General features: G+C 36.2%; 1 non-coding gene across 1 annotated transcript; it reads left to right on the top strand.

Moving 5' to 3' along the window:
- The first annotated feature begins 96,192 nt into the window (after positions 1-96,192).
- LOC122688152 lies at positions 96,193-96,299 on the top strand. Its single transcript, XR_006339370.1, has one exon. It is a non-coding gene; the product is annotated as a U6 spliceosomal RNA (small nuclear RNA).
- Positions 96,300-144,179: the final 47,880 nt, after the last annotated feature.

Raw genomic sequence — 144,179 nt, 5'->3', positions numbered from 1 at the left:
AACCTATAAATCACATATTCAAAATTCTTCATCTATTACAGTGACATATCTCTTATAATTTATTTTCCCTTTCAATTCAGTGTTCAATAGGTAATAATAATTAGTTGAAAATTTATTTTTAAGTGCAATTAAATATTTGAAATTAGTTCAGCATGATGGAAAATATAATTTGAACTGAGTTAATTCATGAATTAAAAGTGTATGTGTTTGCTATAATATAAGTTTATCATTGCATGCATATGGTAAAGCTATATGAACCATATGTCTTCACTTTCAGAATAACATATGGAAAGTGTTTAAAATTAGTACACTGTAAAAATATGACAGGTTTGATAAAGGGTACATTTCTAGTAAATAAACAGTCCTCAGTTAGAGTAAAAACATGAATAACAGATAATGTGATTCAACTGGAAATCTTAGCTAGTTCAAATTGATGGTTCAAGTACTTAAAGAGGATTGCTAGACTAAGGTTATCACTGTGTTTGTTAATATAAACTTTTTTGTGTAAGTGTGTGTCTGTGCATGGCATGGTTAAGAAAGTTATGGTGATTCTAATCCATTGCAGTGAAGGGAGGTGAAAGTGTCATATTAGTCACTTAGTCATATTCAGCTCTTTTGTGACCCCATTAACTGTGTAGCCCACCAGTTCATGGACAGGCTCCTCTGTCCATGAAATTCTCTAGGCAAGAATACTGAAGTGGATAGCCATTCCTTCTCCAGGAGAATCTTCCCAGACCCAGGGATCGAATCCGGGTCTCCTGTGGTGTAGACAGATTCTTTACCCTCTGAGTCACCAAGGAAGCCCAAAAGCAACTAACACCTCCAGAGGCACTGCTGGGATTTAAACCCAAGATTTCCTGTTTACTAGGCAGGCACTTTAACCAACTAAGCCAGGGCACCAAATGCATTACAGAATGGCAAAAACCCCTTCTAATAATGATTGAGTAGTGCTTATAATCTCTTCAATAGTTGAAATATTAAAGTATTATCAACATGAAGTGAAGAAGAGAAGTCGCTCAGTCATGTCCAACTCTTTATGACCCCATGGACTATAGCCTACCAGGCTCCTCAGTCCATGGGATTTTCCAGGCATGAATACTGGAGTGGGTTGCCGTTTCCTCCTCCAGGGGATCTTCCTGACCGAGGGATCGAACCCAGGTCTCCTGCATTGCAGGCAGATGCTTTACCGTCCAAGCTACCAGGGAAGAGACTATCAACATGGTGTTCCAAAAATATATTTACATATATAAATTGTAACATCTCAGTAAAGGTGTAAGTATGTTTTGTACTTTTATTTAGAGATGCAGACCGCATAATGGTTGCATTCTTTTTTTAATTTAATTTTACTTCTTCATTTATTTATTGAATAAAAGATTTTTTAAACATATAGTGTTTTACAATTTAAAAATTTCACACAGATTATTTCATGTAATCCTTTAATAACCATTTTCCCCCACCCCTATGACTTCCCTGGTGGTTCAGACGGTAAAGCGTCTGCTTACAATGCTGGAGACCCAGGTTCAATCCCAGGGTCAGGAAGATCCCTAGGAGAAAGAAATGGCAACCCACTCCAGTACTCTTGCCTGAAAAATCCCATGGATGGAGGAGCCTGGTATGCTGCAGTCCATGGAGTCGCAAAGAGTTGGACATGACTGAGCAGCTCCATTTTCTTTCCCATCCCTATTTTGTCCCCTCCCCTTCCCTACCAGTAACCACTAGTTTGTTCTCTGTATCTGTGAATATGCTTTTGTTTGTTTTCTTTCATACTAGTTTGTTGTATTTTTTTAGATTCTATGTATAAGTGATATCATACAGTATTTGTCTCTGACTTATTTCACTTAGCTTAATGCCCTCCAAGTCCATCCACATTGCTGCGTATGGCAAATTTTCATTCTATTTCATGTATGAGTAGAATTTCATTGTGTATGTATGTGCATGCATACCTACATACACAAGTGTCTTTGGACTGGAGAATTTGATCCATTTACATCAGAGTAATTATTGATAGATAAGACTTTAATCCCATCTGCTCAGTTAAGTGGCTCAGTTGTGTCCCACTCTTTGCAACCCCATGGACTGCAGCACACTAGGCCTCCGTGTCCATCACTCACTCCCGGAGTGTACCCAGACTCATGTCCATTGAGTCAGTGATGCCATTCAACCATCTCATCCTCTGTTGTCCCCTTCTCCTCCTGCCCTCAATCTTTCCCAGCATCAGGGTCTTTTCAAATGAATCAGCTCTTCACATCAGGTGGCCAAAGTATTGGATTTCAGCTTCAACATCAGCCCTTCCAATGAGCACTCAGGACTGATTTCCTTTAGGATGGACTGGTTGGATCTCCTTGCAGTCCAAGGGACTCTCAAGAGTCTTCTCCAACACCACAGTTCAAAAGCATCAATTCTTCAGTGCTCATTCTAATCACATAATAGTTTGCTTTAATGCCATTTTCTTATCTTTTTAATATCTACTATAAAATTTTCCTGTGGTTACCATGAATCTTATTTAAAATATCTTATGCAGATAATTTCTATCATGTACAAAAACTACTCTTCCGTTGCACATGTTATGTTTTCAGTGTCACATTTTCCTTATTTTAATATTTTGTAACTTTGACAAGTTGGCTAAATTATAGCTATTTTGAATACTTTAACTTTTATACTAGAGTTAATTGAGTGTTACACCATAATATTACAGTATTGAAAGTGAAAGTGTTAGTCGCTCAGCCGTGTTGTGACTCTCTGCAACCCCATGGACTGTAGTCCACCAGGCTCCTCTGTCCATGGGATTCTCCATGCAAAAATACTGGAATGGGTCGCATTTCCTTTTCCAGGGGAGATTCCTGAGCCGGGACTCAAACCCGGGTCTCCTGCAGTGCAGGCAATTTCTTTACCTTCTGAGCCACCGGGGAAGCCATATTGTAGTATTACAGTATTAGTGTTTTCTGAATTTGACTACAAGCTTACATCTACCAGTGTGTTTTATATTTTCATGTTTTCATATGTTGGTAATTATCATGCTTTGCTTCGAGCTTGAAGAATTCTTTTCATTATTTCGTGTGAGAGAGGTCCAATCTGGTCAATTCTCTTAGCCTTTGTTTGGCAAAATCTTTATGTTTCCCTTGTTTCTTTTTTAGTTTCCCTTGTTTCTTAAGGATAATTTAGCCTTGCTCAGTGTTGTTGGTTGGCTTTTTTTTTTTTTTTCCCAGCACTATGAGTATAACATCCTCCTCTCTCCTGGCTTGCAAAGATTATTTTGGGTTAAAATGTAGGAGAGCTTTTGAACTTAATGAATTTGGATGTCCAAATCTCCCAATATCTGAGGAGTACTCACCATCATTTCTCTGAGTAAGCTTTCTTTCCCTTTCTCCCTTTCTTCTCCTTCTGGGTCTGTTTTACTGTATAGAGGTTTGTTTGTTGTTATTTTTTTTTCCCCTTAATATTTTCTCATAGTTCATGTAGGCATTCCTCACTCTCTCTTATTATTTTTTCTTTGCTTTCCTTGAAGTGGATAATTTGAAATGATTTGTCTTACTGCACAGATTTTTTCTTTTGTTTGATCTAGTCTGCTGTTCATTCTTTCTATCACAGTTTTCTTTTTATTAATATTCATTGTATTCTTTAGCTCCAGAATTTCTGTTTTGCTTTTTTTGATGACTTCCAACTCTCTGTTGAACTTCTTATTTTGCTCAAGTAATGTTTCCTGATTTTTTTTTTTAATTATCTTTCTGTGCTTCCTTGTAGCTCTCCGCACTTCCTTGAAGCAACTGTTTCAGATTCTTTATTGCTGCTGCTGCTGCTAATTGGACACATCACAAATATTCATTTATTTGGAGTTGATTAATGGAAAATTATCATGTTCCTTTGGTGATGTCAGGTTGCCTTGGGTTTTCTTTGCATTGAAGAAACAATCTTTTCCTGTCTTTACTGCCTGGGTTTGGGAGAGTAATACCTTCCATGCTTAGAACTTTTCCAGATGGAGAAAGAATAAAGTGGATCTCTTTGGCAGCATTCCACACTACTGGGAAAGCTGGATGCTTTCTCACGTGCTTTCACTTTCCCCTATGGGAGAAAACACAAGCCAGGAAGCGCTCTCTTGTCATTGAGTTGTGCTTCTTTAGGGGAGGAGTAACGTTAGTCAAATGAAAGTATTCTTACCCTCTCAGTTCATCCAATCTTAGGTTATTTTGCTCTAACACTTTGCTGGAACTTCTCTGATGGCAGCCTAGACTTCCATAAAATCACTTCCATGAGTGATTGTTAAAATTAGATTTGATGGGAAGATAGTAGAAAACCTCTCTTTCAACTGTTTGATGATGCAACTCCTGTATAAACTTTTTAATGTAACCATTTTATTGCATATGTGTTTATGTATATATACAAGGATAAAGACAAATTATATACATCTTGGTAGACATTTTTTTTCAGACAGAAATAGCTGATCGGATGAAGCAACTATTTTTTCAGTAAGTTTGGAGATGAACTTATGATTGTTGCCTTGACTCATAAATATGTATTTTATTAATCACTTGTACTCTATTGAACTATTATTTACATATCATTCTTTGACAGAATTGTAGAATTTTATTCACTAAGGTTTAATTTAAAAACCTACATTCTTTTATAAGTGAGATGTCTGATTATATTTTGGTAGAAATTTATGGAACTATATCATAGATATAGGGAAGGACACAAATTGAAATTGCAAGATGAATTATCACATGATTAATATGCTTACACAGAGACCCCTCAGATTAAGACTTAGAATTTAGTGCAAGGCAAAAAGTACTCCATGAGACCCCTCTCCATCTGTGTCCCTCTCCAATAAAATGACATTTGACAACATAGATTACATTTGCCTGTTGCTAAAATTCATAAAAATGTAATCAAAAGTGATACTATTAAGTATTGCTATTTTAATGATATTTTATAATTAATATTACAACATAATTTTGGAGTTTAGGAATGGTCTTATAGTCTGACACAGTTTTCCATTTGTAACTTCTTTTCAAATTAGAAGATTTTATATTCATTAAACCAAAATAACTTTCTCATATTCTCTACTTAATTTAGTTCTACTTAATGTGGCAAAGGCTGACAAAAGACAGTTAACAATTCTTATTTCTGATGTGTTTTCATTAACTCTTTTATTCCTCTCCCATGCGTGCATTACAAATTAAAGGCTGTCGTATTTGGTTCATAAATATTTGCATTGCTTTCTCATTGTGGATTGTAAATGTCATCTTGTAAAAATTACCTTTGTTACCTCTTCAATGCCATTTGTGTAGTTTGGAAACAATATTGGTATTTAATTTTCCTTGTTCTATTTTATTTTTAAAATGTTCTCTAGTTATTATATTTTACTTTTAAAATTGAAACACAGATTATACAAACCAATAATTAAAGTCAAAATTTTATAATTAATCAGTCATTTTCTCTTATGTTAACCATTTACTGTTTTGGGTCTGGGAATAATTTCACTACATATGTACCCATTTTGTAAATAATTAACTGAAGTAGTTAGATGAACCAGATAACTTGCCAGGTATTTTCTTTCTTCATAGACTTCTGAGAGATAATTCCATATTTGGAAGCTCCTCTGCTTTATCAAAAGTGTATAAGGCACTAATAATTTTCTACTAGAACTACCAGTTATAGTTTGATGATGTCTTTGTAGTAATAAGTAGCAAGTTTTTGGTAGATCCTATATGAAAATATGAAATGTAAAATAATTGTTTTAGCATGTTCAATTTGTCAACTTCAAAACTATATTTCTTCAGCACACATAAAATTGTAAATTCTGAGATCCACAAACAAAATTACTTGTGTAAATGTTTTGTGTACATTCAGACACTTTGAAAAATTAACATCAAAGTCAACTTTCCTAGATAAAAATGACCTATGCAACTTTCGTATTAGCTTAAAATTAGTATAAAATATTTTGGAATAGCTCTGAAATATTGTATGAATATTGCTTTATAAATATGAAATAGGTTTTTAATTTTTGTCACACAAAAATCTATTCTCAACTTGTTCTAGTTTGCTTCCACTTTCATAAAGCTGCATAAAATAAATAAGTAGGAATGCATAACTCTCTTGGGAGAGTTTGATTATCTAAATACTGTTATGTATGTAAATACTGTTTGTTCAAATGATATACTTTAAAATACAAGAAAAATCATCAGAATACTTTATAATTTCTTTATAGGGCATCTGCAAAATTTGTCATTGAAAATATTCTTCTCAATATGCAATAAGGTATCATGAGATAAACATTAAATCAGCATTTTAAAAAGAAAGGTGGGGTCATAATTTTATGTGTGCCATTTATAACTTAAGTAACTCAAGTGTAATTTCCTGTTCTATGAAATAAGATTAATAACATTTGTCTAATACCCTTATGGATTTCTTGGGAAAATAAAATAATGTTGAAAAAATCATTTTAAATTATAAAGTTCCACTCAAATATTAGATGGCATTATGTGGACTCAGTGACAGAACTCCAGTTCAGTTAATTATTACAGACTGTATATTTCATTTATATTTTAAAAAATTATTTCATTTTTTATAAAATTATATATGTTAAAATTGACTATGCATTTCTATTCAGTCATATTTCTATGAGAGAGAAATTGTTTTAAAGCAAAATTTTGTAGCTAATTTTTCTAGATTGTACTCCATTTAAATTGAACTGCTCCTTTCTTACATTAATTTAAAACATTGTTATTATTTTATCTTATTCAATATATCAGAAAGTCTATTGAATATAATCACAATTAATGATCACATTTTATTATTAATATAAATCATGTCAATATTTATAGTAAGTAATATAAAAATAAGACCCCAGGTTATATATTAATATTTAGATGATATTTGTATATGTCCATGTAGTTTTAGAATACTTAATCAAAAGAGTAAAGATGGATAGCATCAGGATTTCAATAAATATTTTCAATAAATAGTTTTCTTTAGTAGCAAACTTAATCCTAATTCCCAAAGCACTTATTGGGTACATATTGATAGAAATTAGCTTGACATTTGGACATTTCCCATTAGCTTTAGTAGAATCTGATGAAATCATTATGTCTGTGTACTGTTGTAGGCAAGTTGGGAATGAATCTTTACTCATCCTGCATGTATATTTTCAATTGTAAAGTCTGTTTACATTTTAGTTAGTGATAGTCACAGGCCCATGGCTGTAGTTGCAATAGGAAATCTGGAAGAATTTTAATAGATTAGAAAAAAGTAGAAGATTGCTGAATTTTCCCCTAGAAATATGTGACATCTACAAACAAAAAAGACTAGTTCCTTTATACCATATGGAAGAAATTGTTCTGTTATGCACATTAGTCAACTGTTGTTTTGTATTCTGAGAAACTGAGATAATGACTTTTGGGGAGCTTTGCAAGAAAGAAGATTCTCATCATGAACACAAAGACAACAAACCATTTAACATTTGTCTATCTAAATACATGTTATAATATGTTAAGGCACATTTCTTTTTTAGTAAACATAACTTATTTTTAATTTTCAAAAAGGTAAGCAAATAGAATACACTAAGCTTTTGAAGCATTTGAGCAAGCATTGATTTTAACTGTACAATGCCAAACCAAAATTGATTGGGAGCTCTTCATCAATAAGTGCTGGGAAAGATTTTTATAAAAGAAGATATGGAAGCAAAACAAAAACAAACAAATAAATAATTTACTGTAGCTTAAGTAGTTAATTTTTTGTTATTAGCTCTTCCAAAGTTTTGTATACTTGAATTTGGATTCATTGGCTCTCATTTAGGTTTTCATTTACTTATATAAGCTATCAACACATTGGAGCCACTTCAGGTTAATGGCCATCTTGTTTACTTTAATAATTCCCCTCTTTTGGTCATCCTCTCCTACGTGACATCGTGAGCAAAATTTGATATTAGTACCATTCTCAGTAACTATCGAGATTCAGCCGTTGTTGTCTACTGGTGAAACTTACAGGTATAATAGAAAGTCTGTGGAAGAATTGGTTTTGCTGGTCGCCTCATTGTTTTGTTTCTGTTGCTCCAAGTTCAGTGAGACCATTTCTTGTACTGCTGATGGCTGCTAACATACATTTAAGACCCTGAAGAGAAGACAGCACACCAGGGAGTCCATAGTGCTGATTTCAGGAGGGTAATGCCAAGAGACCGGAGTATGCTCCTTAGCGAGGATCCCCATGATCTTAACCAGTTGGTATAAAATAAACCAAAGACTGTATCTGAATAGGCATCAAATAGCTTGGTCATTTCTTGTCTCTGAGTTTCTATAACACCAGAAGTGTTGATCCAGGTACAGTAGGAGGCATTTGTTTTGGTAGAGCTATATGCTAATTCGCTTCAGTGGTGTCCTACTCTTTGTGACCTCCATGGATTATATAGCCTGCCAGGCTCCTCTGTCCATGGGAGTCTCCATGCATGAATACTGGAGTGGGTTGCCAAGCCTTCCTCCAGGAAATCTTCCCAACCCAGGGATGGAAGCTGAGTCTCTCAGTCTCCTGCATTGGCAGGTGGATTTTTTACCACTAGTGCCACCTGAGAAGCTTTGGTGAGATTCCTCCCTTTTCAGCCAACAAGTAATCTAAAGCAATTCTATTATCTAAAACCACTTTATCAATTCAAAATGATTCTATTCAAAGGAGACATATTTGGGAGTGGCCATGCTTCATTCCCTGCCTTTGAAACTTCCCTGAGAAATTCCACAGTTTAGAAATTCCATTGGTATATTGAAATTCCGTCTGGTTTAAGCAGTCTCTTAGTCCTTAGAATAGGTCAATTCAGTTTAACAGTTCTCTAATTTCAATAGATAATATTGTAGATGGATTTCCAAAGTTAGGTCTCTATGTTGCAAGCAGTCAGATGTTTAATAAGAGGCATTTCTCTGGAAACAAAGGAAAAACAAAAGTTAATTGTTGAAACAGATTATAAACCAATTTCTGACTTCAGAGGACAGCCAGATGATATTTCCAGGTGGCAGGCTCCCAGATACTGAACTCAAAGCATCTTTTGTAATCTGGATGTCTTTGGTGATGTCATCAGATGCTCTAGTGAACTTTTTTGAGTGATCCACACAGCAACAGATGCAAAGATTGTCCAGACATGAGCTGCTGTCGTGACTTCTGAAATTCATATCAAGTCATCTAGCTTCATTTTAAAAGGCTTCAAGAAAAGGGATGTTTATGTTATAATTTCAAGTCAGAAAGATGGAAGAAAATTGGAAAAGATAGTTTGAAGATTTGTATCCAGATACTGAAGGAAACTAGAAAAAAAAAATCAGGATCCAGTCCAAGAATAGTGATTTTTGTATATTCTAAAATGTTATGATATTCCAGGTACAGCTTTGATGATACCTAATGGCCTTTAAGTTCTGAAACCAGAACATGTAAAGGATAAACTGAGGTACATTAACAGTTTATTTGAGCAAACATTGATTCCAATCAGACAGCTGTTACACTGAAAATGGTTAGGAACACTCCATCGACAAGAGCCGAGGAAAGGCTTTTACAGAAAATGTGGGAAGCTAAGCAAACAAATTAGCTTTGACTGGCTGTTACTTAATGGATCACCTTGTGTGAGGGAGTCTGGTTAACTGTTTGTGATTAGGTGTTCTTCAATTTAATTTTCTCAGATTTGAGGGCATTAATTCTGGCTTAGGTTTCAGTTTGCTTACATAGGCCACTGAGGCATCACAGTTTCCTCAGTATAATGAGGCCCTGTTTAATTATTTTAACAAATGTATCATTTTCAAGTACAGTGAATTTTCAGTCTGTAGTTGTTTTTGTCTTGGCCTTTAAAATGACTCATTCCACCATTCTTTCTTATGAGAAATATGTAATCATCTGAATGGTATTTTCCCTTTTATGTATAAAAAAGTATATAAAACTTTTTCTCCTCTTGCTGTTACTGTTGTTCAGTCGCTAAGTCATGTATGACTCTTTGGACCCCATGGACTGTATGTAGCGCGCCAGGCTTCCCTGTCCTCCACTCTCCACCCGCAGTTTGCTCAAACTCATGTCCATTGATGCTGTGTGATGCTGTCTGACCATTTCATCCTCTGCTGCCCCTTTATCTTTCTACCCTCAGTCTTTCACATATCAGAGTCTTTTCTAATAAGTTTACTGTTTGCATCAGGTGGCCAAAGTTTATTTTTTTTTTTTCTATTTGTATTTATTGTGTCTATACATGGTTTTCTTTGAGTTTAGCCTTTTTAGGGGTTGCTGTGTGTTTTGAATTTGTATATTTCCATCTTTTACCAAATTTAGGAAGTTTTTGGCCATAATTTCTTCTGCCAAACCATTATTCTTTTTTCTCACAAGAATGTTATACCTTTAATATGGGTACTCATAAAAAAAAAAAACAAAACTCTTGTTTCTTGTTCTTCAGATTGTATAATTTCTATTGTTCTATTTTCAATTTATGTCCTCTTTCCTACTCATGACCATCCTGTTATGGAGCCAGTGAATTCTCTAATTTCAAATATTTTATTTTTAAACTCTGTAGTTTTCATTTGGTTTTATTTTGTACTTCATTTTTCTCTGACAATAATTTCTCTTTTTTCTCTTATTTAAATGTTCATTTCCCTCTTGGTACTTGATTGTAACAGTGGTTTCAAGACTCTGTCTAATACATATACCACTTGGGAATCTTATATTGGTATTGATTTGTCTTTTCATTTGATAACTGGTAAGATTTAACGGTTCTCAGTAAATCAAGAAATTTTCCGTTATACCCTAGATATTTTGAATATTATGTTATGAGTATTTTAGGTGCCATTAAAATATCTTCAGGAATCTAGATTTCTTTGTTTTAGCAGGCAGTCAGTCTGATTTGGTCCAGCCCGTCTCAGTTCCTACAGGTGGTTCCAATGCATCATCAGTTTTCTAAGCCTTTCTTGTACTGTGCACACCTGCTTTTGGAATGCATACCATGTGTGATTTCAACTTTGGCTTATAAGTAAGTTCTCAACATTTTTGTTTATAATGTTCCATGTGTGTTCCAGGCATGCACAGCTTGAGCGTAAACCCAAGACTTGGTTAGTTTATATAAAAGTTCCTCTTCTCTGACTTCACACACCCTCTGGCTCTGTGTCTCATTCTCAAATCTGCTCTGTTCAGAGGGATGGGATTGTTACAGATTTTCGCTCCTTGTGCTATTGATCAGGAAAACATGATAGGGACCAACCTCGGAGTTAAGCTTTAAGTGAAAAGAGAGCTAAGTAACAGAGATTAGTCTCACTCTTTCTCAGTTCTCTTGAACATAAAAATATGCCTTTCTCTCAAGCTCTTCTGTGCCTGTGCCACCTTCAGAATTTCTGTCACTTCTGAAGCCATGTAACTTTAGAGCTGACCTGGAGACAGGGCCAAGAGAAAAAAAAGAGAAAATGGGGACTCCCAATACCTCTTACAAAACAATTCACTTTTCTTGACTTTTCTATATATGGAAAAAATTTTTCTCTCAGAGCCTTAAGTGCCTACTACATCCATAGCCTGTCTTCCTGCAACTATGCAGCCAAGACTTCAGAACAGGATTGAGAGAGAAAGATGAAAGTGGAGGGAAAGGAAAATTTCCCTTCATAGGCTCTGTATCATAGTGGAAACAAAACAGATAATTCATTGTTGCCATATTATTCATTCATCTAAGTGTTGACTTACCTACTTAATGAATGTACTAGTGTTTACTTTTCAGTCTTTCAAGTAGGCTGTTGTTGGGTTTCGTTGTCTTTTGTTAACAGTATTTAGTTCTAATCAGTGGAAAAGATGAAATTACGTAGGATTGGAGAGAAGACCCCAAAGCTTCCATTATTTAATTTTGAAACAAATAATGGAAAAGGATAGAGAAGATATATATAAAACAATGATCAGAGCATATTGACCCATACATGAGGTCTGATTTTTAAAATTTTTGGCAAGATATCAGTTCAGTTCAGTTCAGTCATGTTCGACTATTTGAGACCCCATGAATTGCAGCACTCCAGGCCTCCCTGTCCACCACCAACTCCTGGAGTCTACTCAAACTCATGTCCATCGAGTCGGTGATGCCATCCAGCCATCTCATTCTCTGTCGTCCCCTTCTCCTGCCCCCAATCCCTCCCAGCATCAGGGTCTTTTCCAATGAGTCAACTCTTCGCATCAGGTGGCCAAAATATTGGAGTTTCAGCTTCAGCATCAGTCCTTCCAATGAACACCCAGGACTGATCTCCTTTAGGATGGACTGGTTGGATCTCCTTGCAGTCCAAGGAACTCTCAAGGGTCTTCTCCAACACCATAGTTCAAAAGCATCAGTTTTTCAGCACTCAGCTTTCTTTATAGTCCAACTCTCACATCCATACATGACCACTGGAAAAACCATAGCCTTGACCAGACAGACCTTTGTTGGCAAAGTAATGTCTCTGCTTTTTAATATGCTATCTAGGTTGGTCATAACTTTCCTTCCAAGGAGTAAGCATCTTTTAATTTCATAGCTGCAATCACCATTTACAGTGATTTTGGAGCCCCCCAACAAATAAAGTCTGACACTGTTTCCACTGTCTCCCCATCTATTTCCCATGAAGTGATAGGACCAGATGCCATGATCTCAGTTTTCTGAATGTTGAGCTTTAAGCCAACTTCTTCAGTCTCCTCTTTCACTTTCATCAAGTGGCTTTTTAGTTCCTCTTCACTTTCTGCCATAAGGGTGGTGTCATTTGCATATCTGAGGTTATTGATATTACTCGCGGCAATCTTGATTCCAGCTTGTGCTTCTTCCAGCCCAGCGTTTCTCATGATGTACTCTGCATATAAGTTCAATAAGCAGGGTGACAATATACAGCCTTGACGTACTCCTTTTCCTATTTGGAACCAGTGTGTTGTTCCATGTCCAGTTCTAACTGTTGCTTCCTGATCTGCATATAGGTTTCTCAAGAGGCAGGTCAGGTGGTCTGGTATTCCCATCTATTTCAGAATTCTCCACATTTTATTGTGATCCACACAGTCAAAGGCTTTGGCATAGTCAATAAAGCAGAAATAGATGTTTTTCTGGCACTCTCTTGCTTTTCCAGTGATCCAACGGATGTTGGCAAGATATAGGTGGTGATAAATAGGTTTGACCTGACTTTCCCCCTCATTTTCCTTCACATAAGTAAATTATGAATGAAACAGTGACACTGCCTCAAAATTTATTTAGTCGGGAATTATTGAGTCTCTTAAGAATTTTTTTCAGTTATGTATAACTACTAATGGAGGTATTTTATGCTTGAGGAACACACTCAGTGTAACTGAAGTTTAACAGAACTCTAAAACCCCTGATAACAGAATATCCGTCTTTTGGGGTGACTACAGGAATCAGTAAGTATAAGACAGAGATGCTGAAAAAGAAAATAAATATATATATAATATTCAATGAAATTAAGAACTAAATTTGATTTTTAAATGGATCAGAGCATTTTGTGAAAATTAGTCCATTATTATAAAATATTAGTCTTTATCAGTACAACAGTGTTGTTGTTGTTCCATCGCTAAGTCCTGTCTGACTTTTCATGTAACACAGTAGGGTCTAGGCAAATAAGTATCACTCAAGTATAAAGAATATTATAAACATCAAGGTAAACAGAGCTTTTTTTATGTACACACAAAACTAGGCTGGATCAACATGAGATATGTGTGAAACTAAGCAGTCTTTACCTGGAAAAATTGACATTTATATGGGAATGCAGCACAGGAAAATATCAAAAATTCAAAGATGCATATATTTATTCTCTATTAAAAGTTAATTAGAAATTGCATGACTGCTAGAGGTTCCAGTCTAAAATGCCTGACAGCAACAATTGCAATTAAGTCATTAAAAAGAAACTTTAAATAATAATAATGATTGTAATTATGATTATGCAGTGTTGGAGGTCATAATACAACTTATTACTTTTTACTCTTTTAACTGTGCACTCTGTAGGATTATCTTTCCCTGATCCTTAGAAGTTAGGCATGACCCTGTGAATTGGTTTGTTTACTGATTTATGAAAGGAGAGTTAAGATCGTGCATCTCCATCTTCTCTCCCAATTCTTCCAACAAACTGAAGACATTGTGAGAGTGGTGAGTGGTGTGTTAAGATAGTGCAGCTGTCTTCAACTTTGATACCAAGTGACACAATAAGACAAATCGGCCATAACAATATGGTGTGAGGGAGAAATAAATCTTTGCTATTATTAGTAACTGAGATTAACGTTGCCTATTATTTCAGAATAGCTGACTGTATAGTCACTAGTAGATACAATATAATATGGATATCTGAGTCCCTTAGAGCCACTGTAACAAAATATCACAGAAATTTTATATTAGAGGCAGTGGAATTACTTCTTACAGTTTTGAAGGCTAAAAGTCTTAGATCAGGGTTCCAGAATGGTCAAGTGAGGGCCTTCTATCCTCACATGACAGAAGGCACTAGGGAGCTCTTTTCTGAGAGCATCAGTTTCATTTATGAGGGCTTCACCCTCAACACTTACTCACTTCCCAAAGGGCCTTCCTCCTAACACCATCACACTAGTGTTGTTGTTCTGCCACTCAGTCATATCCAACTCTTTGTGACCCTGAGGACTGCAGCACCCCAGGCTGCCCTGTCCTTCCCCCTCTCCTGGAGCTTGCTCAAACTCATGTCCATTGAGTCAGTGATTCCATCCAGCCATCTCATCCTCTGTCTTCTTGTTCTCCCCCTGCCTTCAGCATCAGGGACATATCTAATGAGTCAGCTCTTTGCATCAGGTGGCCAAAGTACTGGAGTTTCAGCTTCAGCATCAATCCTTCCAGTGAATATTCAGGATGGATTTCCTTTAGGATGGACTGGATTGATCTCCTTGCAGTCCAAGGGACTCTCACGACTCTTCTCCAAACCACATAGTTCAAAAGCATAAATTCTTCAGTGTTCAGCTTTTATGATCCAACCCTCACATCTACACATGACTACTGGAAAACACATAGCTTTGAATAGAAGGACATTTGCTAGCAGACTAATGTCTATGCTTTTTAATATGCTGCCTAGGTTTGTCATTACTTTTCTTCCAAAGAGCAAGCATCTTCTAATTTCAGTTACCATCTGCAGTCACCATCTGCAGTGATTTAGGTGCCCAAGAAAATAAAGTATGTCATGGTTTCCATTGTTTCCTCATCTATTTGCCATGAAGTGATGGTACTGGATACCATGATCTTAGTTTTTTGAATGACGAGATTTAAGTCAGGTATTCACTCTCCTCCTTGACTTTCATCAAGAGGCTCTTCAATTCCTGTTAGCTTTCTACTATAAGCATGGTATCATCTGCATATCTGAGGCTATTGATTTCTCCTGGCAATCTTGATTCCAGCTTTGGCTTTACCAGCCCAGCATTTTTCATGATGTACTCTGCATATAAGTTAATAACCAGGGAGACAATATACAGCCTTGACGTACTTCTTTCCCAATTTGGAACCAGTCTGTTGTTCCATGTTCAGTTCTAACAGTTGCTTCTTGATCTGCATACAGATTTCTCAGGAGACATGTAAGGTAGTCTGGTATTCCCATCTCTTGAAGAATTTTCCACTCTTTTGTAATCCACATAGTCAAAGGCTTTGGCATAGTCAATAAAGCAAAAGTAGATGTTTTTCAGGAACTCTCTTGCTTTTTCGATGATAGAAACAGATGTTGACAATTTGATCTCTGGTTCCTCTGCCTTTTCTAAATCCATCTTGAACATCTAGAAGTTCACAGTTCACATACTGCTGAAGCCTGGCTTGGAGAATTTTGAGCATTAATTTGTTAAGTGTATGAGATGAGTACAATTGTGCAGTAGTTTGAACATTCTTTGGCATTGCCTTTCTTTGGGATTGGAATGAAAACTGACCTTTTCCAGTGCTGTGACCACTGCTGAGTTTTCCAAATTTGCTGGCATATTGAGTGCAGCACTTTCACAGCATTCTCTTTTAGGATTTGAAATAGCTCAACTGGAATTGTATTCACCTCCACTAGCTTTGTTCGTAGTGATGCTTCCTAAGGCCCACTTGACTTCACAGTTCAGGATGTCTGGCTCTAGGTGAGTGATCACACCATTGTGGTTATATAGGTCATTAAAATCTTTTTTGTATAGTTCTTCTGTGTATTCTTGCACCTCTTCTTAACATCTTCTGCTTCTGTTAGGTCCCTACCATTTCTATCCACTATTGAGCCCATCTTTGCATGAAATGTTCCCTTGGTATCTTCAATTTTCTTGAAGAGTTCTTTTATCTTTCCCATTCCATTGTTCTCCTCTGTTTGCACTGATCACTTAGGAGGGTTTTCTTATATCTCTTTGCTATTCTTTGGAATTCTGCATTCAGATAGGTATATATTTCCTATTCTATTTGTCTTTTGCGTCTCTTCTTTCCTCAGTTATTTGTAAGACCTCCTCAACAACCATTTTGCCTTTTTGCACTTCTTTTTCTTGGGGATCATTTAAATCACTGCCTCCTGTACAATGTTACAAAGTTCTGTCCATAGTTCTTCAGGTACTCTGTCTATAAGATCTAATCCCTTAAAACTATTTGTCACTTCTACTGTATAATTGTAAGGGATTTGATTTAAGTCATACCTGAATGGCCTAGTGGTTTTTCCAGCTTTCTTCAGTTTAAGTCTGAATTTTTCAATAAGGAGTTCATGATCTGAGCCACAGTCAGCTCCTGATCTTGTTTTTGCTGACTGTACAGAGTTTCTCCATCTTCAGCTGCAAAGAATATAATCATTTGTTTTTGGTTTTGACCATCTGGTGATGTCCATGTGTAGAGTCTTCCCTTGTGTGGTTGGAAGAGGGTGTTTGCTATGACCAGTGTGTTCTCTTGACAAAACTCTGTTAGCCTTTGCCCTGCTTTATTTTGTACTCCAAGGCCAAACTTGCCTGTTACTCCAGGTATCTCTTGAGTTCATCTTTTGCATTCCAGTCCCCTATGATGAAAAAGGCATCTTTTTTGTGTGTGCGTGGTTTTAGTTCTAAAAGGTCTTGTAGATCTTCATAGAACCATTCAACTCCAGCTTCTTCAACTTTAGTGGTTTGGACATAGATCTGGATTACTGTGATATCAAATGGTTTGCCTTGGAAATGAACAAAGATCAATTCTATTTTTGAGATTGCATCCAACTAATGAATTTCAGACTCTTGTTGACTATGATGGCTACTCCATTTCTTCTAGGGGATTCTTACCCACAGTAATATATATATATATATATATATATATATAAAATGATCATCTAAATTAAATTCATCCATTCTGATCTATTTTAGGTCACTGATTCCTAAAATGTTGATGTTCACTCTTGCCATTTCCTGTTTGACAACTTTCAGTTTAACCTGATTCATGAACCTAACATCCCAGGTTCCTATGCAGTATTATTCTTTATAGTATCAGACATTATTTTCATCACTAGACACATCCACACCTGGACATTGTTTCCAGTTTGGCTCAGCCTGTTCATTCTTTCTGGAGTGATTTCTGCACTCAAAGATGGCAGAGTACAAGGACGTGCCATCACATTAGGTATTAGAATTTAGCATATGAATTTGGGGGCAATGCACATATTTAGACCTTAGCAATAGATATTCAAATACTTGAAGTAAAAATATTGGCAGATAAAAATGTTACTGTAACAGGAATAATATATATTTTCCGCATCCCCAAAAAAAAATCAAGGAAAGAAAGACTTGTTAGGTGTTCTGATTGTTCATAGTCAATGGCTAATTCCTCATAGTCAAAAAAAGATGCTGAAATGTGGTAATTGGATGCAATCTTAAAAATAACAGAATGATCGCTGTTTGTTTCCAAGGCAAACCATTTAATATCACAGTAATCCAATCTATGCCCCAACCAATGGTCAATGATGAAGAAGCTGATTTGATTGGTTCTATGAAGACCTACAAGAACTTCTACAACTAAAACCCAAAAAAGATATCCTTTTCATCATAGGGGACTAGTATGCAAAATTAGCAAGTCAAGAGATACCTGGAGTAACAGGCACATTTGGCCTTGGAGTACAAAATAAAGCAGGACAAAGGCTAACAGAGTTTTGCCAAGAGAATGGACAGGTCATAGCAAACACCCTTTTCCAATGACACAAGAGAAGACTCAACACATGGACATCAACAGATGGTCAATACTGAAATCAGATTGATTATATTCTTTGTAGCAAAGATGGAGTTCTAAACAGTAAGCAGAAACAAGACCAGGAGCTGACTGGATCAGATCATGAACTCATTGCCAAACTCAGACTTAAATTGAAGAAAGTAGGGAAAACCACTAGACCATTCAGGTATGACCTAAATCAAATACCTTACAATTACACAGTGGAAGTGACAAATAGATTCAAGGGATTAGATCTCATAGACAGAATGCCTGAAGAATTATGGATGGAGCTTCATAACATTGTACAGGAGGCAATGATCACGGCCAGCCCAAGGGGAAAAAAAGTGCAGAAAGGCAAGGTGGTTGTCTGAGGAGGCTTATCAAAGAGCTGAAGAAAGAAGAGAAGCAAAAGGCAAAGGAGAAAAGGAAAAATATACCCATTTGAATGCAGAGTTCTGAAGAATACCAAGGAGAGATAAGAAAGCCTTCCTCAGTGAGCAATCCAAAGAAATAGAGGAAAGCAATAAAATGGAAAAGACAAGAGATCTTTTTAAGGAAATTAGAGATACCAAGGGAACATTGCATGCAAAGATGGGCACAATAGACAGAAATAGCATAGACCAAATGAAGCAAAATATATTAAGAAGAGGTGGCAAGAATACACAGAAGAACTATACAAAAAATTTCTTCATGACCCAGATAACCATGATGGTGTGATCACTCACCTAGAGCCAGACATCCTGTAATACAACGTCAGGTAGGCCTTAGGAAGCATCACTGCAAACAAAGCTAGTGGAGGTAATAGAATTTCAGTTGACCTATTTCACATCCTAAAAAATGATGCTATGAAAGTGCTCCACTCAATATGCCAGCAAATTTGGAATACTCAGCAGTAGCCAAAGGACTGGAAAAGATCAGTTTTCATTCCAATCCAAGAGAATTTTCAAACTTCTGCACAATTGAGTTCATCTCACATGCTAGCAAAGTAATGCTCAAAATTCTCCAAGCCAGGCTTCCACAGTACGTGAACCATAAAATTCCAGATGTTCAAGCTGGAGTTACAAGAGGTAGAACCAAAGATAAAATTGCCAACATCTATTTATCATCAAAAAAACAAGAGTATTCCAGAAAACCATCTACTTCTGCTTTATTGACTAAGCCAAGCCTTTACCTGTGTTGATCACAACAAACTGTGGAAAATCTTCAAGAGATGGGAGTATTAGACCACCTTACCTCCCTCCTGGTGGTCTAGTATTCCTGTCACTTGAATAATTTTCTTCATTCCATGGAGAATTTAACTTCATGGCAAATAGATGTGAAACAGTGGAAACAGTGACAGACTATTTTCTTGGGCTCCAAAATCACTGCAGGTGGTGACTGCAGCCATGAAATTAAAAGGAAGAAAAGTTATGACCAACCTAGACACCATGTTAAAAAGCAGAGACGTTACTTTGCCAACAAAAGTCTGACTGGTAAAAGCTATGCTTTTTCCAGTAGTCATGTATGGATGTAAGAGTTGGACCATAAAGAAAGTGAAGTCACTCAGTCGTGTCCAACTCTTTGTTACCCTATGGACTGTAGCCTACCAGGCTCCTCCATCCATGGGATTGTCTAGGCAAGAATACTGGAGTGGGTTGCCATTTCTTTTACCAGGGGATCTTCTTGACCCAGGGATCAAACCTGGGGATCCCACATTGTCAGCAGACACTTTACCGTCTGAGCCACCAGGGAAGCCAAGAAGAAAGCTGGACCATAAAAAAAGCTGGGCACCAAAGGATTGATGCTTTTGAACTGTGGTGTTGGAGAAAACTCTTGAGAGTCTCTTGAACTGTAAGGAGATACAACCAGTCCATCCTAAAGGAAATCAGTCCTGAATATTCATTGGAAGGACTGATGTTGAAGCTGAAACTCCAATACTTTGGCCACCTGATGTGAAGAACTGACTCATTGGAAAAGACCCTGATGCTGGGAAAGATTAAAGGCAGGAGGAGAAGGGGATGACAGAGGATGAGATGGTTGGATGGCATCACCAACTCAATGGACATGAGTTTGAGTACACTCGAGGAGTTGGTGAGGGACAGGGAGGGCTTGTGTCCTGCAGTCCATGGGGTTGCTAAAAGTCAGACATGACTGAGGAACTGAACTGAACTGAACCTTCCTCCTGAGAATTATGTATGCAGGTTAAGAAGCAACAGTTAGAACCAGATATAGAACAACAGACTGGTTCCAAATTGCAAAAGGAGTATATCAAGGCTGAATATTGTCACCCTGCTCATATAATATATATGCAGAGTACATCATGGAAAATGTTGGGCTGGAAAATCACACATTGGAATCAAGATTGTCTGGAGAAATGTCAATACCCTCAGATACACTGATGACACCACCCTTATGGCAGAAAGCAAAGAAGAACTAAAGATTCACTTGATGAAAATGAAAAGGAGAGTGAAAAATTTGGCTTAAAACTCAACATTCAAAAAACTAAGGTCATGGTATCTGGTCCCATCACTTCATGGCAAATAGATGGGGAAACAATGGAAACCATAACAGATTTATTTTCTTGGGCTTCAAAATCACTGCAGATGGCGACTGCAGCCGTGAAATTAAAAGACACTTGCTCCTGGGAAGAAAAGCTATGACCAACCTAGACTGCATATTGAAAAGCAGAGACATTGCTTTGCCAAACAAGGTCTGTCTCTTCATAGCTGTGCTTTTTCCGGTAGTCATGTATGGATGTGAGTGTTGGAACATACAGAAAGCTGAGCATCGATGAATTGATCCTTTTGAACTCTGGTGTTGCAGAAGACTCTTGAGATCTCTTGGACTGCAAGGAGATCAATCCAGTCAATCCTAAAGGAAATCAGTCCTGAATATTCATTGGACGGACTGATGCTGAAGCTAAAGCTCCAATACTTTGACTACCTTATTTGCAGAACTGACTCATTGAAAAAGACCCTGATGCTTGGAAAGCCTGAAGGCAGGAGGAGAATGGGATGACAAAGGATGAGATCGTTGAATGACATCACCAACTTGATGGACATGAGTTTGAGCAAGCTTCAGCTGTTGGTAATGGACAGGCCTGCTGCAGTCCATTGGGTCACAAATATTTGGACATGACTAAAGGATTTAGCTGATTGACTTTACTGCAGACATGATTCAGTTTATTCAGTACAGAGTGTTTTATTTTTTGAAATTGATAAATTGCAAAGTAGTTGCTCAAATGAAAAATAAATTTTTATCAGATTTTTAAATTCCAGAACTTTAATTGGGGAAAATAATTAAACCATTGTCCATAGAGAAAAATATGTCCATAGAGAAAAAATCAATAAGTTCCAAACACATTTAATTTGAAATTTAAAGAAATTTGGAAACCAGATCAATGATAGTTATTAGAACAAAAAGTTAGCTTAAAACTCATATTAAAATAACTAAGATCATGTGATCCAAACCCAGCACTTCCTGGCAAAAAGAAGGGGAAAAAGTAGAAGCAGTGACAGATTTTATTTTCCGGGGTTTCAAAATCACTCTAGATGGTGACATTAGTGATAAAATTAAAAGTAAGTTGCTCCTTGGAAGGAAAACTATGACAAACCTAGACAGTGTTTTAAACAACAGAGATATCACTTTGCTGATAAAGGTGCATATAGTCAAAACTAGGTTTTTCAGCAGACATGTATGGATGTGAGATTTGGACTACAGAGAAAGCTGAGTGCAGAAGAATTGGTGCTTCCAAATTATGGTTCCTGGAGAGGTCTCTTGAGAGTCCCTTGGACTGCAAGGAGATCAAATCAGTCAGTCCTAAAGAAAGTCAACCCTGAATATTCATTGGAAGGACTGACTTTGAAGTTGAAGCTCCAATACTTTGACCATCTGATACAAACTGCCAACTCATTGGAAAAGACCCTGATGCTAGGAAGGATTGGAAGCAGAAGGAGAAGTGGGTGGCAGAGGATGAGATGGTTAGATAGTATCACTGACTCTATGGACTTGAATCTGAGCAAACTCGAGGAGATAGTGAAGGACAAGATAAACTGAGGTGCTGCAGTCCATGGGGTCCCAAAGAGTCAGACACGACTTCGCAACTAAACAACAACAACAAAAACATCCACAAAGAGCAATGGTTGTAATCTAGATAAAGTGATCCAGAACCTTTCTTCATAAAGTTACTGCCTTTATACTTGTGCTCCAGGATGGACATGCCTGTTCATGGATCTGCTTGCTTTCCTCACATTAGTAGCAGAATCTCAGGAGATTGATGGAAGAATTCTCAAAAGATTTTCAGGTCAATTTGAGAGTGTCAGTTTGCTTATTAGCTACTTGCATGCGCTAACAAGGCTCAGGCCATGGCCAATGAAATAACTCATCTTCTGGTTAGCTTCATGGGGTTGCAAAGAGTTGGACATGACCGAGCGACTGAACTGAACTGGTTAGTTTGTTTTGTTCATAAAATGTGGGTATGACTTAGTCATCCTCCCTTGCCTGTTGGAATCAGTAGTGTGGAGATTTTCCAAGGAGGTTTGATTTCAATGCTGCTGAGTCTCCCAGGAAGCATGCTTCTGAATTTTGTTTCCATTCACACCTACTCTAGATAGGCCAGATCCATGCATTTTGAGTCTAAATCATCCATGCCCAATGATATTAGTTCCAAAATCTCTAGTGTCTGAATAGTGACAGTGTATTATTGACTCGAGAGTTGTTTGTAAAGTTTACCAGTCCTGCTTCTACTTGCATTTGCACATGTTCTAAAGTGGTGCCTCTCAATGTTGTTAAATGAAGAATCAAATTCATAGAATGTGGGATAAGGCCCACAATTGTGCATTATGAGAAGAGGTTATATAATTCTCATATATTTAATAACTGAATTTTTATTTGCTTTGAGAGTAAAACATCCTCAAAAGACAAATCTTAGGAAATCAATCAGGAGCTTTCATATCTCTGTATGCTGCAGTATATTCATGTATGCATCCAGATAACACAATTGCATGTATCAAAATCAACCAATTTTTTACTATAACTCAACTCAGCCATGTCTCTGTACTGGTCATATCTAGGTATTTGATATCTCCCACTCACAGAACATAATAAATTCCAAATGCATGTATGGAAAGAGAGAGAGAGAGTGTGTGTGTGTGTGTGTGTGTATGTGTATGAGATCAAATGCAAGAGTTTTACTGTCAATAAATTTACTGTTTCTGATAGGTCATTATTTATAGTAACACATAATTCACTTTCCTGGTGTTAGAAAATTCAGTAGACAACAGTTCTAGTCTTGGATCACACTGTTAAAACTGTCTCCTAGAACTGTAGGTCTATTGGTTATTGTATTTCTCTATCTCCAGTGAGATAGTATATATACAAGCACACACTATACATGAATATACATGAGAAATTTATACAAATATATATGTATTTAGAAAAATTTTCATATTCACATATCCTCATTTTACATGTTATGCACTATATTTATTACTCTATTTTACTTTTTAAAACAACTTTATTTAGCAATGCACCATGGCATGTGGGATCTTAATATCCTGACAAGGAATCAAACCCGCTCCTTTCTGCATTGGAAGCACAGAGTCTTTTTTTTTTTAAATTGGAGTATAATTGCTTTATAATGTTGTGTTAATTTCTGCTATACAAAAGCATAGATCAGCTCTATGTCTACTTACATGGCCTCCCTTTTGAGCCTTCCTCCCACCATCCCCCCATCCCTCTCCTCTAGTTCATCACAGAGCATTGAGCTGAGCTCCCTGTGCTGAGAATCACAGAGTCTTAAACGCTGGACCACCAGGGAAGTCCTCTATATTACTTCTTATTCATATGAGTGGATGAATTTACTTCAGTTTACTTATATTTATCAATGAGAAAAACGAACATCCATCAAGCATGATTTTCAGGCCCCAACAAAATGATTCATGACATTTTATTTGTAAAATATTAGGATTAAATTCATTAAACCATACGTTTTTGCAGTCCATTCCTTGTGCAGTGGTTCCCTTTGTTTTTGTACTAAGTGCTACACTAGCATTCTCCTATTAACAAGTTTTTATAATTTTCATATAGTGAATTTGGTAAAGTTTCTGTTACTATAAATGGACTGCTTATGTTACACCACTGGCTGTCATCTGAAACCACATTAGGTTTCTGATTTATTAACCTACTCTTATTATTTCTTTATTCATTGACATTCTCTTTACTTTGTTACATTTCCCTCTGAGCTCTGACTCCATAGTGCTTCATTGCAATCAATTCTTAAAATATCTTAAAAATTTTAACTGCATTTGGGATGGACATGTACACACTGCTATACTTAAAATGGATAACAACAGGGACCTACAGTATAAACACAGGGAGTTCCGCTCAGTGTTATGTGGCAGCCCGGATGGGACCCGGTTTGGGGAGTTTCACCCGTAGTTCTTCATGGGAGAGCACTAATAAGTCAGTACAGGCAAGTCTTACAAGTAGGATTTTCTGAGGAACTTCCAGACAAGTCAGATAATGAGAGTCATCTTGGAATGTGACTCTTTCTTTCCTTTCCTGTGACGAGGATGTTTCTTTTGTAGTTTCTCTTAGAGTTGTGGGGATGGTATTGATATTTATGAGTTGCTGTTCAGTCACTAGGTTATGTTCAACTCTTTGCAACCCCATGGACTGCCCCACCTCAGGCTTCCTGTCCTTTGCTGTCTCCCGGAGTTTGCTCATATTCAAATCCATTGAGTTGATGATGCTTTCTAACCATCTCAGTACAAGTTAAAATATCACAGAGTCACTATTCTTTCCAACAGTTAGCTATTTTCCCAGAATAAACACTCATAAAATAACTGCAATTCACTGATTAATTTCCAGAGTTCTGAAAAAGTGGATTTTTGTCTTTATTTATTTATTTATTTATTTTTGGTCAGTATTCTCATTGTTTTCATGAAGATTTTCAGAGGCCCTTTTACTGCCACTTGGGCTAATAACATCACTCCTTCTTTCCTATTTTTTTTGTCCAAAACTTGTGGAAATTCTCTTAGTTATTTCAGTTTTCTTCCTTCCTAAAAGCCTCATCTATAATATTGTCTGCTTTAAACAAATTTTGTTTCTCAGCCTGAAGAAATTGAATTATAAAAAGGTTCTATTTATATCTTTCTTAATATGTTATAACTCTCTATTATAAATTACCATAGAATTCTATGATTTAAGTTATAATCATTGCATTTGAATAAAAAAAATATGTCATCTTTAATTGCAAGGTTGTCATGTTTGAGAGATTATGATTCACTTCTGTCTTATTCCATGAATTGTTCCTAGGACTCATCTCAATTCTTTAAAAAAAAATATATTGGAGTATAAAAGTGTATTATTAGGTCTTCTCTGGTGACTCAGTCAGTAGAAAGTCTGCCTGCAATGTGGTAGACTCAGGTTCAATTCCTGGCTCAGGAAGATCCCCTGGAGAAGGAAATGGCAACCCACTCCAATATTCTTGCCTGGAGAATCCCATGGACAGAGGAGCCTGGTGGGCTACAGTCTATGGAGTCACAGAGTTTAATAGGACTGAGTGGCTAACACTCACTTTCATCAGAGTATAATTTATTTTCAAAGTTGCATTAGTTTCACATGTACAGCAAAGTGAATCACTTATTCTTATACATATATCCACTCTTTTTTTAGATTTTTCATCATATAGACCATTATAGACTATTCAGAAGATTTTCCTGTGCTATACCATAGGTGCTTATTAGTTATCTGTTTTATATATGGTAGCATGTATATTGGAGAAGGCAGTGGCAACCCACTCCAGTACTCTTGTCTGGAAAATCCCATGGACGGAGGAGCCTGGTAGGCTGCGGTCCATGGGGTCGCTAAGAGTCAGACACAACTGAGCGACTTCACTTTCACTTTTCACTTTCATGCATTGGAGAAGGAAATGGCAACCCACTCCAGTGTTCTTACCTGGAGAACCCCAGGGATGGGGGAGCCTGGTGGGCTGCTGTCTATGGGGTCGCACAGAGTCGGACATGACTGAAGTGACTTAGCAGCAGCAGCAGCAGGCAGATTTTGGGCACTCATTCAAAGATTCACAATCAGTTTCTCATTTGTGCTATATTATACATGCGGATCTTGGGATTTTAACTCCCAATAAATTGAAAGATATATTTGAAGATTACCAATGTTGTTTTCTTTATTCCTGTCTTTATTTTATAAATTGAGCAGATATTTATCATGATGCCTTGAAATCAAGAAGTTGATTTAAATGGTGTAAATCATTATATTCCTACTTATGGGAGATTATTCTTCTGTTCATCATAGGACATGATTGAAAGCATTCATGCAAATTACTAAAATTTAAAAGGGAGGTATTATCTGCCTTTTTTCCACTTCCCAGTTGCCATGAGTGTCATCCAGAATAATTTATCAAGTCCTTTAAAAAATAATTAACAACAAAAAAATAATTAACAAATGTGTACTGTGATTGCATAGCATATAAATTGTAAATGGGTTTAGAGATAGAAAATGTTAAACCAACCCAATGAAAAGTAAGTGAAAGTGTTAGTCGCTAAGTTAAGTCCAACTCTTTGTGACCCGGGCTGTAGCCCAGCAGGCTCCTCTGTCCATGGAATTTTCAAGGCAAGAATACTGGAGTGGGTAGCCATTCTGTTTTCCAGGGCGTTTTCATTGAAGGCAGAGTCTTTACCATCATAGCCATGAGGGAAACCCCAACCCAACCCAATAATTGAGTCCAAAAGCTTTTCTCAAAACAAAAAAAAAAAAAGAAAGAAAATCATAAAAATATGACCCAGAACATGAAACAATGTCTTGGAAGTCTAGAACTAGTAGATAATTTGTCAGAAAGAACCTGAGAATTTAGATAAGACAGTCAAACAAGACAATGACAGACTGACTGTTAGCAGCCATTGTTAAGTAAGAGTATTTGTGATTAAAATATCTCTTAAATCTCTTTGGAGACAATCAGATTAAGAATAAGGCTTTTCTTGCTTATTCTTTACTGTCACATTTAGGGCTTCAGTACCTTCATCTGCATTTCAGTTAATTCACCAGCAGGTTTAGCAATACCTTGAACTTCACGATTTTAGAAGTATAGAGGTGTTTAGGATATCAGAGGACATAAATTCCAGCTAATTTTGCTACAGTTGAAGAGAGGGTAAAAGGATTCATATAAAGTCTGAAACTATTAGTTTCTGGTATCTCTTGTTGCTCAGTCGTGAAGTTCTGTCTGGATCTTTGTGACCCCATGGATTGCAGCATGCCAGGCACCTATCCTTCACTATCTCCTGGAGTTTGCTCAGGTTCATGTCCATTAAGTTGATAATGCTAACCAACCATCTCATCGTCTGTAACCCTCTTCTCCTGCTGTCAATCTTTCCTAGCACTGGAGTCTTTTCCAGTGAATTGGCTCTTTGCATCTGGTAGTCAAAGAATTGGAGCTTCAGCTTCAGCTTCAGTCCTTCCAAAGAATATTCAGAGTTGATTTCCTTTAGGATTGAATGGTTTGATCTGCTTGCAGTCCAAGGGATTCTGAGTCTTCTCCAGCACTTCAGTTTGAAAACATCAGTTCTTTGGTGCTTAGCCTTCTTAATGGTCCAATTCTCACATCTGTACATGATCACTGGAAAAAACATAGCTTTGACTATATGGACCTTTATCAGCAAAATTATGTCTCTGCTTTTTAATATGCTGTCTAGATTTGTCACAGTTTTCCTTCCAAGGAGCAGGAGTCTTTTAATTTTGTGGCTGCAACCACCATCCACTGTGATTTGGGGGCCCAAGAAAATAAAATCTGTCACCGTTTCCATTTTTCCCTCTTCTATTTGCAATGAAGTGATGGGACCAGATGCTATGATCTTCCTTTTTTTGAATGTTGAGATTTAGGCCAGCTTTTTCACTCTCCTCTTTCACCCTCATCAACTAAAGCTCTTTAGTTTCTCCTTGCTTTCTGCTATTAGAGTAATATCATCTGGTATCATCTGATATCTCTTACCTTTAGCATAAAGAACTTCTTTTAGTATTTATCATAAAGCAGGTTTTTCAGCAAAAGATTTCCTCAGCATTCATTTGTCTTTGAAATGTTTTGTTTTACTTTAATTTTTGAGGTAATATTTTTTGGAGGGATAGTTGACTTGGGCCAGGGAATGGTGGCTCTGATGGCAATATTATATTAGTTATAGATATTGCAAAATAATCACTGGATATACTTATAGGGTAAACTGTATTTCAAGTTATTATAAAACATTGACTGTATTTTCTGTGCTGTAATTATGTCCTTCTAGCTCATTTACTTTTTATACATAGTAGTTTTTACCCTTAATCTCTTACTGCTATCTTGCCCCTTCTCCCATCTATCCCCACTGGTAACTATAAGTTTGAGTATGTTTCTATGTTTCTGTTTTGCTATATCCATTTGTTTTCTCTATTTCCCTTGGATTCTACGTGAAAACACATAGTATTTGTCTTTTTCTGTCTGACTTATTGCACTGTGCACCCTCCACATCTATTCATGTTGTTGTAACTGGCAAAATTTCTTTGTTATGACTAAGTATTTTTGAACATTATCAGTTTATATGCTAATAGACATTTAGGTTGCATACATATTTTGGCTATTTTAAATAATACTGCTATAAACTTTAGGGTGCATTTATCTTTTCAAATTAGCATTTTGTTTGCTTCAGATATACACTCAGGAAAGGAATTTCTGGGTCGCATGGTAGTACAATTTTAATTTTTGGATAAATCTCTATATTGTTTTCCATAGTGGCTGCACCAATGTACATTCCTGCTAATGGTGTACTATGGTTCCTTTTCCTCTACCTCTTTGCCAACAGTTTATTATTTGCTGTCTTTTTAACTAAATAATTCTGCCAGGTGTGAGGTGATAGCTTATTGTGATTTTGATTTGCAGTTCCCTGATAATTAGTGATATTGAGCATCTTTTCATGTGCATGTCGGCTATCTGCATTTCCTCTTTGAAAAAATGTTGTTAAAATGACCATCCTACTCAAGGCAGTCTACAGATTCAATGGAATTCCTATCAAAATATCAATCACATTTTTCAGAAAACTAGAACAAATAAATTTAAAAAGTGATTTATTTCTGCATCATTAGAGTATTTTTCCTGGAGTTTTGTCTTGTTCTCTTGTTTGAAGTATATTCCTGTTTTCTCATTTTGCTTTACTCCCTCTCTTTGTCTCTGGGAGGAGCTGAAGCGTTTCTGTTCCAGTCTTGGATGCATGTTCTTTTGTGTGACAATACCATGCAGTCCACCTCTGCCCAGTGGCTTTGATGTGAGAGGTGGGCCTGAGCTGAGCTGTCACAGACCATCTCTTCCCCCTGCTCCACAGCAGTCTGCTTGGTGGGGGGCTGGAGTAAGAGGGGCCAGTCCCAGAGCAAGGTGTCAGGCAGGCCTTCTCCATGGACAGTTCGGTCTCTGTGTTGTTGGGACCCTACGGCATCTTTATCTTTATCTTCTGTGCTTGTGCGCTGATTGGAGGCATAGTTGTGGCTCCAGGAATTGGAACTGCACTTGTGAGCTAGCCGGTTTTTCCAGATGCATGTGTGTGTGTGCTGTGGTGACAACAGTCTGTGCCATGCCTGGAAACAGAACCGGGGCCTGGCTGACTCTTCTCTTTCCCTGGTGTATTTGTGTGTGTTGACGATGGCAGTCTCTATCTTAGCAAGGAGTAGTGCTGGAGCAAGAGGGGTTCAGCAAGAGCCCACTGTGGGCTGGGCTGATCCTGGCTGACCGGCCAGAGCTCCAGGCAGCTTCTAATCTGCTGCCTCTGCTCTGGGACTAGGATCCAGCAGATCTGGATGTGCGCTCTGTAAGACTGGAGTTTCTATTTCTTAGAGCCCTCTGGGAAGGGCCACTTGTTTTTAAACCAGCTAAGAGGGGCTTGTTTTTCTGGAGTTGGACCCCAGGGCTGGCGTGACTGATACAGGACTTGAAACCCTTGCTCCTTAGGGAGGATCCCCGAGCCTATGATGTTTGCTTTCTCTTCTAGTCCACGCTCTAGGAGTGTGGGTCCCATCTATATCCCTTCACCTCCCCTCCTGCCGGTTTCCAAGTGATTCTTGCTTTGCAGCCTTGGTTTCAGAAGAGCTGTTCTGCTGCTTTTCAGGTCATTCTCAGCAAGAGTTGCTTTATATGTAGTTGTAGTTTTGATGTGTTCACAGAGCAAGATGAGCTCAATGTCTTCCTGCTCCATCATCTTGATCTCATCCCCTTAACCTTCTGCTTAAAAAAGCACTATTTATTGTCATTTATTATGCATGTATGCCATAAACTCCAGTATACCTCCTTAGTCAGAACATCAACATACTTTCTTATACGTGTATTCTGCTAGTTTTGAAACTCTTCTGTTAGTTTCCTTAAGTGTGTTTCTACAAAAATATTATTGGTAAGTAGATAGATAGATAATCTTCAGATTAAACTGGTAGATGCTTCTGTGTGTCCTTCACTGAGACTGATACTGTTGTCTGCAGATGATCATTGAATTTGATCTTTTGTCATTATCTTTATCATCTGACACAAAAGAGCTTCTAATTTATAGTTCTTAATTGAAAACATAAAATATTGAATGGAAGTGTTATGTATTAATAGGGCAAGTGCCTGATTTTACTGTAACTATAAATTTATTTTAAACTTAAACTTTAAGTGATAAGAAATTTAAAGAAATCAATGAATATTTATCTTATATGTAATTGTATACCTTTATATATAGTAACTGTTAGTATTGTATATTGCATTTAGAAATGCCTTTCTCCCTTTTCAATTCTTAGGTTTATCTCTTCTTTCCTCTCATCCTCCCTTTTTGTTTCAAGTCTGCTTTTCACATTCAAAACCATTTCTCTATTATTTGCAAGCTGCTTTTTGTAATATTTGTAGTTCAGAGTTAATTTTGATGAGTGTAATATTTGCATTGATGTTCTCCAACTATAACATTCTGTGAGATTTCCCTCTTGCTGTGGATTATTCTCTATTTATTCTAGATGGAGCTTCAACCCTAAAAATGGAGATGTAATTTGCTTTAATCAATGGATTTCTTTCCAGGCACATATGTAAAGCTTCTTTTATTTCAAGTTCAAATGTTTGTTTTCTTCCAGCAATTGCTTATGCATTGCTGGTATTTATTCAGTGGCCCATAGCTTAGTTGTATTATTTATAGTAAGTAGCAGAAGAAAAATTTCTGTGATTTCAATTTAACTTTGTTTTATTCTCAAATATTTATTTATTTTGTGAAATGTGAGCACATGAAGTTTCTTATGTCACACAATTGCAAATTTTTAGCATAAGTAACTTTGAATATCATATTTAATAATTGGTTACATTTCTATTAATCAGAATAGGCATATTAACTTTCTAGTAGTCATTGCAATTATTTCCCTTCACCTTAATGTTAATAGCATCCTTTATCATTTTCTACTTCTGGAAAATCAAAGTTTAATGCAGTTGAATGGCCCTGGTTAGCCACTCCTCTGGAGATCTGCATAACTGCCTGGGAGTTGTAGATTTGTGTGAATTAAGAGAGGCTATACTTTCCAATTTTTGGTCTTCCCAGGTGGCACAGTCATAAAGAATCCACCTGCCAGTGCAGAAGACATAGGAAATACAGGTTCGATCCCTTGGTCTGGAAGATCCCCTGGAGTAGGACATGGCAACCCACTCCAGTAAGCTGCCTGGGAAATCCCATGGACAGAAGAGCCTGGTGGGCTACTGTCCATGGAGTCACAATGAATCAGACATGAGTGAGCAGCTGAGCATACACATATATACTTTGCCATTTAAATATTTTAAAAGTTTTGCTGTTATTCCTCACAATAATATTGTTTGCTTATTTCTACAACTTTTTTTATCAATGCAAAATTTAAAATTCATATTTTATTGTTACTTAACCTTGTTTGCAAAATAAAATCTACTGATATATCTGCCCTTAAAGAGTAAGTAATATAAGTGATTACTGGCAATTCAACAATATACTTCTTGATATTTACTCAAAAGTTTTGAAAACTGATAACCATACAAAAACCTGCACATGAATATTTATAGCATCTTTATTTATAATTGTCAATATGTGGAAAGTCTCCAGTAGGTTCAACTCAAGAGGTTCTTAAGTAGGTAAATGGAATAATAAACTGTGGTACATCTCGACAATGGATATTATTCAGCATTAAAACTAAATGAGGTATTAAGCCATGAAAAAATGGGGGAAACTTAATTGCATATAACAAGGTAAAAGAAGCTAATTTGAGAAGGCTACTTACCATACGATTCCTACTATATGATATTATGGAAAAGGAGAAGCTAGGGAGATAGTAAAAAGATTAATGGTTGCCAGGGGTAAGGAGGGAGGATGGGACAAGGAATTTTTCGAGATAGTGAAACTCTTTTGTGTGATACTACAAGGGCGATCTGTGGCACTGTACCTTTGTAAAACGCATGGAATGTACAGCACCAAAAATGAGTCCTGATGTAAAACCGTAGGCTTGGGATGATAAAATGTGTCAGTGTAGGCTCATCATTTGTAATAAATGTACCCTCTGGTGCAGGATATTGATATTTGAGGAGGTTGTGACTATGTGAGAACAAGATTTATAGGATAAATATCTATACTTTCTGATCAGTTTTGCTTGAACTTAAAACTACCCTAAAATATGAAGTCAAATTTTTAAAAAGGTAATACTCAGTGGAAAAAATTAAAGATATATAAGGAATTTATCCTTAGGAATTCCCAGGCAGTGAAGTGATTAGGACTCTATGCTTTCACCTCTGAGGGCACGGGTTTGATCTCTCGTCAGGGAATGAAGAAGCCTTAAGCTCCTGAGTGCAGTAAAAAAAAAAAAAAAAAAGATAAACAGTTAAAAAATAGAATTTATTCTTTATGTAACTTGTAATTTAATTCAGACTGTACAATTAACCATAGAATATTCACCCTACCCCTTCATTAACCAGTATTAGAAAGAGTTACAAGAAAAAATGCAAAGATGGGCACAATAAAGGACAGAAATGCTATGGACCTAACAGAAGCAGAAGATATTAAGACCTGGCAAGAATACACAGAAGAACAATACATAAAAGATCTTAATGACCCAGACAACCATGATGATGTGTCTCACTCACCTGGAACCAGACATCCTAGACTGTGAAGTCAAGTGGGCCTTAGGAAGCATCACTACGAACAAAATTAGTGGAGAGGAAGGAATTCCAGTTGAGCTGTTTCAAATCCTAAAAGATGATGCTATGGAAGTGCTGCAGTCAGTATGCCAGGATGTTTGGAAAACTCAGCAGTGGCCACAACTGGAAAAGGTTAGTTTCTCATTCCAATCTCAAAAGAAGGCAATGCCAAAGAATGTTTATACTACCACACAATTGCACTCATCTCACACGCTAGCAAAGTAATGCTCAAAATTCTCCAAGCTGGGCTTCAACAGTACATGAACTGAGAACTTCCAGATGTTCAACCTGGATTTAGAAAAGGCTGAGGAACCAAAGATAAAATTGCCAATATACATTGGATCATAGAAAAAGCAAGAGAATTCCAGAAAAACATCTACTTCTGTTTCATTGCAGATGACTGCAGCCATAAAATTAAATCATGCTTGCTCCTTGGAAGAAAAGCTAGGACCAACTTAGACAGCATATTAAAAAGCAGAAACATTGCTGACAAATGTCATCTACTCAAAGCTATGGTTTTTCCAGTAGTCATGTATGGATGTGAGAGTTGGACCAAAAAGAAAGCTGAGTGCCAAAGAATTGATGCTTTTGAATGGTGGTATTGGAGAAGACACTTAAGAGTTCCTTGGACTCTCAAACCAGTCCATCCTAAAGGAAATCAGTCCTGAATATTCATTGGAAGGACTGATGCTGTAGCTGAAGCTCCAATATTTTGACCAACTGATGTGAAGAACTGACTTATTGGAAAAGACCCTGATGCTGGGAAAGACTGAAGGCAGGAGGAGATGGGGATGACAGAGGATGAAATGGTTGGATGGCATCACCAACTCAGTGGACGTGAGTTTGAGTAAGCTCCGGGAGTTGGTAACGGACAGGGAGGCCTGGTGTGCTGCAGTCCATGGGGTTGCAAAGAGTCAAATGTGACTGAGTGACTGAACTGAACTGAACTGAACAAGATAAAAAATGTTGGACCTCAAAGATACTCTGATGAATGAAAAACATTTCCTGCCTCTCTGTTTTCCATCAATATTATTTGGGAAAATCAAGTTGTAAGCTAGTAAAGTAATGCTTAAAATTCTCCAAGCCAGGCTTCAGCAATATGTGAACTGTGAACTTCCAGATGTTCAAGCTGGTTTTAGAAAAGGCAGAGGGACCAAAGATCAAATTGCCAACATCCACGGATCATTGACAAAGCAAGAGAATTCCAGAAAAACATCAATTTCTGCTTTATTGACTATGCCAAAGCCTTTGACTGTGTGGATCACAATAAACTGTGGAAAATTCTGAAAGAAATGGGAATACCAGACCACCTGACCTGCCTCTTGAGAAACCTATATGCAGGTCAGGAAGCAACAGTTAGAACTGGACATGGAACAACACACTGGTTCCAAATTGGGAAAGGAGTACGTCAAGGCTGTATATTGTCACCCTGCTTATTTAACTTATATGCAGAGTACATCATGAGAAACGCTGAGCTGGAAGAAGCACAAGCTGGAATCAAGATTACCAGAGAAATATCAGTAACCTCAGATATGCAGATGACACCATCCTTATGGCAAAAAGTGAAGAAGAACTGAAGAGTGTCTTGATGAAAGTGAAAGAGGAAAGTGAAAAAGTTGGCTTAAAGCTCAACATTCAGGAAACAAAGAGCATGGAATCTGGTCCCATCATTTCTTGGCAAATAGATGAGGAAACAGTGGAAACAGTGGCTGACTTAATTTTTCTGGGCTCCAAAATCACTGCAGATGGTGATTGCAGCCATGAAATTAAAAGATGCTTACTCCTTGGAAGGAAAGTTATGACCAACCTAGACAGCATATATTAAAAAGCAGAGATATTACTTTGCCAACAAAGCTCCATCTAGTCAAGGCTATGGTTTTTCCACTGGTCATGTATGAATGGGAGAGTTGGACTATAAAGAAAGCTGAGCACCAAAGAATTGATGCTTTTGAACTGTGGTGTTAGAGAAGACTCTTGAGAGTCCCTTGGACTGCAAGGAGATCCAACCAGTCCATCCTAAAGGAGATCAGTCCTGGGTGTTCATTGGAAGGACTGATGTTGAAGCTGAAACTCCAATACTCTGGCCACCTCATGCGAAGAGCTGACTCATTTGAAAAGACCCTGATGCTGGGAAAGATTGAGGTCAGGAGGAGAAGGGGGCGACAGAGAATGAGATGGCTGGATGGCATCACCAACTCGATGGACATGGGTTTGGGTAGACTCCGGTAGTTGGTGATGGACAGGGAGGCCTGGTGTGCTGTGGTTCATTGGGTTGCAAGGAGTCAGATATGACTTAGCAACTGAACTGAATTGAACTGAAGCTATTTAAAAGTGAAGCAAAAATGTAAGATATCTGAAAAGGCCTTTGGAACCAAGAAGAAAAAGAACAATCTTTTTTGTTGTACTTTGGGGAATTTGAACCTATAGATATTTTAATTGATTGGAAACAATTGCACAGATAGTTAATCTTTTGTAAGGACATCATGCATGCCTTTATTTTCATAGAAAGATCTCTTTTGTAGACTGGTATATTCAGTTACCAGTGACTCTTGACTATGTATAGCAGGGAAGACAATCAAGGGTGTATTAGGATATTTTCTTAAAAATTGGAGTGGGTTGATGGTAAAGGGAAAGAAAATAGTAACTAATTCTTATTATCCATGTTCAAGAATATTCACTTTCTTTTTTTTTTTTCCCATTTATTTTTATTAGTTGGAGGCTAATTACTTTACAATATTATATGGTGTTTGCCATACATTGACATGAATCAGCCATGGATTTACATGTGTTCCCCATCCCGATCCCCCCTCCCGCCTCCCTCTCCATCCCATCCCTCCGGGTCTTCCCAGTGCACCAGGCCCGAGCACCTGTCTCATGCATCCAGCCTGGGCTGCTGATCTGTTTCACCATAGATAATATACATGTTTCAATGCTGTTCTCTCTGAACATCCCAACCCTCACCTTCTCCCACAGAGTCTAAAAGTCTGTTCTGTACATCTGTGTCTCTTTTTCTGTTTTGCATATAGGGTTATTGTTACCATCTTTTTACATTTTCTTTTTTAAATATCTTTTCACATTTTGCCATTTATAGACATAGCTCCTTTCTAATTAGTTCGTATTTTCAAACTTTCCTAGAGTCAAGAAAAAATACCTGTACTCATCTACAGCAAGAGCTCCTGATGCAATTTAGTCCTGAGTCTGGAGGCTTTAGAACCAATGACACATATATATATATATATTTTTTTTTTTCATATTAAGATTGAGTCCAAAAAAGTATGTGTTTTTAAATGCAGATTCTCATAAAGTCTTTAGTTAAACTGAGTGGCAATAGGTTAACATTGATGATAAAATGCATCTAGTTATTTTCAAGTTTATTATAGCCATACGTTCTAATTAAATATATATATATATAGTGTTCCATGTTAAACACTAATGCTAACCACTTATGTTATATTTTCATAAAAGTTATTGGACAGGTTTTTCCTTCAGTTAATCATGAATATGTATTCACTAAGATGGCAGTGTTCACCTTGCAGAACTATGCTCTACTTGCAGAAACTTTGCCTAGATAGAAATTTTACTGTAGCTTGGCACAGAGAAAGCACAAAATAAGTGTAACCTATTTTGTTTGTTTTTGAAAAATATAATGCATAAAAATAAATACATTAAAAGAAAAGTGCACTAATTATACATACACAGAACTGCATGAATATTCACAGTGGAACACTGTCAGCATTCCAGAAGTTTATTCCGACCTATCACTAAGCACTGCATAAGAGTAACTAGTATCTCAGTGTCTTACAGTGTGAATATTTGCCCATATTTGAATGTTAAAATAAAATCAGACAGTATTTACTATTTTTTCAGGCTTCCTCTGTGCAACACTATGTTTTAGTTATTCTTTAATATTGTTAAGTGTAATTACAATTGTTTACTCTCATTGCTACATTGGACAAAATTATGTGCATATGCCACAGATATTTATCCGTTGGGTTGAAAATCATTTGTGCGGCTTCCACTTTGAGATAACAATAAATAGTTCTGCTATGAATATTTATTTTCCTGTCTTTGAGTGGAAATATATGCAAACTTATCTTGACTATCTGTCTAGGAGAGGAATTTTTGTATTATATGGTAGAAATATGTTTTACGTATTGCATGTGTGCTCAGTCGCTCAGTTGTATCTGACTCTCTGTGACCCCCGTGGACTATATATAGTCCATCAAGCTCCTCTGTCCGTGGGATTTTCCAGGCGAGAGTACCAGACTGGGTTGCCATATTCTCCTCTGGGAACCTCCAGAAATTAAACCCCTGACTCCTTCATTGGCAAGTATATATTCCTTAGCACCGTGTGCCCTTGGAAGCCCATTTTACTATTAGAATCTTCTAAGTTCTTTTGCAAAATGATTTTACTAATGTACACACCCACCAGCAGTTTACAGAATACCCACTGATCCACAGTCTATCCAGAACTCAGTACTACCTGTCATTTTCATACTGGTTGTTATGAAATTGTGTCATGCTGCAGTTTTATTTAGTATTTCCCTGATGGCAAATAAGATTTAGCACGTTTTCTGATGTTTATTGGACTTTCAGATGTTTATTTATGTCAAGGGCCTTTGACAAGACTCTTTTGCAACACTTTTTCTTTTAAAAAAAATATTTTTAATCGAGGATAATTGCTTTACAATATTGTGTTGGTTTCTACCATACATCAACATGAATTGATCATAGGTATGCATTTGTCTGCTCTCTCTTGAACTTCCCTCCGACCTCCCACCCCATCCCACCCCTCTAGGTTGTCACAGAGCACCAGTCTGAGCTCCCTGAGTCATAGAGCAAATTACCACTGGCTATCTTTCTTACATATGGTAGTGTGTTTCCATGCTATTCTTTCTATGTGTCCCACCCTTGCCTTCCCCTGCTGTGCCCACCAGTCTGTTTATGTCTCCATTGCTATCCACAAATAGTTTCACAGTACCATCTTTCTAGATTATATATATATATATATATATGTGTGTTAATATACAATACTTGTTTTTCTTTCTGACTTACTTCACTTTGTATAATAGGCTCTAGGTTCATCCACCTCATTAGAACTGACTCAAATACATTCCTTTGCATAGCCAAGTAATATTCTAATGGGCATGTGTACCACAACTTCCTTATCCGTTTGTCTGTCAATGGACGTGTAAGTTGCTTTCATGTCCTAACTATTGTATATAGGGCTACAGTGAACATTAGGGCACATGTGTCTTTTCCAGCTATGGCTTCCTCAGGGTGTATGCCCAGTAATGCAATTGCTGAGTCATGTGGTAGTTTTATTCCTAGTTTTTTAAGGAATCTTCAAACTGTTCTCCATAGTGTCTGTATCAATTTGCAGTCCCACCAAAAGTGCAAAAGGGTTCCTTTTTTGCTACACCCTTTCCAGCATTTATTCTTTGTAGACTTTTTGAGGATGGCCATTATGACCAGTACATTAGTTTTTAGAATTTTCAATCATCACCTTCTTGCCTAAATTTGCAGGCAGTTGATATTCTCGATTTTAGTTTAAAAAATATTTACAAGTTCAACATATCATAATAGAGAGAGGAGACATTTATACTAACTTACACCGTTCCTTAATCTCTTGGACACTTGTGTCATATATTTTTTCATTCATCGATCTTTTGGGGACTGTAGCGGTTGTTGTTGCTTTTCTTCTTCTTTCTCCTTACCACCCCACCATTTTCTTCCTATAGTACATACTGCGTATGTAATGACAGATTTGTGGTTAGTAAACTCTATAAGTTTTTGTTAGTCTGAAAATGTACTCACCGTAACTCATTCATTTTCAACAGAAAGTTTGGCTGAGAACACACCTCTTGGTTGACATGTATTTTCTTTCAGCATCAGTTCAGTTCAGTCAATCCGTTTTCTCTGACACTTTGTGACCCTGTGGACTGCAGCATGCCAGGCGTCTGTGCCCATCATCAACTCCAAGAGCTTGCTCAAACCCATGTCCATTGAGTCAGTGATGCCATCCAGCCATCTCATCCTCTGTTGTCCCCTTCTCCTCCTACCTTCAGTCTTTCCCAGCATCAGGGTCTTTTCCAGTAAGTCAGTTCTGCACATCAGGTAATCCATTGGTGCTTCAGCTTCAGCATCAGTCCTTCCAATGAATATTCAGGACTTATTCCTTTTAGGATTGACTGGTTTGATCTCCTTGCAGTCCAAGGGACTCTCAAGAGTTATCTCCAGCACCACAGTTCAAAAACATCAATTCTTTGGCACTCAATTTTCTCACATCCATACATGACTACTGGAAAAACCATAGCTTTGACTAGATGGACCTTTGTCGGCAAAGTAATGTCTCTGCTTTTTAATATGCTGTCTAGGTTGGTCATAGCTTTTCTTCCCAGCAGCAAATGTCTTTTAATTTCATGGCTGCAGTCAACATCTGCAGTGATTTTGAAGCCCAAGAAAATAAAATCTGTCACTGTTTCCATTGTTTCCCCATCTGTTTGCCATGAAGTTATGGGACCAGATGCCATGATTTTAGTTTTTTGAATGTTGAGTTTTAAGCCAGCTTTTTCACTCTCCTCTTTCACCTTCATCAGAAGGCTCTTTAGTTCCTCTTTTCTTTCTGCCATAAGCGTTGTGTCATCCGCATAAGTGAGGTTAGTGATATTTCTCCCAGCTATCTTGATTGCAGCTTGTGCTGTTCCAGTCTGGCATTTTGCATGATGTACTCTGCATGTAAGTTAAATAAGCAGGGTGACAATATTCAGCCTTGACATGCTCTTTTCCAAATTTGGAACCAATCTGTTGTTCAATTTCAGATTCTAACTGTTGCTTCTTCACCTGCCTACAGATTTCTCAGGACGCAGGTAAGGTGGTCTGGTATTCCCATTTCTTGAAGAATTTTCTACAGTTTGTTGTGATCCACACAGTCAAAGGCTTTGGTGTAGTCAATGAAGCAGAAGTAGATGTTTTTCTGGAATTTTCTTGTTTTTTTTCTATGATCCGATGTATATTGCCAATTTTATCTTTGGTTTCTCTACCTTTTCTAAATCCAGCTTGAACATCTGGAAGTTCTCAGTTCATGTACTGTTAAAGCCTAGCTTGGAGAATTTTGAACATTACTTTGCTAGCGTGTGAGATGAGTGCAATTGTATGGTAGTATAAATATCCTTTGCCATTGCCTTCTTTTGAGATTGGAATGAGATACTGACCTTTTCCAGTCCTGTGGCCACTGCTGAGTTTTGCAAATATCTTGGCATATTGACTGCAGCACTTTCATAGCATCATCTTTTAGGATTTGAAATAGCTCAACTGGAATTCCATTACCTCCACTAGCTTTGTTCATAGTGATGCTTCCTAAGGTCCACTTGACTTTGCACTCCAGTATGTCTGGCTCTAGGTGAGTGATTACACCATCATGATTTTCTTGGTCATGAAGATCATTTTTGTATAGTTCTTCTGTGTATTCTTGCCACATCTTCTGCTTCTATTAGGTGTTTACCATCTCTGTTCTTTATTGTGCCTCTCTCTGCATGAAATGTTCCCTTGGCATGTCTAATTTTCTTGAAGAGATCTCTAGTCTTTCCCATTCTGTTGTTTTTCTCTATTTCTTCTCATTGGTCACTAAGGAAGGCTTTCTTATCTCTCCTTGCTATTCTTTGAAACTCTGCATTCAGATGGGTATATCTTTCCTTTTCTTCTAAGTCTTTGCTTCTCTTATTTTCTCAGTTATTTAAGCCTCCTCAGACAACCATTTTGTCTTTTTTGCATTTCTTCTTCTTGGGGATGGGTTTGATCACTGCCTCTCATACATATTTACAAACCTCCGTCCATTGCTCTTCAGGCACTCTATCAGATCTAGTCTCTTGATTCTATTTGTCACTTCCACTGTATAATTGTAAGGGATTCTTTCAACATAGGTGTTGAGATTATTGAAATTAAGCATGCTTATTTTCCCCTTTTCCACTGGAGCTGTTAACATGTTAATCATAGTTATTTAAACTTCCCTGCTTGTTGACGTCAGCACTCATGTCACCTATGTATCTTGTTCTCAGTAGCTTCTTCTCTGGATTGAACATGTCTTTGGTATAAGCATGTCTTTGGCATGTCTAAGTAATTTTACTTAACCTCATGTCTCAGGTATTTTCTCTTTTAATATAAAAGTGTCATAGTTTTCAGTCACATATTCAGGTGTATAGTGTATCTTTAGTTAAATTTTGTACATGTTTCTAAGTATGTGTGCTACTGCTGCTGCTAAGTCGCTTCAGTTGTGTCCGACTCTGTGTGACCCCATGGACAGCAGCCCACCAGCCTCCTCTGTCGACGGGACTCTCCAGGCAAGAATACTGGAGTGGGTTGCCATTTCTATGTGTAAATTTCACTCTTTTGCTTATGAATATCCAATTTTTCTAGCATGATTTCTTAACGTTACTGTTCTTTGTCCATTGGGTTGTTTTTCCACCTTTGTCAAAATCAGTTGACTATGGTTATGACTCTTTTTCTGATGTCTCTAACCTGTTTGAGTGATCTATACCTATAATTTAACAAATACATCTTACTTTGCCATGAGCATCGGATGAAAGGTTTTTGTTGCTTCACATCTCATCAGTGTTTGGAGTTAAGACATGCTAGTAGGTGTGTGTTAATTTCATGATACTGTTTTATCTTTAATTTCCAGGTGACACATGATGTTGAGACTCTTTACATATGCTTATTTGCCATTGGTATATCTTCTTTGGTGAGATATTTGGTAAGAACTTTGGTTATTTCTTAATTGAGTTGTTTATTTTCTTGTTGAGCTTATTTTCTTATTATTTGTATTTTTTGATACAAATTATTTTTCAGATCTATCAGAAATATACAACCTCTGTTGAAACTTGAAGGATTGTGTTCATGAGTATTTCTGGGCACTCTATTTTGTTGCATTGTATTTGTTAGTATACCTCTGGGTTCTCTATTCTATTGTCAAATCTTTTGGCAATATTACCTTGTCTTGATTAATGCAACTTTATAGTAAATCTCAAAGTCATGGAATTTCAGACTTCAATTTTATGTTCTTCTTTTCAATATTATTTTGGCTATTCTGGGTTTTTCATTGTTGTATAAACTTCACAGTCAGTTTATTGATATCCACAAACCAACCTGCTGGAATTTTGACTGGCATCACATTGAATCTATACTTCAACTTGGGTAGAATGACATCTTAACAATATGGGATCTTTCTTTCCTATATGGAATATCTCTCCTTTATTTAGATCTTTATAATAAACTATTTTATCAGAGTTTTGTAGTTTGCCTTAGGCTATTTTATATATACTTTGTTGAATTTATACCTAAGTATTTCTCTTTTTGATGCTAATGGAAATGGTAATGTGTTTTCAATTTCTGGTACCAATTTTTATTGCTGGTGTAGGGGAAACAATGCTTTGTTTATATTAAGCTTAAATCCTGCAAACGTGCTAATATACTTATTAGTTCTATGAGTTTTTTGTTGACTCTAGTATTTTCTACATAGGCAAATCATGTCATCTGCAACAAAGAGAGATTTATTTCTTCTTTTCCAATCTGTTGCTGTTTATTTTGTTTTCTTGCTTTATTGTATTAAGAAGGACTTTTAGTACTATTTTAAATAAGATTGGTAAGAGTCAACATCCTGCCTCATTCTGAATCTTAGCTGGAAAATACCTAGTTTCTTAACACCTAACTGTTAACTATACTTCTTTTTAGACAGTATTTTTCAAAATGAAGAAGTATTGCTCTTTATTTGAATTTTTTATTTTGAATTGATATTGGGTTTTCTCAAATGATTTACCCGTATCTGTGGACATAATTATGATAATTTTCCCCTTTGGTCAGTTGATGTGATGGGTTAAATTGATTGATTTTTAAAAGTTGAACCAGACTTGCATGTGTGGAATAAATACCATTTAGTCATGGTATACAATTTACATGTTCTTGAATTTGATTTGCTAAGGACTTTTGCATTTATATTCATAGAAGAATATCAGTGTATACTTCTCATTTCTTCTGATATATTTGGTTTTATGGTAATGCCAGTCTCAGAATGAGTTAGGAAATATCCCTCTGCCTATCTGTTCCGGATGAGACTGTAGAGAGTTGATGGATTTACTTCCTTAAATACTAGGTAGAATTCACCGGTAAAAAATTCTTGGTGTAGTACTTTCTGTTGTGGAAAATTAAGAACTATTGATTCAGTTTCTTTAATAGATACGGGTATATTCAGTTTATAAGTTCTTCCCTATGTGAGTTTTAATAGATTATTTCTCTCAAGGAATTTTTAAATTTCTTCTAAGTTATCCAATATGTAGGCACGAAGTTTTTTGTGACATTTCTATATTACCCATGTAATGTCCATGGAATAAGTAGTGATGAACCTTCTTTCATTTCTTATATTAATAATTGTGTCTTTCTTGGTTAGCTAGGCTACATATTTAGCAATTCTATTCATCCTTGCAAAGAACCAGCTTATGATTTCATTGATTTTCTTTATTGATGTCCTATTTCCAATTGCATTGATTTCTGTGCTAGTTTTTATTATTTTTTCTTCTGTTTATTTACATTTAACTTTCTCTTATTCTAGTTTCCTAAGTTGGAAATTTATAGTATTGATTTCAGATTTTTCTTCTTGTCTAATTAATGCATTCAGTGCTATAAGATTCCTTCTAAGTAATGTTCAATGCATCTTGCAAATTTTCACATGCTGTATTTCATTTTCATTTTAAATAGATTTTTAAAATTTCAGATAGATTGAAAGTCAACCAGATATTTGATATCACATTACTTATCAGAGGATTGAATAAATTCATGCCTCCAAATGTATCAGATATGTTCAATATAGTATCAACAATTCAGCCTGGACAATAAGTTAAAGGAGATTGATATTCTCTGATTCGTAGGGCTAACACTTCTTAAATTTTTATCTTGCAAGCAAATCAAAGCCAGTTTAAATTCATGTGTAATGGACTGCAATACTTGTTTCTGTGCTTTCTCAGGGATATTTGTTTACTTGCTTATATTCACAACATAGTGAGATGGGGCTTAGATTTGATTCATATGATAAAAGAGTTACTTGTATTTATTATAGAAGACTTATATTGCAACCTGAATATTAAGCTAAAACTGAGTTTCAAATACTAGTTAAATATACAACCACAAGGGAGTGGCTGTTGAGCTAAGATTCAGAATCCAAAATAAATGTTAACATTATGAGGAATAAAAAAAAATTATGAGGAATAACATAGGCCAGAGCCAGCAGAGATATCCATCAAGCAATCAAAAATAGGTTATTTTCTCAGCCAGTTCTGAAATCAAAACAAGAAGCATAAGATTTGAATGGTTTGTTTGATTTGTGGAGATGTTACCTGTCACATCTGAAAACCTTAGTATCCCCTGTTCAGAAATTATGATGAAAAAATGACAGACCCTATATGATACCCTAAACAACTGCATACTCTCTTAGCACGTCAAAGAGCTATTGCCCAGGCAGCCCTTTGGGTTCACACTACTCCAATATTCAAATGACATTGGAAGTAATCAGTTTACATACAGGCAGGAATCTCTGGCAAAAGCCCATGAATGCCAACCAGTGGTGACTGAGGACTTTGGATTAGACAATTACCTGAGTGGGCCTCAAGATGTATTCCCTCTGAGAGGCAATTGCTTGCCTCTTACTGAACTTCAATTGAAATTGTTTCTGTTACAGAAGGAATTAAAAATATTTTAAGACTTGAAAAACTGATCACATCTACCTGGTAATATAAGAACAACATTCTAAAATGGAGGGAGATGCACTCTCTAAATAGAAAGGGTATATTCTTATTATAGAAATAGTAAGAATATGTATAAGCATCACTAGGGATACCCTCATAATTGAATAGGAAGCTCTCATGTCTTCAAGCCCTACATTAGACCACCCTGATAACTTAATTGATTCATACCTAAATGAACACTCTTCTGTTTTTACCAGAAGATAGTCAGCAAGTGATGTGGTTTACAGTTGGTAGCTCAAGGGACGAGGGCTAAAATTCAGACTGGAGCACAACTGTATTGCAATGTATTATAAGGCAGCTGTGCATTGATTGAAGAAGGAAAAGAAAATCTTCTCATTGAGTAGGATAAAAATTGGTAATCCTCACAGCATCTTAGAAAATGGGCAGTAGCAATCACGACATTAGGAGATGTCAATGGGACAAAGCCTGCAGAAATCACCCTCCATTGTTTGTAGCCGAAGGTTCGGAAAGGGTCTGGGCAAATTTAAGGAGTGTGCAATTTAGAGTAATCTATGTCTGTGATGTATCTTGATGCAGCTGCATGAACATTTGCAATAATTCTAAGGTTTTAACTCTGTCTTTTGGTTTCCATTTGACTTAATGGATAAATCTTAAAAAGATTTATCTATTATGGAGGGCACATTCTTAGGTAATAATGAGACCCATTGCCTCCTAAATACACGCAGAGGAGTTTATTTAACAACAGAGGTATGGAAATGTGTAACTTTTAAGCTTTTAAGAAAGATATTCAGATATAATAGTGATAAGTATCTCCTGCTTTTGCAACTTATTATAGTAACATGTGACCTAATGTTTATAGGTTATGAATTATGGATGGAGGGCAACCATCAAGGCAAAGCATATGTGGTTAAACTGAAACTAGTGTCATTTGGGGAAGATTTGGAGCCTCTGAGTCCTTTCAGCCATGCAGCACTATGTGATTGCTGCAAATATCATATCTCTAGCAGTTCCCAGGGCTTCCCAAGTGGTGCAGTAGCATTTCCAAGTGCCAATGAAGGAGACGCAGGTTTGATCCCTGGTTGGGAAGATCCCCTGAGGTAGGAAATGGCACCCATTCCAGTATTCTTGCCTGGGAAATTCCATGGGCAGAGGAGCCTGGCAAGCTACAGTCCGTGGTGTCAAAGAAAGACAGACACAACTGAGCAACTGAGCACGCATATACACACACATACACACACACAGCAGTCCACAGCTTCTGACTACATCGTCTATGTCTAAAGTATGTGAACTCATATTAATAAGTATTTTTACAGCTGAAGGCACTCTTTAGGTTTTTTGTTTAGTTTTTTGAATCGAGATGAAATTGATATAACACAAAATTTACCATTTTAAAGTAAACTATTCATCACCATTTTATGCATTTACCATGGTATACAAGCACTGTACCACTGTTTAGTTCCAAAGCGCTTTCATCAGCCCACAGGGAAAATCCATACCATTAGGCAGATTACTCTCTATCACCTCCCCTACCCCCACCCTAGCTCCTGGCAACCACCAGCCTGGTTTCTGCCTCTACTTACTATGCCCGATGTTTCAGGTAAATGTAACATGCAGTATGCTTACCTTTTGTGTCTAGCTTCTTTTACTTACTACAGTGTTTTTGAGGTTCATCTACTGGCTTGATCCAACACTGTATTTAATGCTTGGGAAAAACACTAACAGAGAAGGTAAGAATTCATGTTCTCAAGGGTTTGAAATTTAATAGCGGGAGAAAAGAACAAAGTTAAGAACACAGCTTATAAAAGTTTATATAAAATTTATAATATGATAGAAGGTTATGATTGATATGTATAAAAAAAAGAGAAAATGTAAAACCAGGCAAGAAGTATTTTGAGAGATGGAGCCATTGGTTGCTGCAGGGATGATTGCAGTAATAAGAAACTGGCCAAGTCAGGACTTTAAGAATGTAGAATTATACTCAAAAAGAGAAAGAGGTGAGGCCATTGTTTAAGTGAATGTAGGGGCCCAGGACATTTCCTGCAGAAAAATTAGTTCTAGGAAATGCTCTACTGTGGAAGTGTGACACGTGTGGTCAAGAAATAGCAAATAGGTCAGTGTGGCTGGACCACGGAGAGTAGGTGAGAATGGTAGTGTTAGAAGCCTCACGGTGGGAAAATAGCACAGATCATGTACACTAGCACTGTGTTCTTTATTGTCAGGGCCTTGATTTCTACATTGGGTGAAATGGGAATTCATGGGAGGATTTTGATTTGATCATACTTATGCTTTACTTATGTAATTGCTTTATTAAAAACAAGTAAGAGTGATGTGGTAGATTTGATAATCCAGAGAAGAGATTATGATTTTAAACTGAGGCAGCATGGTGATAGTGAGGAGTGTATGTGTTTTCAAGTACAGCTAACACAGTTGTCTGATAAATTGGAGATAGTAGGATAAAAATGAAAAATCAGTTGGTATTTTTGGCCTGAGCAACTGAAAAATGAAATTTATGAGGAATATTTGCATATCCAATCACTGGCATTAAGATTTAGGATGAATGTTTCAATCTTCTGGAAGACTTGTGGCAGGAAAGCTTAGATTTTGTTCTAAACTATGAAAAATCAAAAGTCTGAAAGCAGAAAACTTAGCCAGGGGATCTGATACTCAGATGTAAGGTCATGATATATCAATACATTAGCCTGGCTTTGCACTGACTATGTCAGAATCCAAGATACTAGCACAGCACACAAAGGAGATATAAAATTGGGTAGATTTGAAATTTAATTCTCTTCTTGGTGAAGATTTGTCTCTCAGAGTCCCAGCAGAGAAGAGACTTTGGAGAGCATGGGAACAGAAAGCCAGGCAGGCATAGGAAGGTCCTTCTACTCCTTGTTGCAGAGCAAGACTTGACAAATTATGGTCAGTGGGCAAAAATCAGTGTTTCTTATGTTTGTAATACAGCTTTATTGTAACATAGTCACACATATTTGTTTATATTTTTCTGTGGCTGCTTTATTGCTAAAAAGGTAGAGTTGAATAGCTGCAAGAGAGGCCATATGGTATACAAAATATTCATTTACTGACCTGTATTATTTATCATCTGGCCTTTTACAGGTCGATGAGCATGGACCTCAACTATGCATGAAGGATTAAAAAAAAATCAGTTCATCCTTCCAACTACATGCTATAGTATAGTGTACCTAGTGTAAGTATTTCCATTTTCATGTTTTTCTACTTTATTTTTAGACTTATGAGCATGTAACTAAACAAAACCAAGATAAAATTGCAGATTATGCCAGAAACTAGTACCAATAATACTTGTAGAAGTAGTGGTTGTAATCAAGGTTATAGATTCTGAGGCTCCATTAATTACTGATCATTGTTATTGAAGGAAGCAATCTATGCCAAGATATTCCAGGCTCATGGCTTAATTTGATAAAACCCCACAAAACAAAATATTTTGTAAATGAATATTTTATTAATGAATGTATCTACAAGCTTCTCAGGTGGCACTAGTAGTAAAGAATCAGCCTGCCAATGCAGGAGACATAAAAGATGCAGGTTCATTCCCTGGGCCAGGAAGATCCCCTGGAGAAGGGCATGGCAACCCACTTCAGTATTCTTACTGGAGAATCCCACGGACAGAGGAGACTGGTGGGCTGCAGTCGAAGGGGCTGCTAAGGGTTGGACACAACTGAAGTGACTTAGCATGCCTATGTATATACTAGTATACATATGAAGTCATACTTTCTGATAATTTATTTCACATCCCTTTATTTTTCCTACATGAAAAGGCAATTTAAATATGAGCTTCTACTTGGATGGCTCATACCTCCAACAGCAATTTTCAAACAAACAAGAGGATGATATTTTAGAGTCAAATACAATAATACCTTTATTACTGTTAGATACTGAGGCAATATCTCATGTTAAAAAATGCGAGCTTCCTAAAAAAGCATTATTCCAGAACTCTAGAAGCATGTAGGTATCCTTAAAAACATATTAAAGTCTCAAATAAATTATAAAAAATGTTAGTCAAGGCAAAGAAGTCTTTTAATTACTATATTCCAGAATTTCAAATGTCTTTACACAGAAGACATTGGCCAGCTGTTCTTCATATCCAAAGAGAGAAGAGCAACAGAAGCAGCAGTCAAGTTAGCAATACGGAGAGTGTACTAAAAGCAAGGGAGAGAGCATTACAGGGCTGTTAAGAAGTCTTCTCTGGGAAATCATAGACATGAGTGGATTCTCATTGTCTGGAACAGTGAGCATGTGGCCCAGGAAAAAGTTAGAGGGGAAATTAAATGTACTTTCCCATCCTGAAAGCTCTGTAGGTAATTTAAAATTTAGGATACATTTCTCAACACTTAGAACATATGGGAGCTAGTTTATGTAAGACATTTCATAAATCACAGGTTTTTATGTAGGGTCAAAGGTTACTTCCTGCTCTTGAATAATTACTGGAAAATTTAAAATATTTTAAAGACACCATTTACAAGATAGCTTTAAAAATTAATCTTACATGTTTTCTATCAAGGAACTAAAAAAAGGCATCAAATAGATATTGCAGCTAGCTTTAATGTTCATAGCCATTTGAGAAAATTGGGTCAAATGTTTTGGGGCGTATTTCCAATTTAAAAAAAAAGACATCTGAAAGAAAATTAAAGTGTGTAAGTAATTTCCTAGGTATCTCATGTATATAGTATATATTTTGTGGAAAATATGCAAATATTTGATTATCTGTCGAATAAGAGCTTATCTAGATAGGCTACTGGCGGGGTATTTAAGTAAGTAAGTGCCGTGTGCATGCTCAAGTTTGTCTGATTCTTTGCGACCCTGTGGACTGAAGCTCACCAGGCTCCTCTCCATGGGATTATCCTAACAAGACTACTGGAGTACATTACCGTTTCCTACTTGAAGGGATCCTTCCTACCTAGGGACTGAACCCGTGTCTCTTGTGTCTTCTGCACTGCAGGCAGATTCTTTATCACTGTGCTACCCGGGGAAGCAATGGGTATTTAAATGGGGCCTCAAACATGAAAAAAATTAAATATGCAAAGTAAAAATACAATATTAAAGGAAACACTTTAAAATAAATTGCAAAATGTTAAAATTAAAAATAAGAAAGTTAAAAAAAATGAGAAAGTTTAAAAAAGCAAATACAATTTTATTCAAATTATTAACCTTATTTTTAAAGTTTTTCTTTAAGGAAGGCATTGAATTTGCAGTGGATAAATTAGTGTGCTCTGAAGTGACATATGGGATTTCAAGTTTTGGTTCTAACACGCAGAATATCTGTGGTTTGGGGAAGATAGTTACTCTTGAGCCTCTTCTGTTTCATGCTGTAATTATAAGAATTAAAATAGTTAATAAACATAAAACAGAAGAGTGTCATATGGAGAGCACTCGCTACATGTAGACTGTTCAGAGTATAAGTGGAAGCAATGGTAACAATAGACATGATAGCAGTACCAATAGTATTAGTGTTAATACAACTATAACATTAATATTGGTCTTATGTGATTCAGTAAGGTGAGTCATTTTTAAGCCTAAATAATATAATGAAATAATACATCAAACATTAAAGACCACACATATGTAACACTGGAATGACATTCAATCATGAATTAAAATATGAATTAGGCATAGATATATTATGGACCGTGTTAATAGCAGGACTTTTAGGATTTGATCTGTTATGACTAGTGCAGTCATTAGAAATGTCTTTTAATGTTCTTTCAAATGATCCACAGAAGTTAAAATAAAATAAAGCAAGATTCACTTAAAGAAATATAAAAAATTAGTTTTCATAACATATATTGAAAGAAAGCAAAAGGAAGAAAATTAATACCAGTTATACAAGAAACTTTCACATAATTGAATCAATCTAGCTAGTGATAGGCACCTAGTTAGTAAACAGTGGAGCCAGAATTTGAAACAAAACTGTATAACTTAATAATATATTTATTAATAGCTAAACTACAATATGTAGTCTCCTATTTACAAGTCCATGAGAGAGGAAATGCATAAGTAATTTCTAAATTATTATGTTACCCTCCCCAGGATAGAACACTATATTTTAAAAAGATGAAACCAATAATTGAATTTATATAAACTATAATTTATTTGTCTTTTAAACACTTTTTACTTAATGTTAGTATTTAATTTAATTATTTTATTTTCATCAAGAAAAGAACATTCTTAGCATAGTAAAGCTTCATTTATTCCTCACACAACTGACACTAAAACAAATTCATGTAGATTACTTATCAGAGGAATATGACTCTGGAACACCCTCTGTCACTATGACAAGGTCATCAGAGTTTTGTTTAAAAAATAATTTCATGTAAATTTGCCATAGGAATCACTAAATTTGAAGTAGTGATAGATACAGAGACTTTTGAAGAGATACTGTTTATGGTTTCTTTTACTCAGTCTTAGATTAAAAAATTGCGTCTCTTAATTCATTTTTTAACCTCTGAGAACTGAGAACTATTCAGTAAAATCACCAAGTTAATGTTATACTTGCAGCAGCAGTATATTGCGTGGTGGGAAAGCAAGTTCAACAAATGCTGTAACTTGATTCCAGATTAATTTATTTAGATTCTTTTCTCCTCTACTTTTCCCCTTGAAGATCTCTCTAAGTTAATGATTCACTTTCTGAATCATTATGATTTAGATTTCCAATTATGATTCCGATTTTATTGCAGAAATCTATGCCATTTTTTCCCTGATCTGAGATTGTTCTTTTTTCCCCCAGATTATATCTCTGCCAAATGATGAACCAAGGAAATTTTTCTAATATATGTGTGTTCTCAATCACTCAGTGGTGTCTGACTTTTTGCGACCCTATGGACTGTAGCCTGCTGAGTTCCTCTGTCCATAGGATATTTCAAGCAAGAATATTGGAGTGGGTTGCCATTTCCTACTCTAGGCTTAAAAACTTAAAAAAAAAAACAAAAAAACTAAGATCATGGCATCCAGTCCCATCACTTCATGGCAAATAGATGGGGAAACAATGGAAGCAGTGACAGACTTTACTTTCTTGGGCTCCAAAATCACTGCAGATGTGACTGCAGCCATGAAATTAGAAGATGCTTGCTCCCTGGAAGAAAAGCCATGGCCAACCTAGATAGCATATTATAAAACAGAGACATTACTTTGCTGAACAAGGTTCATCTAGTCACAGCTATGGTTTTTCCAATAGTCAGGTGTGGATATGAGAGTTAGATCATAAAGAAGGCTGAGCACTAAAGAACTGATGCTTTTGAAGTGTGGTGCTGGAGAAGTCTCTTGAGAGTCTCTTGGATGGTAAGGAGATCAAACCAGTCCATCCTAAAGGAAATCAGGCCTGAATATTCATTGGAAGGACTGATGCTGAAGCTGAAGCTCCAATACTTTGGTCACTTGATGCGAAGACCTGAATCATTAGACAAGATCCTTATGCTGGGTAAGATTAAAGGCAAGGGGAGAACGGGACAACCAAGGACGAGATGGTTGGATCGTATCACCAACTCAGTGGACATGAGTTTGAAGAAACACTGGGAGATGGTGAAGGATAGGGAAGCCTGGCATGCTGCAATCCATGGGGTCTCAAAGAGCTGGACACAACTGAGTGAACAACAACTCCAGGGGATCTTCCCATTCCAGAGATAGAACCTATGTCTCTTGCATTGGCAGGCAGATTCTTTACCATTGTGCCACCTCATTGACAAAAGCATTAAAATACTATTTTGAATGCACAATTTGGTATTTTTTACAGAAATCTTCAGGTAAATAGCAGAAAGATACACTGTCTAGCCTGGCTACTCCAATTGCCCAGTATCATGCAACAGTCCTTTTCAGTCTACTACTGTGACAAGAGTTTTCCTTCTTTCTTTTTTTAAAATAATAACCTGAAAATAATTTTCTCATTTGCATTATCGTATGAAATGGTTAATTTTCTTTTTGAAAAGATTGTAGTGTCTTACTATGTCAGTCTCATCCTGGCCCAGTCTGCAACCCACCTTTTAGAAAGGTGGACAGTCTTGGAGAAGACTTCAGTCCAAAACAGTGCTTGATTTCTGTATATTTTTAAAAAGCACAGAGATATAAGCATCAATATTTAAGCTATTCTTGCATTGGGGAAACACTGAGTTCTGCAATTGCCATTGCTTGAGTCTACTCATTACAATGTAAGAATTGAAATAAATTATTTTGTTCCACATATTACCGTATAGTATTGGGTTTAAAGATATGGCTATATGGGATTTAATGACTCTGCACTGGCATGAAAGTATTTTATCATTCTCTGAATTACTCCTAGACAGTTACAAGCAGCCACATTGGGGTAAGGGCCTTGCACAACATACAGATATTTCTGGAAGGTCCTTAGTCCTCAGAACTGTAAAGGCATAGAGCGATGGATTGAAACTTCAGCTTGCCAAGCCTGCAGCAACTCCTCTGGCCCTTTTAGACCTGGCGCTGATGGGTTTCTGAGGGAGTGACATTCATATGCCCTTGGGCAAAAACACATCATCCAGTCTAAGGAATGTAAAAGCTGAATGCTTTAAAGGTGAAATCTAAGATCTTTTTTAAAAAGTAGCAATTTTAAAGTTTTCTTCTTCCCCAAACTATTAATATGAAAATTCAGACAACTTTCCTTTAATCTGTACTTCATGTATCAACATGAAAGGCATTTTTAATCTTGACTTTATTAATTCTCTAGATATAAGCATCTAATGTAAAAGTGAACTTTCTAAAGGCTTAATGCAGAATACATTACTCAATACTTTTTTTCCCCTCACGCCAACACCCACTTATAGTAGCCATTAAAAAAATTGTCAGTGAAAGTACTATATCGCCTGCTTTCCAAACTCAATATTCTCTCCTCAGACATGGTCTTGGGACCTGTGATGCAATATGAATTTATATAGGAGTTTTCTTTAACCTCTTTGACACTTGTTGAATATATTGGTTTAATCTTGACTACTTCCAGGAACTTTTGCTTATGAAAAATAGCCATTCTCTTTCAGAAAATAGGAAACACAGGCAGTTAAATATAGCTCAGCCTCATGATATGTAATTGATACTACTTAAGATCTTCATTTGTTCAAATCAAGTCAATTCTAATACTGCATTTCCTGCTTTTAAAAAATTACTGAACATTTATATTTTGAATGCATTGCATTTGAAGCAAAGGAATGGCCAAAGTAGTATATGGCATTTTCTAAGATATCTAGAAGTTTAAAATCTAGATAGGGTAACAGCACATTTTAAAAAGGACATTGTACATAAATGTGAAAAATCTGGTTAGCAGTTGGATATAAATGCCTGGTGCTAAGTTGATAGACACAGCTATAAAAAGCATTAGCATTAAGATAAAATATGTATCCATGTGAGTGGAAAAGCATCTTTGAGAGAAAGGAACATACACCAAAGATCAGAAGATAGATCACTGGAGCATAGCAATACTTGATAAATTAAGTAGTTGATAAGAAACCTATTAAGTGGTTGATAACATGTACTAAACACAGGAAAAGAGAAATTAAGTTCCTATGAAAGGCCATGTAAAATGAGTAAGAATAGGTTATTCAGAGATCATTCCTAAGGCTCTTAGCTATTGAATTAGTATGCTATTATTTTGAATAACTTTGGCATAAAAGGCAAAAAACAAGAGTGGACAAGCAAACAGAAGAACTTGAAATTAAAGCAGTAACTTTTACAAATTTTCTAATATACATAGGAAAATTCAAATCATCAGGAAATGGCGTGATTTTAAAATATGGAAGCAAAGGGATCATTAAATCTACTTAGTAAGGATGTGTGTGTGTGTGTATGTGTGTGCACTCAGAGGTGTCTGACTCTGCAGACCCATGGACTGTAGCCCATGAATCTCCTCTGTCCCTAGAATTTTCCAGGCAAGAATACTAAAGTGGGTTTCCATTTCCTACTCCAGCTTACCCAGGGAGTGAACTCGCATCTCTGGTATCTCCTTATTGGCACGCAGGTTCTTTACCACTGCACCACCTAGGAAGCACTCAGTAAGGATCTAAGAAATAGCAAAACATGTTCATATCTGGAGAAGTGCACTTTTAGCTCACTACAGATGACAAATTTATCTAGCAGATACTGTTCTTTCATCCAGCAGCGATTTCTTTTTTTTTTTTTCCAGCAGAGATTTCTTATTGTGAAGATTTTTAACCTAATTTTGTCTTTAAAACCTTGATTTCTGGAACTTAGCTGTTGGTCCAGTGGTTAAGACTCCAGGGTGCATGGGTTTGATCCCTGGTTGGGTAACTAAGATCCTTCTTGCCACATGTCATGGGAAATAAACTATTGATTGCTGCAAATATTTTGGAAGACAGAATATAAAGGATATGCCCACGAAGAGCTGGTGCCACAAAGAGCTGAAATAAATTAAAAGGGTAAATTAAAATTATTGGGAACAAGAAGGTAGATTTCTGTCCTGAACTTGACACAGGATGAAGGAGAATATATTTATCCTGAGAATGTGAAACCATAAGTTAGTCCTCATGAAACTTTTGGTGCAAATTTATATGAACAGTATGGCCAATTAAGCCTCAATAAACAGTTTAATATCATATTTTTCCCAGTTGGGAATATTCCTGTGGAGAAAAGCAATTTTGCTCTTTCCTCAAAGATTAAAATGATGGAAAGAAGGCACCATGACTATGAAAAAGCAAACCCAGAAAATAATATCTGCATCAAATATTTTGTAAATATTAAAAATTATAAAAGTATAAATAAAGCTAACTATATTTGAAAGAAAACCCCTGAAATATATGTTCTAGAAATGACTATTTTTCCATTGACATTAAAAATACAATGACACTTTAAACTGCTAATTAGATAGTATAAAAATAAAATTCGTGTACTAGAAAATGAATCCCACCAAATTACAGGAATACTAGGTTATGTTGCACTTTGCTTTATTGTACTGCAAAGATGTTGCATTTTTCCTAATTGAGGGTTCATGGGAACCCTGTGTCAAGGAAGAATCTTATTGCCATTCTTTCCAACAGCATTTGCTCACATTCTGTCTCGGCATCACACTTTGATAATTCTTGCAATATTTCAAATGTTTTCATTATTATGGCATTATTATGGTGATCTCCTTCCAAGGAGTAAGCGTCTTTTAATTTCATGGCTGCAGTCACCATCTGCAGTGATTTTGGAGCCCAAAAAATAAAGTCTGACACTGTTTCCCCATCTATTTCCCATGAAGTGATGGGACCAGATGCCATGATCTTAGTTTTATGAATGTTGAGCTTTAAGCCAACTTTTTCACGCTTTTCCTTCACTTTCATCAAGATGCTTTTTAGTTCTTCACTTTCTGCCATAAGGGTGGTGTCATCTGCATATCTGAGGTTATTGATATTTCTCCTGGCAATCTTGATTCCAGCTTGTGCTTCTTCCAGCTCAGCGTTTCTCATGATGTAATCTACATATAAGTTAAATAAGCAGGGTGACAATATACAGCCTTGACGTACTCCTTTCCTGATTTGGAACCAATCTGTTTTTCCATGTCCAGTTCTAACTGTTGCTTTCTGACCTGCATATAGGTTCCTCAAGAGGCAGGTCAGGTGGTCTGGTATTCCCATTTCTTTCAGAATTTTCCACAGTTTATTGTGATCCACACAGTCAAAGGCTTTGGCATAGTCAATAAAGCAGAAATAGATGTTTTTCTGGAACTCTCTTGCTTTTTTGATGATCCATTGGATGTTGGCAATTTGATCTCTGGTCCCTCTGCCTTTTCTAAAACCAGCTTGAACATCTATCTGGAAGTTCCCGGTTCACGTATTGCTGAAGCCTGGCTTGGAGAATTTTGAGCATTACTTTGCTAGCGTGTGAAATGAGTGCAATTGTGTGGTAGTTTGAGCATTCTTTGGCATTGCCTTTCTTTGGGATTGGAATGAAAACTGACCTTTTCCAGTCATGTGGCCACTGCTTAGTTTTCCAAAAAGCTGGCATATTGAGTGCAGCACTTTCACAGCATCATCTTTCAGGATTTGAAATAGCTCAACTGGAATTCCATCACCTCCACTAGCTTTGTTCATAGTGATGCTTTCTAAGGCCCACCTGACTTCACATTCCAGGATGTCTGGCTCTAGGTGAGTGATCACACCATTGTGATAATCTGGGTCGTGAAGATCTTTTTTGTACAGTTCTGTGTATTCATGCCATTTCTTCTTAATATCTTCTGCTTCTGTTAGGTCCATACCATTTCTGTCCTTTATCGTGCCCATCTTTGCATGAAATCTTCCCTTGGTATCTCTAATTTTCTTGAGGAGATCTCTAGTTTTTCCCATTCTATTGTTTTCCTCTACTTCTTTGCATTGATCACTGAGGAAGGCTTTCTTATTTCTCCTGCCTATTTTTTGGAACTCTGTATTCGAATGGGAATATCCTTCCTTTTCTCCTTTGCTTTCTGCTTCTCTTCTTTTCACAGCTATTTGCAAGACCTCCTCAGATAGCCATTTTGCTTTTTTGCATTTCTTTTCCATGGGGATGGTCTTAATCCCTGTTTCCAGTACAATGTCACGAACCTCCATCCATAGTTCATCAGGCACTCTGTCTCTCAGATCTAATCCCTTAAATCTATTTCTCACTTCCACTGTATAGTCATAGGGATTTGATTTAGGTTATGCCTGAATGGTCTAGTGATTTTCGCTACTTTCTTCAATTTAAGTCTGAATTTGGCAATAAGGGGTTCATGATCTGAGCCACAGTCAACTCTCAGCCTTGTTTTTGCTGACTGTATAGAGCTTCTCCATCTTTGGCTGCAAAGAATATAATCAGTCTGATTTCGGTGTTGACCATCTGGTGATGTCCATGTGTAGAGTGTTCTCTTGTGTTATTGGAAGAGGGTGTTTGCTATGACCAGTGCATTCTCTTGGCAAAACTCTCTTAGCCTTTGCCCTGCTTCATTCTGTACTCCCAGGCCAAATTTGCTTGTAACTCCAGGTGTTTCTTGACTTCCTACTTTTTCATTCCAGTCCCCTATAATGAAAAGGACATCTTTTTTGGGTGTTAGTTCTAAAAGGTCTTGTAGGCCTTCATAGAACTGTTCAACTTCAGCTTCTTTAGCATTACTAATTGGGGCATAGGCTTGGATTACCATGACACTGAATGGTTTGCCTTGGAAACAGAGATCGTTCTGTCGCTTTTGAGATTGCATCCAAGTACTGCATTTCGGATTCTTTTGTTGACCATGATGGCTACTCCATTTCTTGTAAGAGATTCCTGCCTACAGTAGTAGATATTAAAAAGCAGAGACATTACTTTGCCAGTAAAGCTCCATCTAGTCAAGGCTATGGTTTTTCCAGTGGTCACTTACGAATGTGAGAGTTGGCCTGTGAAGAAGGCTGAGCACCAAAGAATTGATGCTTTTGAAATGTGGTGTTGGAGAAGACTCTTGAGAGTCCCTTGGACTGCAAGGAGATCCAACCAGTCCATCCTAAAGGAGATCAGTCCTGGGTGTTCATTGGAAGGACTGATGCTGAAGCTGAAACTCCAATCCTTTGGCCACCTCATGCGAAGAGTTGACTCATTTGAAAACACCCTGATGCTGGGAGGGATTGGGGGCAGGAGGAGAAGGGGACGACAGAGGATGAGATGGCTGGATGGCATCACCTACTCGATGGACATGAGTTTGAGTAAACTCTGGGAGTTGATCATGGACAGGGAGGCCTGGCATGCTGCAGTTCATGGAGTCGCAAAGTGTCAGACACGGCTGAGCGACTGAACTGAACTGATGGTGATCTCTGATCAGGGAACTTGTTTTTAGGTGACATGAACTATACCTATATACAATGACAAACTTTATCAGTAGATGTGTATGCACAATGGAATATTACTCAGCCATTAAAAAGAATACATTTGAGTCAATTCTAATGAGATGGATGAAACTGGAGCCCATTATACAGAGTGAAGTAAGCCAGAAAGATAAACACCAATACAGTAGACTAACGCATATGTACATGGAATTTAGAAAGAAGGTAACGATAACCCTGTATGCTAGACAGCAAAAGAGACACAGATGTATTGAAAAGCCTTTTGGACTCTGTGGGAGAGGGCGAGGGTGGGATGATATGGGAGAATGGCATTGAAACATGTAAAATATCATATGTGAAATGAATCGCCAGTCCAGGTTTGATGCATGATACAGGGTGCTCGGGGCTGATGCAATGGGATGACCCAGAGGAATGGGATGGGGAGGCAGGTGGGAGGAGCATTCAGGATGGGGAATACATGTACACTCATGGTGGATTCAAGTCAATGCATGACAAAACCAATACAATATTGCAAAGTAAAATAATTAATTAAAAAAAAACAAAAAACAAGATTAGTTCCAAATGTCCAGACTGGTGATGTCACACACACACTGAGAGGACATAAAGAGTGTTGTCACTCATACAGTGAGACATTTTGGGGTGAGTAAGGCAGGTTTTCCAAAAGCTGGTCCAAAAATGACTTAAGGGAGCAGGAAAAGATACTCACTTGGGATCTGAAGTGTTTAGGAGACGGAGTCAGGGTAAGGGTTTGAAGTTTCCATTCACACCAAAGTAAAAACCTCTCAGGGTATTTCCATTCAAAAATAAGTTACCCGATTGGAGAGGGAGATGGGAGGGGGGATCGGGATGGGGAATAAGTGTAAATCTATGGCTGATTCATATCAATGTATGACAAAACCCACTGAAATGTTGTGAAGCAATTAGCCTCCAACTAATAAAAAAATTAAAAAAAAAAAAAAAAAAAAAGTTACCTTCCTATGTGCTTCTACCAGCAGTGTGATTACAGTAGGCCCTCCATATTTGCAGGGTCTGGGTCTGCAAGTTCAACCAAGGGCAGATCAAAAATATTCAAAGCAGTTTTCCAAATAGTTCCAAAAAGCAGATCATGAATATTCTCTTCATATTCACTGGCAGTTGTTTACATAGCACTTGCATTATTACACTTACAACATTTTATATAGCGCTTACATTGTATTAGGTATTAGAAGTACAAATGATTTAAAGTATAGGGGATAATACGTGTAAGTTATATGCACATACTATGCCATTTTATATAGGGAACCTGAGCATCCAGGAATTTTTGTATCCACAGAGGTGCTGGAACCAATCCCTTGCAAGTAGTAGGGGAGGACCATATATCTCTTTCAGCATTTACGTGGTGTCTTACATTATTGAATGTGTATTATTCCCCCTCGAATAAAATCCTTGAGAAAAAGGACCACATTTTACTCATTTTTATAACCTCATTATACCTACTGTGCCTTGTAAATTTTTAATACATTCCAGCATAAATTTTTACTGATGGAACACCACAAACTCCTTATCTAATATATATAATCATAGACGCTAAAAAATGCATTGTTCTGTGTGGCATAGGACATTTGTCATCTTGGCCTTCTAATTTTATGATTTGGATTTTACATAAAAGAAAACAAAATGTGCTACTTCATTCAATGTAGCACAGTATTTACAAAGAAGAACACTGATTTGTTTCTGTCCTTGATCCTCAGTGTTTTTGATGACTGCATGCCAACAGATTAGGCTGTAATTGACTAAACAGAAGACATGGTCTCTTAAATTATCTTGTCTATTTTGAACCTAATAACAAACTGTGTTCATAATATTTCTATTTGCATTATTAAAGGATAAAAACACGTCACACATTTTCATAGTTCAGTCATCCCTCTGCTAATAAAAAGAGACATAAAACGAGAAAGTTTATTGCCTGGTTCAGTTAGTGGAGTTTATAGCAAGAAACTGGAAGACTGAAGGTAGAATAGGTCAGGCCTGTCTTTCCTGTTCCCTCCGTTCTTCATGACCTTGGATTTGGTGGTAGCGTCCCACCAAGTTTAAGTTCCCACAGAACGTTCCCTTTTCTTTGTATGCGCTCAGTTGCTCAGTCATGTCCAGCTCTTGCGGCTTCCTGGACTGTGTAGCCCAGCAAGCTCCTCCATCCACGGAATTTTCCAGGCAAGGATACTGGGGTGGGTTGCCGTTTCCTCCTCCAGGGGATCTTCCTGACCCAGGGATCCAACCTGTGTCTCTTGCATCTCCTGCATTGGCCAGAGGATTTTTTACCACTGTGCCAACTGGGAATATAACCACATTGTTTTCTTATTTATTAGCCCTAGAGTGGTAACAGATTCTTGTTACTGGATTCTGTATGCCATAACCTCCCTTACCTCCTTAATCCTGCTCACACCTATGGATTTTAGTGTCCATATATAATTTTTACACATTTTTAGTATTATCATCTGTATAGGATCAATTAACACACAGGGCCCCATGTCATTTGAGACTCAGTTGATTTCAAATTATGTGTCTGAAGGCCCAGAGATATTATTCTCATGAAACCAGAATTGCAAGTTGCTGTATTAATGCTGCACGGTGTCTTTAAGTTTATGTAAAATCAAAAGGATGACTTTGAGAAACTCTACATCTGGCTATTTATTATCTTGGTGGACATTGATATTAAGAGGTTCCTATTGAAAGATGCTATTTTTAAAATGACAACATTTTGCTTTTCAAGTATATTCTACAGTTATGATAAAATGGGAGTGGGGGATGTGAACATGGAGTTCATTCTTCATGAAAGAACAGAAACCCTCAGAATGAGTATCAGTGCTCTGTTTTCTAACCTCCCAGGACCGTATTATTTTCTCTTTGCTTTCATCTCTGCAGTTTGTTTATATTTTGTTAGCAAAGTTATGGGCTTACAAAGGGATTTGGAGGGGCTACATTTTATCCATCATTTAATAATTTTGATTAGGAAAGTATTTTAATGTATGTTAGCTGCCATGCTTCTGAAAGTAAAAAGTGTGGCTTTTAGAGGGGCTTTTCTGGTCACTCAGACAGTAAAGAATCTGCCTGCAATGCAGGAGACCCAGATTTGATCCTTTGGCTGGGACGATCCCCTGGAGAAGAGAATGGTAACCCATTCCAGTATTCTTGCCTGGAGAAGTCCATGGACAGAGCAGCCTGGTGGGTCCATGGGGTCGCAGAGTCGGACACGACTAAGCAGCTAACACACACACACACACACACACACACATTTGACGATTAGATTTTTACCTTTGTGTTTTCCAGGAAAAGTACATAATGAATGCTCGAAAGATAGGTTATATTGTAATATTAATAGCTGTATAGAATGTGCGTGTAGCTAATCTCATAACCCATAGTAATTCCTAAGTTCTTTGATGAATATCTACCTCTTTGCCTATTTGTAATATTTCAGACACTATAAGATAAAATACTCCTGATATTTCTGAACCTTTGTCCATTCTTTATTGTAAATTCTGTAATCCCAATAGGAACTGGATAACTTAAAAAACTCTAAACAACTTTTGTAGCTATGCTATTAAGATGAGAAAAAATGAAATTTGGGATTTCTCAGGCCAATACTTCTTGTTTGGACCTTCTCATTATGGAAGAAAATAAGTAGGGTTTCTAGACTTAGACATGTGTTGAAGAAATCCGGGGCATAATTACTTCCGCAACAGCTCACCCTAAAGCCCAGTTTCTAGGCCTGGCTTCTCACAGCAAGCTACTAAACTGTGGCTTGCTTGCTTGCTCAGTCACTTCAGTCATGTCCTACTCTTTGCGACTCCATGGATTGTAGCCCACCAGGCTCCTCTGTCCATGGGATTTTCCAGGCATGAATACTGGAATGGGTTGCCATGCCCTCCTCACAGAAGTACAAAAACAATGAGTTAAGTCAAAGGGTGATGTTTTTACCTCACCTTAAGTAAACAAGAGTGCCTGAATAGCTTTGTAAGATTTCTAACACAATGTCACAGCATGTTTTTCTCTACGTTTTGAATAATATTTTTTCCATTAAGTAAATAAGAGTGCCTGAATAGCTTTGTAAGATTTCTAATGCAATGTCACAGCATGTCTTTCTCTATGTTTTGAATATTTTTTCCAAGTTGACTGTCAGTCACATCTCTGATATAAATATTCTGCTTATTATTGAAAAAAATTATTATCCACATTGATTATTTTGTGTTTTAACTTTCAATTTGGTTAATAAAATAAATTTATTCAGAATATTTGGTTAAAGAAGCAGTGATAACTTTGCCACCCATGATAACTTTTAAAAAGTTAAATAAAACTAAGTTTTTGGCCTGAGGCTCAATAATGGCAAATTTCCAGATAAAAGGCAAAATGTTTTCATTCTGAGAACATGGAAATAGAGATATAAAAGAAGATTCTTTTGTAGCTGTAACTACACCTGTCACTGCACATGACAGATATAATGAGTGTGGTTCCCTTGGGTTCCAGGGAAAATGAAATAGGGACCTCAGGAGATCTTATCATTTACAAGAAACTTAAAAAACTGACAGGTATTTTTATTGGATGTGTGTAATTTTTGTATTGCTCCACTATGATTTTTCCATTCAGCATTGTTATCATTGCCATTTATTTTAAATGCTTCAGAGCAGTGTGTCCACTAGAAACATAATATGAACTACACATATGAGCTAATATGGGTCATTTAAAATTTTTCAGTAAATCCCACATTAAAATTATAAGGAAATGGAGAAAATTATTTTACTTAGGTAAAATTTAATTTTACACATTATATTAGTTATTTGTCTGATATCAGCACAAATTGTTTCTTTCCATCTTTTGGGAGAGGAATTGTTAAGAACATAGATTCCTGAATATCAACAACAGGTGAGGAATAGATCTACTTTAAAAAGATAAAAAATAACCCTTATTGAGTTACACTCATAGTTGTTTCAGTGCCTATGGAAATATTAATATATATATTCTATAAATAAATGAGCAAGCACCTAGAATAATATCTTGTGAAGATACTCATTTAATTATCTTCAATACTTTATTTCCATATAAAATGATGTTATCTTCAATAGTCAACTCAGTTGGCCTCAAAGAGATTATGTAACCCATAGAGTCCATGTTCCCAAGAAATAGATTGTGTTTCAAGCATTTTTGAGTACAGCAATTTGACGAAGCCTAGGGATGATATTGATTCCATTTGTGTAACTTTCCCACTTTACTGGACATTATTTTCTCCACTATAATTTCAATTTTACTATAATTAAGAGATTTAAGAACTCTGGGCCTTCCATGTTGATTTTATGAGGAACATAAGATAGTGCTGTATTTGTTTAAATATGGATTCTGGTGTGTAAAACTGAAGTAAACCCTCAATTTACTGCCCTTTGTCTAAATAATCTTGTAAAAAGGGAATGAATCACATCTTAATGAACATAAATAAACTTAACCAAAATTTTTATGCGGTCAACTTTGTGTCCATCTTTTACAAAGTAAGACATGGAAAGAGACTCATCATAAAATCTTAACCATTATCAATCATAAACTTGCCTTGAAATTAAGTCTTTTGAGAGTGTGTCAAAACAAACCATTCAAAGAGTAAAGGAATCGGGTGGAGAGGGAGGTGGGAGGGGGGATCGGGATTGGGAATACATGTAAATCCATGGCTGATTCATATCAATGTATGACAAAACCCACTAGAAAAAAAAAAAAAAAAACCAAAGAGTAAAAGGAACTTTACCAATTTAAACAAAAAGTCTATGCAACCAGTTAACCATTTAAATTTTTAAAAAGAACTGCAAAATTCCAGTGTTTTGATAAACATAGTGGAGACTGATTATTCTTGCCTTCTTTAAAAGTATTCCAAACCAAGACAAGATGTGCCTTCGGAAACTATTCATTATTTGAGCCTTTATTTATTTTCACCTTTGAGAAGCTTCAGGGTGTTCAGTAAAGCAGAGAAAGAAAAATGGAAACTTTCAGGGAGAAACATAAAGGTATGGTTTTGATTGAGTATATATTAAAATACTTAGAAAATACAATGCATTTATAATTTTAGAAGTGATTTTAAAAATTAACATATTTGAACAAATGCATCTTAGAACAATTAATATAGGAAGAATGCTTTTGAAAATGTCAAATAAACTAGTGAAAGTCCAAAAATCTGATGATATGTTTAAAATAAATGTCTCCAATGAAGTTTTTTAGAAGTGTTGTTGAAAAATGTACTTATCAAACTTGGAAGCTATAATTAGGTAAAGTAAAAATGGAGTTCATTTTTAGGCCACAAACAAACATTTTCTTGAATTTAAAATATAATATTCTCCGCACATTCAATTTTCTTTCAAGAACTTATAAAAAATCAGTCTTGAGCTTTCCAATAAGTGTAATTTATATTGACTGAATAAAATAGTGTTTGGAAAAACTATCTGCTTAAATAACATTTGCCTATATGAATTGATTTGATTCAGTATATCAGTCCTTACTTCTACCTTTCATAATTTATAGTGAGAATTATATAATCATCATTGTACACATTTTGAGGGCTTCCCAGATAGCATTGTATAAAGAATATGCCTGCTAATGCAGGAGATGCAGGAGAGTATGTTTGATCCCTGATTGTGAAATTCAACTGGAGTCGGAAATGGCAACCTGCTGTGCTACTCTTTCCTGGAGAATTCCGTGGAAAGAGGGGCCTGGCTGGCTACAATTCATGGGGTCGCAAAGAGTCAGACAAGACTGAGCAACTGAGCACACACCTTGCTTAATTTTTATGAATTATGTTATGAAGTATTAAAAACTTTAAAATGTATTTATTCCTTTTATATATTTCAGATAAAGAATTATTATTTAGTATTTTTAGCTTATATGTTGAGATGGCACATTATAAGATATAGATTGTGTGATTAGACTTATATAAATAAGTTTATGTGATGATAATTACTCTGTTTGAATAACACTGATTATTTTTGCTTGTTTTTAAAAGTTTTGCTGCTCCAAATGTCTCTTATTGTATTCTGGAATGTTACTTTTCTTCCCTCCATATCTTATGTCTGGCTTTACTTTGCTTTCACACAGTTCCTTCTACTAACTGAATCAAGTAATCAAGATTGTTGTAATAATGAAGAATATAGAACTTACTATATTGGTTACCACTCCATTTGATAATAATTTGCTAAAGCCTAGTTATTCCATTTTGGAACATGTAGGAGCACGGAATTAATGTCAGGGATGTGGGGTCCCCTAGTGTTCACAGGGGAGTTCTTTGATAGAAAATACAGCTTCTGCTCTTTTATCTTGTAATATAAATGCAAACTCCATAACTAAGAAAATATCTTTCTCTTCTGTGTCCTGTGATAGGACAGGTCCTGACCGGATAGCTCCTCTTCCCTTCCTACCTTATATTTTAGGTTGTAAAATGGCCTTTCTGCTGGTTTCCAGTTTGTTTCCCATGGGAATTGCTTCACATATAGATATATTTTTGCTGTGTTCATGGTGGGAGGCGAGCTCTGCTTCCTGCTACTCCATCATCCCCATCTCCCTCCCTGCACAGTGAGAATCTGCAAGTTAGGGGAACAGATCTTTAAGGAATTGAGGAAGAGTTACAGAAGTATCTTGGAGAATATCATCCTCCAAAATATTGATTTTTTAAGATAATGCTATGATCTTTTTCATATGGGCTTCCCTGATAGCTCAGCTGGTAAAGAATCTGCCTGCAATGCAGGAGACCCCAGTTGGGCTCCTAGATGGGGAAATTCCCCTGGAGAAAGGAAAGGCTACCCACTCCAGCATTCTTGGGCTTTCCTGGTGTCTCAGACAGTAAAGAATCTGACTGCAATGCGGGAGACCTGGGTTCGATCCCTCTAGTATTCTCGTTTGGAGAATCCCCATGGACTGGGGAGCCTTAGACTTAGGATTATTGAGCCTCAATCCAAAAGCTTAGTCTTACCTAACTTTTAAAAAGTTATCATGGGTGGCAAAGTTATCACTGTTTCTTTTACCAAATATTCTGAATAAATTAGTTTTATTAACCAAATTGAAAATTAATATGCCAAACATTAAATATGGATTTTTGCAATAATAAGCAGAATATTTATATCAGAGATGTGATTGACAATCAACTTGGAAATATCTTATTCAAAATATAGAGAAAAACATGGTGTGACTTTGCATTAGAAATCTTAAAAAGCTAATCAGGCACTCATATTTTTTTTTTAATTTACTTATTTTAATTGGAGGCTAATTACTTTACAATCTTGTAGTGATTTTTTTCCATACATCGACATGAATCAGCCACACGTGTACACGTGTGCCCCACCTGGAACCCCCCTCCCACCTCCCTCCACATCCCATCCCTCAGGATCGTCCCAGTGCACCAGCCCTGAGCACCCTGTCTCATGCATCCAACCTGGACTGGCAATCTGTTTCACTTATGGTAATACATAGATTTCAATGCTGTTCTCTCAAATCATCCCACCCTCACCTTCTCCCACAGAGTCCAAAAGTCTGTTCTTTATCTCTGTGTCTCTTTGCTGTCTCACATATAGGATCATCATGACAATCTTTCTAAATTCCATATATATGCATTAATATACTGTATTGGTGTTTTGCTTTCTGACTTACTTCACTCTGTATAATAGGCTCCATTTTCATCCATCTCATTAGAACTGATTCAAATGCATTCTTTCTAATGGCTGAGTAATATTACATTGTGTTTATTTATCGCAGATTTCTTATCCATTAGTCTACAGTGGACATCTAGGTTTCTTCCATGACCTAGATATTGTAAATGGTGCTATGATGAACACTGGGATCCATGTGTCTCTTTCAATTCTGATTTTCTTGGTGTGTATGCCCAGCAGTGGGATTGCTGGATCAGATGGCAGTTCTATTTCTTAAGGAATCTCCACACTTCTCCATAGTGGCTGTACTAGTTTGCATTCCCATCAATAGTGTAAGAGGGTTCCCATTTCTCTGTACCCTCTCCAGCATTTATTGCTTGTAGACTTTTTGATAGGAGCCATTCTGAAAGGCATGACATAGTACCTCCTTGTGGTTTTGATTTTCATTTCCCTGATAATGAATGATGTTGAGCATCTTTTCATGCGTTTGTTAGCCATCTGTATGTCTTCTTTGGACAAATGTCTGTTTAGTTCTTTGGCCCATTTTTTAATTGGGTCATTTATTTTTAAGGTATTGAGCTGCAGGAGCTGCTTGTATATTTTTGAGATTAATTCTTTGTCAGTTGCTTCATTTGCTATTATTTTTTCCCATTCTAAAGGCTATCTTTTCACCTTGTTTATAGTTTCCTTCATTGTGCAAAAGCTTTTAAAGTTTAATTAGGTCCCATTTGTTTATTTTTGCTTTTATTTCCATTACTCTGGGAGGTGGGTCATAGAGGATCCTGCTGTGATTTATGTCAGAGAGTGTTTTGCTTATGTTTTCCTCTAGGAGTTTTATAGTTTTTGGTCTTACATTTAGATCTTTAATCCATTTTGAGTTTATTTTTGTGTATGGTGTTAGAAAGTGTTCTAACTTCATTCTTTTACAAGTGGTTGACCAGTTTTCCCAGCACCACTGTTAAGGAGATTGTCTTTTCTCCATTGTATATTCTTGCCTCCTTTGTTGAAGATAAGGTGTCCATAGGTATGTGGATTAATTTCTGGGCTTTCTATTTTGTTCCATTGATCTATATTTCTGTCTTTGTGCCAATACCATACTGTCTTGATTAATGTAGCTTTGTTGTATAGTCTGAAGTCAGGCAGGTTGATTCCTCCAGTTCCATTATTCTTTCTCAAGATTTCTTTGGCTATTTGATATTTTTTTGTATTTTCATACAAATTGTGAAATTATTTGTTCTAGTTCTGTGAAAAATACTGTTGGTAGCTTGTAGGGATTGCATTGAATCTATAGATTGCTTTGGATCATATACTCATTTTCACTATATTTATTCTTTTGACCCATGAACATGTTGTATTTCTCCATCTGTTTGTGTCATCTTTGATTTCTTTAATCAGTGTTTTACAGTTTTCTATATATAGGTCTTTTGTTTCTTTAGGTAGATTTATTCCTAAGTATTTTATTCTTTTCATTGCAATGGTGAATGGAATTGTTTCCTTAATTTTATCTGTTTTCTCATTGTTAGTGTATAGGAATGCAAGGGATTTCTGTGTGTGGATTTTATATCCTGCAACTTCACTATATTCATTGATTTGGTCTAGTAATTTTCTGGTGGATTCTTTAGGGTTTTCTGTGTAGAGGATCATGTCACCTGCAAACAGTGAGAGTTTTACTTTTTCTTTTCCAATTCTTTTCCAATCCTTTTATTTCTTTTTCTTCTCTGATTGCTGTTGCTAAAACTTCGAAAACTATGTTGAATAATAGTGGTGAGAGTGGGTACCCTTGTCTTGTTCCTGACTTTAGGGGAAACACTTTCAGTTTTTCACCAGTGAGGATAATGTTTGCTGTGGGTTTATCATATATGACTTTTATTATGTTGAGGTATGGCTCCTTCTATGCCTGCTTTCTGGAGAGTTTTTATCATAAATGGATGTTTGCTTAAGGTGAGATAGAAAGAACACCCTTTTATGTGACTCATTGTTTTTGTACTTCTGTGAGGAGGGCATGGTGACCCACTCCAGTATTCATGACTGGAAAATCCCATGGACAGAGGAGCCTGGCAGGGTTTTTGTGATGATACACACTGACAGCTATTAGAAAGCTACTACAGAAGTCCAGAGAAGAAAAGATAAGTGTACTTAATGCAAACATTGGATTTCAGATGAATTAGCAAGGTAAAATGAAGGGTTTAGGCAATATCCTCATAATATATTTCACAATATTATATAAAATGCATATTTTTTGTTGACTTCTTATTTAATACCATATTAAGCAGGAAGAGGAGATGAGTAATCCATTGGACTGCCATAGGCTCTACTATATTGGAACTCTTTTGAATATGAGAAGAATAGCTAATGTTGAAAACTAAAGCCACAGTTATCCAGGATAATATTTGCATCATTAGATAGTATCTACTTTTGGAGTCTGGTGAACTATCTTTCTCTATAACTTACATGTTCTAAATATCATCTTTAAATTACCATACTTTATTTATTTTTTTTTAATTTTTTTTTATTATTATTATTTTTTTTTTCCAGTGGGTTTTGTCATACATTGATATGAATCAGCCATGGATTTACATGTATTCCCAATCCCGATCCCCCCTCCCACCTCCCTCTCCACCCGATTCCTCTGGGTCTTCCCAGTGCACCAGGCCGGAGCACTTGTCTCATGCATCCCACCTGGGCTGGTGATCTGTTTCACCATAGATAGTATACATGCTGTTCTTTTGAAATATCCCACCCTCACATTCTCCCACAAAGTTCAAAAGTCTGTTCTGTATTTCTGTGTCTCTTTTTCTGTTTTGCATATAGGGTTATCGTTATCACCTTTCTAAATTCCATATATATGTGTTAATGAAAGTAATATATGTGATTTTTCTGTTGTCCTTTTTGTTTGATTATTCTTCTTTTACATTCTTTTGCAAAAAGAATAAGCATTAAGTGTTACTGAGTTGGGGACCTGAATGCTCTTCCTCAAGTTAGGGAGAACAGTGAGATCTTGTTTTTTTCTGAGAAATAGTGCCTGGGGTTTTGGTAGAATCATTATTATATTATTATAATTTATTTATGATATTATATTATTATATTTATTATTATTTTCTTCAGCAAAGTTAAATAATTTGTTTCTCAGAAATATTTCTAAGTTTAAAAATCTGTTTCTTCTATGGATTCGGGTAAACACAGAAACTTAAGGTTATAAAGCAAATATCTGGCATAAAAATACATCAAAATTGCATAGTCTTAGTAGTTATTTTCTTCTGGGGAACAGCTCAAGTTTCCTGGCCAGTAGACACTATAAACTTTAACCAAATTTGCACTTGCACTTTAACCAAATTTGATAGGCAGTTAATCGACTCAGTTACACCTATGGTGTTGTTATCAGTTCAGACTAGTACTTGAAGTGCATGAAGACTCACAAATGAAGTTAAAGATTTTCACCCTTTCTTAAGTAAAAGAAATAAGAGTGGTCAAACTAATACAATTAAAAATAGAAATGAATATACTAACCATATTGTAAGATTATAAAACTTACATACATATATAGTCATACTGCATAGCAGTTAATGTGTTTATGTTTAAGAATGGTGCATAATTATATTCAGTAAAAATATTATTTACCCACTATGAGACCTAGGAAAGGAGTTGAAAACACATAGGAATTAATTCAGTTCAATTCTTACCTAAGCAAGTAAAGAGGAAGGCATATAAATATCTAATTGTAATTCTTTTCCATTATTGATCATTGTATTTGTTTTGTAATCAACCATGTTCACATACATCAAGGTTTTTAAAAAGTATGAAATGGTTTTTATCTTCAGTGGCTTTGTAATCTAATCATAGAAACAGAACATATACATGCGGTTTATGAGGCCATGCTAAAGAATACCTTAATTAATTAGCAAAACGTATTTGTAAGCAGTGAGGACAAAATTGAGGCTGAAATAGGTTAATGCCCAAGCATTTCATGTGGACTGAAGGCATTGTTAGCCTGGTTGCAGTGATGCACATAGATGGTGTGTGAACATGCACAGTCACTCAGTTTTGCCTGACTCTTTGCAACCCTATAGACTGTAGCCCGCCAGGCTCCTCTGTCCCTGGGATTCTCCAGGCAAGAATACTGAAATAAGTTGTCATTTCCTCCTCCTGGGAATCTTCCCAATCCAGGGATCAAACCCAGGTTTCTTGCAGTTTCTCACGTGGCAGGTGGATTCTTTACCATTAAGCCACCTGGGAAACCACACACAGATTGCAGCACTTATAAATATAGAGAATATGCCCTCGTGCAGGGGAGGGCAGCAGGATGAAGAATCCAAAACTATTGGATAATTGAATGAGAATTAAGACAAAAATTCACTTCTTAAAAGGAATTTGCAAACTTAAAACTGGGGAGGGGGGTATTTTCATCAAGACTGCACTGGAAATATATGGATGTCTTAAGGGTATCAGTTAGTGACTAATAAGCAGGGCCAGGTCTATACATCTGGCTGTCCTCTGAATTATTTCAGTGAGATCTGGTCAGTCCACCACAGTTAGTCATCCCATGCAGATTGTCACTCTAGTCAGCAAATCACACTATCAATAGAATATCATACTCCTTCAAACTGATGTTCCTAATTTATTGAAGAGAGATCATTAATGCCTTAAGATTACAATTTATTATAATTTCTTACAGTTTTGCAGTTTGGAATTAGGCAGATGGTTCTCACTGGGGGTCCCTCTTGAGGTGACAGTGAGACAACTGGTGGGGATGGACTCTTCTGAAGGCTCCTTTTTTTCATGTCTCTGACATGTGAGCTGGGGTGGCATCTCTCTTTCAACACGGCTTTTCAACGTGGCTGACCCGGACTTCTCAGTGTGTTGGTCCCAGGGATTTGGACTTCTTTCATGGCAGGCTCTCCAAGAGGCTCAGGTGGATGATGCTGCCTTGGAAATCTCAGAATGGCAATTTACCAGTAATGGGCATCAAAATAGCATTTTGAAGATCTGTTAATTTTATGAGAACCTCAATGAGATTATTGCCATCAATATTGTATATCTCTTATTGTAAACAGAAAAAGTTCCTTATTTCTCAATTCATTATTTTATTTCACAAGGAGAAATATTATAATTTATTCTGCTTTAAGTTAAGGCATAATTTTGGAGTTTCTAATTTCTCTTTCTGTTTTCATTTATTCAGGCAATAACTGGGTCAGTCATTTGCTTTAGTGGGTTTTTTCTCCATGTGCTCTCTTCAGGGTAGGATTAATAAATATAGAGTCAGAAGTGAAAATGGTTTTACAAGTGAGAACTAGAGATGAGACATTTGAGTAAGGTGTGAGTTGAAGGGAAGTCATGAGGAATAATCATTACTATGTGCCCAAAATTTTAACTGTCTTCCAATGAGTGGAATAAGGGATGATGTAAATTTCATACTGCATTTTATATAAATGAAAATACCCCCACAACTTCCCAAACTCTCTTTCTTAAGTGTTTTAAACTGAAGTTATTATGTCCACAGAATTATTTGTATGGTCCAAGGACAGACTTGTATTTAGAAACATTAATTTATACTTTTTTGTAACCTTAATTTTTTGAATCAGGATATGAAAGTGGAAAATTCTCAGAATATAATTTAGTGCCTTGTGTTATGTAAAGGAAGAGTAGTAGACTGGAAAAATGGCTACTCTACGATTACTGGTACTGATTACTGGAACCTGTAAATGTTACCCTATTTGGAAAAAAGTCTGAAATGTGATTTAGTTATGGATCTTGACACCTGGAAATTATTTTGGATTATCCATTTGGCCCCTAAATCCATCACAAGTGTCCTTATTAGAGAAAAGCAAACGAGCTTTGACACATCAACACAGAGAAGTGAAGGTTATATGAAGACAGGGGCAGAGATAGGAATGATACAGGACTGTTGGCAGATACAAGAAACTAGAGGGGGCAAGGAACAGAGTCTTCCTCCAGACGTACACTGATTTCACACTTCTGCCATCTGGAACTGTGAAAGAACATATTGCTTTTGTTTTACCCCATCAAGTTGGTGACTATTTGGTATAGCAGCCACAGAATTATAAGATGAAAATAAGCTAATATGTGGAAATTAAAATAGAAAATAGAGGAAATCTGTAAGATGCCTGGCTTTGGAAAAGTATTATGAGATGCCTCCTATTAATCCTTGCTAAAATTCTAAATCACAGTTTCTTATTTCTTTTGGTCTATCTATTCACCTTCCTACAATGGCCATTTATTTGTACATCAAATATTTAACAAGAGTAGACGCAGGGCTAGATTATAAGGAATGCAAAATGGTCATGGAGTTTATATTCTCCAAGAGCACATAGACATTTAGCTAACAATTTATGACTTAATTGTTGATTCAATGGAATTGTTTTAGGTACTATGAAGAAATGGACTTCCCAGGTGGCTCAGTGGGTTCAAGAATCTGCCTACAATGAAGAAGGTGCAGGCAGATGTGAGTTTGATTCCTGGATCGGGAAGATTCCCTGCAGGAGGGCATGGCAACCCACTCCAATATTCTTGCCTGGAGAATCCCATGGACAGAGGAGCCTGGTGGGCTACAGTCCATAGGGTCACAATGAGTCAGACACAACTTAATCGACTGAACATGCATGTAGTATGAAGAAGTTCAAGGTAGTATCAGTAGAAAAGCTGTGTTTCAGATGGACAATAAAGGGACCCAACCATACATATATAGGTATCCGTTCTCCTCCAAATCCCTATCCTATCCAGTCTGCCACATAGCGTTGAGCAGAGTTCCATGTGCTATCCAGTAGCTTCTTGTGGGTTATCCATTGTAAATATAGCAGTGCGTATGTATTGACCCTAAACTTCCTGTCTCTTGCCTCCAATCCTTCTGCTCTGGCAACTGTTAAGTTTGTTCTGTAAGCTTGTGTGTCTTTTTCTGTTTTGTAAATAAGTTCATTTGTCACTTCTTTTTAGATCCTACATATAAGGCATGTCACACAATATTTATCCTTCTTGGTCTGACTTACTTTACTCAGTGTGAAAATCTCTAGGAACCTGCATGTTGCTGCAAATGGCACTATTTCATTCTTTTTAACAGTAATATTCCATTGTACATATGTTCCACATCATCCTTATCCATTCCTCTGTCAATGAACATTTAGGTTGTTTCCGTGTCTTAGCTATTGTAAACAGTGCTGCAGTGAACACTGGGGTACATGTATCCTTTCAGACCACGTTTTTCTCTGGAAACATGCCCAGGAGTAGGGGTTACAGGGTCACATAGTAGCTCTATTTTTAATTTTTTTAAGGAACTTACATATTCCTCTCCGTAGTGACTGTACCAATTTACATTCCCACCAACAATGTAGGTGGGTTCCCTTCTCTCCACACCCTGTTCAGCATTGTGGTTTGTGGAATTTTTGATGATGACCATTTTGACTGCTGTGAGGTGATACCTCATTGTAGTTTCAACTTTCATTTCTCTAATAATTAGTGATGTTGAACATCTCTTCATGTGCTTTTTGGCCATCGAAATGTCTTCTTTGGAGAAATATCTATTAAGGTCTTCTGCCCATTTTTCATTGGGTTATTTGTTTTGATGATATTAAGCCTCATGAGCTATTTGTAAATGTTGGAGACTAATCTCTTGTTGGTCACATTATTTGCAAATATGTTCTACCAATCATTTTGGATTGTCATTTTGTTTAGTTTATTGTTTCCTTTGCTGTTCAAAAGCCTTTGAGTTTAGTTAGGTTCCATTCATTTATTTTGGGTTTTATTTCCATTATTCTAGGAGATGTCAGAAAGTGCCCTGCCTATGTTTTCCTCTAGGAGTTTTATAGTGTCTGCTTTCACATTTAGATCTTTTAATCTATCTTGAGCTTACTTTTGTGCATAGTGTTAAAAATGATCTAATTTCCTTTTTTTACATGTAGCTGTCCAGTTTTCTCAGTATCATTTGTTGAAGAGACTCGAATTAACAATTTAAAGCAAGGCTTGATGTTGAAACAACAAAGGAAAATAAAAGTATGCATAAATACTATAAAGTACTTTTTTCCTAATAGGAATGTTTGGAGAAATTGGAGGAATGTTAGAAAATGAACATTGTCAAAATTCCTAGGTTTCTAAGTTGGTATGTGATAACTATATGAACCAACAACCATAACAACCAAAAGAATCAGAAATCTAATCAAATGCAATAGGAAGCAACACGTGGAAGGACATTGAAGGTAGCTACAGTTTGTATGTTGCCTGGAAGTCTATCAAAATTTTCCCTCTGGAAAAAAAATGCCCAAAGAAAGATAAGAAATGAGGAATAATAAGAAAATCAAAATACATGATGTAAACTTTTTAATAGAATACTATTCTGGATTTCCTGTTCTTGCTGATAACATTAAAAAAAAATCCATGAGTCCTTATGTTCCAAATATCTACTAGAATGATTAAGAAATGTAAAAAAAAAAAAAAAAAAATCAGGGTCCAAAATTATGGAAGCATTATATTTACATAACAAAGCCTAGTCAGTTCAGTTCAGTCACTCAATTGTGTCCAACTCTTTGGAACCCATGGACTACTGCATGTCAGGCTTCCCTGTCCCTCACCAACTCCTGTAGCTTGCTCAAACTCAAGTCCATGGAATCAGGGATACCATCCAACCATCTCATCCTCTGTCATCCCCTTCTCCTCCTGCCTTCAGTCTTTACAGCATCAGAGTCTTTTCCAGTGAGTCAGTTCTTCTCATCAGGTGGCCAAAGTATTGGAGCTTCAGCATCAGCATCAGTCGTTCCAATGAATATTCAGGACTGATCTCCTTGAGAATTGACTGGTTGCATCTCCTTGAAATCCAAGGGACTCTCAAGAGTCTTCTCCAACACCACAGTTCAAAAGCATCAATTCTTCAGCACTCAGCTTTCTTTATAGTCCAACTCTCACATCCATACATGACCACTGGAAAAACCATAGCTTTGACTAGATGGTCCTTTGTTGGTAAGTAGTGTTTCTACTTTTTAATATGCTGTCTAGGTTTGCCATAGCTTTTCTTCAAAGGAGCAAGCATCTTTTAAATTCATGGCTGCAGTCACCATCTGCAGTGATTTTGGAGCCCAGAAAATAGTATCTGTCACTGTTTCCTTTGTTTTGCCATCTATTTGCCATGAAGTTGATAAGACCAGATGCCATGATCTTCATTTTTTGAATATTGAGTTTTAAGCCAGTTTTTCCACTCTCCTATTTAACTTTTATCAAGGGGCACTTTAGTTCTTCTTCACTTTCTGCCATAAAGGTGGTATCATCTGCATATCTGAGGTTATTGATATTTCTCCCAGCAATCTTGATTCCAGCTTGTGTTTCATACAGTCCAGCATTTTGCATGATATACTTTGCATATAAGTTAAGTAAACAAGGTGATATAAGCCTTGACATACTCATTTCCCAATTTGGAACAAGTCCATTGTTTCATGTCTGATTCTAACTGTTGCTTCTTCCCCTGCCTACAGATTTCTCAGGATGCAGGTAAGGTGGTCTGGTATTCCCATCTCTTGAAGAATTCCCCACAGTTTGCTGTGATCCACACAGTTAAAGGCTTTAGCATAGTCAATGAAGCAGAAGTAGATGTTTTTCTGGAATTCTCTTGCTTTTTCTATTATCCAGTGGATGTTGGCAATTTGATCCGCAGTTCCTCTGCATCTGGCTTGAACATCTGGAAGTTCCCAGTTCACATACTGTTGAAGCCTAGCTTGGAGAATTTTGAGCATTACTTTGCTAGAGTGTGAGATGAGTGCAACTGTGCAGTGGTTTGAACATTCTTTTTACATTACCTTTCTTTGGGACTGGAATGAAAACTGACCTTTTTTCCAGTCCTGTGGCCACTGCTTTTTCCAAATTTCTGGCATATTGAGTGCAGCACTTTCATAGCATCATCTTTTAGGATCTGAAATAGCTCAAGTGTAATTCCATCACCTCCACTAGCTTTGTTTGTAGTGATGCTTCCTAAGGCCCACTTGACTTTGCACTCCAGGATGTCTGTCTATAGGTGAGTGAGCACACCCTCATGGTTATATGGGTAATTAAGATCTTTTTATATAGTTCTTCTGTGTATTCTTGCCACCTCTTCTTAATATCTTCTGCTTCTGTTAGGTCCATACCATTTCTGTCCTATGTTGTACCCATCTTTGCATGAAATGTTCCCTTGGTATCTCTGATTTTCTTGAAGAGATCTCTAGTCTTTCCCATTATATTATTTTCCTCTATTTCTTTGCATTGATCTCTCCTTGCTATTCTTTGGAACTGTGCGTTCAGATGGATATATCTTTCCTGCTTTCCTTTGCCTTTCCCTTCTCTTCTTTTCTCAGCTATTGGAGGCCCTGGAATTTTTACAACAGTGCAAGGACTTCTTTGGTATAATTCTTCTCCAGTTTTTTGGTTGTCTGCTAGGCTCTATGGTAGGGCTCACACACTGGGCCTCCCAGGGCTGCTGAAACCAGTATCTCTGTACATGTGTCAGGCCACTGCTGACCCATGCCTCCATAGGAGACACCGAGACACTCAAGGCAGGTCTGGCTCAGTTTCTTGTGGATCCCTGGGTCCTGGTGTGCACAAAGTTTTTTTTTAGTCCTCTGAGCAATTCTAAATGTGATATCGCACCTCTTACCATCTTGTTGGGGCTGCTCCTTTGCCTTTGGACATGGGGTATCCTTTTTTGGTGAGGTCCAACATTCTCCTGTCTATGGTTGTTCAGTTGTTAGTTGCAATTTTGGAGTATTCACAGGGGTGCATGTCCTTCTACTTTGCCATCTTGTTAAGGAATCTACTAATTCTAGTGTATATTATGTAAAGGTATAATGATAATAACTAGATAAATATATTTATCTCATTAGAAGATAAAGCAATTCTGGAAAGTAATTTGGAAAGATTTTGGCAAACCCATGAATCCAATTTAGTACAGAGTAGCCATATTTAAATGAGCAAAATGCAAGGTTCAGTTATTTGGGTGTCGGCTCTAGGGGCAAATCTGGTGGTTAGCATTAATTTTGGTATACCTTTAGTGTATTAAAGTAGGCTTAAACAATAAGTGGATTACTGATTACTTCTGATTACCTTCTGCCACACTTAGTAAGTAGTCTTACGTTAAAATATTCAGGAATCGGACTTGTTTTGAGTTCTTTTGTTATTATTTTATCCTCAGCGAGTCAGAGGCATCAAATTCTTCTAATAATGTCTTGTGTTTGTCTATTTGTTCTTGGGTTTTCCTTGCTTAGCATATCAGAGCAAGTACATTGTCATCTGTACTGGATTTGGTAATGTGGTGATGGGGGTGGGAGATAGGATATACCTGGTTGTTCTGAGTTTTTCAGAACATTAAGTCTCAATCTTACACTCTGTGTTGTTCATAATAAATGTTCTATTGCTTCTTCTTCATTTGTAACACTCAGCCTACCCCCTTGCCTAATAACTTTTGATTTGTTGGTTTTTTTACTCTTTTCCCTGTGATACTGCTTTCATGTCAGTTGCAAAGTCATGTCCATCTCTGTGACCCCATGGACTACAACACACCAGGCTTCCCTGTCCTCCACTATATCTGGAGATTGCTCAGTCTCATGTTCGTTGAGTCAGTGATGCCATCTAACCATTTCATCTTCTGCCACCCTCTTCTCTTTTTGCCTTCAGTCTTTCCCAGCATCAGGGTCTTTGCCAGTGAGTCAGCTCTTCACATCAGATGGACATTGTATTGGAGCTTCAGCTTCAGTATCAGTCCTTCCAATGAATATTCAGGGTTGATTTCCTTGAGGATTGACTGGTTTGACCTCCTGGCAGTCCAAGGGACTCTTGAGTCTTCTTGAGCACCACGTTTCAAAAGCATCCGTTCTTTGGCATTTAGCCTTCTTTATGTTCCAAATCTCAGATCTGTACATGTCTACTGGAAAAACCATATGTTTGCCTGTATGGACCTTTGTCAGCAAAGTGGCATCTCCACTTTTTAATACTCTGTCTAGATTTGTCTTAGCTTTTCTTCTGAGAAGCAAACATCTTTTAATTTCACTGGTATAGTCATAGTCTGCAGTGATTTGGGAGCCCAAGAAAATAAAATGGGTCACTGTTTCCACTTTTTCTTCATCATTTTGCAATGAAGTGAGGGGACCAGTTGCCATGTTCTTAGTTTTTTGAATGTTGACTTTTAAGTCAGCTTTTTCACTCTCTTTAACCCTCATCAAGAGGCTCTTTAGGTCATCTTCTGCCATTACAGTGGTGTCATCTACATTTCTGAGGTTGTTGACTTTTCTCCTGGGAATGTTGATTCTGGCTTGTGAGTCATCCAGCCTGGCATTTCACGTGATGTAACCCGCATATGAGTTAAATAAGCAGGGTGACAATATACAGCCTTGATGTACTCCTCTCTCAATTCTGAACCATCCATTGTTTCATGTAAGGATCTAACTGTTGCTTCTGGACCCGCATACAGGTTTCTCAGGAGACAGGTAAGGTGGTCTGTTATTCTCATTTCTTTAAGAACTTTCCACAGTTTGTTTTGATCCACACAGTCAAAGACTTATTATAGTCAACAAAGCAGAAGTAGATTTTTTTTCTGGAATTCCCTTGCTTTCTCTATGATCCAAGGCATGTTGCCAATTTGATCTCTGGTTCCACCTTTTAAGCCCTTTTGATGTCTTTACTTATGTAGATTAAGGCTTTTTGTTTCCCAGAAGAGATAGGGAAAATGGGTGTGTGGCATTTTTATTGTTTTTCAACATTTCCTACCCCTGGCTTCAGTGACTCTACTATTTTCCAGAGACTATAAATTTTGGTAACTTCCCTCTGTAGATTAAATCTTCCCTTCCTTAGGAAAGATATGTTAGTCAAGAGCTTTTGCAGTGGTAACAATTTATCTCTTCCAGCAATGCTAGAGGGGAAGCCTTCTCAGGATGCTCTCAGATATTCCCTGTGAGCAACTTGTGGGATTCCTGGAGGGAAAGTCTGTAAGAGGGTATAATCCTGCCAATGGACTTCAGGAGTCTTACACTTTTATGCTAGCTAAGTCTCAGCCTTTAAATATTTGCTTAAAAATTCTGGTTGAATCTTTCATTGAAATACATAGTGTTTTGTAGTGTCTATCCCACAAAAGCACATGTTCCCTCCTATTTGTAGGAGAGACTGATATTCTGTCCAAACTGATACGTGCTTTTTAGGAGACAGAATTGTGTGTGCAGACACACCCTTTACTAAGCCTTTACTTGAATCCAGTAAACTTAGACTGGCAGCTGTTGTTTTACTTATGATGCAAATTATTTCTTTGCTGTATAAACCATATGTAAAGATTATTTCCTGCAATATGTCTTTCATGCCTGACTCTTCAGGTCATTTTTCATTTCTCTTTCTCCTTGGAAACATGAAGGGCAGGTAATGATCTCTTGTACAAAGAAAATATAGTTAATCTTGTTAGGTAGTTAGAATAGGAAAAAGGAGTCCAAAATAGTGTTAGCTAAAAGAAAAAATACGAGGAAAGCCCACAAAAACAGAACAAAGTAAGGTCCAAGGACCAGAATGAAAACTTCAGGTGAAGCAAACAGCCCTCCCAGCTAGCCCAGTTTACACAGGGCAGGCTCAGGGGGGAGGAGAAAAAACATATAAAGAGGAGCCAAAATTGAGACTCTCCTCTTCTCTTCTTTGCTCTCCTTTTTTCTCTTTATGTCTTTTGGGTTGGCCGCACTCATACCTTGAGGATGTATTTTTCTTTGCTTGCCAAATAAAACTGAGCTGTAACACTGGTCCGTCCGTCTCTTCAAATTTTTGCTGCGGCAAGACAGAACCAAGGAAATTACATACTCCCCCAACAGTCTTACACCTCTCAGTGTGCTAATTATGTAAGAAAGCTGTCCTTTTTGATATTTTCTGATATCTACAGTCACAGATATTCTGTGACTGTATTCAAATATTCTGGCATATCTATTCACTGCTCTTTAAAGTGAGAACCCCTACTTTTATAGACAATTAATTTGTGTTTCTGATTCTTGGTTGATTACTTTTGTTTCTTTTGTTCCTTTAAAGAAAAGGCAACTAAAACATATTAGAATATAAGTTTAATTATCTATTTAGTTTTTTGTGTGATTTTACATATTTTTCTACAGTAAGTTTTGTTAAACATATTTCTCAAAGTAATGAAGGAGATTTCATTTTATAAATTGCTTCAGCAAAAATATATGTCAGTATATGATATTGTCTTTAGCAATTATTAGGGAACTAAAGTAATGCACTTAAGATTTATATTTCAGTGCAAAAAAGATGAGTATCATTATTCATGATGCATATTTATTTTTCCGGAGGCTTACTCCTTATGATTTTTTTGGGGGGGGGGGTAATTTTTAGCTCTTATATCCTTTCATTATTTCTTATAAAGAAGTCATAGATTACCTGCTATGAAATGGTCACTTATAGGCTCTTACAAATAAAAATATATCCACCCACAATTGTTTCCAGTCTTTAACAAACTGAATAGCTAAGTATTTTAAAAAAGCATCAACTCATATGAGTCCTATCATAGGCTTCCTTGCTTTCAGCTACCTAATCCCAAAGTAATTGCCTACATGACCTGTTCTAAGAGATTCAGTATTCTGCAACAGATATTAGAGAAATAGTGACCTTGGACACACCACAAAATATACCTTATCAGATGTTATTTTTAATGTCTTTTATCTAAGTATAGTTGCTTTACAACAATGTTTTAATTTTTCTGTATAGCAAAGTTATTCATTTATACATGTATGTCCATTCTTTTTCATTATGATTTATCACAGGATATTGAATATACATATTATTCAATATCTAACTAGATTGAATAGTTCCTTGTGCTATACAATAGGACCTTGTTGTCTATCCATTGTAGATATAATAGTTTTCATCTACTAACCTCAAATTACCAACACATCCCTCCCCTACCCTCATCCCCCTTGGCAACCATCAATCTGTTCTATATGTCTCTTATCAGATATTCTTGACTACCTTGTAAGCAACTAAAGCACAAGGAATTTATCTTTGAATATATACTAACCAGTTAAAGAAACTTCACCCATTATCAAAGTAGAAGATTACACTCATAATCTTATAGATGATACCTCTTAAACTGTAGGTCTCCATAAGACTTCTAAATGTCTAAAAGTAGTCTGTAGAAGCAAACTACCAGCCAAATCTTTGGAACATGCATGAGGTAACCTGTATTTGGTAAAGCCCAGAGCTATGTTTGTAACACACTCTTTATACACATTTCCGCTTTCTAGTATCAGCTCTGGTGTTCCTCTGCCACCTTCAAGGCTACATCTAAGGTGCCCCACTTACTACAACTAATAACTTGCCTAGGTCTAGGTTTTACTAGGGACAAACTCTAACTCTGCTATCCCAAACTATTTCTAGTATATTCAATTTAGGTAATTTTGCATATGGTAATGCCTCAAGATACAAATGAATTACTTCAGATTGTATCTGCTTTAACTGCTCAAGCATAAGAAAACAAAGAGGATAATATAAAGGTGTATCAGACCGCCTTAGCTATAATGATACTCATTTGAACATAAAGGAAAATTATCCTTGTGATGAAATAGGTAAATAAATATTGTAGGGGTGTAGCAGTGATTTTTTTTTCAAGACAACTGCCAGAGATAGCATACTTAGAACTCCATTAAAATTGGTTACATCACTTGCACATTTTCTAATTCCTTTTCTTATGTGGGAAATTTTTTTTTTTTTCTTAACTCCAATGTGGGAACAAGGTTTGTTTTTCTGTGGAATAAAGATTTAGACAGTTATAAGTGTATGACTTCAACTTTCTCAGAGGACAGTCTTCCTAAAGAGATGGGAGGGATAAAATTCTTGTTTGGTAATCTAATACTTTTTAAGATTATTCTGCTCATTGGAATAAACAGTACAAGGTGGTAATCAACATTCATTCCTCACTTTACCTAATAAATAAGATAGCATATTTCCTAGTGAGACACCCTGCCCGTTTAGTTGCTTACCTTAAGTAGTTACAGACGAAAGAATAGTATCTGATTATCTTTCAACCAAACAGCAGTAAGTGTGCACTATTGCTAGACTTCATATACCAAAATGAATTCCACAATTAACATGGAAAATCCATATCTGTACTAATGAAGAGGCAGCCTGGCTAAACTTTATCTAATTTAAAGTAAAGAATGTATGCCATTAAAAGAAAATATAGACTTTAGAGGCACTTGCTTTCTTGATCAAGCCGGAAAATTCTTATAAAAACTTGTTGTACTTGCATGTTTCATGATCCTGTGATATGTTATCTAGAGACTTGATGCGTTTGTACAGCTGCTGGCTCTACATGATTCCATAAATCAAAGAAAAAGACCAGAATGCAATCATACTGATCAGTGTTCAGACTGATAGTCAAACTTTCACAAACCTTTACCTTCCAGGAGCATCAGCAACACTTGGGAGGTTCTGGACACTTCCTCATAACATCTCCTGCTTTTGTGGCTTAGAAGGAAAAGTGGGGGAGTGAGGATAAGGAACTTCTGACTGAGGAGGGAAGGACTCGTTTTTCTTTGGATCTAATCTCATCGGACCACTAGAGCTGTGTGAAAGGGATTCTAAAGGATCCATGACAAGTCGACAGCAATAGGCAGGCTCTGAGAACTAGCCAGTTACAACTTATGCTTCTGAAAGTCAGCCAAGCCATAAAGCATCACTCCAGTTTACATACTTTTGAAATCTTTAAAGTTTATATTTCCAAATACTTGTATACAGTCATCAGTCACTTTGTTCAAATATTGCCTTTTCTGTCTTACAGCTCTCCCTTTATTATTGATTAATAAATTCAGCTTTCCTTTTTCCCTTCCTCTGTTCCTTCATTCCTTCCTTTTTCTCATTCTTAATGAGATAAAATAAAAAGATAAAATAAATAAAACCTCTTTATTTATCATTCATATTTAATTATGCAACTTAGTTAATTTCACTTTGTAGCTCCAACATACAAAGGTGAAAGAATATAATACCTATTCCTTTATTTTATACCCTATCTTTGTACTGATATATAAGTGATACAAAATTTAGCTGTTACACAGTATAAGCATGCATGATATTTTGTTTCACTTTCATAAATCAAAGACACACAAAAAAGAGCTATAAGTCAGTAATCTTATAAATGTCGAAGTCAGCAGTGCAGACAATACAAAAATAAGATTGTGTTTCATTTTGTCAACATTGGCTCCTAGAAATTTAGAGAGAATGTTGAGAAAGAAAGGACAAATTCATCATGGTTGTGATCTGTTTTAATATCTGATTGATATATCATTAATATCTATTTTTTCCATTTCCAGATTTTCTCAAATAATTTATCTTTTCTCCTTAAATGATAGTATTCATCAGAAATAATGTATGTAAGCAGCAGAGAAATGCTTTAGGGGGCGTATCGGGTTTGGGAGAAGAAAGAGTATCTGGCAAGGCATTGTTCATGTAATGTGTTTGCTAGCTGAAGTATATCAAAGGAAATAGAATTTCATGATCTTACTCTAGAGAGATGCCAGCTACTAGAGAAGAAAACACTTAAGGGCTTTAGCAAAACTCACAGTATAGGTCAGTTCAGTGCAAATCATAAAACACAAAGGTTGATTTTAATCCACTTTGCTTACTTGGAAGGAAGCTTTAAGTCTTTCAAAATTCAGAGAGGCTCATATATTTAGAGCTAGTTAAAATCCTATTAAACCAAAGAGGGATTATGTAGATTAATACAAGGGGGTTATTTTGTTGTTTGTTTTAATATAATATTCCCTGAACCATTCTTGATTATTGGAGTCTTCCCACTGAGTCTTTTTGAAACTAATATTCAAGCAATCCTAATAAATGAAGGAGATTGCTAGTTAATACTTTTTAGTGGCAAATTTTACCAGGAATGAGGTCATTAAAAATATTTTGCTTGTAGCAGTATGTGATAGAAGGACATATTAAGATTAAAAATTAAGCATGCAAAAATGTCTGCATAGACCAGGGCCATGAGAGCACTGCATTTGCATGGGATAGGAAATTTTGCCAGATTTATTCAAACTTCTCGATTTTGTTGCTGTAGTTCCCCGCATCCCCACCCCATCTTATCAAGATGGATAGATAGATAGAGAGATAGATAGACCGACAGACAGACATAGATGTTTTAATGCAGACATTTATCTCTGTCCATCTATATACTTTGTCTCTTAATTCTTTGGATAAACTTCAAAACTTCCATTAATGACAATTGACAGATCTTAAAGAGACTTTTAGTTCTTCAAAAATTTATATGACTTAATCTTTAGAACAGGATAAGGGCTAATAAATGCAGGATATATACATATGTATATAGTTGACCCTTGAACAATATAATTGACCCTTGAACAGGTGAGGGTTAGGAGCACAGACCTCTGTGCTGTTGAAAATCCACTTAAAATTTTCCTGTTTGATTTCAATATCCAGGTTTCTACATCCCCACATTCAACCAGCAGTTGATTGTATAATATATAATATTTACTACTGAAAAATATCTGCATTTAAGCTGACTTTGGCAGTTCAAACCTGGTTGTTCAAGGGCCACCTGTATAAAGATTTTTCACCTAATGTTTCTTTAAGTTACTTAAAATAGAAAATTAGTATTTTTATTCTTTTTTGCATATTAACTAGATCATTGCTGTTTAGTCACTAAGTTGTGTCTGACTCTTTGTGACCCCATGGACTGCAGAACGCCAGGCTCCTCTGTCCTCAACTATTTCCTAGAGTTTGCTCAAATTCATGTCCCTTGAGTCAGTAATACTACATATGAGATGCTACATATATGAGAGGATGCTCATCCTCTGCCACCCTTTTCTCCTTTTACCTTCAGATTTTCCCAGAATCAGGGTCTTTTCCAGTGAGCTGGCTCTTTTAATCAGATGGCCAAAGTACTGGAGCTTCAGCTTCAATATAGTTAGATTTCATCTATTTATTTAAGTACTGCTTATGATTTCATGACATGTTTCAGGGATGGTGCTATATACTAGAATGGACAAGGACTCTCCCCTAGGGCCGTCCACTGAAGGAAATCGGTCCTTAGTTTCTTTATGTATGCCCAGCCCCTTATTTATGTAATAAATAAAGATGCAGATGTCCAATCAGGTAGAAGTGTCCATACTGACATAGACACAGTGTAGAAAATAATCAGAGAAGCATAAATGTATAGATAAAAGCCTAAATTGTAGATACCATTAAATATTTAAATTAAGTATTTAAAAGTGAGCAAGGCTCTTCGTTTAATTCCATTCCTGATTTGAATTATTCCTGAAGAGGAACATGATTAAAGGCTTATTTTAAACTATCTCCAAAAAAGACATGGTTATTTAAAAAAATCAGTGGGTAGGCCAAATGGGGAAAAATGGTACAAAGAAATACCTTGGAGGACAGTTTTGTTGTACAACATTTGGCTTTAAATAAATGCATGGACCTGCTACTGAAAATGTATTACAGATGTCAAATGAACAGTAATTAAACTGCTCCCTCTAAGCTTTTTTGATAGGCCATTTTCAGAATGAATGGCTGAGGCTGAGAAAGGGCACTTGGCATTTAAGATCCCTACCTTCAGGATATTATTCTCCCTGGTTTTCCCATTCAATGTGATTTCTTTTTTCACTCTCATGACAACTTAGAAAAAGTTTTCTGCTACTTAGCAAAAGATGACTTTAGAGCCACATAGAAATTGTAAAATATTCTTATAGTATATGTAATTTGGTCATTAAAGAAAAATGATTAATGATGAGGGTATGTATAAATGCTAAAAAAGAATGACAGATTGAGCAGGTTGTCATGGTAAAAATGGCAAGTTTTAAAGATTGGCTAATGGAAATTAATATATATCACAATGGTTGTTACAAAATAGTTTAAAATTATTACCTGTTTATAGTTGTTTTGCATATGTACCATATAGATATGTATATATACATATCCATACACACACATAAACACACACAATATAAATATAGTTTCTGATCATGACCTCCAATTTCTTTTTAGGGATAAGGAATTGATGAGCTAAATCCTTGCTAATGGTTAAAAGAAAATGATAAAAGTTGAACTATTTTTATTTAGAAGTAATTGTTAATCACTTTCAAAATCTTGTTTATAAAAATAAATTTAATTGATATTTTCTACATACTCTTACAAGTTTTTCTTCACTGTGTCTCAGCACACATCACAGAGTGTATACCATACACACTGACTTACTGCCCAAAAAGTAACATTTTTGTAACATTTGTGCTAATACTTCTTTCTTCAGCCAAATCTACCAGCAATAACTGGAGAAGGAAAGGAAGCCATCTCATTCAGAATTAAGTACTAAACCTCATTATTTCAACTATATATACCCCATCTCATTCATTTTCCCATCCTTTTAAGAATTTTCTACAATTTGTTGTGATCCACATAGTAAAAGGCTTTAGCGTAGTCAATGAAGCAGAAGAGGACATTTTTCGGGAGCTCCTATGCTTTCTCCATGATCCCATGAATGTAGGCAATTTGATGGCTGATTCCTCTGCTGTTTCCAAACCCAGCGTCTGCATCTGGAAGTTCTTGGTTCACATACTGTTGAAGCCTAGCTTGAAGGATTTTTGAGCATTACCTTGCTGTCATGTGAAATGATCACAATTGTACACTAGCTGAAACATTCTTTGACATTGCTCTTCTTTGAGATTGGAATGAAAACTGACTTTTTTTCAGTACTGTGGCCCCTGATGAGTTTTCCAAATTTGCTGACATACTGAGTGCAGCATCATCTTTTAGGATTTGAGATAGGTCAGCTGGAATTATGCCACCTCCACTAGCTTTGTTTATAGTAATGCTTTCTAAGGCTCGCTGACTTCACATCCCAGAATGTCTGGCTCTAGGTGAGTGACCATACACTTATGGTTATCTGGTTCATTAAGACCTTTTTGGTATAGCACTCTGTGTTTTCTTGCCACCTCTTCTTTATTTCTTCTGCTTCTGTTAGGTCCTCACTGTTTCTGTCCTTTACCTTGCTCATCCTTACTTGAAATATTCCCTTGATAGCTCCAATTGTCTTGAAGAAATCCCTAATCTTACCCATTGTATTGTTTTCTTCTGTTTCTTTTCATTGTTCATTTAAGAAGGCCTTATATTTCCTTGCTGTTCTCTGGAACTCTGCATTCATTTGGGTATATCTGTCCCTTTCTGCCTTGCTTTTCCTTCTCTTCTTTCCTCAGCAATGTGTAAAGCCTCCTGGGTCAGCTACTTTGCCTTCTTGCATTTCTTTTTCTTTGGGTTATTTTAGCTACTACCTCCTGTACAATGTTAGTAGCATTCATCTATAGTTTTCAGGCACTCTGTCTACGACTTCTAACCCCTTGAATGTATTCATCACCTCCACTGTATAATCATAAGGAATTTGATTTTGGTCATACCCGAGTGGTCTAATGGTTTTCTCTATTTTCTTCAATTTAAGCGTGAATTTTGCAATAAGAAGCTCATGATCTGAGCCATAGTCAGCTCCAGACTTTGTTTTTGCAACAGTATATAGCTTCTCCATCTTTGGCTGCAAAGAACATAATCAGTCTGATTTTAGTATTGCCTATCTGGTGATGTCCATGTGTAGAGTTGTCTCTTGTGTTTTTGGAAAATGTTGTTTGCTGACCAGTGCGTTCTCTTGTCAAAATTCTGTTAGCCTTTGCCTTGATTCATTTTGTATTCTCAGTCCAAATTTGCCTGCTATTCCTAGTATCTCTTGACTTCCTACTTTTGCATTCCAATTCTCTATGTTAGAAAGGACATCTTTTATTGGTGTTAGTTTTGCAAGGTGTTCATAGAACCAGTCAGCCCTAGCTTCTTTAGCATCAGGAGTTGGGGCATAGACTTGGATTACTATAATGTTGAATGGTTTGCCTTGGAAACAAACTGAGATCATTCTGTCACTTTTAGATTGCAACCAAGTACTGCATTTGAGACTATTTTGTTGACTATACTCCATTTCTTCTAAGGAATTTTTACCCACAGTAGTAGACATAATGGTGATCTGAATTAAATTCGCTCATTCCCATCCATTTTAGTTCAGTGATTCCTAAGATGTCGATGTTCAATCTTGCCATCTCCTGCTTGACCATATCCAATTTACCTTGATTCATGAACCTAGCATTCCAGGTTCCTATGCAGTATTGTTCTTTTCAGCATCAGACTTTAGTTTCACCACCAGACACATCCACAGCTGAGCTTTGTTCACATATATTCATTTATTCATTTTTAAGTTATACAAATATTTTGTAACCTATTATGTGCTAATCACTTTTCTTCTCATTAGGGAATCAAAAATAATTAATGACCTTTGTCTTCGATGCAGTAAAAAAAATAATGAGAAATAGAGAAACATGGGTAGATAGTAGTAAACAAGGTAAAAATTCGATGATGGCAATAATAAAGCAATAGAAAAAAAAAACTAATAAATTAGCAGTGAAGAGAGGGTGTGAATTTCTGGAAAAGACTTATGGAAGCTTACAATTGGACTAAAGCTTAATAGATACTTGGTGAGTATAAATATATAAAGAAAAGGATAATAACCATCATTTCTCAAAAAAGAAGGAGTAAAAGAAAGGAGCCCCCTCCCAAAATATATGTACCACTCCATGAATATTTTAGGGGATGATGAATTGACAGTGAGAAATAAACCTCTTGGTAATTGTCAAATATCTTTATGTGTGCTGTTTATTGAAATTCCATTTAAAACCAATACAATTGACTTAATTTTGACAATTCTCAGTTTCTAAGTTTAAATGTCTTCATGCAACAAATTCTCCTGCCATACTATATCATAAAATACATGATAGTCTAGAAGATATACTAGCTAAAGTTATAGGTGGAATTAACTGTACTTTTCTAAAACTATCACCCTGGTTTGTAATGTGGAAAAGCTTGATCTAACAAACATTAATAAAATCATTATTTTAACATAAGATTTTTCAAAAGAAATATCTATCTATTATGGATAAACACATGGAAGGGCCATTTGGCTGTTGTAGAGTCTTTAGATGACTATTTATAGATGACTTTATATTTTAAGAACCAAGTTATTAGGTTATGAGCTAGTAGAGTCAAGACTAAAAAAGACAGCCTGGTTCCAAAACCCATGTTATCTTTTGTTACTCAAATTGCATTACTTTAAGCCTAGAAGAGTTTTGGTTTTTTTTTCCCCAATTAATATGTTTGTGAGTTAGTGGGGTTGGTGGGAAGAGGAGCTTCCTACAATGAAATAAAATGCAGTGTCACAGTATATAAAGCAGACAAAATTGGTGTTTGTTCCTTGAAACAAAATTGTAAACTGCTTTCAATGAATCATGACATAATCTTTATTGAATATGACAAATACTCTGAAATTCACAATCAGGTATTGTCATCATTGTTTTAAATTTTTTAGAAGATATTACCACAGAAAATATAACATTTTAATTACTGTTTTTTAATAATTGTGTCTCAGTGGAAAAGAACCTGCCTGCCAGTGCAGGAGACGAGTTTAATCCCTGGGTCAGAAAGCTCCCCTGGATAAGGAAATGGAAAAACATTCCAGTATTCTTACCTGGGAAATCCCATGAACAAAGGAGCCCAGCAGGCTACATTCCATGGTGCTTCAAAAGTCACACATGACTCTGATTAAACAGCAACATAGCAAATAAAATAATATACATGCAACGTTAATTTAGAAAGTACTTTGTTAAACAATAATGACTTAAATTTTATGTTTCAGTAGTTATCAGCTACAACTGATTTAATGAAAAAGTATTACAATTATTAATATTTCATATTTTAAACTATCAAAATATTTATAGTATGCATCCTATTTCTTTGCTTATGTAGGGCAGTGATTGTTTCTTCCCTTATTTATCAAAAAATATGTTATTTATCAAAACATATCATAATTTGGCTCATTATTTTGTGGGGAATATTTCCTAAAATTTTATGGTATTTAATTATCAATTGATTTTTAATGCAAGGACAACATTCCATTATTTAATCTTGGAATTAAATACATAAACATGAGACAATGTAGCTAAAACTCCCCCAATAAGCTGAAATACTTCAACAGTGGTTACCGATTTTAATATAAATATTTTAACATGTAGTCATAAAATTTTAATATGCAGTAATAACCAGTTACCCCAATAACTTTATGTAGCAAGCAGTTGTTGAAAGATGCTCTAAAAAGGAGAGAACTGAGGTTATAATTATTGACTTCTAGTGATTTCTAATTTAAGATACTGGAAAGAGAATTTATTTGGAAATCACTTATATATTAATCTATACTGTAGATTTTTCTTTACTAGAATGCTTACAGTGTTGTTCACTTTCTTAGTAAACAACAGAGCTGCTAACAGAAAAATAGTCTTGCCTTAAATATTTGTAATCTGAAGTGAATATTATCAGTTAAGATTCATAACATAAGCATAATTTTTCTAGTGTATGTAATTTCAAAGAAATAAGTCATTGAATCATTAAACATGCTTTTAATTGTATAAAATCTCATATTTAAGTAAAGACATTTAAATGACAGTTTTAAAACTGATGAACCCATACAGAGAGTATATTCGTATTTTACTGGACCTTGGTAAAGTATTACTTGTCCTGGCATCTTATTCACATTCTTTAATTACAATATCACTTTGTGATATATATCACATAGTAAATATTTAATTATGATAAAAAATCCAACTCATTTTCAAATAAAAAAAGAAATTATTAACCTGTCACTGATATCTCATGATACCGAAAGACAGAAGCATATCTATATCTTAAAAATCACTGGAACTAGGAACTAGGCTGTCAGGATGACATGGTATCTCAATCTCTTTTTCTTTTCTTTTTATTCTCTTTTCCTTTTATTTTTGTTCTCTTATTTTTGTTTTCTTTCATATGTTAGTAAGGGTGGTTATATCTGCATAGTAATAATCAAAATAATAACCTATTGCTTAATAGCATCTTAAAGTACAAAGCATTTTTGAACTTAATATAAATGTGAAATGTCAGATCAATATGGACATGTAGATTAATTAATACATATTTACAGATTGAACATCTGTTCAAAAGTATTGATGGATTTGTATCTAACATATTACATTCAAATACAACTAATTCACTGGTAATTTATTTTGATTGACAGTATGAAGCACAAAAATATTTTAACATTTTCCCAAAGCATTACCCAATAATTAATTGATTGAATAATGTTACTTTCTCTAAACATGCCAACTCCATGAATACAAAGTACAAACCTTTTCTAATTTTTTTTCTTGTGTTAGTAGGGCATTATTTTACAGAGTTAGGAAATTACTCAGAATTGAAGAAAAGTATTAAAATAACTATTTTAAATATGTTATAACCATTCATATCATACATTTTTAACATCTCAGCAGTGTATTATTAAATTTCAAATGGACAAAATACTTTTTAATTATAAATTTGTGAATCTCAATAAGAGCAAACTATCATAACCAAATATGGTACTTTTAAAATTAACAATTCATCTGTTAGAAGGTATGCAGTATATTGCACTATTAATTTATTTTGGCTTTACACATTCATCTTATTTTCACAGAGGATGTTTGCCTTTAAGCAATACCAATTTCCTTTTTCATGATGGTCATTAAGTTATTCAAAGTTTCCACTGTTTGCTAGACAGGGGTTTCTTCAAGGCACAAAGTCCCTTTAACCCTATTCCTAATACAGTGTTGGGAACATAGAAGACAATTTACACTAAGTAAACATTTTTAAAATAAATATACTTAGAATGATCTGAAACAACCTGTTGTTCCTACCTTTCCTAAAATGGTAGGCTTCCTAAAAGCCAATGAACTACTGCAACTTCCAGAGTGAATAACCCGTTGGCTCTTCTGGTACATGTGAATTGCCCTACAGTCCTTTATGACATGATATTGTTGAATTTTTTTGATGAGAAAATGGTGTATACAATGTCTCAGGTCTCTTACCTTCAATTTGCATCAGAGCTTTAATGAGTTGAAAGTCCTTTTGTCCTATGGCAAATACCAAACTTGGTCAATGTAGACTTGTTTTTGCTTCAAAACAGAAGATAATTAGAAAAAAAGTATTTTTGTTTATATTAAGATTTACTTTTATCTCATTTTCAACTTTACCTTCTAGTCAGAGAATGATTCCAGAGTGTTTTTTTTTAATTAGGCTTAATTTATTGCCTGTTTTGTAACACTAATAATGTTATTTGTTTTTATTTACTATTCCATTACTGCCACACAAAAGATGTTTATCTCAGCAGTTAATACTACATATTTAATTGGACAATAGTATATTGATTCTTATTTACATTATAAAATAACTATATTTGTTTCTTTTTTCTTATTTGATCCACAAGTATCAAGAATACCAGTTTAACATTTCAATCTAAGTAAATGTTCTTGCCAACTTACCCTTATATCTCTCTAACGGGTTCTATTCTGAAGCTAAATTACTTAGTGGTTAGAGGTTCAAAACCACTGAAGATTCCTTTGGCTTCATTTTATCTTGCAATTTCACCAACATTCTTTCACTGTTTGCCTTTTGTACTATCTTCTAAATCCTAACAATTCATTAGGATCAATTAGGAATTTGAAATAAGAAAAACTTGGAAGCCTACATTTTATCCCGGACTAACCCTGGTAGCTCAGATGGTAAAGAATCTGCCTTCAATGCAGGTCAGGCTTCAGTTCCTGGGTGAGGAAGATCACCTGGAGAAGGGCCTGGCAGCCCACTTCTGTAATCTTGCCTGGGAGACCCCATAAACAGAGGAGCCTGGCAGGTTACAGCCCATGGGGTCCCAAATGGTTGGACACCACCTAATACACACGAGGCCAATTAGTGTTTCTGGGAAAAGGGTCAGAGATCACCTTGCTTTCAAAGTTTCAGAGATAAATCTAATATTTAGTATGGTGAGATTCACTGTCCTAGGCATGTTTTTCTCTTCTTGTAGCACATTTTATTTAATTGTGTCTCTTACAAAGAGATTTTAGATCTTATCATAAGATATTTTCTGTTCTATTATGGAGGCAAATTTGTTAAGTTTGGAAGTACTAATTGCATCTGAGTTAAAAAAATTGTTTTGGATTTCTTTTTTTTTTCTTCCACTTTTAATTTATCCTTCATACTTTTAAGAGTGAAATGCAATTCTAAACACAAGTAGGCACAATAATGATTTGATGATCCTGTTAAGTTCCTTTACTGGACCACAGTGCCTGAGAATTTGCTCTAGTAGGTCTCAGACCTATAACTTGTCAAACAACTGATAAAGATGCCAATCAAATATGACCCATATTAGTGAAAGAGATATAATATCCCTAACCTTGTTTAATCATAACTCCAAACTTGTAGCCCTTAGTTCTGAAAGATGTCTCAAAGGGGAGTAACTGCTGCCCAGAAAGTTGCTCTGTCCATCTTTACCATCCTTAATTCTGGCTCTCAGTTACCTTCACGCTGTGAACACTGCTCAATAGATCTCTGGATCCAGTTGTTTCTCTTAGAGAAGTTTAGAACATTGGAGCAATCAGCATAATTTATTAAACATTTTAAAAAGAACACAAAGGATATGCAAACAGGAGATATAAAAGTGTAGAAGTGGTAACATGCTTTTCATCTCATGCTTTCACTTTTGCTCTCTCTGACCCAGCCCACACAGACTCTGAGGATTCCATCATGTGTGTATTTAAGTCACAGCCATTCCCAGGCTCTTCTAAATATCTTCATTTTGGGAGGCAAGATTTCTAGCACAGTGGCCTTCATGGAAAATGTGCTGTGTAAGGAGTGGTCTACCCCAGTGTAAATCCTCTGTCAATGACACTTCCTTCCCGTATCTTATTATTTTTAATATGTTTCTCTGTTTATACTCTATATACTTCCAGAATTATGTGTTCAGCATTTTCTAGTTAAAATGGTATTGCATTTGTGCTTTATAAAACTAAAATGCTCCTACTTTAACTGAAATTCATATGTGGTCTTCAGTTACTCTGTTACAAAATAGGAAATATTTTCTCCAGTCCATTTCTCTAGTCCATTCACTTTTTCTCTAGTCCATTATATTAAACATTATCAATGGATAGAGAGAGACTTATACCTTGGTTCTACCATTAAGAAGTTGATTAGGTAGGTGCCAGGTATACAGTCATGAAAAATAAACCAATTTTGCTTTTGATGTGTTTAAAATCTAAATAAACCAATTACTATTAAACTATAAATTATGTAAGCCTAAAGTACAGGATTTTAGAAAAGAAATAAACTTTATGTTTGGTTAAGGACAGTTACACAGACAGTTCAGATGCTAAGTTTTGTCCAACTCTTTGCGACCCCATGGACTGCAGCACGCCAGGCCTTCCTGTCCATCACCAACCCCCGGAATTTACTCAAACTCACGTCCATTGAGTTGGTGATGCCATCCAACCATCTCATCCTCTGTCGTCCCCTTCTCCTCCTGCCATCAATCTTTCCCAGCATCAAGGTCTTTTCAAATGAGTCAGCTCTTTGCATCAGATGGCCAAACTATTGGAGTTTCAGCTTCAGCATCAGTCCTTCCAATGAATATTCAGGACTTATTTCCTTTAGGATGGGCTGGTTGGATCTTCTTGCAGTCCATGGGACTCTCAAGAGTCTTCTCCAGCACCACAGTTCAAAAGCATCAAGAATTGATGGTTAAGTACAGCATAGAAAAAACCTGGCTGAGGAAGTGCTATTTAAAATGTATCAGAGGATGCTCACTTTGCCAGCACATATAATAAAATTGGAATGATACAGAAAGGATTAGCCTGGCTCCTGCATAAGAATAACACACAAATTTGTGAAGCATTTCACATTTTTGACATATGTACCCCAGTGTTCATTGCAGTACTGTTTACAATAACCAGGACATGGAAACAATGTAGATATCCATGGACAGAGGAATGGATAAAGAAGATGTGGTGTGTGTGTATATATACACACACATATACATACAATGGAATATTACTCAGCCATAAAAAGAAACACATTTGATTCAGTTCTAATGAGATGGATGAAACTTGAGCCTGTTACACAGAGTGAAATAAATCAGAAATAGAAAAAAAATATCATCTATTAATACATATATATTAGTGTTGTTGTTCAGTTGCTAAGTCATGTCCAACACTTTGTGACCGCATAGACTGTAGCACTCCAGACTTCCCTGTCCTTCACTGTCTTCCTGAGTTTGCTAAAATTCATATCTATTGAGCCGATGATGCTAATTATCTCATCCTCTGCTGCCTGCTTCTTCTTTTGCCTTCAATCTTTCCCAAGGCTATGAGTCTGCTCTTTGCACCAGATGGCCAAAATATCAGAGCTTCAACTTCATTATTAGTCCTTATAATGAATATTCAAGATTGATTTCATTTAAGATTTACCTGTTGGATCTCTTTGCAGTCCAAGGACCTCTCAAGAGTCTTCTCCAGCACCATGATTAGAAAGCATGAATTCTTCAGTGCTCAGCCTTCTTTATGGTCCAACTCTCACATTCGTACATGACTATTGGATAAATCTTAGGACAGCAAAGATGATGAGCCCTCTTGTCTCACCTGTCCAATCTAAGTGTCGACATTTGCATTCATATACTTATAAGCATTGATAATCAAAGTTGTTATGATCCCTCAGTCCCCTGTAGCACAAAAGGATTGTATTATTTATCCCACACTTCTCAGTTGTACATGAAGGCAGCCCCTACTCCTCATTTAGTACTTAGAGCCAATCATTCCACATTCCAACAGCAACCCAATTTTTCTAGAAGTCTACTCAAGGAAATTCCAGGCCAGCATTGCATGAGCTTTTGATACCTGCCCCTGATCTCCTCAGGTTGGTTGTAATCTGGGATTGATTACAGTTAAGGCAGCTCCCACTCTCTCCCTACTAGCTTCCTCAGTATTCTGTGAGTTGAGGGTCTCTCTCTTCAGGGAAGTGGCCATAGAAGAATTTTCTCACTGCTTAATAGACTAAAGGGGAAGCTTAGACAGGGTTTAATGACCATTGTGATGGCCAGATCCCCATAAACACACTGTAAGTAAGAGCAGTATGCCTGCTCCTTAAACACAGTGTCAAGACCCCCTCCACCCTCCACATCCCTGTACCACCACCAGCCCCTTCTCCACTGTCCATGTCATCAGGCTTCAATAATGACCTTCTTTGGGGATGTGGGGCCAGCAAGGATAAAGCAGGCATGGTATCCCTAAAAAGAGAAAAAAAGAACCCGACTTTTTTTATTATTAATGAAAAATACACTCCTTTCTAATTTGAGGTGCATTGATTTATAATTTTGAGATACTTGTGTTAGTACTATGTAACCAAAATGTGGTAATTTTTTTCTTATTAAAATTTCTTGTAAAATAATAATGACAAAATGACTTTGGAAATTAGAGGAAGTGTTTGCACTGCTGTTAATTTTCAAGAGAGAATCTTATTAAATAGAGTCCTTGATGAAAGTGCATGCCAGAGGGATATTGATTTTTTCTGTTAATTATGTCCACTACAAGCAGAGTGTCCGTGACTATTTCTCTTCATTCTTTGAAATATGCGTGCACATGTGTATATATATTAATATGTGTGTATACATGTACATACTCTGCTGTCTCAAAGAATGGAGACATTATTTGTCACAACTGATACTGAAATTCATCTTTGTTGCAGTTCTTAATTTGTAAGAATTGTGGGGGTCAGTGCTGGTATTATACCTTAACAGGTTTCTCTTTTACATTTCTTTCAAGAAATAGAAAGAAAACTATAGTAGTCACAATTTGTTATGAAAATTATTGAAAAAACTGATTAAAATAAATTTCCTATAAAACTAGAAAACCCAATAAATGAATACCTTCATTTTTCCTGCCAAGTTACACACAGTAAAAAATCTGCCTGCAGTGCCAGAGACCTGGCTTTAATCCCTGGGTTGGGAAGGTCCCCTGGGGAAGGGAATGCCTATTCACTTCAGTATTCTTGTCGGGAGAATTCCATGGACTGAGGAAATGGTGGGCTACAGTCCATGGGGTTGCAAAGAGTTGGATACAACTGAACAACTAAAACCTTTACTAAGATATAATAATTTTTACATGAAAACAGAATTTGTAATCATGTATCTTAAATAAAGAGAGCCTCAGTGTATTCTATTGGGTGGTCATCATCCATGTTCTATGAAACATGTTCATTACTGAGTTGGCCTAATGATAAAATGATCAAATGATTCAAGAAAGATGAGATAATTCTAACAATATCATATTTGACAGGAAAAGGGTCAAATTATCCATCTTACATCCAAAGAAAATCAAATGATCTTAGCAAAGTCAGAAGACAGGCTACAAAATATATGATTTCAACTATATGACATTCTGGAGAAGGTGAAATTATGGAGATGATGAAAGATCAATGGTTTCCTGGGGTGAGAGGAGAAAAGAGAATGAATAGGCAGAGCACCGAAGTTTCTTTAGGGCAGTGAAATTCCTCTGTATAATATCATAATAATGAACATATGTCATTACAAGTTTGTGTAAATCCATAGACTAAACAACACCAAGAATGAATCCTAAGTTAAACTGTTGACATTAAATAATCATGATGTGTCAATGTAGGTTCATCCTTGGTTACATATAATACATATATATATTATGTATATATATATATGTCATTCTGATGAGTGATGTTGATAATGGGAGGATGCTATACATATGTGGGGAACAGTGTTTATGGGAAATCTTTGTTCCTTCCTCTCAATTTATTGTAAAATAAAAATTGCTATTAAAACGCAGTCTTTATAAAAAGTCCTATAGGAAAATGTAAGGCATAATTGTGAGCCCAATATTATGTGACACTTTTACTCTTGAGGCATTTACCAGTTTCTAAGCTCTGTTTCACAAGAGGCTAGCCAACTAGGGAGTGGTCTTAAGCGAGGGGACTGGGAAGCTAAGAAGTCTCAAAGGAGTAAGGAGAAAGGTAGGGCTCAGCACCTGCCATAAGTGAGGCTTGCTTAGAAGAGACTTTTGTTTGAGATCCTGTAGTATCTCCACATCCTCACAAAAGACAAATAAAAATAATTAGATCTTAGAATGACTGAACCAAGCATTAAAATTAATCCCATGAATGATTGAAGTGGCAGTTTTCTCCTGTAACTGACTGCCTGGAGATACATATGTAGATCAAGATAATTTTATCCAGTCTCTTAACTATTTTCATACTTGATGCCCAGTATTAAAATTACTGGGACTTCCTTGTGGTCCAGTGGCTAAGTCTCCATGCTTCCACTGCAGGTGGTGGGGGTTCTATCCCTGGTCTTGGGCATCTGAGATACAGTATAGTATGCAGAAGCCAAAAAAAAGATTGATATACCACTTCACACTCGTAATGGATGGCTATAATAAAAAAAAATTTTAAACAAAAAAAAAATCTAAATTGCTAGTTATAATTGAAGATTAGACCAAATAATAGAAAAACAATGGAAAAGATAAAAAAGAATGCTAGAAATAGACATGAGGATGCATATATGTTAAAATCAGGCATAGATGTTAAAATCACTAATATGTTTAAACTTGTAGGTGAGAGATGGAATAATTCCATGTAGAAGTGGAATCTCCATACTTAATATAACCAAATAAATTTTTATAAATCAGAAACTGCATGATATGTCAGATGAATCTAATGAAAACACAATAAAGGCAGACATTTTATTTTTCAGAATCTATAATTTGTTTGTGAGCAGCTAAATCTTTTTTTTTTTTTTGTTGGCAAAGTAAGTCTCTGCTTTTTATTTTTTTTTTTTATTTTTTTTTTTTTATTAGTTGGAGGCTAATTACTTCACAACATTTCAGTGGGTTTTGTCATACATTGATATGAATCAGCCATAGATTTACACTTATTCCCCATCCCGATCCCCCCTCCCACCTCCCTCTCCACCCGATTCCTCTGGGTCTTCCCAGTGCACCAGGCCGGAGCACTTGTCTCATGCATCCCACCTGGGCTGGTGATCTGTTTCACCATAGATAGTATACATGCTGTTCTTTTGAAACATCCCACCCTCACCTTCTCCCACAGAGTTCAAAAGTCTGTTCTGTATTTCTGTGTCTCTTTTTCTGTTTTGCATATAGGGTTATCGTTACCATCTTTCTAAATTCCATATATATGTGTTAGTATGCTGTAATGTTCTTTATCTTTCTGGCTTACTTCACTCTGTATAAGGGGCTCCAGTTTCATCCATCTCATTAGGACTGGTTCAAATGAATTCTTTTTGACGGCTGAGTAAAATTCCATGGTGTATATGTACCACAGCTTCCTTATCCATTCATCTGCTGATGGGCATCTAGGTTGCTTCCATGTCCTGGCTATTATAAACAGTGCTGCGATGAACATTGGGGTGCACGTGTCTCTTTCAGATCTGGTTTCCTCAGTGTGTATGCCCAGAAGTGGGATTGCTGGGTCATATGGCAGTTCTATTTCCAGTTTTTTAAGGAATCTCCACACTGTTTTCCATAGTGGCTGTACTAGTTTGCATTCCCACCAACAGTGTAAGAGGGTTCCCTTTTCTCCACACCCTCTCCAGCATTTATTGCTTGTAGACTTTTGGATAGCAGCCATCCTGACTGGTGTGTAATGGTACCTCATTGTGGTTTTGATTTGCATTTCTCTAATAATGAGTGATGTTGAGCACCTTTTCATGTGTTTGTTAGCCATCTGTATGTCTTCTTTGGAGAAATGTCTGTTTAGTTCTCTGGCCCATTTTTTGATTGGGTCATTTATTTTTCTGGAATTGAGCTGCAGGAGTTGCTTGTATATTTTTGAGATTAATCCTTTGTCTGTTTCTTCATTTGCTATTATTTTCTCCCAATCTGACGGCTGTCTTTTCACCTTACTTATAGTTTCTTTTGTAGTGCAAAAGCTTTTAAGTTTCATTAGATCCCATTTGTTTAGTTTTGCTTTTATTTCCAATATTCTGGGAGGTGGGTCATAGAGGATCTTGCTGTGATTTATGTCGGAGAGTGTTTTGCCTATGTTCTCCTCTAGGAGTTTTATAGTTTCTGGTCTTACATTTAGATCTTTAATCCATTTTGAGTTTATTTTTGTGTATGGTGTTAGAAAGTGTTCTAGTTTCATTCTTTTGCAAGTGGTTGACCAGTTTTCCCAGCACCACTTGTTAAAGAGGTTGTCTTTTTTCCATTGTATATCTTTGCCTCCTTTGTCAAAGATGAGGTGTCCATAGGTTCGTGGATTTATCTCTGGGCTTTCTATTCTGTTCCATTGGTCTATATTTCTGTCTTTGTGCCAGTACCACACTGTCTTGATGACTGTGGCTTTGTAGTAGAGTCTGAAGTCAGGCAGGTTGATTCCTCCAGTTCCATTCTTCTTTTTCAAGATTACTTTGGCTATTCGAGGTTTTTTGTATTTCCATACAAAGTAACACACAAATTATGCCTTAAGAGATTACACATAAACTATGTAATATGCAAGCAAAAAGATAAAAGTTATAGTGAGATAAATGTAAACATGAATACAAAATAAGTAAAGTAAAGAAGAAAGTTGAAATGCAAAACTAAAGAATGGACAGTAGTGCCAGATACTATCCAACAACATATTGTTAGATTTAAGTCTAACAATAGATTTAACAATAGATTAACAACTTAAGTCTAACAATTAGATATAAGTCTAATATAACAGTAATCATATTAAAAGTCAGTGGACTGAATTGTCTAGTTATGTTGTAAAAAATCTCAAAGAAGATCCTTTTTGCATTAGAAGCATCTAATGCATAAGGACCCAGAGTGAATGGAAGTAATGTTCAATTTTTAGAAAATCCTTGTGCAATGTTAGGCATATCAGACAATATAAATTGAATGGCAAAAATCATAACATGGGATGAAGTTTTAATTATAAATTTCAAGATATTTTGCTTATGAAAATGATATCTAGTTCTAAACTTGTACAAACCAAAAAATTAGGAGTATGCTTAGACTGCCACAAGAAGGCAAGCTAGCCTCCAGTCTACACTTTTAAGGACCCTCCTCTGGCCTTTCTCTAGCAATGCCCTTTTCTCAGATGAGTGAAGACTCCACTTGGCCCAAGTGAAGGTTTTTCTTTATTGAACCTCATCAAACTGAATGATACTATTGGCATTAAAGCTTCCCTGATGACTCAGATGGTACAGAATCTGCTGTAATGCACAAGATGCTGGTCAATCTCTGGGTCAGGAAGATCCCTTGGAGAAGGAAATGGCCATCCACTCTGGTATTCTTGCCTGAGAAATCCCATGAACAGAGGAGTCTGGCAGGCTATAGTCCGTGGGGTCACAAAGAGTCTGACATGACTGAGCGACTCAGCACACATTCAAGCTGGTATTAAAAACATGCAGTGTAGCATATGAACTTTTTAAAAAGTTATGTAATTATGATAAAGCTATCAAGCAAAATAAAGCAGTGAATCAGAAAATTCCAGAATCACTCTGAGGTGGACAGAGGGGATCATGATCCAGGCACACAGTGGACTTCAGACTTCACTTAGTATTCTGTTTCTCAAGCTTGTCAGTATGTACACAAGTATTCATTTTATAATTGTTCTTTAAGGGATATATGTAGTTTATACATCTTTTGTATGTATAATATATTTTACAATAAGACAGCATTAAAGGAGGGGAAGAAATTTGAAAATAGGTATGTAAATTATACGGAATACTAACGAAAAATACGAACATTATTGAGTGGAGGAAAAAAAAAGTGTCCTGAGTTAAGTAAAATACACTGAAATTCCAAGTAAGTAAAATGTAAGGTGATTTTCAATTAAACAGCAAAATAAAGAATGTTGCATTGCTCTTTATGTTGTTAGGGCTTTTTAAATTTAGCAGCAAGATCAGGAGTCTTTTATGTACACTTCCTTTTAGGTTCTAAAGAATTACGTAGGTGTTTAATTTGTTTGATTTGCCCAAGGGTATTTCTTACAAGATAGTTTGCCAGAATTTTAATGATAGCAGTATCTGTGCCAGTACTGTTTTATACCAGCTGTACTTGACTAATTATCTGGTTTCCTCAAATGTCTACTTTTGAAATAGTTATGCTTTTGAACACATAATAGACACTATGCTTTGGTATACAATAATTTTTCCTGAACCACTTTAAAAACCAAGAAAATCATTTCCGTATACTTATCTTACAAAACTATTGGTACCCAGACCCCAGCAATCTTGTCTTTGTCATTATATGAGCAAATTTTATCTTTAGATATGCATACTACTAGGTTTATTTTAGGTATGAGCTACCTAAGTACAGAATATATTTTGCCCTGCAAGTAATTAAAATATTATATAGTAACTTCCTTGATTTTTGGGGGAAAAAAAGCCCCAAAACATAATATTTCTAAGGGGAAATTTTGAGATGCCAACTCAGAATTGCACTATATGATGGATTAATGTACCTTATGACCATCAATTATCACAGTTTTTTTTTTTTAATGTGAAATACATTTAACAAGCTAAGTAGAATGGAATATTGATAGCATAGGTAGCTTGTATCTATAGTTGTCCAAACACACACACACACACGCACTCTACAGTGTTCATAACACTAGGCAATTGGACAGTTGTGAGAACATAATGGATTCATATCATTTAAAGTCCTAATATTTCATAACCTCAAGAATATTGCATATGAGAAAAATAACATGATATAAACAAGTTAAAAATGATTTATTTTTCTCTTTTATGGACAATTTAGTATGATGTATGTATAACTTCAGTACAGAATGCATTTTAAAATATTTGCATCACATGACCAGTCATACACAATATTTTGAAATTTTGCCACTCAAAACCTATTAAAAGTTTTCAAGCTTGATTTCAAGCTTGAAATTATACAAATCATTTCAACTATGATTAGATGAAAACCACATTCAGTGCCTGAGGCATCATTCAGTTATTTCTTTCCTTTTGTAATTTTCCATATGACTGACAATCATATTTGTGTCTTTCTTTAAAAAAAAAAAAATCTAGTCTTCTTATTTTCTCATTTTAATTTAAAACTATAGATAAAAGGTCAAGAAATTTGTTCTGCATTTTGACTTTCTATGTTTAGTGATTCAGTGAATTTACTTAACAGGATAATTTGTTTAAAATATATTAATATGTAAAATATGTCAGTGTTTGGTCCATCAAGCAGGCATTTCAATTACCCTTTACCTTTATACTTTAGGCTCTTTTGTTAGTATTTTGCTCCATACAAAATATAATGCATTTTTTAAAAAGTAATGGTTTCTTTTAAATTTAAATTGCTACTTCAGTTGTTTTCTTTTTATTACATTTTCTAGTTCTTTAAATTTCTATCAAATTAGTATTTTTCTGATAATCTTTATAACACACTGTTTAGTGGTTGATCATTCTGCTTATTTAACTTCTATTTACAAAGACTTTCTAGATTTCATTCTATTCGTATATCAGTTTTTTTCCAGATTCTGGTGGACTTTTTTCCCTCTACAGACCATTCTATGAGTACTACTCAATATATATGGAAGTGTTTAATGCTTACTTTTAAGTTTATAAGCTCAGCTATGGTATATTTATCAATTACCAGTTAGTGGAAAGTTTTTTGTGTATAAATTGATAAAGTAGTGTTTTAAGTTGATTCAAATACTTAAAGAACTCATATAAAATTGTATAGAACTCTCTTTCCTGAAAAAAAAATGCTTTAAATATTCTAAAATATGCAATATCTACAAAATAGTCTTATTTTAAGGCGTTTCCTTTTTAGTCTAACCATATATATTCTCCATCTTTGACAGTCTTTAATGTTTGAAGTTGAACAATCTTTGAGCTAAAGTAGATATTTAGATTTGTGTTTTTATTTCTTTGTTGGTATATGAGCAGGTTTTTCCTGAATTAAATATGGCCACATGCTTACCTGATATTTAATCAATTTATCTCTGCTTTAGTTTTTGTCATCCTTACACAAAAATGCATTATTTTAAAAATAGTTCATCATAGTCCTTTAATCCCCTTAAACTAAAATATATCTCCTCAGCATTTCATTTACCATCCTGTGAGTCGTTTGTGACCCTGACTCTCTGTGACCCCGTGGACTGTACCCCGCCAGCCTCCTCTGTCTGTAGGATTCTCCAGGCAAGAATACTGGAGTGGGCTGCCATCTCCTTCTCCAACCTGAGACAGAGATACATATTATGGTTTTATTGGGCAGTGTAATCTCAGGACAATAACAGTGAGGGGGAAAGCAAACTGAAATAGGAAAGGGAGAAAACAAATACATAGTGAGGCGACCTCTTCCTGAGCTGGTCACAGATTTTAAGGAAGTGCCAGTTTCCTTGGTTTTGCTTCATAACTTTCAGAAAGACCTTGGGGAACCAGCAGCCCCAGAATTGCTATCTGGGGGATGGGTGGGAGACAACTCAGGTGCTTTTCTCTATCTTAATGTCAAGGCTCCTTCCAGGAGGTAGTAACTGCATCACACTTCATTTTGTGTTATTCTATTTCTTGGCTGCTCTCAGGGAAGCAAGATTCCATGGCCAGAGGTGTGGTTCTTCCTCTAAACTCAAAAGTAATAGAATAAATCATAGCTTCCATGAGTTAATCCACCTGCCAAAGCAGGAGATGCAGAGCACATGGGTTCTATCCCTGAGTCAGGAATATCCTCTGGAGAAGGAAATGGCACCCCATTCCAGTATTCATGCCCGGGAAATCCCATGGACAGAGGAGCCTGGCAGGCTACAGTCCATGAGATCACAAAGAGTTAGACATGACTGAGCGACTAAGTACATCCATGACTTAAGAAATATGAAAAAATATAAGAATATTCCATTTTGAGGGGAGAGACACTGAATTTAGAAGTTAGCTCAACTAATACTTTGAAAGGCTATTTACTGTGTCAGAAATTTTCTATTTCTTTAAACCTTACAGTCCCCTGTTACAGATTATAGATTAAAAAATATATATCCAATAAAAAAGAAATGTGAACCCATAATCTTATATTCATAGGTACTATTATAATGTATGTTTATTTTGTGGTTTATATTCACAAAAATGTAACTTATAGGAAAATAATATAAGTGAAATTGAAGCTGATGAATATTTGACACTCAAATATCATTTTCTGCATGAGGTCTCTGGGTATACAGGATAGTCAAGGAACAAGGACAGTTAGTCTTGGACCCAGGCAGAGGGCTGAATGGATCTGATGAAAGGATTGCTGTTGTAAGGTGGTGGGGTACCTTAAAAATCTGTGTGCTTGCTCCAGTGTGCCATGTCTTCCTAATCTGGATACAGTAACTATTTAGTATATTGGCATCCCTGAACCTGAATTCAAGCAGTATTATCAGTGGAGTCTGGAGTAATTATATTCCTGGGGTAATTGACCATTTTCACTTTATTTTATGCCGTGTAGAAAGCAATATTGTAGACATATTTTGAATCATTTTGTGTGTTTGGTGATCTATATTATCTTCTTTAATATACTCAAAAGAAATAACAATAAGACACAATTTGTCACTATGCAGTGGACATGGTTTGGGTGGACTCCAGGAGTTGGTGATGGACAGGGAGGCCTGGCGTGCTGTGGTTCATGGGGTCGCAAGGAGTCTGACACAACTGAGCAACTGAACTGAAATGAGTAAAACCTAGGTAAAAAAAAAAATAAACCAAGGAAATCCAGAAAATTTCTGTCATTTATATTTTTTATACTTAAATACAAGATATTAGATGTTAGACAGTTTGTTACAAAAAAAGTTGTAGATGAAATCCTCTAATCCAGTTCCAAAGAACGTCTTTCTATTTCAGATGCCTGGAATACAGTCAATTTAAGGGAGACAACATGCACATTGCTTTTTGAGATATTAATAATATTAATATTTCAGTGTAATAAGTCTTAGTTCATTTGTCAATGTCCAATCCAATAAGTTAATGCAAATAAGATACCAATTATCAAAAACTTCCCCATTTTTATGAGAAGAGTGATGATGACAAATTTGGTAATTTTAATAGGAAAGCATTGAGGGAATTGATATATCAAGCTGGTTGAAAATGCAAAAATTTTGCCCAGGTAAGGGCCAATTTATTTTCTTCTTAACCAGGAAGAATACTTCATTAAATTTGTTTGTTTTTATCATATGGAAGCAAAAAATTATCCATTTTTAAAAATTTAAGCAATTAGAAAAATTTCTCGAGGCATATTTTCTTTGGTAGATGTACAGAGACATAGATAGATGTAAAGCAACAAAACTGCTAGGCTATTGTATGCCTCTATATTCTAGGCATTGATTCAGCACAGTAGACATTTAATTTTTTAAATGTGTTAATCATCATTAACATTTTATGAATGCTGCTGCTAAGTCACTTCAGTAGTGTCTGACTCTGTGCGACCCCATAGATGGCAGCCCACTAGGCTCCCCCGTCCCTGGGGTTCTCAAGGCAAGAACACTGGAGTGGATTGCCATTTCCTTCTCCAATGTGTGAAAGTGAAAAGTGAAAGTGAAGTCGCTTAGCCGTGTCTGACTGGTAAGGACCCGATGGACTGCAGCCTTCCATGCTCCTCCGTCCATGGGATTTTCCAGGCAAGAGTACTGGAGTGGGGTGCCATTGCCTTCTCCACATTTTATGAATACCCTGTTATAATTTTTAAGTACTTGGAATCATTTTATTAATTTTTTTTTAAACTACAGAGACATCCTTTAATGAGTCTGGCACTTAAAAAAATTGTTTTTTGGCTGCCTGGGTCTTAGTTGTGCACAGATCTTCATTGCATCATGCGGGATCTTCGTTGCGGCACCTGGGCTCGCCAGGTAGGCCCTCTAGTTGTGGCACATGGGCTCAGCTGACTCAGGGCATATGGGATCTTGGTTCCCTGACAGGGGATTGGGGCCATGTCCCCTGCATTGCAAGGAGGGTTCTTAACCGCTGGACCACCAGGGAAGTCCTGAGTCTCACTCTTTTATTACTGTTTTTTTTTCACTCTCCCTTCCAGCCAGTAATATTAAGCTAATTTGTACGCTACCTACTCTTTATCTCTTCTTATCTATTCATATATATTTTCATATATACATAAGTGTGACTTCAATTATCACTTAATTTTTATACAAAATAATTATCCTGCATATTTTCTCGACTTTCATTTTTTCTTATTAATAAGGCAATTAGGATATTCTTCAAAGGTTTACATATCATTCTTTATATACATGTATAATTATGAAAGTATGTGAAATATATATATTTGAAAGTTCAATATGTCTCTTATCTTTTTTACATACTTATTTTTACTACTTTTTTTCCTACTTCTTTTAATTTTTTTTTGTCTGAGCATGCCATACTTTTCCTCAGCTTACCCTGCTCCTTTACCAGCAATGTCCTTTGACTTTTTCAAGAATCATTTCAAATATCATCTCTTATTTATAAATATGTCTTACTATGCTCTTATAGAAAAACCAATAGCTTATAAGTTTTGCATGTTTCTATCAAATAATATTAAAACACATTACCTTTGATAAGGAATACTTGATTGCATGCTTTTCTTGTAAGCTAGTTTTCTTTAATGATAAAAGTTATATTATGTTCTTATTTTATCTTGGTATATTGAATAGTTAAATTTGTAGTTCATGGTAGATAGTATCACTTACATGTTGTTTATTTGAAATTTGATGACATTAGATTTGATACCATGGTGTGGAAGAAGGAAAGTCAAGAATTAAATTGAGAATTTCACCAAACTGAAAGTCATGAGAATGAATGTTATATATTAAGGGGATATTTTATAATAAATGAATTAGACATGCTATATGCAATAAATAAGTTATTGAACAAATTTAAGAATAGCAGACTTTCTATTGTTTATTTGTAAAATATTTAGTAATGATACTAGTGTTGTATAACCTCATTTGTGAAAATGGTTGTTTAGTTTAAGAGTATTTTATATATCTGTATAAATAATCCCCTTATCCCCCCCCAAAAGATTTGAATATTACACTAAAATATATACCAGATTATATTCTTGCACATAAACCACTTTTATTCTCAGGCGAAACTTGATGGTAAAGTCCACAGCATAAAACTAAGGGTGTCTAGTGGAGAGAAAAAATGAAGAAGAGAAAAAGGCTGTTTAATCATGTTATGGATTTTCCTGTCTTTATCCAACCTAATTCAAATAATTGGCAAGAATCTGGTAATACTTATGACTCAGCTGGGACACAAATACCATTAATTTTGCCTGGCAATCCTGTCTGGTGTCCATTTCCCAGCACACATTTATCACAGAAGCAGTCCTACAGCATCTGCCATGAGCTTTTCAAATTAAAGGTCTTGGGTTTCATATACTTTTACTACTTACAAAGTCAGATAAGGGAATTGAGCTCTTCTGAGTATCCAGTTAACATATTTTTCTGCAATTCTTTCCATACACTCTACTTGGGGATCAGTAAAATTTCAGTAAAATTCGTATGTGCTAATAGTTCCCTCCCATTAATGTAGAATGGCCTTTCATGTGTTTTGTTTTGTTTTTTTTTTTTTTAATCAGGAACTAAAGAAGAAAATAGGTGCTTCTCAAAAGAGGCTATTAAAGGCAAATATCAAATTAAAAGTTGCTCAAAATGTTTTACACAGGAGAAATGTTCATTGAAATTCAGGAGATATGTCTACCCCAGAGTGACTATAGTCCAAAGATCAGGTAATGCCACATGGCAGAATGACTGATGTTTTTATGTATTATCAGTGTGTTATTTGAATTTGTATGACCACTTTCAAAAACTATGTAGCATTACTTCCTTAACCTTGAATATATGAATATATAGACATATTCAGAAATGTATAGTTATAACACCAAAATATATTTTTAAAACTTTCATAATAGTTTATTCATAAAAACCCAATATGCATCTGTAATGTTTATTAATAGTGATAAAAAGGAATGAATTACTCCTATATGTGGAAATATGTACTGCACCTAATGCCATAATGCTGAGTGAAAAAAAAATATTCAGCTACGGAAAATTGTTTTCATTTACATGAAAATCAAGAACATACAAAACTCACAATGGATGGTGACAGAAATCAGGATAGTGATTGCTTGGAGAAGGAAATGGCAACCCACTCCAGAATTCTTGCCTGGAAAATTCCATGGACGGAGGAGTCTGGTGGGCTACTCCATGGGGTTGCAAAGAGTTGAACACGACTGAGCTACTTAACTTTCTTTTTCTTTTTTGAGAGATATATTGACTGTAGTTTATGTTTCCTGTTGTCCCAGTGGACAGAATATAATTAATTAACAAGAAATGTCCAATAAGTTTGCTCTTTGGAGAAATCATGTATAAAAACCTAATTGGTAGTTTTATCCCAAGTTTTTTTTTTTTTTTTTTTTTAAGAAATCTCCATACTGTGCTCCACAGTAGTTGAACCCATTTACATTTCCACCAACAGTGCAAAAGGGTTCCTTTTTCTCCACATGCTCTCCAGAATTTATTGTTTGTAGATTTTTTGATGATGGAAATTTTGAACTGTATGAGGTGATACCTCATTGTATTTTTGATTTGCATTTCTCTAATAATGACCAATGTTAAGCATCTTTTCATGTGGTTATTGTCAATTTGTATTTCTTCTTTGGAGAAATGTCTATTTAGATCTTCTGCCTATTTTTTGATTGAGTTGTTTGTTTTACTGATATTGAGCTGCATGAGCTGCTTGTATATTTTGGAGATTAAGCTTTTGTCAGTTTCTTTGTTTGCAATTACTTTATCATATTCTGAGGACAGTCTTCATTTTGTTTATAGTTTCTTTGGGCTTTCCTGATAAGTCAGTGGTAAGAATCCACCTGCCAATGCAGGAGATGGGACTTTAATCCCTGGGTTGAGAAGATCCCCTGGAGTAGAAAATGGCAACCCTCTTCCGTATTCTTGCCTGGGAATTCCCTTGGAGAGAGGACCCTCATGGGCTATAGTCCATGGGGTTGCAAAAGAGTCGGATAGGACTTATCAACTAAACAATGACAAAAAAGCAGTAATTTCCTTTGCTGCACAAAAGCTTTTAAGTTTAATTAGGTCCTATTTGTTTATTTTTATTTCCATTTCTCTTGGAGGTGGGTCAATGAGGATCTTGCTGTGATTTATGTCAAGGGTGATATGACCCAGATTCCCACTTCTGAGCATAACCCTGAGAAAACCATATTTCAAAAAGACAGAGGTACCCCAATGTTTATTGCAGCACTATTTATAATAGCCAGGACATGGAAGCAACCTAGAAGTCCATCGACAGAAGAGTGGATAAAGAAGTTCTGGTGCATAAGTACAATGGAATACTAGCTATGAAAAGGAATGCATTTGAGTCAGTTCAACTGAGGCAGATCAACCTTGAGCCTGTTACACAGAGTGAATTAAGTCAGAAAGAGAAAAAATATAACTATATATTAATGCACATATATGGAATCAAGATAAAATGGTAATCACTAACCTATCTGCAGGGCGCCATTGGAGACGCAGACCTAGGGAACAGGCTTGTGGACACAGGAAGGGAAGGGGAGGGTAGGATGAATTGAGAGAGTAGCGTTGAAACTTGTGAAATAAATAGCCAGTGGGAAGTTGCTGTTTAACTCAGCGATCTCAGTCGCATGCTCTGTGACAACCTAGAGGGGTGAGACGCAGGGGGGTGTTGGGAAGAAGGTTTAAGAGGTAGGGGATGTATGTATAGTTTTGGCTGATTCACACTGTTATATGGCTGAAACCAATGCAACATTGTAAAGCAATTATCATCCAATTAAAAAAAAACTTAAAGGAGGAAAAAAAACTAATTGGTTATGTGAACAAAGAAATAGCAAATGGACACAGGGATTGCAACTTTATTAGCAGTTGGCAAGACTGATGAGGTAAGAAGGAGCATGAGGAAGATCATAGGTGCTGCCTAAGGAGCTTGTCCAGATTCATAGATAATTTGTGTGTGTGTTTTTGTGGTGGTGTTGCTGTTACTATTGGAAGCAGAGCTATAAACTGTTGATCACCTTTAAATCACGTGCTTACTCAGGTTTCCCAGTCTTTTTCAGTTGAAATAATATAGGCTAATTTCTTAAGTTTGGTTTATATATTTTTTCCTTTGACACTTGGTTATCACATTATATATTTAATTTGTATTAATATTCATCTTAAGACTACATGATAAGTTCAATACAGTGAGATAAATTTGATTTTTTTTTAAATCAGTATTTTTTGTAGGTTTTTTTTTCTTTTTCTTAATCATATGGTCAATAATTTTATGTTTTAAATTGCTTGAAGTTTCTTTTTAGCTTTTCATTTCCACTTTTAATATTTCTCAAATTTCTTGGCACTTATTTGTATTCCTTTATATGATTAAGTGGCATTATCATAGGCTTAAATTTTGCAAATGACATTTAATGTTTCAAAATTATTCCCACACTTTAAAGCAACCCTGACCATTCCAAGTTGGTTGAAATCATGAGTCTTTTTCTCAGCATGCTTTCCATAATTATGGAGTCCTTTGAATTATCTGATGAGAACTATATATATTTGCTAGTTCAGAAAATTAGTTCTTCTTGGCTCCTTTCTCTGTCCAGCTGTGTTACATAGGCTTGACACTCAATGCTTTACTGAATAAATCTCCACAAAAGCTGAGTGAACAATGGACTGTCTTCAAACCAGAGACTGTGGGTTCAATGCTGCTGTCTCATCTCTCTCTTAAATCAACAAAAATTTTGAAGACAGTCTGTTTTTAAAAAGTCTCCTAAGAAAATTATGTGTAGTATGATCACAAGCATTGTATTATCTGAGATACTTTTTAAGAAGGTGATATAATATTTAAGGATTATAGCAGACAAGTAAAAAGTCTCAGATATTAAAAATTGCAGATATTGTATTAAAAATTTTTCTACAAAAATTGGAATGACCTCCATTATATAAGATAATAAAACTTTTTAAATTTTAGAATAACAGTTTGATAATCTGATCTATTTATTCTGAAATAGAATGACAACAATACAAACACAATAGGGCTATCTACATTTTTGTTGTATTTTTTTCTTTGTAGTCTTTTTTTTTTTTCTTTTAACCTATTATATCTTACCTTACATGATATGTATTCAGGAAACATTTCTTAAATGTGAAAAAGATACTATGCATTATACAATAGCCGGATGTGAAAGCAACCTAGATGTCCATCAAAAGATGAATAGATAAAGAAGTAGTGGTACATATGTACAATGGAATATCACTCAGCTATGAAAAGGAACACATTTGAGTTGGTTCTAATGAGGTGGCTCAACTGAGAGCCTATTATAGAGTGAAGTAAGTCAGAGAGAGAGAAACAAATATCATATATTAATGTGTATATATATATGTTATATAACATATATATATATATATATATATATATATATATATAAAATCTAGAAAGATGGTCTTGATGAACCTATTTGCAGGGCAGCAAAGGGGACCCAGAGATAAAGAACAGACTTGTGGACACTGTGGGGGAAGGGAGGGTGTGATGAATTGGGAGAGTAACATTGAGACACATGCATTACCATATATAAGATAGACAGCCAGTGGCAATTTGCTCTGTGACATAGGGAGCTCAAACCCAGGGCTCTGTGACAACCTCGAGTGGCGGGAGTGGGAGGGAGGTTCAAGACGGAGACGACATATGTATACCTATGGCGGATTCATGTGGATGTATGGCAGAAACAATACCATACTGTAATTATCCTCCAATTAAAAATAAGCAAATTAAAAATGTTTTTAAAAAGAAATTTTAAAAAATGTGAGAAAGAGAAGTGCAACACCTGAAGTCCAGGAGTTTCACTGTTGTTATCTTCTAAGACTTGGTTTTGCTGTGAGCTGGCGTGGCATGACACTCACTCCTAGGTTGTGGTGCTCTTTTATTCAACATAAATTATTTCACAGGACCCAAACCTCAGACAAGGCCACTTTGTGACTGAAGAATTGACGGAAAGTCATTGTATAGTTCTGTGTAAACCCAGACAAAACATGAAAGTGGCCTAATCTCTGTGAGAGTGTGTGTGTGTGTGTGTGTGTGCGCGCGCGCGCGCTAAGTCACTTCAGTTGTGTCTGACTCTTTGCAACCCTGTGGACTGTAGCCCACCAGGCTCCTCTGTCCATGGGATCCTCCAGGTGAAAATACTGGAGTGGGTTGCCATGCTGTCCTCCAAAGGATCTTCCAGATCCAGGGATTGTACCTGCGTCTCTTACATCTCCTACATTGGCAGGCAGTTTCTTCACCACTAGTGCCAATCTGCTCCCTGGATAATATGAATCATCTTTGCTTCTTTACCAGGTACCAGATGGTATTTGTTAGGTCTAGTCTTTCCATCTTTTAAGCAAGATTTATTGAGATACCAAATCAAACACTATTCCTGCTTCCCAACAGTATCCAATTCAAAGTAAAGTCCCATGCCCTCAAAAGATTCATAAAATCACCTAATACAAGCCCCAATTTTAAAGCAAGTCCTCGTAACACACTTTTACTGAGATACCAAATGAATTCCTGTGGCGTGTGGTCTCCCTGGCAACAGGAGCAGCAAATTTAACTGTTCGGCGACAGGCGTGTTCCAGGTGTTCTTTGGCTTACCTGGCTTATCTGGAGGACACTGACAAACGTTGAGTGTGATTTTAGATGCTAGACATTGGCGAGCATATATTCATGCCAACCCCTCCTCTGCATTCTGTTCTCTCTCTCTCTCTTTAGTTCTCCCTTTTCCTTTCTCCTTCCCTGTTTTTCTCTCAGTCTCACTCAACCACACACTCACATAAAGAAACAAAACAGCCAGAGCAAAATTTGCAGGAAACTAGACCTGCAAAAATGCAGACAATTCTACCCATTCTACTGTAGAGCTATTTTTAAATATAACTACTTGCTGTAAAAGAAAGATCAATGTTATTAGCTTCAGGTATCTTGAAAATAGTGATAAGAACTATTGACAACAATGAATGTTTACAGTTTGATTGAATGTTGCCAACTGTAATTCATTTGTAAAAACATAAATGGTAGCTTATGAATTGGGCTTCCTAGGTGGCTCAGTGGTAATGAAACCATGTGCCAATGCAGGAGACACAGAAGATAAGGGTTTAGACCTTGGGTCGGGAAGATTCCTTGGAGAAGGAAATGGCAACCAACTCCAGTATTCTTGCCTGGAAAATTCCATGGACAGAGGAGCCTGGAGGGCTATAGTGCATGGGGTTGCAGAGTCAGATACAGCTGAGCAACTAACACATGGCACTCACAATTTGTGGATTATCTGGTTCAAAGTTCAGTTGCAGAGAGTCATAAACATTTACATAAATTTATTCAGGAAGAACAATTCACATTGTGAAAAAAATCTAACATTCTTAGTTTAAAAACCATAAGCAACAGAAAAGAAAAACCATACCCTATGTCCTGAAGGAATGCATGAGAACACTTTCAATCAGGATCCCTCTCTTCTACTTGTAGTGAAAAATCTTAGCGCTGATGAGTGGTGCTATTCTCTGGGGATTATTGCTCTTTGAAAGGTAATTTTTAGAGTTGGCTCCTGTATGTCCTTCGACTCTCTCCCTCACACACTTCAGTGCATGCCCCAATCCTACTTTTAACTTGCTTCCTCTGTAGCATTTTGTGATGTGTATATAGCAGGAGTTGACAGTAAGAGACAAGGAAGCATCTATAGAAGGAGTTTGATACTTTCAAGAAAACATTAGAAATGCTTCTGACCAAATCACTTCACAGTGTAACATAATGATTTAATTTTCACCCAAATATGTTTCATGAACAAGAGAGCTGTTCTTAATTGCTCCCCCCCCCAAAATTCTGTTAATTGGATAATGAATAAAATTTACAATTTTTGAACAGTAAAACCATTTTTACTGATATTAATTTGAAAGCGAAAAAACAGTATTTGATGATATCTCATTCATTATGTTTAAAGGGTAATCTTTTATGTGGAATCCTTCTTGTTGGATAGTTTAAATAATTAGCATATTACTGTACATTTTTACCTGGTGGCTTACTCAAAGTTATTTATTTATTTATTTTTTGCACAGATGAGAAAATAACTATGTAAAAACCCTTGATAAAATATCTGACAACAGACAATAATCTGTTTTATGTTTTGTTTTCTTTTTTAAGCCCATGTCTGTCTGGAAATTCTTGTGGAAGAATGTGCTATTTCCTCCAGTGATTTCTATTTTTCATTGAGCTGTGGGACACCATTGGCAATTTAGAGAAGACTAATGCCTGCAGGTTAGAGACCAACAGAAGGAGTTTCTCATATAAAGACAAATGTTCTAAAGATTTATCTGTTTACCTACATAATTTTTTCCTCTTTAAGACACCCAGGGATTTTTGTGCATCATTTGGCACTGATTTGTAGGGTACTGTTGTCATGAGAGGGGGAAAAAAAAGAATGTTAAATTTCTCTCGTGGAAAATACCTCATTTTTTAGGCTTTTAAAGAGTAATAGAACCTATTAAAGAAAAAGTTTGTGAATTCCAAAATGATGCCACTAATTGTCTTTGAAAATTTAAGTACATTAATGGCTGTTTTGGACTTTCCATATGGGAAAACATCATGCTTAATCTAATTTTAGTACTCATTCAAAAAATTTTTTAAAGGCTTACTCTTTATATTTATAAAATCTGTAACCCATTTTGCAGAACATACTATATAAAATTAATTTTAAATATCCTATAACTAGTAAAGAAATACATGTTGCAAATAACTGGCACTAAATCATAAATGTGTCAAATAATTGTTTTCAAAGAAATTACATAATTATTAAAAATGTAAATAGTTTCTGTCAGTTATAAGCAGTAAGACACGTGGTAACAAACATTTGCATTTTAATAAAATTAAAGCTATGAATACTGGCATTGACATTAGTTGAATTTAACACTGAGATGACATTAGGAGCCTGGGAATAGTGGTAGTGGCTCATTTAATCCTCACAGTGTGCGTGCGTGCTCAGTCGTGTACGACTCTTTGCGACCCCATGGACTGTAGCCCACCAGGCTCCTCTGTCCATGGGATTCTCCAGGCAACTGGAGTGGGTTACCATTTCCTTCTCCAGGGGATTTTCCTGACCCAAGGATTGGAGTCATTATCTCTTGTGTCTCCTGCATTGGCAGGATTCTTTACCACTCTGCCACCTGGGAAGCCCATCAAAGTGATGTGAATGGCATCTTATCTTACCCTAATGACACCTGTAAGGAAATTAAGCACTGAAAATTTGTGTTTATTGAAAGACAGTGTTATAAAAGTCTACCACTCCATGGCTTTCCCCTTCTGGAAATAAAAGGGGGAAAAAAAAAGAGAGAGAGAGAGATTAGAGCTTTTGCTGAATATAGAGCCATTCTCCCAGTTTCATATGCATATCTAATTTTGAGCCAATTAAGTAGAGTTCCTTAGTTAAAAAATATATATATATATATTCTTAGATGGAAGATATAACTGAGAATAAGAAGTCCTCATACAGATACAGAAATGACTTTTCTCTCTGCTCTCTTTATACTCATTCTCTGAGGATTTTATTATGAAAAATATGGGGTCTTCACAATGGAGTAGCGTCCTCACTTAGTGGAAAGTTATTTACATGTCCACATTTCTAGCTTTGATAGCATGTGTGAGGGATTTTATGCTCCACAGAAGAAAGGCCTGCAGTGCACTGAAGGAAGCATTGCAGTTATTACACCCAGGGCCCTTGTTTAAGAATCTTTCTTTAAAGAACAACTACAAGACCCATTTAAAATTCTTTCAGCTTCCAACAGGCTTGTAATTTAAGGTAAGAATACTCAAGTAATTAGTGTACCATTTGTAGGATGTAGTTCTGATTCAATATACACATATCATTATTGACACCTAAAAATAGTTCAAAGGTATGCAAAATTGGGTCCTTGAAGGTTAAATGAATCAAAAGAGACTATCATCAATAGAGGCCAACAGTGTGATTTGCTAAAGTCCTTGAAAATAAGGAAATATATTGATCGAACTATTTGCCTTGTAAACTGCAACTGTAACAATTTTTAATAGAATGAAAATATTTCCTTTCAGTCTTAAATTATGGTTTCAAATTAGAACATGTCATTAGCAGGAGGTCTATGAATTATTCCCAAGTGGTAAAATTTATAGATATTTATCCATGGGGATTTTGTTTTTTGTTTTTACTTTTTGGAGGGTATGTTTGCTTTATCTTTCTGGAGAGGATCTACAGTTTTAATCAGATTCTTAAAGATCTGACATCTTTATATTCATGGATATAAATGGAAGAATTTTCTCATGACAATCACTGCTGTTTTACTAGAATAGTAGTTGGAAATTAAATCAGAAGTATCTAATCTGAAAATATTTTCCCCTTCTCTAGATTACTAAAAGATTTACTACATTTCTCCAAAACCAACTTACTTATGTTAAAGCACAACTGTAAAGGGAAACACATATTGAATATTTAACATTTTTTGTAAGTTTTCTTTCACAACTCAACTTGTGACCTGTGAATTTTGTTTAAAATTTTTGGCTACTTGAGACTCTTTATAGCTCTGCTTATAACACTTTGTACAATTAGTGTGTGTTACCTATCATATGCCAGGGATCAAGGACATAGTTATAAACTAGATATATGATCCCTGATAACGTGGAGCATATATAGCCTAACAGGCAACATAAATATTAAATAAACACTTGCACAGAGTGTTAAATACAGCTGTAGCAAGTGATATGAAGAAATACAGAATTTTATAATAAGAACATACTACCTCCTAAGTAGGAAAAGAGCAACATGATCTCAGAATATGAGAATAATTTAGATGAGAAAGAATTTGGCTTAAGGGATACTATATTTAAGCAATGCCAGAGAATGATCAAACTACCATATAACTGAGCTCATTTCACATGCTAGCAAGGTAATGTTCAAAATCCTTCTAGCAAGGCTTCAGCAGAATGTGAACTGAGGAAGTTCCAGATGTATAAACTGGGTTTAGAAAAGGCCGAGGAACCAGAGATCAAATTGCCAACATTTGTTGGATCATGGAGAAAGCAATGGAATTCCAGAAAAATATCTACTTCTACTTCACTGCCTATGCTAAAGCCTTTGACTCTGTATATCACAACAAGAATTTGGAAAATTCTAAAAGAGATGGGAATATCGGATCACCTTACCTGTTTCCTGAGAAACCTGTTTGCAGGTCAAGAGGCAACAGTTAGAAGTTTAAATGGAACAATAGACTGGTTAAAAATTGAGAAAGGAGTACGTCAAGGTTGCATATTGTCATCCTGCTTATTTAACCTATATGTAGATTAAAATACCAGGCTGGATGAATCACAAGCTGAAATCAAGGTTGTCAGGAGAAATATCAACAACCTCAGTTATGCAGGTATTACCATTCTATGGCAGAAAGTGAAGAGGAACTAAAGAGCCTCTTGATGAGATTGAAAGAGGAGACTGAAAAAGCTGGCTTAAAACTCAAGATTCAAGAAACTAAGATCATGATATCCATCATTTCATGGCAAATAGAAGGACAGAAAATGGAATCAGTGACAGTTTTTCTTTCCTTGGGCTCCAAAATCACTGCAGATGGTGACTGCACCCATGAAACTAACAGATGTTTACTCCTTGGAAGGAAAGCTATGGAAAACCTAGACAGCATATTAAAAAGCAGAGACATCACTTTACCGACAAAGTCCACATAGTCAAACCTATGTTTTTTCCAGTGGTCACGTATAGATGTGAGAGTTGGACTGTAAAGAAGACTGACAGCTGAAGAACTGATCCTTCCAAATTGTGGTTCTGGAGAAGATTCTTGAGAGTCCCTTGGACTGCCTGAAGATCAAACCAGTCAATCCTAAAGGAAATCAACCCTGAATATTCATTGGAAGGACTGATGCTGAAGCTGAAGTTCCAATACTTTGGACACCTGATGCGAAGAACTGACTCACTGGAAAGGATCCTAATGGTGGGAAAGATTACAAGCAAAAGGGGAAAGCAGCAGCAGAGGATGAGATGTTTGGATAGCATCACTGACTCAATGCATGTGAATTTGAGCAAACTCGGAGACAGGGGAGGACAGAGGAGCCTGTGTGCTGCAGTCCATGGGGTCACAAAGAGTCAGGCATGACTTATCAATTAAAAAACAACAACGGTAGTTAAACTAAAACAGCTTGAAAAATTTCTCACATTCTCACTTCCCAATGTAAAATGTATATTTATTTAATCATTGTTTGCAACTGTCATTCATTATCACATGATTTGGTGATTCCTTTCCATGATATCTTCTTTAGACATGTATTTGTTATTTTTAGAACATTTGGAACTTATGATTACTGGTCTTTAGTGACCTTCTACCTTTTCCAATATCAGTCTGTAAATATACTTGTCATTTTTGGTATTCCTTTTTAATATAATTTGCATTGTGTGTAATCATTGAGACTCTCATCAAGAGTATATCAGCAATACTTTTTAAGTGATTAAAGTCTCAAGCACTTTGACCTGCCACCTCCAAATGCAAAATTAAGCAATAATATCTAGAATTGTGGAGTCTTCCCTTCCATATTTTAAAATATGTAGATTTACTATTTCTGTTTCTGTTCATTGTTGAGAAGGCAATGGAGATTATATTGTCTTTATCAGTGGACTCTATTCCAACAAATTCCACAAAATGATATTATTTATCTACAAACAAAGCACCTTCGTTCTTGTTGCATTTAAAGAAATGTATCAACACCAACAATTTCTCTGAAATCTAGATCATGTGATGCAATATACCCTGGTTTTGTGCATCTTTTATGGCTTTGACATTTCTAAATGATGTAGATGGTAAATCAGTTTTTGTGTTTCTAAGATAACTAATTTAGGTTAGGCATTTACAAAGAATTCTGTCATGCAAAATACTTATGAATGTGACAAAACAAAATGCTGTAATGTATACTATTTCAAAAGAAAACTTGAAATTAATAACAGAATGAAATCTTCTTAAAAATATAATTTTTCTATGGAAACAATTAGAAGATGTTGGCATTTCTAAGGCTTTCATTATAACTTTTGATTAGATAGATGTATTTTCCATTCAAATTTTGACTCCATAGTCACATGGACTATGTTTTTTAAAAAAGAAAACAGACATAGTTTTAATTTCAATCTGTCAGACGAATATATGCTCCTGAGTTGTTGTCTCATCACACCAAAGATTTGGAGTGACGAATCCAATGAAAGACCTTGAAGTGATAAAATCACCTTATTTTAATTACTTTGTTTTTTGTCACTAAGTCATGTCCAACTCTTCTGAAACCCCATGGACAGTAGCCGACCACATTCCTCTGTCCATGGGATTTGCCAGGCAGAATACTGGAAGGTGAAGTGAAAGCAGTGAAAGCGGCTCAGTTATGTCCAACTCTTTGTCACACATGGACTATACAGTTCATTTCAGTCGATCAGTCGTGTCCGACTCTTTGTGACTCCATGGACTGCGGCACATCAGGCTTCCCTGTCCATTACCAACTCCCGGATCCTACTCAAGCTCATGTCCATTGCACTGGTGATTCCATTAAACCATCTCATCCTCTGTCGTCCCATTATATTCTTGACTTCAAGCTTTCCCAGCATCACGGTCTTTTCAAATGAGTCAGTTCTTCATATCAGGTGGCCAAAGTATTGGAGTTTCAGATTCAGCATCAGTCCTTCCAATGAATATTCAGGACTGATTTCCTTTAGGATGGACTGGTTGGATTTCCTTGCTGTCCAAGGGATTCTCAAGACTCTTCTCCAACACCACAGAACAAAAGCATCAATTCTTCCACATTCATCTTTCCTTATAGTCTAACTCTCACATCCATACCTGACTACTGACAAAACCATAGCTTTGACTAGATAGACCTATGTTGGTAAAGTAATGTCTCTGCTTTTTAATATGCTGTCTAGATTGGACATAGCTTTTCTTCCAAGGAGTAAGCGCCTTTTAATTTCATGGCTGCAGTCACCATCTGCAGTGATTTTGGAGCCCCCCAAAATAAAGTCTGTCACTGTTTTCATTGTTTCCCCATATATTTGCCATGAAATGATGGGACCAGATGCCATGATCTTAGTTTTCTGAATGTTGAATTTTAAGTCAACTTTTTCACTCTATTTCTTTATCAAGAGTCTCTCTAGTTCCTCTTCACTTTCTGCCATAAGGGTGGTGTCATCTGCATGTCTGAGGTTATTGATATTTCTCCCGGCAATCTTGATTCCAGCATAATGTACTCTGCATATAAGTTAAGTAAGCAGGGTGACAATATACAGCCTTGATGTACTCCTTTCACAATTTGGAACCAGTCTGTTGTTCCATGTCCAGTTCTAAATGTTGCTTCTTAACCTGCCTACAGATTTCTCGGGAGGCTGGTCAGGTGGTCTGGTATTCCCATCTCTCGAAGAATTTTCCACTGTTTGTTGTAATCCACACAGTAAATGCTTTGGCATAGTCAGTAAGGCAAAAGCAGATGTTTTCTGGAACTCTCTTGCTTTTTTGTTGATCCAGAGAATGTTGGCACCTTGATCTCTGGTTCCTCTGTCTTTTCTATAACCAGCTTGAGCAACTGGACTTTCACGGTTCATGTATTTTTTGAAGACTGGCTTGGATAATTTTGAGCATTACTTTGCTAGCATGTAAGATGTGTGCATTTGTGTGTAGTTTTAACATTCCTTTCCATTGCCTTTCTTTGGGATTAGAATGAAAACTTACCTTTTACAGTCTTGTGGCCACTGCAGAGTTTTCCAGATTTGCCCAGCATACTGAGTTCAGCACTTTCACAGTATCATCTTTTAGGATTTGAAATAGCTCACCTGGATTTCCATAACCTTCACTAGCTTTGTTCAGAGTAATGCTTCCTAAGGTTCACTTGACTTCACAGTCTAAGTTGTTTGGCTCTAGGTGAATGATCACGCCATCCTGATAGTCTGGGTCATGAAAATATTTTTGTATAATTCTTCTATGTATTCTTTGCCACCTCTTCTTAATAGTTTGGCATCAGGTCAAGCAACAGGGAAGGAACACAGCCCCACCCATCAACAGAAAATTGGATTAAAGATTTACTGAACATGGCCCCACCCATCAGAACAAGACCCATTTTCCCCCTCAGTCAGTCTCTCCCATCAGGAAGCTTCCATAAGCCTCTTATTCTTATCCATTATAGGGCAGACAGAATGAAAAGCACAATCACAGAAAGCTAACCAAACTGATCACATGAACCACAGCCTTGTATAGCTCAAGAAACTATTAGCCATGCCCTGTAGGGCCACCCAAGACAGATGGTCATGGCAGAGAGTTCTGACAAAACATGGTCCAATGGAGAAGGGAATGGAAAACCACTTCAGTATTCTTGCCTTGAGAACTCCATGAACAGTATGAAAAGACAAAAAGATAGGACACTGAAAGATGACCTCCCCAGGTCAGTAGGTGCCCAATATGCTATTGGTAGAAGAGTGGAGAAATAACTCCAGAAAGAATGACGAGACAGAGTCAAAGCAAAAACAACACCCAGTTGTGGATGTGACTGGTGATAGAAGCAAGGTCTGATACTGTAAAGAGCAATATTGCACAGGAATCTGGAATGTTAGGTCCATGAATCAAGGCAAATTGGAAGTGGTCGAACAGGAGATGGCAAGAGTGAACATTGACATTTTAGGAATCAGCAAACTAAAATGGACTGGAATGGGCGAATTTAACTCAGATGACCATTATATCTACTACTATGGGCAAGAATCCCTTAGAAGAAATTCAGTAGCCCTCATAGTCAACAAAAAAGAGTCTGAAATGCAGTAGTTGGAAGTGATCTAAAAAACGACAGAATGATCTCTGTTCATTTCCAAGGCAAACCATTCAGTATCACAGTAATCCAAGTCTATGCTCTGACCAGTAATGCTGAAGAAGCTGAAGTTGAACGATTCTATGAAGACCTACAAGACCTTCTAGAACTAACACTGAAAAAAGATGTCCTTTTCATTATAGGGGACTGGAATGCAAAAGTAAGAATTCAAGAAAGACCTGGAATAACAGGCAAATTTGACCTTGGAGTACAGAATGAAGCAGGTCAAAGGCCACCCAAGTTCTGTCAAGAGAACGCACTGGTCATAGCAAATACCTTCTTATAACAACACAAGAGAAGACTCTACACATGGACATCACCAGATGGTCAATACCAAAATCAGATTGCTTATATTATTTGCAGTCAAAGATGGAGAAGCTCTATACAGCCAGCAAAAACAAGACCAGGAGCTTACTGTGGCTCAGATCATGAACTCCTTATTGCCAAATTCAGGCTTAAATTGAAGAAAGTAGGGAAAACCACTAGACCATTCAGGTGTGCCCTAAATCAAATCCCTTTTGACTATACAGTAGAAGTGCAGATAGATTCAAGGAATTAGACCTTATAGAGTGCCTGAAGAACTATGGACGGAAGTTTGTGACATTGTACAGGAGGTGGTGATCAAGACCATCCCCAAGAAAAAGAAATGCAAAAAGGCAAAATGGTTGTCTGAAGAGGTCTTACAAATAGCTATGAAAAGAAGAGAAGCTAATGGCAAAGGAGAAAAGGAAAGATATACTCATTTGAATACAGAGTTCCAAAGAATAGCCAGGAGAGATAAGAAAGCCTTCCTCAGTGATCACTGCAAAGAAATAGAGGAAAACAGTATAATAGGAAAGACTAGCAATCTCTTCAGGAAAATTAGAGATACCAAGGGAACATTCCGTGTACTATACAGTCCATGGATTTCTCCGGGCCGGAATACTCGAGTGGGTTGCTGTTCCCTTCTTCAGGGAATCTTCCCAGTTCCGGGATCGAACCTAGATCTTCAACATTGTAAGTGGATTCTTCACCAGGTGAACCATGAGGAAAACCCAAGAATACTGTAGCGGGTAGCCTATCCCTTCGCCAGTGATTCTTCCCAACCCAGGAGTTGAACCAGGGTCTCCTCCATTACAGGTGGATACTTTAGCAACTGAGCTATCGGGGAAGAATACTGGAAGGGGTTGCCATTTCCTCCCCCAGAAGATCTTCTCAACACAAGTATTGAACCCTAGTCTCATGTATGGCAGGCAGATTCTTTACCACTGAGCCATCAGGGAAGCCAACTTTAATGCTTTATCAAATCCAAATTGTAATTTAAATGAAATACCATGAAATCTCTCAAGGGTCGTGAACTTAAGAAAGTTGGAAATTTAAGAAAAATATAAAAGTTTTTTATTCTCTCCCTCTTTGACTGGCTCTTCTGTGGGAGTGTGTTACTGTTTATACATATATTGTGAAATAATTGAATCATTACAAGTTAGCGCTGGAGTTATGTATTCTGTGATCTTTATTCATAGAGGATGAGTCAGCATCTGTGGTTTAATATGTATTCTCCTCATATTATTGACCAGCTTATGGGGAGATTACACTGGAGGCTGAACGATGGGATCAAAACAATTCTTTTTTAGTTATTTTCTTTAACTATGGCATCTCATAGCTACTCAGACTACAAGGATCTTTTTTATTCAAAATGGGGTATAATTGTGCTTACTTCATAGAGTGGGCATCAGGGTTACATGAGACTAACACAACTGACATAAATATAGTACATCAGCTGTTCTTTTACATATTATTTTTGGCCAAACTCACGTTCTTTAACATTAGGCACCATTCTGCTTTGAGGTTCATTTAACTTAGTTTACATAAAGTCAGCTAAAACTCATTTTAAACTATTATGTGTGTTAAAGGGAATTATGCATTTTAGATATGTCATTTAACTATCAAATATATTGTACAAAGTTGTACCAAACGTGTAGCAAATGTTTGCTTATAATCATAAGAAAATGCAATATATATAATCTCATATATCATAAGAAAATGTAAAATATTAAAATCTTATAATCAGAAGAAAATGTAAAATACTCATTATGCATCTGGCCTGAAAACACGCTAAGATTAATGTTAAGAAAACCCTGTAGTGAATATTACATACTTCCTTTATTCAGCCAATGACTCCCATAGAAACCTTTGTATTCCCTTCTCAGCCATACTGTCAGAAAACATTGTCTCTTGATATTTTTAACTCTCACTCATCTGTAAATTTATAGACCTTTTTTTTTAGATCAGATAATTATTTAGTTATACTTTAATGAGATTCTTCAAATGTATTCCTCATATATGGAATGTATTAATTCTGAATGATTTTTTACTGAAGTAGAGTTACAGGTGCATATATATGTATGCACATAGATTAATATTATTCATTGTCAGTTGTGTAGAATAATAGATAAATTTTGCTTTGCAAAAATAATGCTAACCTATGATAAACTACCTTACCTGTTGCAAAACATTAGACTGAATAAGCAAAAACCTGCTGTGGTCATGTCAGGATTACTGGTACTTACAGTCCAGAGCACACAACACTGGGTACAGCGATGACTTGGAAAAATTAAATCAATGAATCTTTACTCTTCACATTATTGCCTGCCTTCATCATAGCAAAAATCCTAATGTTCTCTTGCTTCTTACCCTCTGTCTTCTTGTATTGTTTTCTTCTGCCAGCATTGCATTTATGTTATGACTTAATACAATTCTAAAACTCTGTTCTGTGTATAACAAACATTAATGCTTTGTATAACATTAGTTTAAAATCTTCAGGATTCAATAAAATTCCTCAGAATGGTGTGATAAATCAATTATGCAATGAAAGTGAGAGTGCAAGTCATGTCCGACTCTGCAACCCCGTGGACTATACAGTCCATGGAATTCTCCAGGCCAGAATACTGGAGTGGGTAGCCTTTTCCTTCTCCAGAGCATCTTCCCAACCCAGGGATTGAACCCAGTTCTCCTGCATTGAAGGGGGATTCTTTACCAGCCGAGCCACAAGGGAAGCCCCAAAATACTGGAGTGAGTAGCCTATCCCTTCTCCAGTGGATCATCCCCATCCAGGAATAAAAATGGTGTCTCCTGCATTACAGGCGGATTCTTTACCAACTGAACTATCAGGGAAGCCCACTTATGAAATAATTCTGTCTATAATTATATTCTATTTACTCTACCTCTTAAATCTCAACTTTCCAGTCTCTGAAAACTCTTTTGATTATATTCTTTCCCAGGTATTCCCCATTAAAAGAGCAGAAAATCTGTTTTCTAGTTGTCCACATAAAATTTGGAATCAATGTTGATTTTTCTTCCCCAACGCTTGGAAAATTCATCTGTCACATATGTGATATCATGTAGTATTTGTCTTTTTCTGACTTAACTAAGCATAATATTCTCTAGGTCTATCCACATTGCTTTAGATACTACAAGGTTAATTGTTTTTATGGCTGAGAAATATTTCTCTCATATACAAAGTACATCATGAGAAACGCTGTGCTGGAAGAAGCACAAGCTGGAATCAAGATTGCCTGGAGAAATATCAATAACCTAAGATATGCAGATGACACCACCTTTATGGCAGAAAGTGAAGAGGAACTAAAAATCCTCTTGGTGAAAGTGAAAGAGGAGAGTGGAAAAGTTGGCTTAAAGCTCAACATTCAGAAAACTAAGATCATGGCATCCGGTCCCATCACTTCATGGGAAACAGATGGGGAAGCAGTGGAAGCAGTTTTATTTTTTGGGGCTCCAAAATCACTGCAGATGGTGACTGCAGCCATGAAATTAAAAGATGCTTATTCCTTGGAAAGAAAGTTATGACCAACCTAGATAGCATATTAAAAAGGAGAGACATTACTTTGCCAACAAAGGTCCATCTAGTCAAGGCTATGGCTTTTCCAGTGGTCATGTATGGATGTGAGAGTTGGACTGTGAAGAAGGCTGAGTGCCGAAGAATTGATGCTTTTGAACTGTGGTGCTGGAGAAGACTCTTGAGAGTCCCTTGGGCTGCAAGGAGATCCAACCAGTCCATCCTAAAGGAGATCAGTCCTGGGTATTCACTGGAAGGACTGATGCCGAAGCTGAAACTCCAGTACTTTGGCCACCTCATGCAAAGAGTTGACTCATTGGAAGAGACCCTGATGCTGGGAGGGATTGGGGGCAGGAGGAGAAGGGGATGACAGAGGATGAGATGGCAGGATGGCATCACCGACTCCATGGACATGAGTTTGAGTAAACTCTGGGAGTTTGTGATGGACAGGGAGGCCTGGCGTGCTGCGATTCATGGCGTGGCAAAGAGTCAGACATGACTGAGTGACTGAACTGAACTGAATATTCCTGTGTATGTGTATCTCTTCCTGAAACTATTTCATTAAAATGTGAACATTTTATTTTTATAATTATAGAAAGTGTTTTTCTATTAACAAATCAATGAAAAAGCATTATAGAAACTTTGGAAAACTCAGATGACCAATAAAACACTGTAATTTAAAAGTCAAATGATAGACTCATTTATCAAGTGTGTATGTGTGTGCATCTGTGTGCTTGAGAGTATGTTTATGTGTAAAATGTATTACTTCCTATCTGTTTCTCTTAGTTAAGAATTAAGAGTATACATTGGAATTTTCTGTCATGGGTACTTTTTATGTCATTATTTTTAGTTACTGCCTAATGTTCAATCAGATGGCTCTTTCAAAATATGGAACCAGATTCAACATTTTGATTTTTTTGTTATTTCATGAGCAATTATTATAAAAAAATCAGAATTCATTCACATCCCCTTTCATTTGCATATACTATAAATATATTTTACTAAATAGAATATTAGGTTCCTGGGTCAACCATAATAATATCTATTGTTCATTAGGTTTTATTATTTATGAGCAGTATGTTCAGCATTTTTACAATATTAACTAACTGAATACTGAAGAACCACTTCAGTTAGGTACTATTATTATTGACAACTTTGACAAGGAAAAAACAAAAGCTGATAGTTATAAAATGCTTTATACAGTTATTAGCTTATGTTTTAGTAAGTTTTGTAAAATTAATGTGAATTGGTGTATGTAACTATTGTGATATAATCACTTAAAGCCCTATTTTGCAAGGGTAGGGGATACCACTGTGACAGAAAAGGTTTAAAAATATACAATTTTTGAATTTCTCTGAATAACTCATATATTTATAATTCAAATTTTTGCCTCTTGCCTGTCACAATAAGTGATATAAATAAAATTCAGAATTAAAGTTTTAAATTCTCTACTTCCTAGAATGTTAGATTTTGTCCGTACCCCTCCCCAAACAGAAACTGTTCTTTCTAAACAATGAGAATTGCATTGTAAACAACTCTAAGTTGTTTAACCTAGAATTTTTTTCCCTTAAATACAACCATGAAGGATAAAACAGCCCCAAATTCTGTACTGTGGTGCCGTTCATATCCACCACAGAATGTCCAATACATTTGTATACTGCTATACATATTGTCTAAACATCAGTAGATGATATCCACTTTTGGTTTCCAAACCACTGAGGTTTATAATATAAATTATTGATTTCCCCATAATTTTTGTAAATGGTAACATTTCTTAATCTGGTTGAAGCCCACATGCTTGGTTTTATAAACAATAGATAATCCATATATCTTTATCAGACTGAGCCCTAAGTAGTATTTTATTGTCTCCTTGGTAAAGTAGAGTGAACTATGCAACAAGGTCACTTAACGCCTCTTTCTCGTTGGAGGAATGATAAATTTGGGGACTTGAATAATTGTTTAGGGCCCTTTTCCTTGTTTTAAGATATACCATTACATTGTATTGAGTATTTTGAAAGATTTCCAGGAGACAATTAGTGATATTACAAACACTGCTGATAATATAACATAATCTAAAAAAGAGAAAGAAAAGGTGACTTAAAGTCACAGAATAGTAAATAACATGGTCTTACCAGAAAAGCCCTCCATCCATCCACTTTCTCATTTGTAAATTGCTCAATGCCACTGCATTGTGTTACTATAAAAAGATGCTGTATCAGACTTCTTAAAGTGTGTGGACCCAGGATTTTTACTTAGGGACTTCAGTAAAGAAAGAATGTTTTGCATTTGAGAGCAGGGACACCATTATAGCCAGCAGGCATATATTGAACGTTGACTAATTGCCAGAGACTATACAATGTGACTGTACTAAAAGGTATTAGACAGAACTTAGTCACTGGGACTCACTGCACAGTGACAGTGACAAATATGCAAATAAATTATGTAAACAGCAATGTAACTAAGAGGCTTGATGACACATTTAGAGAGTTTCAAGGCTAAGGTATAAAAGAAATATCCAGAACAAAGGATCTTATATCCAAGGTTTATTCAAAGAAGCAGGGTCTAGCTGTTTCAGTTCTCTGATGTTCAGTGTGGTGATTGACAAATGAGATGTTTAATTTTAAAAATATGAAATGTAATTATGATGCATTTGACTGCATTTCTAACCCAGCATACCTGGATTTCTGTCAAAAAAACAAAAAATTCAGCAAGGTCATCTCTAAGCACTTATTAAGTAGGCGATATTTATATATGGTATCTGCCTACTTCCCCTGTCAATCCCTTTTGCCTTTTCAATTCCAATTAAGAGAAACAGAAAAAGAAAGAATATAGTCACAGCAGAGTTGAAAAAGAAGAAAATATGTAAATAATGGTGATATAAGTATTTATCATCACAGTCTACTAATATTAACTTCAGTTTCCTATATCTATTTGCTTTAGACTGGTAATTCCAAAAAATATACATTTTTTTACATCTCTTCCTGACATTTGTGATTTTGATGTTACCTTTTATATCTTCATGTTTATCCTGACATAGTGTACTTTTGATATAGTTATGTCTCATTTATTTCTAACATTGCTTATAGAGCTAGAAGAGTGATTATTTAGCCAATATATTGTCTTGATACATAACTGAGAAAACCTGGGAATAGATGCAGAGGGAAAGCTTTTGTAGTTGTGTTCTCCGTCCCCTCCTCTTATTTATTTATTTTTTCCCTCTTATTTATAAAGCTGTTAGAATTCTTAGGTGGGCTTCTCTTGTGTTTAAGTGGTAATGAACTCATTTGCCAATATAGGAGACATGTATTTGATCAACCACTTCGGTATTCTTGCTTGGAAAATCCCATGGACTGTGGAACTTGGTGGGCTACAGTCGACAGGGTCACAAAGAGTTGGGCATAATTTAGTGACTCAACAATAACAAAAAGAACAACAAGTGTTCTTAGGTACTGTGTGGTTAGTAACTGATGTTTTTAAAATTTCACTCTTTCTTTTTTTTTCAGTTAGGTAGACATTAGAATATTAGGCTAATCAAATACTTTGGTTTAAATTTAAAATTCTACTAGTGGTTTTCCTGCTATCTGCAATTTAAGAAGAAAGTATGATTTTAACCTACATTCTTCTTAAATTGCAGAAAGTAGGGAAAACCACTAGACAATTCAGGTATGACCTAAATCAAATCCCTTATGATTATACAGTGAAAGTGCAAATAGATTCAAGGGATTAGATCTGATAGACAGAGTGCTTGAAGAACTATGGATGGAGGTTTGTAACATTGTACAGGAAGCAGTAATCAAGCCCAAGAGAAAGAAATGCAAAAAGGAAAAATGGTTGTCTGTGGAAGACTTATCTGAGAAAAGAAGAGAAGCTAAAGTCAAAGGAGAAAAGGAAAGATATACCCATCTGAATGCAGAGTTCCAAAGAATAGCAAGGAGACAAAAGAAAGCCTTCCTCCATGATCAATGAAAAGAAATAAAGAGGAAAGAGGAAAACAACAGAATGAGAAAGACTAGAGATCTCTTCAAGAAAATTAGAGTTTCCAAGGGAATATTTCATGCAGAGATGGGCACAATAAAGGACAGAAATGGTATGGACCTAACAGAATCAGAAGATATTAAGAAGAGGTGGTAAGAATACGCCAAAGAAATATACAGAAAAGATTTTCATGACCCAGATAACCATGATGGTGTGATCATTCACCTAGAGTCAGACATCCTGAGTTGCAAAGGCAAGTGGGCCATAGGAAGCATCACTACAAACAAAGCTATGGAGGTGATGGAATTCTAGTTAAGCTATTTCAAATCCTAAAAGATGATGCTGTTAATTGCCACACTCAATATGCCAACAAATTTGGAAAATGTAGCAATGGCCACAGAACTGGAAAAGGTCAGTTTTCATTCCAATCCTAAAGAAAGGCAATCCTAAAGAATGTTCAAACTACCACACAATTGCGCTCATCTTACACGCTAGTAAAGTAATGCTCAAAATTCTCCAAGCCAGGCTTCAACAGTATGTGAACCATGACCTTCCAGATGTTCAAGCTGGATTTAGAAAAAGCAGAGGAAACATAGATCAAATTGCTAACATCCATTGGACCTTAGAAAAAGCAAGAGAGTTCCAGAAAAACATCTACTTCTGCTTTATTGACTATTCTAAACCTTTAATTGTGTGGATCACAATAAACTGTGGAAAATTCTTAAAGAGATGGGAATACCAGACCACCTGACCTGCCTCCTGTGAAATCTGTATGCAGGTCAAGGAGCAACGGTTAGAACCGGACATAGAACGATGAACTGGTTCCAAATTGTGAAAGGAGTACATCTGTGCTGTATATTGTCACCTTGCTTATTTAATTTATATGCAGTGTACATCTTATGAAATGCCAGGCTGGATGAAGCACAAGCTAGAATAAAGATTGCTGGAAAAATTATCAATAACCTCAGATATACAGATGACACCACCTTTATGGTAGAAAGCGAAGAGAAACTAAAAAGCTTCTTAATGGAAGTGAAAGAGGAGAGTGAAAAAGTTGGGTTCAGACTCAACATTCAGAAAACTAAGATCATGGCATCTGGTCCCATCACATTATGGCAAATAGATGGGAAAACAGTGGAAACAGTGTCTGACTTTATTTTCCTGGGCTCCAAAAACTGCACATGGTGACTACAGCCATGAAATTAAAAGGTGCTTGCTCCTTGGAAGAAAAGTTATGACGATCTAGATAGCATATTAAAAAGCAGAGACATTACTTTGCCAACAAAGGTATGTCTAGTCAAAGCTACGTTTTTTCCAGTAGTCATGTATGGTTGTGAGAGCTTGACCATAAACAAAGTTGAACACCAAAGAACTGATGCTTTTGAACTGTGGTGTTGGAGAAAACTCTTGAGAGTCCCTTGGACTGCAAGAGCAATCCAGTCAGTCATAAAGGAAATCAGTCCTGAATGTTCATTGGAAGGACTGATGATGCTGTAGCTTAAGCTCCAATACTTTGGCCACCTGATGTGAGGAGCTGATTTTTTGGAAAAGACACTGATGCTGGGAAAGATTGAAGGCAGGAGGAGAAGAGTACAAAAGAGGATGTGATGGTTGGATGGTATCACTGACTTGATGGACATGAGTTTGGTCAAGCTCGAGGGGTTGGTGATGGCCAGGGAATCTGGGTGTGCTACAGTCCATGGGGTCACAAAGAGTTGGACATGACTGAGTAACTGAAGTGAACTGAACTGAAATTTAAAATTCAAGTTAAACTTTACATTGAATAATTTAATCAGTAATCATAAGCTAACAGACCAGTGTTAGGTTTGGTAAAAGTATTCAATTTATATATGATAGCTTATATTTTAATATCTCTAATAAATAAAGAGGATTTTAAGTTTATTTAGTTAGCACATACTGTTCCTTATTATACAAAGAGGCAATGAATGAAAAGGGTGATGAAAATGTGAACTTTTTAAGAATCAGTGTTCAGACCTCATACCCTTATTCCCAGAACTTAACTCTGCTATCTATATGGAGATGCTATAAAATCATATTAGTGCTTTTGTCTCTGACCCCAGTGAGTATTAAATAAGGCTGACTAGTAGACATATTAGCTTTTTGATGTGACGTATTTTAGGGGACATACAAAGATTCAGAAAGTGAAAGTCACCCAGTTGTGTCCAACTCTTTGCGACCCCATGGATTATCCTCTGGCCATGGAATTCTCAAGACAAGAATACTGGAGTGAGCAGTCATTCCTTTCTCCAGGGCATCTTCCTAATCCAGGGATCGAACCCAGGTCTCTTGTATTTCAGGCACATTCTTTACCATCTGAGCTACCAGGGAAGCCCCATAAAAGATTCAAATAGGTTACAAATGAATTTTTTTAAAAATCCCTCTGAAGTTTTGATAAAAGTGCCATATAACTCAGTACTTTTCTATTTTCTTTTATTTATTACTTTCTGAGTCCAGTGGCCCTTATGGAAGGAAGCAGTTGAAGAAATTATTCCCATCTGCTGAGATGTATATGAACAGAACACATACCTTTCATTATTTGTCTGTACAACATACATTTTCTTCTAATGTTCCTGGTTCCCTTTAACTTAAAATCACTGCCTCTTCCTTTGAAGAAAAGCATCCATCCTTGTTTTTCAGAAGAAAGTTGTACACTAACACTCTGTGTTATCTTCAGGTGAAGTGAGGTGAATATGATTTTTCCTTTACTTCTTTCTAAGGCATGAAGGCAGAGCACAGTATTTTTTTTATCAATTCCTTGGAGGTTCTGTTTGACAAAATCAGAGGAAGAATTTACCTCCTCCCTCAGGCTTACAGGTTGTTAGATTCTCAGAGACTTCCACTGTATAGCTTCCAACAAATTCTTGTTTTTGAGGGAAAAAAATCAAAAGTGAGCAATGTGAAATGTTAGCAACAACTCTGTCTCTATGAATGACATAATATGTCCCAACAAGTTACAATCTGTTATGTGCAAATATTGAACTGATTTTCATCTCTGAATATCATAATGGCTCAGAATATTTGATAAATTCCTGATAATGTTTATGTGCAGAACTATATAAAATACAATTTCTTGAACCTGCTGGATCCATATGTGACACATTCATGCTTGTAGGTATTTTCGATGTTTTCTTTACATCATGTTTAAATGGACCTGTTAAGTTTGGTTGTAAATTTCATAAAGATGCTTTTTTGTAGGGATATTAATTATTTTCTAAATAATTCTTCTTTAAAAATATACATTTTAAATGATGTATTAAACTCTATAATTAGTTATCACTTTAACATTCTTTGCAGATGACCATCTTCATATATAAATTTGTACTAATTCAAAACTATTCCTAAACACATGGACAACAGCTTTGTCTAACTCAATGAAACTATGAGTCATGCTGAGTAGGGCCACCCAAGATGATGGGCCATGGTGGAGAGGTCTGACAGAATCTGGTCCACTGGAGAAGGGAATGGTAAACCACTTCAGTATTTCTGCCTTGAGAACCACATGAACAGTATGAAAAGTAAAAAGATAGGACACTGAAAGATGAATTCCACAGGTTGGTAGATTCCCAATATGCTACTGGAGAAGAGTAGAGAAATAACTCCAGAAAGAATGAAAAGATGGAGCCAAAGCAAAAACAACACCCAGTTGTGGATGTGACTGGTGATAGAAGCAATATCTGATGCTGTAAAGAGCAATATTGCACAGGAACCTGGAATGTTAGGTCCATGAATCAAGGCAAATTGGATGTGGTCAAACAGGAGATGAGATGAGTTCACACAAAGAGTGAACATTGACATTTTAGGAATCAGCGAACTAAAATGGACTGGAATGGGAAAATTTAACTCAGATGACCATTATATCTGCTACTGTGGTCAAGAATGCTTTAGAAGAAATGAAGTAGCCATCATAGTCAACAAGAGAGTAGGAAATGCAGTAGTTGGATGCATCTCAAACACGACAGGATGATCTCTGTTTGTTTCCACGGCAAATTATTCAATATCACAGTAATCTAAGTCTATGCTCTGACCAGCAGTGCTGAAGATGTTGAACGATTCTATAAAGACCTACAAGATCTTCTAGAACTAACACCTAAAAAAGATGTCCTTTTCATTATAGGGGACTGGAATGCAAAAGTAAGAAGTCAAGAAACACCTGGAGTAACAGGCAAATTTGGCCTGGGAGTACAGAATGAAGCAGGGCAAAGGCTAATAGAGTTTTGTCAAGAGAATGCACTGGTCATAGGGAGCACCCTCTTTGAACAACACAAGAGAAGACTCTACACATGGACATCACCAGATGGTCAACACTGATCAGATTGATTATATTCTTTGCAGCCAAAGATGGAGAAGTTCTATATAGTCAGCAAAAAAACAAGACTTGGAGCTGACTGTGGCTCAGTCATGAACACCTTATTGCCAAATTCAGACTTAACTAAATAAAGTAGGGAAAACCACAAGACCATTCAAGTATGACCTAAATCAAGTTCCTTATGATTATACAGTGGAAGTGAGAAATAGATTTAAGGGACTAGATGTGTTAGAGTGCTTGATGAACTATGGACAAAGGTCTGTGACATTATACAGGAGAAAGGGAGCAAGATCATCCCCAAGAAAAAGAAATGCAAAAAAGCAAAATGGCTGTCTGGGGAGGCCATACAAATAGCTGTGCATAAAGATAAACAAAAAGCAAAGGAGAAAAGTAAAGATATACCCATTTGAATACAGAGTTCTGAAGAATAGTGAGGGGAAATAAAAAAAGCATTCCTCAGTGATCATTGTAAAAACATAGAGGAAAACAATAGAATGGGAAAGGATAAAGATCTCTTCAAGAAAATTAGAGATATCAAGGGAACATTTCATGCAAAGATGGGCTCAATAAAGGACAGAAATGGTATGGACCTAACAGAAGCAGAAGATATTAAGAAGAGGTGGCAAGAATACACAGAAGAACTGTACAAAAAAGATGTTAATAACTCAGATGACCACGATGGTGTGATCACTCACCTAGAACCAGACATCCTGGGATGTGAAGTCAAGTGGGCCTTAGGAAGCATCACTACAAACAAAGCTAGTGGAGGTGATGGATTTCCTGTTGAGCTATTTCAAATCCTCAAAGATGATGCTTTGAAAGTGCTGCATTCAATATTCCAGCAAATTTGGAAAACTCAGCAGTGGCCACAGGACTGGAAAAGGTCAGTTTTCATTCCAATCCCAAAGAAAGGCAATGCCAAAGAATGCTCAAGCTACCGCACAATTGCACTCATCTCACACACTAGTAAAGTAATGCTCAAAATTCTCCAAGCCAGCCTTCAGTGGTACAAGAACCGTGAATTTCCAGATGTTCAAGCTGGTTTTAGAAAAGGCGGAGGGACCAGAGATCAAATTGCCAACATCCAATGGATCATCAAAAAGGCAAGAGAATTCCAGAAAAACATGTATTGACTATGCCAAAGCCTTTGACTATGTGGATCACAGTAAACTCTGGAAAATTCTGAGTGAGATGGGAATACCAGACCACCTGACCTGCCTCTTGAGAAATCTGTATGCAGGTCAGGAAGCAACAGTTAGAAATGGACATGGAACAACCAACTGGTTCCAAATAGGGAAATAGTACATCAAGGCTGTATATTGTCACCCTGCTTATTTAACTTATATGCAGAATACATCATGAGAAAGGCTGGGCTGGATAAAGCACAAGCTGGAATCAAGATTGCCGGGAGAAATATCAATAACCTCAGATATGCAGATGACACCACCCTTATGGCAGAAAGCGAGGAAGAACTAAAGAGTCTCTTGATGAAAGTGAAAGAGGAGAAGGAAAATGTTTAAAGCTCAACATTCAGAAAACTAAGATCATGGCATCAGGTCCCATCACTTCATGGCAAATAGAAGGGGAAATAGTGGAAACAGTGGCGGACTTTATTTTTTTGGGCTCCAAAATCACTGCAGATGGTGATTGCAGCCATGAAATTAAAAGACGCTTACTCCTTGGAAGGAAAGTTATGACCAACCTAGACAGCATACTAGAAAGCAGAGACATTATTTTGAAATAAAGTTCCATCTAGTCAAGGCTGCACTGTTTCCAGTGGTCATGTATGGATGTGAGGGTTCGACTATAAAGAAAGCTTAGCGCCAAAGAACTGATGCTTTTGAACTGTGGTGCTGGGGAAGACTCTTGAGAGTCCCTTGGACTCCAAGGAGATCCAACCAATCCATCCTTAAAGGAAATTAGTCCTGAATATTCATTGGCAGAAATGATGTTGAAGCTGAAACTCCAATATTCTGGCCACCTGATGTGAAGAGCTGATTCATTGGAAAAGACCCTGATGCTGGGAAAGGTTGAAGGCAGGAGGAGAGGGGGATGACAGAGGATGAGATGACTGGATGGCATCACTGACTCAATGGGCATGAGTGTGAATAAACTCTGGGAGTTGATGATGGACAGGGAGTCCTGCCATGCTGCAGTCCATGGGGTCACAAAGAGTCGAACACAACTGAGCAACTGACCTGAACTGAAAAATATTACAGATTCTATGAGACCTATACATTAAACCATTCATTTAATCTGATGCTTTTTATTTTTTCTTCTTTTCTTCCCTCTTAGTTTTCATTGAATAATATTTCATCATTCTATTGTATCTGACCTTGATGTATGAACTACAGTATGTATGTATTTTAAATAATCTAAGTCCAATGTCAGATACATTTAGGACCTTAAGAGTATCGTGAATACTTACAACACAGCATTCCTAATACTTATCTTCATCCTTTGTGAATTTACTATCATTCATGTCATTCAAACTATATGCTATAGTCCACAAATTGTTGCTATTATTGCAATAAATTATGGTCTTTTAGAGAATTATGATAAAGAAGATAAACACTTGTTTTACATTTTTTTTTACATTTTTCATTACCTTTTTAAAATATACATCCAAGTTTTGGTTGCCTATCATTTTTTCTACCTGAATCTCTTTACTTCTTGTGGTAATGAATTCCATCATGTTATATTTGAAAAGAAACTTCCTTTCTGTTCACCTTTAAAGAGTAATTTTGCTGAATATGCATATGTAATTCAGCACATTTTTTTCTGTTTCAAAATGTAAAGATTTCAGCCAAGATTTTCTTGCTTGCCTGGTTTTTGATGAGAGGTTCACTGCATTTCTTATCCTTGCTCCTCTATAGTTTTGTCTCTTCCATTTGCACATCTTCAATTTTAGTTTTTTGTCTTTGGTTTTCTATAGCTTCATTTTATGTCTAGGTGTGTTTGTGTGTGTGTGTGTGTGCACATGCATATGTGTGTGTATCTAGATTGTATTAATAGTATATATTTTAAATAATACACAGTAACATGTTTAAGCTTAACTTGATCAAATGAATAACTAATTGGTTATTTTGGTTAGAGATGGGAACGCCAGTCCACTTTACCTGCCTCCTAGAAAATGTGTACGCAGGTCAAGAAGTAACAGTTAGAACCAGACATGGAGCAATGGACTGGTCCCAGATTGTGAAAGGAGTACATCAAGGCTTTATATTGCCACCCTGATTATTTAACTTATATGCTGAATACATGATGTGAAATGCTGTGCTGGATGAAGCACAAGCTGGAATCAATTGCCAGGAGAAATATCAATAACCTCAGATATGCAGATGACACCACCCTTATGGCAGAAAGCAAAGAGGAACTAAAGAGCTTCTTGATGAAAGTGAAAGAGGAGAGTGAAAAAGCTGGCTTGAAACTTCAACATTCAGAAAAATACGATCATGGCATCCAGTCCCATCACTTCATGGCAAAAATGGAAACAGTGAGAGATTTTGTTTTCTTGGATTCCAAAATCACTGAAGATGGTGATTGCATCCATGAAATTAAAAGACGCTTGCTCCTTGGAACAAAAGCTAAGACAAACAAAGACAGCATGTTAAAAAGCAGAGACATACTTTGCTGACAAAGGTCCATATAGTCAAAGCTTTGGTTTTTCCAGGAGTTATATATAGATGTGTGTTGGACCATGAAGAAAACTGAGCGCTGAAGAATTGATTCTTTTGAACTGTGGTTTTGGAGAAGACTCTTGCAAAGAGTCCCTTCGAAAGCAGAGAGATCAACCAGTCCATCCTAAAGGAAATCAGTCCTGAATATTCATTCAAAGAACTGACACTGTAGCTGATACTCCAATACTTAGGTCACCTGCTGTGAAGAACTAAGTCATTGGAAAATACCCTGATGCTGGTAAAGATTGAAGGCAGGAGAATTGGATGACAGAGGATGATGGTTGGATGATATCATCGATTGGATGGACACAAGTTTGACTAGGCTCCAGGAGTTAGTGATGGACAGGGAAGCCTGGTGTGTTTCAGTCCATGGGGTAGCAAAAGTTGGACACGACTGAGTGACTGAACTGAATTGAAGTATTTTTGGTTATGTTATCCACCACTATTTGTGTTTGAATAGGTGATTTTCAGGTGATACTCTGTCTACCATGTAGGATAGTATTATTTTCATTGTTTTAAAAAAATGTGAAGCAGCAAGATTGTGTCTGGATGTAAAGGGAGGGATTCAGAAATTGGAGGTCAGAGGTATACAAATAGAGGAAAAAACATTTTTTCCTCTGTCTATGATATTATAAAATGAATAGATCATTATAGTCTACATCCATCTCATCTTTCACTGCTGGCTTTCATTATCTCATAATTAGGCATATTTTCATCTTTTGTATCCTGTTTTCAAAAAATTAGCATTCTCTGTTAAGAATATGTAACTCATATTTATGATTGCTGACCTTTCTTGGTGGCAGTGGCCTTAAATTTAACTGGACTTTTGAATAATAACCCCTAGTAATACTTGTAAACCTCAGCTCCACTGGTTGAGGAATATAGGTTTGAGAATATAGGTATGAATGTAATGGTCTAAATTTTCTTATCTAGATTACTACGTTTCTTTCATTTCCCCTGTGAACCCCTAACTTTTTTGTTTTTTATTAATGTAATCATCACAGAGTGTGTTGTGCTTGGGATTGAGTTTATGTGTTCTGGAAGGAAGGGAAAGCATAGTGAAAATATATAGCTATCATTAGTCATTCTGATCTATTACGAGCTTTCATAGTCCTACAGACACGGAGTCTTGTCAGTATCACAGTTTACCTTTCCAGCACACAGCTGTCATTTATATCTCATATAGCCCAAAATGCAATTGTAATTTGCAATCACTAATCTACTCAACATCCTGGGTTCATGATTCCACCCTCTTAAACACCAGATTTTCCATATATTCATATCCTAACAATTTCCCATATGACTAAAATTGTGTTTTTTCATTCTTTAAACTTACCTTTGAAAGCATCATGTTTAGCATACAGTGCTAAGTGCTGGGATAACATTTTTTTAAAAAAGCACATTCAGTTCACTTTATGTATTCAACAGGTTTATGTTTAAGAGGGAAAATATTTTGAAATACTTCCCTAGGTATCTTTTCCCCAATGGTCCACATACTTTTTTCTTCACATTTGCAACCTTACTGTGGCTAAAGCAAAGATTTATTACCCCTGCAAAGGGAAATGTGGAGAGTGCCAAGAGTGGAGATTTGCAATCCCAGACGCCCTTTAGAACCAACCACCTGGGAAGCTTTAAAAAATTTCTGGTGTCTGGGATCCAATCCAGACTAATTAAATCAGGATTTGGGGGGATGGGTCCTGGAATGATTATAAAAGTACTCAGAGCGTAATACTTTTCTGTTATACAGCCAGGTTTGAGAATGATAAGTCTAGTAAGAAATGGATGATTTGTCAACCTAATGAGAATTTCATTTCTTAAAATCCTGAATATCCTAACCCAAACTTGAAATTCAGGGGAAATTATCTACTTACTTATAGTTGTAAGAGATGAAGTCAGTTTTGCTATTGATGATATACTTTTATAATTTAATATATCAAATATTTATTGAGCACCTACTATATAGATGCAAGGAAAATGTGGTTAAAAGACACTCCTGGAAAGTGTGTTTGTTTGTTTGTTTACTTTGGGTCATAAGTGAGTCCAGGGTAGATATATGAGTCTGTTTCTCAGTGAGAAGGAGATGGTAGAGTGAAAGAAAATTCTGTTTAGTTCATTTCAGTCGCTCAGTCATGTCTGACTCTTTGCGACCCCAGGAACTGCAGCACGCCAGGCTTCTGTGCCCATCATCAACTCCCAGAGCTTGCTCAAACTCATGTCCATCGAGTAAGTGATGCCATCCAACCATCTCACCCTCTGTCATCCCCTTCTCCTCCTGCCTTCAGTCTTTTCCAGCATCAGGGTCTTTTCCAGTGAGTCAGTTTTTCACATCAGGTGGCCAGATTATTGGAGCTTCAGCTTCAGCATCAGTCCTTCCAGTGAATATTTAGGACTGATTTATTTTAGGATTGACTGGTTTGATCTCCTTGGACTTGGCAGTCCTAGGGACTGATAAGAGTTTTCTCCAACACCACAGTTTGAAACCATCAATTCTCTGTCACTCACCTTTCTTTATGGTCCAACTCTCACATCCATACATGACTACTGGAAAAACCATAGCTTTGACTAGACGGAACTTTGTCAGAAAAAAAAAAAGTCTCTGATTTTGAATATGCTGTCGAAGTTTTTCATAGCTTTTCTTCCAAGGAGTAAGCATCTTTTAATTTTATGCCTGCATTCACCATCTGCAGTGATTTTGGAGCACAGGAAAATAAAATCTGCCACTGTTTCCATTGTTTCTCCATATACCTGCCATGAAATGATGGGACCAGATGCCATGATCTTAGTTTTATGAATGTTGAGTTTTAAGCCTACTTTTTCACTCTCCTCTTTCAGTTTCATCATGGTGCTCTTTGGTTCCTTTGCTTTCTGCCATAAGGGTGGTGTCATCTGCATTTCTGAGGTTATTGATGTTTCTCCCGGCAATATTGATTCTAGTTTGTGTTTCATCCAAGCTGTACTTGTGCTTCATCTAAGAAGTGTGCTTCATAGGATTTAATAAAGGGGATGTTTATTGTGATGTGGGCAAATTCCAGGGAAATCAGCAAGGAAAGGTGCAGGATCCTAGAGATACCTGGTAACTGTGGTAGCCATCAGCATTCCTAAGCCTGAAGGGGCCATGTTGGGAAAGCTTCCTAACAGAAGTAGTGAAGCTCTGGAGAGTGATGCAGTCCCACATGGACCCTGGAGAATCCTTTGTTAATGCTCGTTGAGTTCCTTTCTCACGTAGCCTAAATAAATCCAATGAAGATAAGCAACTTCTTGTAGCCTAACAGTGCTAAGTAAGAATTTGGCTTTGGCATTAATTCATCACACAGCATCCTAATGGTATTTTGGAAATTTCTGTTCTCAGTTTCCCAGGTGTAGAGATGTAATTTGGGCACTGTTGAGGGAAAGATGCAAAAAAGTGCAAAACTAGAATGCATATCATGTCTGTGCCCTTATGATGATTGTAGACTGCAGCCCTGGAGTACTAGGATGAAAATGTGTCTGCAAGGTAGATTTTGATTGACTTTCAAAAGGTCTCCATGTCCCTCAGGGGGAAGGGTCTGAATGTGGTTTGACATAGTTTTGTGCACATGTCTCACTTAGATATCATTTTGTCTACTGCCTGTGTCCATTAAGCCATCCAGTTCAGAGGTATCCTGCATGATTCCCTGGGGCTTCAGTTATTTGATGTTATGATCTGTGATCTCTTAGAAGATAAAAATTCAAATAAGAAATAAATTAATGAGAAATATCAGCTATTATGAAAATCTCAAGGAAAGCCCATGGTTTTAATACTATGATGATGATACCATATATGTCAGAGAAGATGTCGCATAGCAAGATATTTTGTAAATTTATATTTTAAAATATGTATGAGATTTCTTATTGGCTTCCCTGGTGGCTCAGTGGTAATGAATCCACCTGCTAATGCAGAAGACATATATTCAACCCCTGGGTCAGGAAGATCCCCTGGAAAAGGCAATGGCAACCCACTCCAGTATTCTTGCCTGGAGAATTCTATTGACAGAAGAGCCTGGCAGGCTATGGTTTGTGGAGTCACAAAAGAGTCCAACGTGACTTGGAGACTAAACAACATCGATAACTTGAG

This window comes from Cervus elaphus, chromosome 32 (genome assembly GCF_910594005.1).
Source record: "Cervus elaphus chromosome 32, mCerEla1.1, whole genome shotgun sequence".
Classification (NCBI taxonomy): Eukaryota; Metazoa; Chordata; class Mammalia; order Artiodactyla; family Cervidae; genus Cervus; species Cervus elaphus.
Note: the sequence above shows the minus strand (reverse complement) of the source record. Positions and strands in the feature narration are given on the sequence as shown.